The 138,167-nt window shown below is 50.6% G+C and overlaps 5 protein-coding genes and 4 non-coding genes across 27 annotated transcripts; 6 read left to right on the top strand and 3 right to left on the bottom strand.

Annotated features, from left to right (window-relative positions):
- Positions 1-12,251: 12,251 nt before the first annotated feature.
- LOC112437351 (small nucleolar RNA SNORA11) lies at positions 12,252-12,379 on the top strand. Its single transcript, XR_003025973.1, has one exon. It is a non-coding gene; the product is annotated as a small nucleolar RNA SNORA11 (small nucleolar RNA).
- A 13,811-nt stretch (positions 12,380-26,190) lies between these two features.
- Positions 26,191-26,262, bottom strand: TRNAH-GUG (transfer RNA histidin (anticodon GUG)). Its single transcript has one exon. It is a non-coding gene; the product is annotated as a tRNA-His (tRNA).
- Positions 26,263-26,928: 666 nt separating this feature from the next.
- Positions 26,929-27,000, top strand: TRNAH-GUG (transfer RNA histidin (anticodon GUG)). Its single transcript has one exon. It is a non-coding gene; the product is annotated as a tRNA-His (tRNA).
- A 1,188-nt stretch (positions 27,001-28,188) lies between these two features.
- SHF (Src homology 2 domain containing F) lies at positions 28,189-74,483 on the top strand. Of its 9 annotated transcripts, XR_008621069.3 has the most exons (8): positions 39,423-39,936; positions 49,075-49,216; positions 51,946-52,152; positions 53,655-53,795; positions 55,051-55,222; positions 55,367-55,486; positions 59,234-59,881; positions 74,100-74,483. XR_008621069.3 is itself a non-coding variant. In XM_034938691.3 (7 exons), the coding sequence occupies exons 1-7, from the start codon at positions 28,340-28,342 to the stop codon at positions 59,418-59,420; spliced, it is 1,272 nt and encodes a 423-aa protein (XP_034794582.3). In that variant the 5' UTR covers positions 28,306-28,339; the 3' UTR covers positions 59,421-60,153. The 9 variants fall into 9 exon arrangements, 8 of the variants coding, with proteins under 8 accessions (XP_054954364.2, XP_034794582.3, XP_054954359.1 ...); XM_034938691.3 differs by lacking the exons at positions 39,423-39,936; positions 74,100-74,483 and adding an exon at positions 28,306-28,642 and having other exon boundaries at positions 59,234-60,153; XM_055098384.3 differs by lacking the exon at positions 59,234-59,881.
- Positions 28,737-28,808, top strand: TRNAH-GUG (transfer RNA histidin (anticodon GUG)). The gene has a single exon. It is a non-coding gene; the product is annotated as a tRNA-His (tRNA).
- On the bottom strand, positions 61,788-97,402 carry DUOX1 (dual oxidase 1). 3 transcript variants are annotated; one of them, XM_008961934.4, is made up of 34 exons: positions 97,271-97,402; positions 95,344-95,450; positions 93,421-93,504; positions 93,059-93,223; positions 92,077-92,264; positions 91,693-91,894; positions 91,420-91,586; positions 90,958-91,018; positions 90,743-90,839; positions 89,372-89,462; positions 88,193-88,295; positions 87,750-87,922; positions 86,279-86,454; positions 85,939-86,057; positions 85,237-85,374; positions 84,058-84,171; positions 83,126-83,325; positions 82,281-82,466; positions 79,695-79,920; positions 79,356-79,449; positions 78,906-79,081; positions 76,650-76,719; positions 76,103-76,228; positions 75,299-75,477; positions 74,801-75,031; positions 73,846-73,945; positions 73,345-73,394; positions 71,407-71,534; positions 66,355-66,508; positions 65,384-65,616; positions 64,977-65,135; positions 63,667-63,822; positions 63,436-63,564; positions 61,788-62,587 (listed from the first exon to the last, which is right to left on the bottom strand). In XM_008961934.4, the coding sequence occupies exons 2-34, from the start codon at positions 95,399-95,401 to the stop codon at positions 62,465-62,467; spliced, it is 4,656 nt and encodes a 1,551-aa protein (XP_008960182.1). In that variant the 5' UTR covers positions 95,402-95,450; positions 97,271-97,402; the 3' UTR covers positions 61,788-62,464. The 3 variants fall into 3 exon arrangements, with proteins under 3 accessions (XP_008960182.1, XP_034794572.1, XP_034794573.1); XM_034938681.3 differs by lacking the exon at positions 97,271-97,402 and adding an exon at positions 95,707-97,260; XM_034938682.3 differs by lacking the exon at positions 93,059-93,223.
- On the top strand, positions 97,319-109,931 carry DUOXA1 (dual oxidase maturation factor 1). Of its 9 annotated transcripts, none has more exons than XM_034938692.3 (8): positions 97,319-97,517; positions 98,235-98,351; positions 104,323-104,498; positions 105,123-105,180; positions 106,143-106,277; positions 106,558-106,771; positions 107,043-107,260; positions 108,000-109,931. In XM_034938692.3, exons 1-8 carry the CDS (start codon positions 97,460-97,462, stop codon positions 108,257-108,259), a joined length of 1,236 nt encoding a protein of 411 aa, XP_034794583.1. In that variant the 5' UTR covers positions 97,319-97,459; the 3' UTR covers positions 108,260-109,931. The 9 variants fall into 9 exon arrangements, with proteins under 9 accessions (XP_034794583.1, XP_034794586.1, XP_034794584.1 ...); XM_034938695.2 differs by lacking the exon at positions 108,000-109,931 and adding an exon at positions 107,792-107,993; XM_008961933.5 differs by having other exon boundaries at positions 97,452-97,909.
- DUOXA2 (dual oxidase maturation factor 2) lies at positions 108,944-113,380 on the bottom strand. Its single transcript, XM_003809655.6, has 6 exons — positions 112,617-113,380; positions 111,511-111,568; positions 111,113-111,247; positions 110,642-110,855; positions 110,066-110,280; positions 108,944-109,647 (listed from the first exon to the last, which is right to left on the bottom strand). Exons 1-6 carry the CDS (start codon positions 112,761-112,763, stop codon positions 109,454-109,456), a joined length of 963 nt encoding a protein of 320 aa, XP_003809703.1. The 5' UTR covers positions 112,764-113,380; the 3' UTR covers positions 108,944-109,453.
- Positions 113,381-113,777: 397 nt separating this feature from the next.
- DUOX2 (dual oxidase 2) lies at positions 113,778-134,153 on the top strand. The gene is made up of 33 exons (XM_055098382.2): positions 113,778-114,031; positions 114,298-114,383; positions 114,652-114,816; positions 115,415-115,602; positions 115,785-115,986; positions 116,093-116,259; positions 116,661-116,721; positions 116,847-116,943; positions 117,392-117,482; positions 117,746-117,848; positions 118,416-118,579; positions 119,146-119,321; positions 119,910-120,028; positions 120,404-120,541; positions 120,732-120,845; positions 121,046-121,248; positions 121,545-121,730; positions 123,008-123,233; positions 123,320-123,413; positions 125,397-125,593; positions 126,112-126,181; positions 126,548-126,631; positions 127,158-127,336; positions 127,494-127,724; positions 127,918-128,017; positions 129,048-129,097; positions 129,365-129,492; positions 129,715-129,868; positions 131,045-131,277; positions 131,510-131,668; positions 132,014-132,169; positions 132,414-132,542; positions 132,833-134,153. The coding sequence occupies exons 1-33, from the start codon at positions 113,958-113,960 to the stop codon at positions 132,953-132,955; spliced, it is 4,647 nt and encodes a 1,548-aa protein (XP_054954357.2). The 5' UTR covers positions 113,778-113,957; the 3' UTR covers positions 132,956-134,153.
- The last annotated feature ends 4,014 nt before the right edge of the window (positions 134,154-138,167 follow it).

Below are 138,167 nucleotides of genomic sequence, written 5' to 3'. Positions count from 1 at the left end.
TTGAGTCTGGGAGTTTGAGGCTGGAGTGAGCTGTGATTGTGCCACTGCGCTCCAGCCTGGGCAATGCAGTGAGACCCTGTCTCAAAAAAAAAAAAAAAATTCAGGCCTGTGAGGACTAAGCCCTGATTTTTTATCTTGCCCAAATTCCTACCTAAGGGGTCTAGGGAGTCATGCCCTACAACCATAAAATATCATCAGATGGGTTTTATTTGACCCTATATATTGTGACTTACTTCTCAGTCTGACTCTGGCATAACATTATGAAACAAGGAAAAGATATTTAACCCCAAAATGTATTTCCTTGCCATACCTTGAAATTGCCCTACAAGGTCTCTTGTGGGAAAAATACACATCCTATGGAGATCCCCTTTCCCCTTTGTTTTTCTTCCTTTCTTTCCAGATCCAGGAGATAATCAGCTAAGAGCCAGGTGCCCTTTTAGGTCTGATAAGAAACATTTTACAAGATACTCTCTCTGTCTCTCTGAAGTCTGCCATCTGACGTATTCTTCTGCACAATGAAACTTGGTCTCCACAATTCTTTATGTTAACCTGAAAAATCCTTTCCATTGATCCCAGGTCTTCAGATAAACTCAACCAATTATCAACCAGAAAGTGTTTAAATTTACCTATAGCCTGGAAGCCACCCCCCTTGAGTTGTACTGCCTTTCTGAACCAAACCATTGTATTCTGAAATGTATTTGATTGATGTCTCATGCCTCCCTAAAATATATAAAACCAACCTGTACCCGACCACCTTGAGCACATGTTCTCAGGACCTCCTGAGGGTTGTGTCATGGGCCATGGTCTCCATTTTTGGCTCAGAATAAATATCTTCAAATATTTTACAGAGTTTCACTCTTTTCATCGACACCTGCATGGGCCCTAGGCTATAGAATGTGTGAAGCTAACACTAAACACTATACCATGTTCCCAGGGGCTCCCTCTCTGCCCCTACCAGTGATTTTTTTTTTTTTTTTGAGATGGAGTCTTGCTCTGTCGCCAGGCTGGAGTGCAGTGGTATGATCTTAGCTCACTGCAACCTCCACCTCCCAGGTTCAAGAGATTCTCCTGCCTCAGCCTCCTGAGTAGCTGGGATTACAGGCACACACCACCATGCCCGGCTAATTTTTGTATTTTTAGTAGAGATGATGTTTCACCATGTTGGTCAGGCTGGTCTCGAACTCCTGACCTCATGATCAGCACGCCTCAGCCTCCCAAAGTGCTGGGATTACAGACGTGAGACACCGCGCCCGGCCCCTAGCAGTGATTTATAAGCCTCACTTATAAACCTCCAACCCAGGTCCCAGAACAGTAGATTACTGGCTCCACCAATTGGAAGGCATGATGCACCTTTCTGGGCCACAGAGCAAGAGGTCTAGATTAAGGCTTCCCTGCTGCTGTGGACTGATATGTGTCCCTTTCTCCCAAAAAATCCATATGTTGAAGTCCTAACCCCCTGTGTGACTTTATTTGGAGTAAGAAAGTAATTAATGTTACATGAGGTCATAGGATAGAACCCTAATCAGATAGGATTAGTCTCCTTATGAGAAGAAACACCAGAGAGCTTGCTCACTCTAGCGCCCTCTGCCCTTTGAGGACACAGGGAGAAGGTGACAGTCTGCAAGCCAAGATGAGAGCCCTCACCAGAAACTGAATTGGTTGGACCCTTTATCTCAGACTTCCAGCGTCCAGAACTGTGAGAAAACAAATGTCTGTTATTTAACTCACCAGGTCTGTGGTATCTTGTTACAGCAGCCCAAGCCGACTAAGTCATCTGCCTACTCTCTAATGCCTCAACATTTATATATGGAGGGTTCAACTGAACGGATACACCTCTAGGCCCACTCGTACTCACACCACATTTCTTCCTATTATATATCTTTTATTCTACAGAAATGTATGCAACACTGCTTTCTTCTGTATGCCATTGCTCCTTTGCCATGATTTGGATATTATATCACAAATGAGACAGATTCTGTGTGACAAGAATACTTGGAAGATCCAGGTACACCATGGGGCCCTGGAAGCAGCAGAGAGTCTTCTTTTGTGACCTGTCTTGGTCTCAGGGTCTCATCATAAAGGAGGTTAGCTTGAGGGAGCTCCATTAAAATGATCATGTTATTTTGGGGTGGAAGGATAATATTTTTTAACACCCTTCTACAAATTAGCAGGTTAGCTGGCTCCCTCTGAGGAGATTTAGATAAAGAGATTATATTTAATGAGGGGAAAGAAGATTCACAAACCCCGGGTAGGAAAGTTTAGGGACCAGAGTTGACCTCAACCCGTGGACTGTGAAGCTGAGATCAACAAACCAGAATGGCTGACTTGACAGTTTTTTCTTTTCGTATCTTCCAGAAGATAGAAAACGACAATGAAATACTTGATGCTGATACAGCACAAGCCTTGGCAAAGGTTAATAAACAATTGTAAAGCAGTGAAGATAAAACCTTAAATTATTAACTGGTTATCTTGGAATTTAAGGAGCAAGGCCCCAGGGATATGACACCTGATTAGTTATGTATGTGTGAGCTGGGGCCAGGGTGGGGAGAGTTGCAGAAAGAAGTGGTCACAGGAGGGTGCCCTATTAGAAATGGTTGGGCAGAAGAGGGTGGGGGTGGGGGGAGTGAGCAGACAAAAGAGGCTGGAGAACTCTGTTGATTGACAAAGGTACCTATATCAGTGTTGTGCCTTGGGGTAGCCATGGTGCTGGACGTTAATCACAAAGATTACTGCCCTTTCCAAACTGGTGTATAACCAACTGCTTAGGAGAGGGGGCTACAAAGAGACCACTGGAAACAAAGGGTCTTTCTTGGAAATTGTTATGAAGTGTTATCAGATTTGTGTTCAGTGTATTATCCAATCTTAACCTTCTGCCTCATTAAAATGTTGAGCCTTTGGAAATGTTTTAGGGTCACCGTATGTTCTGTAGAATTACAAGATGGCTCTGTTGTCTAGTGGCTCCACCTTTATCACCTTGGTGATTTCCAGGAAGGCAGGCCCCCAAATCACTCAGCTTAGTCTCAATGGCTTTTTCTTTAGAGCCCATTGAAAATTGCTGGGGTTTCCTCTGCCAAAAATAGCTATTCATATATATCTGAATAACTTATGAGTGTGGTTTATATTTAAAGAAAACATTTCAATACTTTTTTTTATTATTTTCTAAGAGTCACGAAATCTGCCTTGTGGCTTTCTGAGCCACAGGGCAGCAAGCTAAAGGTAATAGAAGATGACACTGGCAATATGTGCAAGGACAGAGGTTGCAGAAGCCTCTGTTAAAGAATCAGAAATCCCTCCTTGTTTTTGGGCGTGTGGTTGTGAGCTGTTGAAGCAGAAATGAGATGCTTGATAGTTAGAGCCGATTTCACCTTCTTGAGCATGGAGGAAAGGCTGGGGCCAGGTTTACAAACACAACACAAAAGAAGAACCTCTTGCCTATGTTGTGGTGCTATGCTGTGAAGAATTTTTCAGTGGTCAGTTGTTGGTTGTCTCCTGTAACCACATTGTTTAGGGTGACATTATTTATATAACCTTGATTACATGCAGTAAAGATTAACAGAACTATAAAATGTTTAGAGATTCATCCAATCCAACCCTTTTAATTTACAGATAGGGAAACTGAGGTCCAGAGAAGGATGTGATTTGATGTGCCTGTAGTGGGTTGAGTAATGGCCCCCTAAAAGAGATGTCCAAGTTCTAATCCCTGGAACTTTAAACATTATCTTATTTGGAAAAAGCGTCTTAGCAGATATAATTAAGCTAAGGGTTTCATGATAAGATTATCCTGGATTTAGGGCAAACTACATCCAATGGGAGGTGTCCTTGTAAGAGAAAGGCAGAGGGATATTGAACACACAGAGACGCAGAAGAGAAAAAGTGATGTGAAGATGGAAGTAGAGATGGAATTAGGTAAGCCACAAGGCAAGGAATGCCTGGAGCCACCAGAAGCTGAAAGAGGCAAAAAGGAGGGAATATTTGGAGGGAGTGTGACTCTACCAACACCTTGATATCAGACTTCTAGCTTCCAGAACGATGAGAGAACAAATTTCTTTTGTCTTAAGCTACATGTTTATGGCAATTTGTTACAGCCGCCCTAGGAAACTAACACAATGCACAAAAGATAGAACCAGGCTAGAACCCGAATCTCTGGACTCCCTCAGTCTTGTGTTTCCCTGCCTCCATTTCACATGCTCTGAGTTCTGATCTTGTCAAAGATGTAAAAAGCATTCACACTCCTTGCTGTTAAGAACACAGCTTCTGAAATGAAGGCAATGAAGAACATTGCAGATGCTGCTGTTTCCATGAGTCGATGCTTAGCCCATCCAACAACTAGGCTTTCTGAGCTTGGAAGTAATAGATTTGACTGTGGTATTAAGCTTTAGGGAATCATGCCGAGATCTGGAAGAGGGAAACTGATAAAAAATAGCCAGAAAGGTTAGCCAATTGACTCCAACAAAATACACAGAAAGCAGATAATAATATCTACCTCACAAAGTGTTTATGCAATAAACAAGTATTTATTGAGCACACACTATAGATGCCAGACATTCATCTAGGCTCCTTGATCTCAGTGGGAATAATGGGATCTCATTTATAGGCATTTAGCCTCTGCCACTGGCAGCATATAAATGCCACACAGTATGGTTATGGCTATGGAAATGGGACACAAGGCCTGTTTGGTAATCAATGGTTTGAGCTGCAGGCATCCTTGTCATTGCCTGATTGCTCATGGTATCCCCAGAATTGAAACAATGAGCGCCTACAAAGTCCTAACTGAAAAAAAGTCTAGGTCTGGTGAGCAGAAATCTTACTTGAGGCACCACAACAGAGAGTACACTGTGGAACTTTTGTTTCTTTCTCCAGATCCTTTCTCCCTTGTTCTCCATCTTGCTCTGACCTGTGTGGACTGTGTCACTAGGCTGCCTTGCCCTCTCGCTTCTGCTTGGGTTTAGCCAATGGGAAGCACTGGCAGGAGGTTGAATGCCTTTCAACCTATTTCCCCAGCTACCCCAGGGCTTGCTCAATGGACTCATAAATAACGTGGCCATGTAGCAGGGTTAGAAGTTATGCATCGGCTCTGCCGTAGGGATTTCTCACCAAGGCTAATCTGGCTACTCCCATTGGTGATTGCTGAATCTACCTATAGCAAAGGTCAACGATGAGTCCCTAGTATGGCACGCTTTCTCAGCAGCACCAGACAGTCACCTGATGGCAGGTTGATTTCACAGCCCCCTAATGGAGGAAGGAGGCAGCAATTCCTCAGTGGACTTGACTCATTCTGGATATGATGCCTATTAATACTTCAATGTCCCATATCAAAAAGTAAAGGAAGACTATAGCAACACAGTTCAATCAGAACCATTAACAGTTCACAAACTTAAGAGTGAAGGTGTAAGTCATGCTGTAAGATAAAAACCAATTAGTTGAAGGGCTGACTGAGGGAATAGGGAATGTGAAATGGATAGGGGAAGAAGGAAATTATTAACACCAACTACTACCTCATCACCAGTTAAGAAATGAGATTTTGGCCAGGCAAAGTGGCTCATGCCTGTAATCCCAGCACTTTGGGAGCCCAAGGCAGGCGGATCACGAGGTCAGGAGTTCGAGACCACCCTGGCCAACATGGCAAAACCCCGTCTCTACTAAAAATACAAAAATCAGCTGGGCGTGGTGGCAGGCGCCTGTAATCCCAGCTACTCAGGAGGCTGAGGCAGGAGAATTGCTTGAACCCAGAAGGCAGAGGTTGCAGTGAGCTGAGCTGAGATTGTGCTATTGCACTCCAGTCTGGGTGACAAGAGCAGGAGTCCATCTCAAAAAAAAAAAAAAAAAAAAAGATTTTAGTAGCTAAACATATTTTTCCCTTGGTTTGTTTTATATACGTACAACTAATATATAGACTTTCTTCTCCTTCTCTGTCCTCTACTCTTTCATTTAGGGTGAGTTGATGGTAGCTAACCTCATAATTTAGTTTTTAGGTTACAGGATACCAAAGGAAGATTGTGACTGAAAAGGAAAAAGGACCATCATAAAGAGAAGAGAAATGACTGGTAGGACTTTGGGTCTCCCCTTCCAAGGAAGATAGTGAGGGCATCTTCATTTGCATGAGAGATAGTCACAGAACTGAGGTGAAAGCATTATGCTGTCATTCTCATTGTTTGAAAATAAATGTGGGTAAAAGGCTATGTATGGATGCTGAGCACCTGAAGCAGTGAACTGCACCAGACTATCCGCTAGCAACGCAGGATGTCTCTTCTGTCTTCCCCCAAGAGTTAGACACTAAGAGCATTTCTTAGTATCTTTTGCTAACCATTTTCCATGCTAGATGCCATAAATGAGAGGTACTTCTCTGGGATTTGGAGAATGGAAGAGAGACAGAGTATTATTATTTTCCCCCCTGTAGCAGTGGACAGATATATACACTTCAGCAGATACAAACGAAACTAGGGGCACAGCTATAAATAAGACAGATGTTTAAAAGTTAATAAGATAATTCTATCAACAGCATTTAAAAACTTGAAGAAAAAGACCAATTTCTAGGAAAGTATCTTACTACATCTGGCTCAAGAAGAAATTGAAAGTCCCCCAAATCCTATTACTGTTAATTAAATTGAAGAAGTCATGAAAAATCTGTCAATAGACTTAACGTTTTCACCTGTCAAAAATTAACTTATAATAATTCTCTTTCTGGAAAATTAGAAAACTGGATAAAATATATGAAACAATGGCTTTCAGACATTGGACAACAGGCAACATATAACTATGATCTCTGAGAGAAAGAGAACAAATGAGGTGAGCCCTGGGATTGGCCAGTTTACAAAGACAGAGAACACCAGAAATCTGCAGAGGAATCTTTTTGAGTCTTTGGCTGAGAAGTAACTTATATATACATCCAGTGAATCACCATGAAGCCAGGTAAAGGACCACCAGAATGTAGTAAACTAAACAATTTCTGGAGCTCACACAGGGCTGTGAGTAGTTTGTGTTACTACTAGCCAGAAGGATCATGCTTTGGTTAGTAAGCCCTGAAAGTTTGAAACTAACCCCAAGTAATTTTTTTTTTTGAACCAGAGTCTCACTCTGTCACCCTGGTTGGAGTGCAGTGGCATGTCTTGGCTCACTGCAACCTCTGCCTCCGGGTTCAAGCGAGTCTCCTGCCTCAGCCTCCCCAGTGACTGAGATTACAGGTGTGCACCACCATGCCACGCTAATTTTTGTATTTTTAGTAGAGACGGGGTTTCACCATGTTGGCCAGGCTGGTCTCGAACTTCTGACCTCGTGATCCACCTGCCTCAGCCTCCCAAAATGCTGGGATTACAGGCATGAGCCACCATGCCCAGCAACACCAAGTAATTTTAACCACATGCCAGAATAATGTCAACACTCTAAAGAAATACCACAATATCAACACCTAATGATGTAAAACTCATGGAGTCTGGCATACAAGAAAATAATTACCAAATATGTAAAGAAGTAGAAAAATATAACCCATAATCAAAAGGAAAATCAATCAGTATAAATCTCAAAACTATAAGAAGATGGAATTAGCAGACAAGAACCTTAAGACAGCTAACATAAATATTATAAATATTCTTAAGAATGTAAAAGGCGGCCAAACACGGTGGCTTATGCCTGTAATCTCAGCACTTTTGGAGGTCAAGGTGGGAGGAATGCTTGAGCCCAGGAGTTTGAGACTAGCCTGGGCAACTTAATGAGACTCCATTTCTACCAAAAATTTTTAAATTAGCTGGGCACAGTGACATGTGCCTGTAGTCCCAGCTACTTGGGAGACTGAGTGGGGAGGATCAGTTGAGCCCAGGAGGTTGAGGCTGTAGTGAGCCCTGAACACACCACTACTCCCAGCCCGGGTAACAGAGTAAGCTCTTGTGTCAAAAAGAAAAAAAAATGTAAAAGAAAACATAAACATAATGAGAGAAACACAATATAAAAAGATATAAATGGAACTTCTAGAGATTAAAAATATAATATCTGATATAAAAAAATTAGACTGGGTGGGATTAACTGTGAACTTGAAGATACAGCAATATAAACTATCCAAAACGCAGTGTAGAGAGAAAAAGGAAAATGAATCAAACCTCAACAACCAGCTGGGCACAGCAGCTCATGCCTATAATCCCAGCACTTTGGGAGGCCAAGGTGGGCGGATCGCTTGAGCCCAGGAATTTGAGACCAGCCTGGACAACCTAGTGAGACCTTTTCTCTTATTTTTTAAAAGAAAAAATATTTTAAAACTTAAAAAATTAAAAATTAAAAATAAAAACAAATCTTAACAAGCTGCAGGACAGCCGGGCATGGTGGCTTTTGCCTGTAATCCCAGCACTTTGGGAGGCCGAGGCGGGTGGATCACCTGAGGTCAGGAGTTCAAGACCACCCTGGCCAACATGGCAAAACTCCGTCTCTACTAAAAATACAAAAATTAGCTGGGCATGGTGGTGCAAGCCTGTAGTCCCAGCCACTCTGGAGGCTGAAGCAGGAGAATCGCTTAAACCTGGGAGGCTGAGGTTGCAGTGAGCCAAGATCACGCCACTGCAGTCCAGCCTGGATGACAGAGCAAGACTTCATCTAAAAAAAAAAAAATTACTTGAACAAATAACAGTATACAATTTCCCCCACACACACAAAGAAAGTCACAGAGGAGGTATATGATCTTGCTTTAGCAAGATCTGCTTTGCGTTTAGCTTCCCTGGGCCTCAGTTTTCTGATCTTTAATATAATGCCTATCTGATAAGTGCTTGGAGGATTAGCTTGTGATAGATGTAAAGCTCTTGGTCCAATGCTGAGTACTCAGTTGTTGCACATGAATGGAAGTAATGAATGTAAAATCCCCAACACCAGGCTTGGCAAATAGTAAACACCTCAAAATGTAAATTATTGTTATCATTTCATCCCTTGTTTTCTTTCTTTGGTCTATATAGACTTAATTTCATTATAAAGATAAAATAGACCTTGAATGATTAAAAAAAAATTATAGCCTGGGCAACATAGCAAAACCCCATTTCTACACACACACACACAAAAAAATATATATATATACACACACACAAATATATATATGTATACACAAAATTTATATATACACAAAAATTAGCTGGGTGTGGTGTCAAGCGCCTGTAGTCCCAGCTACTGGGGAGTTAGGGGGCTGAGGCAGGAGGATCACATGAGCCCAGGAGGTTGAGGCTGCAGTGAGCACCACTGCACTCCAGACTGGGTGACAAAGCCAGAACTCGTATCAAAAACAAACAAAACTCAGCTAACCTCAAGCAGAATAAACATAATGAAAACACACAGAAAGGCAATCATAATCAAACTGCAGGAAATAAGTGATTAAAAAGAAAATGTTCAAAACAGCCAGAAGAAAAAAGATAACTACAGCAGACTTCTCATCAGAAACAATGCAAGCAGAAGACAGCAGAGCAACATCTTTTAAAGTATTGAAAGGAAAACCTATCAACCTGGAATTCTAGTGTGTGAGTGTGTGTGTGTGTGTGTGTGTGTGACAGAGTTTTGCTCTTGTCACCCAGGCTAGAGTGCAGTGGTGCGATCTCAGCTCACTGCAACCCCCACCTCCCGAGTTTAAGTGATTCTCCTGCCTCAGCCTCTTGAGTAGCTGGAATTACAGCCGCGTGTCACCACGCCCAGCTAATTTTTGTATTTTTAGTAGAGACGGGGTTTTGCCATGTTGGCCAGGCAGGTCTCAAACTCCTGACCTCGTGATCCACCCACCTCGGCCTCCCAAAGTGCTGGGATTACAGACGTGAGCCACCATGCCCAGCCTGGAATTCTATTTACAGGAGAAATATTTTTCAAAAACAAAGGCAAGGCCGGGTGTGGTGGCTCATGTCTGTAATCTCAGCACTTTTAAGAGGCCAAGGCAGGCGGATCGCTTGAGCCCAGGAGGTCAAGACACACTGGGACCCCTTCTCCACAAAAACTACAAAAATTAGCTGGGCATGGTGGTGCCTACTTGTAGTCCCAGCCACTCAGGAGGCTGAGATGGGAGGATCACTTGAGCCCAGGAGATTGAGGCTGTAGTGAGCCATGATGGAGCCACTTCACTCCAGCCTGGGTGACAGATCGAGACCCTGTCTCAAAAAAAAAAAAAAAAAAAGTACAGATAAAGAAAAAGGACGGAAAAATACATGCCATAAAAACACTAATCAAAAGAAAGCTGGAATGGCTATAAAAATATCAAACAGACTAGGCACAGTGGCCCACACTGGTAATCCCAGCACTTTGGGAGCCTGAGGCAGGTGGATCACTTGAGCTCAGGAGTTCAAGACCAGCCTGGGCAACATAGTGAGACCTCGTCTTTACAAAAAATACAAAAATTAGGATGTGCTATAGTCCCAGCTACTTGTGAGGCTGAGTTGGGAGGATCGCTCGAGCCCAGGAAGTCAAGGCTATAATAGGCCAAGATCGCATCATTGCACTTCAGCCTGGGTGACAAAGCGAGACCTTGTCTTAAAAAAAATGCCGGGTGCAGTGGCTCACCCCTGTAATCCCAGCACTTTAGGAGGCTGAGACAAGTAGATCACCTGAGGTCAGGAGTTCTAGACCAGCCTGGCCAACATGGTGAAACCCCGTCTCTACTAAAAATACAAAAATTAGCCAGGTGTGGTGGTATGAACCACCACAGGTGCATGCACACCAGCTACTCAGGTGGCCGAAGCAGGAGAATTGCTTGAACCTGGGAGGCGGAGGTTGCAGTGAGCCGAGATCGTGCCATCGCACTTCAGCCTGGGGGACAATAGTGAGACTTCACTCCCCCACCGCAAAAAAAAGAAAAAAAGACTATCAAACAAAGTAGATTTCAGAGCAAGAAATATTTCCAGGGATAAAAATGATAATTTCTTTTTTTTATAGTTTAATGTATTTTAATAGCAAACTTACAGGAACAGCACGGAAGACAGACAACATTAAACACATGTGCTTGCATGTAGGACAACTCAGAAAAATATAGTGAATGGATAGAATCTACTATATGATAAAAATGCTACCAACACTATTTAGTTGCTGTCAATAAGAAATTTACTTGTTTAAAAAAAATCCAAATGCTGGCATTGTCCAGAAAAATTTAACAGGTTTATTTATAATTATTATAAAGTTGAACCACTGAGACTTGTTCACGGAAACATTTTAACTTGCATTAATGCTTTACCTCCCTGCATTTATATTAAAAATTCACACACAAATGAAAATGGAAAAACTGCCAATACCTGATTTCTGTCCCCTATTTTTGCACTCGTAATCATATATTTAGTTACCTTTTGACCCCATGGGGGGAAAAAAATCTAATGTTCAGAACTACCAATAACAGGAATAAGATAATTTTTTTTTTGAGAATGAAATGTTTCCCATCATAGTGGATTCTTAAGCACGTTCTCCACGTGTGCGGAGTGCTAGCTGGATATCTTTTGGCATAACTGTTACATGCTTGGCATGGATAGCACACAGGTTGGTGTTTTCAAAAAGGCCAACAAGATAGGCCTTACTTGACTCCTGCAAAGCACCGATAGCTCTGGAAGCACAAATCTGTTTTAAAGTCCTGAGCAATTTCTCTCACCAGACGCCGGAAGGGGAGTTTGCGAATTAGTTCAGTGGACTTCTGATAACGCCTAATTTCACGGAGTGCCACAGTACCAGGCCTATTACGATGAGGTTTCTTCACCCCTCCAGTAGAGGGCGCAGTCTTGCGAGCGGCTTTTGTAGCCAGTTGCTTCCTGGTGCTTTACCACCGTCCAGTTTGCGGGCACTTGGCTTTGTACGAGCCAAGGTATAGAGACTTCCTTACTTACTCCCTTCTCCTTCGACTGGAGCTCGGCGAGGGAGAGGCGGGAGAGGCGGCGCTGGCGTTGGAGAGCGACGGCGGCGCGGCGGCGACGGCGGCTGCAAACACAACTCGATAATTTCTTTTTTCTTTTCTGAGATGGTGTCTCGCCCTATCACCAGGCTGGAGTGCAGTGGCGCGATCGCGGCTCACTGCAACCTCTGCCTCCACCTCCCAGGTTCAAGCGATTCTCCTGCCTCAGCCTCCCAAGTAGCTGGGACTACAGGCGCTCGCCACTACACCCAGGTAATTTTTTTTTTGTAGTAGAGACGGGGTTTTACCATGTGGGCCAGGATGGTCTCGATCTCCTGACCTCATGATCCGCCCGCCTCGGCCTCCCGAAGTGCTGGGATTACAGGCGTGAGCCACCGCGCCTGGCCTCGATAATTTCTTAATAGTAAAGAGGTCAGGGATGTGCTCAGAGCAGGGGGCCTGAGGAATGGCTCCTCTGTTTACAACACACCCAACAGGAATCTGGGATCATTGTGACGAGAGGTACCAAAACTTGTAGGCTTCCTATGAACAAACTGTACATGTGAAGGGAAAGAGTAATAATAAAATAATAATAATAACGTCAATTCATTAGATAACGCAACATTTTTAAATTGTATACATCTAACATCAGAGCTCCAAAATACATGGAAGCAAAAACTGACAAAGTTGAGAGATAGACAAAACCACCACAATTAGATTTGTCAACATCTCAATCATTGATAGATCAACTAGAAAGAAAATCAGTCAGGATTTAGAAAACTTGAATAACACTATAAAACATCTTGACCTAATTGACATTTATAGACATTTCATCCAACAACAGCAGAATACATATGTTTTTCAAGTCCCCTCAGAACATTTACCAAGATAACCTGTATTCTGAGTCATAAAACAAGTCTGGATAAAAGATTGAGATTATACAATGTTCTCTAATAGCAACAGAATTAATTTAGAAATCAAGAACAGAAAGATATCTGGAAATTATCTAAAACGCCATTTATAGTAGCATAAAAATATTGAACACTTAGGGATAAATTTGGAAAAAGATGTCAAATTAAAGAAGATTCAAGTAAATAGAAAGATGTGCTATTTGCATGGATTGCCAGACTCAATATTGTTGCATGTCAATTCCTCCACTCATTGATTTAGTCATGCAATGCCATTCCAATCAAAATCTCAGCAAGTTTTCTTGTAAAAATAGACAAGCTGATTCTAAAATGTGTGTGGAGATTTTTTAAAAGGCCAAATAATTTTTAAAATAAAAAATAAAGTTGGAGAAATAATACTACCTAATTTGATTACCAATATAAATCTACAGAAACTAAGACAATGTTGTTTTGGCTTAAAAATAAACATTTAGATCAATGGAACAAAAAGAGAGTCCAGAAATAGACTCACACATACATAGTCAATTGATTGTTTTTATTTTTTATTTTTATTTTTTTAAGATGGGGTCTCACTCTGTCACCCAGGCCAGAGTACAGTGGGGTGATCTCGGCTCACTGCAAATTCCACCTCCCCGGCTCAAGCGAACCTCCCACCTCAGCCTCCTGAGTAGCTGGGACGCAGGTACCCACCACCATGCCCCACTAATTTTTTGTACTTTTGGTACAGACAGGGTTTCACCATGTTGCCCAGGCTGGTCTCAAACTCCTGAGATCAAACGATCCTTTGGCCTTGGCCTCTTTTCACCTCGGCCTCTTTTCGCCTCGGCCTCTTTTCACCTCGGCCTCTTTTCGCCTCGGCCTCTTTTCACCTCGGCCTCTTTTCGCCTCGGCCTCCCAAAGTGCTGAGATTACAGGTGTGAGCCACCGCACCCAGCCATCAATTGATATTTGACAAAGGTCCCAAGACAATAAAATGGGGAATGAATAATCTTTTCAACAAAGAGTGCTTGAACAATTGAATAGCAGTGTATTTTTTAAAAACTAAAAGAAAAAATCTTACCTCTTAACTTACAGAATATACAAAAATTAACTCAAAATGCATCATAGGAGGGTCGGGCATGGTGGCTTATGCCTGTAATCCCAGCACTTTGGGAAGCTGAGGTGGGTGGATCACCTGAGGTTGAGAGTTCAAGATCAGCCTGACTAACATGGAGAAACCCCTTCTCTACTAAAAATACAAAATTAGCTAGGCGTGGTGGCACATGCCTGTAATCCCAGCTACTTGGGAGGCTGAGATATGAGAATCACTTGAACCCAGGAGGCAGAGTGCAGGGAGCTGAGATTGTGCCACTACACTTCAGCCTGGACAACAAGAGCAAAACGCCGTCTCAAAAAAAAAAAAGTCATAGGCTTAAATGAAAGTTATCAAACTCAGATATTTGTTGCCAAAAAGCCTCAGCTCTCTCCACGGGGCTGCTTGAGTGTCCTCACATCATGGCATCTGGCTTTAATGACCCAACAGAGACAGCAAGAAGAAAGGTGCAATGCTGTGTATGACCTCACTTGGAAAGTGACACACTGTCACATCTGCCATATTCTATTTGTTAGAAAGGTCACTAAATCCAAATTTCTCTCTAATGGGGAGAAATTAAGCTCTACATCTTGAAGAAGATACTTGGAAGAGTATCAAGGAATTTGTGGATATATTTTTAAGCCACCATCAGGCCACAAATCACTTATTTGCAATTCCCTACACAAAATATATTCACCCCTTTCCTAAGGGCCCCAAAAGTCTCTTCTTATTTCAGTATCAGTTCAAAATCCAGAGTCACAGTGTATAAATCAGGTCCAGGTGCAGACAATGCTTTTCAGGTGTATTTCCTTAAAGACAGCTTCTTGCAATCTGAACACCTGTGAACTGGAGATAAATTATCTTCCCCAACATACACACCCACACACCCACACACACCACACAGTGGTGGGATGGGCATACGATAAACACTGTAAACAGTCCTGTGCAAAAAGGGGAAAAATAGGACTGGTCCATAGTGGTTCTGAGACCCAGCTAGGCAAAGTTTGGAGATTCTTTTATTAGGATTCATTCCTACTGAATGAATGGGATTCATCCCATGACTTTTGGCCGCTACCTTGGAGCTCTTGGTTCTGCTAAGTCATCCTTCCTTTTCCGTGAGAGATAACTCATGTTTTTCAGCTGTAGAGTTTTCTCAGTCTGATTACAGCAGGTGAAATTTTGGGAATTCAAAAGTCTCTTCATTCATGTACTATCTTTGTCCCTTTCATTCCAAGCTGTTTCTGCCAATATGATTCTTAAATGTTGTGGGTCTTCTGTGAATCTTACTGTGGTTCATTCCGTAAGTCTGAGATCGCAGCCATAAACCTTTTTGCAATAAGCCCTTCTCAATATTGGGCGTCTGCTGAGGTGCAATGCTGTTTAGCTTTTGAAAAGCCCCACTGTTTAAAGGAGAGTATCTATAAAGCATACCCTTAAAATCTTTAGAGGGCCTTTTGTCTTACTGAATGGTACTCTGAGGCTGTACCTTGGATCATTATGACAAAGAATTTTACTTTGTCTTTAGACCATGTTTTCCCAGTAGTGCCCTAGATTTGATCTTTGCTCAGAATTCACTTCTTGGCCAGGCATGATGGCTCATGCCTATAACCCCAGAGCTTCAGGAAGCCAAGGCAGGAGGATTGCTTCAGCCCAGGAGTTTGAGGCTACAGTGAGCTATGATCATTCCACTGCACTCCAGCCTGGACCTCAGAGCGACACCCTGTCTCTAAAAAAACAAAAACAAAAACAAAACCCCCAAAACCTAATCTATCTTTTACATTTAGCCAGTTAGAGAGGCTGAAAATTTTCAAAACCCTCAAATTCTGGTTCCTTCGTGTCCTTCATGTTTAATAGTTCTTGGCTTATCTATCTCCTCTTGCATTTTACTATGAACAATAAGAAGAAACCAAGAGATGCTTTCAACAGGTTTCCTGGAAAGCTTTTTGCTAGATCATGTGGTTCATCTGGTATATTTTTACTTTCTACATTACCCCAGGTAACAGTGTTGCTAAACTTTTTGCTGCTATATAATAATGACCCCTTTCCTCCAATTGACAACAAGATTTTCCTCACTTTCCTCTTTATGCTCTCACTTACAACCTCCTCAAGGGCCCTGAGGCTTCTTCAAGGTATTCAGACTTTTCACTAACACTTTCCTCCAAGGCTGCCCAATTCCAAAGCCACTTTCACATTTTAGGGTTTTGTTATGGCAGTGCCCCCACTTCTAGGTAACAAAATCTGTATTAGTTACTTATCACAGTGTAACAAATTACCTGAAAACTTAGCAGCTTTAAAAGCAGACATTGATTATCTCACAATTTTTTTTTTTTTTTTTTTTTTTTAGACAGAGTTTTGCTCTGTCACCCAGGCTGGAGTGCAGTGGTGCGATCTCAGTTCACTGCAACCTCCACTTCCCGGGTTCAAGCAATTCTCCTGCCTCAGCCTCCTGAGTAGCTGGGACTACAGGCATGGACCACAACACCCAGCTAAATTTTTTTGTATTTTTGTAGAGACAGGGTTTCACCATGTTGGCCAGGCTGGTCTTGAACTCCTGACCTGAAGTGATCCACTCACCTCGCCTCAGCCTCCCAAAGTGCTGGGATTACAGTCGTAAGCCACCGCGCCCAGCTAATTATCTCACAATTCCTTTTTTTTTTTTTTTTCCAAAACGGAGTCTTGCTCTGTTACCCAAGCTGGAGTGCAGTGGTGTGATCTCGGCTCACCACAACCTCCACTTCTTGGGTTCAAGCGATTCTCCTGCCTCAGCCTCCTAAGTAGCTGGGATTACAGGCATACGCCATGACACCTGGCTAATTTTTTTTGTAATTTTAGTAGAGACGGGGTTTCACCATGTTGGTCAAGCTGGTCTCGAACTCCTGATCTCAAGTGATCCGCCCACCTGGGCCTCCCAAAGTGCTGGGATTACAGGCATGAGCCACCACACCTGGCCATGATTATCTCACAATTTAACTCAGGAATTTGGAAGTGACTTAGCTGAGTGATTCTTGTTCAGGGTCTCCCATGAGGTCGTTGTCAAGATGTTGGCTAAGGCCACAGTCACCTGAAGGTTTGATATAAGGCCAGACAATCTGCTTCAAAGATGGCTTGCTCACATAACTATTGGCCAAATATCTCATTTCCTTGATGACCATTGGCAGGAGGGCTCAGTTTCTCACCACATGGATCTCAACCCCGTGAGGTCACTTGAGTCTCCTCGTGACCTTGCAGCTGGCTTCCTTCAGAGCTAGTGATCCAAGAGAGAACAAAGAAGAAGCTACAATGCCATTTATAATGTCCTATCAGACCTGTCAGATGTGACACACCATAACTTCCAAATTATTCTATTCGTTCAAAGAATAATTCATTCAGCCCACCTTCACTTCAGGAAGAGAAATTAAGCTCTACTTCTTTTTTATTTTACTTTGAGACTGGAGTCTCGCTCTTATCGCCCAGGCTGGAAAGCAATGGCGTGATCTCAGCTCACTGCAACCTCTGCCTCCTGGGTTCAAGCAATTCTCCTGCCTCAGCCTCTGGAGTAGCTAGGATTACAGGTGCTCACCACCATGCCCAGCTAATTTTTGTATTTTTAGTGGAGACAGAGTTTCACCATGGTGGCCAGGCTTGTCTTGAACTCCTGACCTCTGGTGACCCGACTGCCTCGGCCTCCCAAAGTGCTGGGATTACAGGTGTGAGCCACCGTGCACGGCCTCTACTTCTTTTTAAAAAATTTTTTTTAGAGATGGGGTCTAGCTATGTTGTCCAGGCTGGAGTGCAGTGGCTATTCATAGCCACAATCATAGTGCACTGTAGCTTCAAACTCCTGGGCTCAGGTGATCCTCCCACTTCAGCCTTCCAAGTGGCTGGACTATAGGCTTGTGCCATCAAGCCTGGCTAAGCTCTACTTCTTGAAGGGAGGAGTATCAGAGAATTTGTGAACATATGAACTTGTGAATCACCTGAGTTTTCTTGAAGCATCTGGCCAAAGAGAATTGAAGAAAAAGAAGTTATTTGCAGCTTTGATTATATGGTTAAAAATATTTTATCTAGACTCAGGACGAGGCCAGTGAACCAGAGTAGTCATGACACAGAAATAGTTTGACTTTTTGAAATTTTTTTATTTTTGAGATGGAGTCTCGCTCTGTTGCCCAGGCTGGAGTGCAATGGTGCAATCTCGGCTCACTGCAACCTCCACCCCCTGGGTTCAAGTGATTCTCCTGCCTCAGCTTCCCGAGTAGCTGGGATTACAGGTGCGCACCACCACACCTGGCTAAGTTTTGGGGTTTGTTTGTTTGTTTGTTTTTGTTTTTTGTTTTTTGAGACAGAGTCTCACTCTGTCACCCAGGCTGGAGTGCAGTGGCACGATCTCGGCTCACTGCAAGCTCCGCCTCCCGAGTTCACACCATTCTACTGCCTCAGCCTCCCGAGTAGCTGGGACTACAGGCGCCCGCCACCACGCCTGGCTAATTTTTTTGTATTTTTAGTAGAGATGGGGTTTCACCACATTAGCCAGGATGATCTCGATCTCCTGACCTTATGATCCACCCGCCTCAGCCTCCTAAAGTGCTGGGATTACAGGCATGAAACACCGCGACCAGTATGACTGAAATTTAGAAGAAAGTTTGGAAATAAAAAAAATTCAAGTCAGATTGTTGCAATTTTTGTATGTATCTTTCCCTTTTAACTTAAAATTACATTTGAAATTTGCACATTGTACCATCATGTCAAATGCTCAATGCTAACAATATCAGTATAACATGGATACGTCTCTTTTCATGCTGTTTTGGCTACCCTGATTCTAGAAAACATTATACACTTGATATTAGATCTTCCTCTTTTGATCTGAGAGACCAAAATAGATGCACCATTATCAAGTAAGACAGACTCAAAGCTTAAGGAAAGTAACTTACCTATGGGTCCAAGGTGCCGGCTGGCATAGCAAATTGCTAAATTCCTATGGCTAAGGTCCCTAATAATAGGAGCTATGAGCTCTGATTTACAACCCAGACCCCAAGTCTGATTAGACAGAGGACCAGCCTTACAAATATTCTTTTCTCAGAAGCTATTGCAGACCTTAAGCCAGTTTCAGACAGCTTATAGAGGCTGTGCACAAATTGCCTTGGTGTCCTATAGTTCATCTTTTGATGTGGAGCCAATTCCACCTCATTTCAATGCCAAAATCCTACCCCAAAGTGAACATGGCATGTATGTTACATACATGTTTACCCATTGCCCATACATAGAGTTCCCTCATAAATATGTATAGCTTTTCCCCAAATCTGCTGAATGTGTATGACACAAGCTCTGTGAAGCATAAAACCCAACGTGTCCTTCCCCTCCTTGAAGAAAGAGCAGGCCAGGTGAGGTGGCTCACACCTGTAATCCCAGCCCATTGGGAGGCCGAGGTAGGTGGATCACTTGAGCACAGGAGTTCAAGACCAGACTGGGCAACATGGTGAAACCCTGTCTCTACAGAAAATACAAAAATTAGTTGAGTGTGGTGGTGTGTGCATGTGGTCCCAGCTACTTGGGAGGCTGTGATGGGAGGATGGCTTGAGACCAGGAATTCAAGGCTGCAGTGAGCTATGATCACACCACTGCACTCCAGCCTGGGTGACAGAATGAAATACTGTCTCAAAAAAAAAAAAAAAAGAAGAAGAAGAAGAAGAAGAAAGAGCACCATTGGTCCACGTTGGAGACTTTCTCTTCCCAGCTGCAAACTGATATCACCAATATAGCTCTCCTTTCTACTATCTAGCCATCTTGGTGATCTTCTGGATGACACACTCAAGCCTCATATCCGTTTTTTTTCATCCAACATGTTCATCCCCTCTACCTCCACGCTAAAGAGAAAACATCTATAGGTGTGACTTGAGGGAAGAGTCCCTTGTCCATCCCTAGATGAGTATTAGTCCTCGAGCTCCAACATCAACTACTAGTCCAGGGAGCAGAAATTCTCTTCTGTCTCTCCTGAATGAAGACTTTTATCAGGATATAATTATCCATTTACACCTAACCTTTCTAAAACACAGATATGACTATGTCTCTCTTCTGCTTAAAAATGGGAACTTAAATGCCCCTCTCCCCTCAATGCCTGACACAAAGCCTATGGACAGCCTTCAGGAAATTTGTGAATTCCTGATATTTTATCATAGGTGTATTACTTTGGAGAACAAGGCTGTGGCTGTCAATGGATCCCCAAAGCAATGTTACCACAAAATGTGAAGAAACACCAGCCTCCAGGAAAAAGTCCTGACTCAAGTAAGAGATTCATCAAAATTTGGCTCCAGCCTCTCTCACCCTCCACTCTCTCCTCCATATCTTTGTTGTTTCTTTGTTTGTTTGTTTTAGGGGGAATTACAGGCATGTGCCATTGCACCCAGCTAATTTTTGTATTTTTAGTAGAGATGGGGTTTCACCATGTTGGCCAGGCTAGTCTCGAACTCCTGGCCTCAAGTGATCCGCCCTCCCCGGCCTCCCTCCCCTCCATATCTAATGTTGTAGCTACAACTTGTCTTTTCCTATGCTATCTGTGCATCATACTTCCTTGCTTTTACTTATGCCTTTCTCTTTGCCTAGAATACCCTTTCCTTTTTTTCTTTTTTGAGACAGAGTCTCATTCTCTCACCCAGGCTGGAGTGCAGTGGAGCAATCTCGGCTCACTACAACCTCCGCCTCTCAGCCTTAAGTGATTCTCCTGCCTCAGCCTCCCAAGTAGAATATCCTTTCCCTTTCTTTCCCAGGAAAAGTACTATGCATGCCTTGGAACTCAGATCAAATGTTGTATCCTGGTAGAATCAACGATCTAAGCTGCAACACACTTTGTATATATGTCTGGCATAGTTCTAATTAGTTCTTCACTCATCTGATTAACCCCGAACTAAAATGATCTCAGAGTAAGAATGGGTCTTATTTAATTCATATCTCCAAGGCCTAGCACAGATCATACTAGGCACTACTGGTTATTGGGCAGGAGGATAGGTGTCAGCATGGACCATTGCCCAACGGAACAGGAACACATCTCCCTCTGAGCATGCCTCCTCAGACCCCCTACTCACCCAGGACCATTTCTGCTCAGCCTGTTGCTTTGGCTCTCTGAACTCTGTAGTGAGCTTTGTATTTGCAGATTTTTCTGACCAGTAACTCAAAACTAATTTTGGAGACCAATATTGCCAATTTAAAACGTTTCCAAGAAAAGATGTTTTTTAAAACCTATCACTGGCTGGGTACAGTGGCTCATACCTGTAATCTCAACACTTTGGGAGGCCGAGGCAGGTGGATTACCTGAGGTCAGGAGTTCAAGACTAACCTGGCCAATAAGGTGAAACCCCGTCCCTACTAAAAATACAAAAATGAGCTGGGTGTGGCGGCACATGCCTGTAATCCCAGCTACTCAGGAGGCTGAGGCAGGAGAATCACTTGAACCTGGGAGGCAGAGGTTGCAGTGAGCCAAGAGCAAGACTCCGTCTAAAAAACAAACAAACAAAAACAAAAACAAACAAACAAAAAACCTATCACCTACTTTCTCCATAGTTTTATAAAAGTCACTTTAATACCTCAAAAATAAAAAGGGCATTGTCTCAGCCTAGAGGACAGTCCTTTGGATTAAATGCATTTAGCATTTTAAAAGCTTACCACATTGACCTCATTTTTTCATTCAGTGGTGAAAAGTTTGTCCTAGTTTATCAGTTCTAAAAAGTTTGGAAACCACTGATTTAGACCTTTGCTTCTGCAAGGCAGCTCCTGCATTCTTCCTGACTCAGGAATTAGTTTCAGGTCTCATGCCAGGAATAAAGTCCTGCACCATCTTTCCCTACAGTTTCTTTTTGTGGATATGGAGAGAAGTACCTAGAAACAAGAGACCGACTACAGCATATTGAACAGTCTATGCTGGTCACTTGACTTTGGATGAGGGGCAAATCTCAGTTGACAAACTCAGCTCAAAAATAAACTACTCTAGGCAAGAAGTATCTTATACAGCTTTGCAGCCCCCCATGACTTAAGAACTAAGAGATGCTAGTTTATGGGAAGAATGAATAATGAATGAATGAATGAATGAATGAGTGGATGGATGGTTGGATGGATGGATGGATGGATAGATAAGTAGATGGATGAAATCTGAGTCCTCATTACCCAGAGAATCCCTGTGGAACAGGCTCAGTTAAGTCAGAAGTGGTATGTTGCAAATTAAATGAGTCTTTTCCAGCCTCAGCTTTTCACTACTACTTCCTGGGGCACAGCGCCTTCTAGTGGAAATCCAGATGTGCTGCCTCCTCCCTAGACGGCCCTAAACATGGGCCCTTTGATGACTCCCTCCCAGATCACCATCTCCTCACTGTGAAAACCTCAATGACATCCCCATTGATGAGGCTCAGTAGATTCAGGCAGGTCCCTTCTAGTAACCCAAGTACTCACAAGATGAACAATGAAGGATTCCATTAGAGCTTTAGGCTAGAGCAGCACTTCTCAAACTTTCCTGTGCAGATGAATCACTTGGAGAGGACCTTGTGAAAAACGAAGATTTTCACTGGGTAATTCTGAGTTGTGGATCAAGATTCTGAATTTTGGACAAGCCTTCCAGGACCAGAGCCTGCTGGTCCAGTGGCAGCTGCTCAACACTGCGCCCCTGTGGGGGTTGGCAGCTCCCAGATATACAAGGTATAACCAGGGAGTATAACCAGGAAGCTGTGGGGTTGATGGTTTAAGCAGACAATCTGAAGCTTATAAATTACTGTTGTCCCTTTCAAGGTTTGCCCTTTGAAGTCTACACACTCCTACCAAAAAAAAAAAAAAATTGTTTTTCTTTTGCTGGAATGTTATTTATAAAACATTTCTGGCATTGTCATTGAAATTTTTGTGCCTTAAAAGACTCAGTGGTGACATTTTTCTCTTTGAAGGTAGCTTTAAAAGCAGTCAAAAGTTATTTCAAAATAGAATGTGATTATAAATATTGAGGTAGATGTACTCATATGGCATATAAATTAGCCCTGAAAATAATCTCCAAATAAGAATTCCAAAAATATTTTGGGCAGCTGTTTGGAGAAAGTGGAATGCCTGATTTGAAACACAATACTCATTTGGATGTTTAAGTTCCAGGGTGTTCATTTTTAAGGAGTTGATTTCATTATGTTATATTCCCATCTACTATATTATTTAAGTAAAACTTCAGTAGGGCTTTGTAAGTGCCAGGCACTATTGCTTTACAAATATTCATTCATTTAATCTTCATAACAATCCTTTTACAGATGAGAAGTCATTCTACAATCATTTTACAGGTGAGAAAACTGAGGCATGGAGACATGTTGCTTCCCCAGGGTCACCTAGTTAGTAAATGGATGAGTTGAGATTCAAATCTTAAACAGCCTACTTTCAGGTGCCAGAGGCTTCATTACTAAGCTATGCTAGCTCCCCCAACAGAGACGAGGTCTCATTATACTGTCTAGTCTGGTCTTGAACTCCTGGGCTCAAGCAATCCTCCCACCTTAGTCTCCCAAAGTGCTGGGATTACAGGCGTGAGCCACCATCCCCAACTTATGCTACCCCTTAATTAGAGTTAGGACTAGTCTAGTACTGTCAACTACTGTACCTCAGGGTCTATCAGATGGAAGGGAAAAAAAGTCAAAGTGACTTAGAGGTTGGAAACCTGCAGAAATTAACAAATCCAACCAAGATGGGAACAACTGGAGCTGGAATGTGCGAACAGGGTGCTCTTAAGTATAAGCACCCTACCTCTTTCCTGGCACTGAGACCTAGAGAAGAGTTCCAACCTCAAGCTGGAAGTGATAGGAGGAAATATTACATTCCCAGAATCAGAAATCATAAAACAATTTTAAAAGCAAGAGACCAACAGGAAGGGGGTGCTGACTGATTGCTCAGGGAGGGTGTCCCAGGGCAGCAGGGTCTTGATGAGGTCATTCCAGGCCAGGGTCTCCAGGAGCAGGGCTTTGCCAGCCCAGACATTCCATTTTGTCAGTGTACCTAGAGATAAGTAGGCACAAGGGAAATGAATTATGCTAACCAGACTCTTATGAGTCTAAACCAAAACACCCACAGTTAGGAGAACAGTGCCAATAAGCTTGTTCAAAGCATGCTTTTTCCTGTAGGGAAGTCTAATGGGCAAATCATTATCAAAGTCTGTTTTGTAAGGAAAATTGACTGAGTGACCTCAGAAGAGGATGTTATGAAATGTTGAGAGCTGGATGCGCCCATCTCATGGACTACTGTGTAGCTGCCAAAAAGGCCATCAGTCTGAAGTGCAGGAGAGTGCCCTCCCCTCGTGTCACTCTTCCTGCAACTAGGTCACAATACAACACTTTCAGGTCAGCTTTCTTTAGCATTCCTGACCTCAGACATGGATGGCTAGTGGGTTATCTCAGATGGTGAATGTTTGTGATTTTTGTTTTATTGGTTGACGCTTTTTTTTTTTTTTTTTTTTTTTTGAGACAGGGTCTTGTTCTGTTGCCCAGGCTGGAGTTCAGTGGCATGATCACGGCTCACTGCAATCTCCCCCTCCCAGGCTCAAGCAATTCTCCCACCTCAGCCTCCTGAATAGCTGGGACTACAGGTACACACTGCCACACCTGGCTAATTTTTGTATTTTTTATAGAGATAGCTTCTCACCATGTTGTCCAGGCTGGTCTCAAACCCCGGAGCTCAAGCAATCCTCCCACCTCGGCCTCCCAAAATGCTGGGATTACAGGCATGAACCACCATGCCCAGCCTCTTGGTTGACACTTTTTCCTTGTAGTACTCTTAGAGAGTGGCTACTCCTGACTTTCTCCTCAGGGTGTGGGAGCAGCTCATTGCCTACTGAAGCATCTGCAGCAGGGCAATGGGGGCTGGTCTTCAGGGGAAAAGCCAGAGCCTTTCCTGGCATCCCACCCTGACACCTTATTCCAGCCCACAGATTGAAATCCGTCACAGCAGTTATTTGGTGAGGGGTTGGAGGAATATAAGTCACCACATTCCTGTTGGCCAGTTCTTTTTTTGTTGTTGGAGATGTTGATTTTCTAGACATATAACTTTTGAATCAGTCATCCAAAGCTTGGCAAGTTCTCAGGCTCACCTTTCCCCATTCTATTTTGCGCAGAACACTCTCGAGGTGTGAGCTGTCCTGTTGTGTGGTTTAAACTCGCCAAATGTAGAGACCTGGGAGACTGGAGACCTGGGGAGATTACAGCCCCCACGCAGTGCCTTGCTTTTTTTTTTTTTTTTTTTTTTTTTTGAGACAGGGTCTTGCTCTGTCGCCCAGGCTGGAATGCAGTGGTGTGATCTCAGCTCACTGCAACCTCTGCCTCTCGGGTTCAAGCAGTCCTTCCACCTTAGCCTCCCAGGTAGCCGGGACTACAGGCACGCGCCACCATGCCCTAATTTTTGTATTTTGGGTACAGACAGGGTTTCGCCAGGTTGCCCAGGCTGGTCTGGAACTCCTGAGCTCAAGAGATCCGCCCACCTCGGCCTCCCAGAGTGCTGGGATTACAGGCATGAAGCCAGTGCCTAGCTTTTAAGTGCTGTTCATTCTTTACTGATTGATTGTGGGTAGAGGGGGCGCAACCCCATTGCAATGTCTGTCTCTCCCAGGAATGATCTCGGGCTTGCCTTGCCACCCTCAGGACACCTGAGAGGAGCTGGACAGGCTCATTCCTCAGTCCCCTCTCATTCCCTCCTTGAGAGTGACATAGCCACCACATAGCTGCCTGAAAGTCAAATCCAAAACTCACTTCCATTTTGCCTAATGCCAAATGACAGACCTGAATTTGTAGAGTTTGGGTTTTTTAGGTCCACATAAAACAAGCAAACAAAATGTGCTTAAACTTGAGGTAGATTAGGGGAAAACCCTCCAGGAGAAAACCCCCTCTCACCTAGGAGACTGTGGAGATGAAGGCCACAAACCTCTCATTAGCGCCCCTCATAGTGGCTACTGGAACCAGCACCTCTAGTGCAGTCATATATTTCACTTGTCACGGGATCTGAAGCAAAACGGTTCAGCGTATGGTCTAATCTGCATTCTTCTAACCCTTAATTAATGTTTGCACATTGTTCCTATCACCCCTTTGTCCCAAAGTATTGATGTTTTAGCTAGTGTGAAGGTTTTTAGAGGATCCAATATATGATTCGGTCATTCACAAGGGCAAAATAAAGAGTACCACACAGAAACTACACAAAAATAAAATAATCACATATTGGGGAAGGTGGGGGAATGACTGATTCACTAGCAGATGAGAAATTAAAAACAGAAAGGAAAGCCCCAGAGTGCGCACCGAACTTTTTGTGCACACTTCATTGTCCATTATAATTTCAGCCCTGGCCAGGTAACAGCTTTTAGAGTTAGCTTCCCAGAAGAATGTGCGGCTTTCTAAGTCTAAAAAGACGCCCTTGCCGTGCCATTGTTTCCACAATGCCGTGACTCGGATTCGAACCGAGGTTGCTGCGGCCACAACGCAGAGTACTAACCACTATACGATCACGGCGAGCTACCGGGACGCCACGACGAGCAGTTGACCCAGTGTTGCCCTTCTCGTCTAGATGGCGGCCATTCCAGTTTTCCTAAGTTTCCATTATCTACCAGGTTCCTCCCGCACCCACGTTCACCCGCAAGAGCAGCCGGGAGCGCTGTGGACTCCCTAGCCCGAAGTCTCCTCTTGGCTGTACGCACGGACCGCAAAAGAAGGGACATGAAAGTGCTTTGCAACCAAAGGATTCCTATGAGGCCGGGCCTGCAGTGATGTGAAGCCCCTGCGGACGCCCGAATGGTGGCCCAAAGTCTCTCTGACGCTCACCATGCCCTGGCTATCATGCTATCTGAACGACTTTGGCTGGGACTGGAGCTCTTAAATTTTTCAAGAAGGAAAATCAGTTCTGACCTACCACCATACAACTTCCTTGAGGCGCGAGGTAAGGGGAACCCCAAGAGCAGCCTCCACGGTGGAGAAATCGGCCACCGTGTCTGGTGCGCAGGCAAGTGTGGACCAAAATCGAGAAAGCAGAGATTAATGCTCTTGCGTGCCCTCAGATGGCTGCGAGGGTGGAGATAGGCGAGAACAAACAGTGACAAATCAATGACATTGCAAGGGGGCGGGGCTTTCAACAGAGAAGAGTTCAGGCGACAAGCCGAGGCCCTGTGTCCCTAGTAGCTCGCCGTGATCGTATAGTGGTTAGTACTCTGCGTTGTGGCCGCAGCAACCTCGGTTCGAATCCGAGTCACGGCATTGTGAGGACAATGGCACGGCAAGGGGAGTTTGTTTTATTGTACCAATCCGTTTTTAATCCTGAGTTCACAACATTGTGGAAAATGGACCCCGATCCCCTTGTGACATTTGAGAGCGACATTTACGCTGGCTCTGGCTAAATTGGACTTTGGAAAGATATAGGCTTCCGGGTCCTCTGAGCCTGGGCGCGTTCTTGACAAAGCACAGACCACTCGCCAGTTTAAAAAGTGTTGTACATACGTACAAATTTCCACAGAAGCACTGAGAGCGGATTCCTAATGATAGGAAAAGAAGGCTTAGCAAAGGAAGTGAGGATCAAGGTAGCTCTTAAAGGCACAGTGAGAATTTGTCAGGCAGCCAGGATGATTTCGTGTGCAGAGGCTTGAAGGGAGTCTTGAAAAGGAAAAATCTTTTTTTTTTTTTTTTTTTTTTTTTTTTTTTGAGATGGAGCCTCGCTCTGTCACCCAGGCTGGAGTGCAGTGGCGCGATCTTGGCTCACTGCAATCTCCGCCTCCTGGGTTCAAGCGATTCTCCTGCCTCAGCTTCCCGAGTAGCTGGGACTACAGGCACCCGCCACCAGGCCCGGCTAGTTTTTTTGTATTTTTAGTAGAGACGAGGTTTCACCGAAAAGGAAAGATCTTAATTCCTCTTTATAAGTCTTCTGTCTTCTTTGTAAGTCCCCACCCCAACAACGCCCAAAGGCTCTGGCCTGACAGGTAGTAGGCGCTTCTCGAGGACGTGTTGAGTTGAATGAGTGCAATTGAGGCATGGGGAACGACACTGAAGGAGGGCCAAGAGATGAGCTGGAAAAGGCAGACGAAGTTCCTGCCGTCTAGGGGTGAGGGTGAGGAGGGTAGGAGTGAAAATATTCAAATCGTGTTTAGCAAGATCCCTCCCGCGGCTCTGCATAGGGAGGATTGATGGGAGAGGGTGACATTGGAGAGACAGGTGTTCTCTCTGGAATTCACTTGTTAAATACCAATGGCACCTTCTGAGTTTTAGCAAATAGCCACTGTCTGCTGTGTACTCGGCCCGGTTCTAGGCGCCGTGGGGGCGAGAGCACTGATGGACAATAATTAAAATCGGACTTAGTCCCTGCTGCGGCCCCGTGACACAGCCTAGGTGGGCACCTGGCACGGCGGAAGCATTGCGGAAGGAGGAGTCAGGAGGAGTCAGGGCTGTCAGGGGGAGTCAGGGCTGTCAGGGGAGTATGAGAGGCTGGAAGGAAGTGGGTGTTGGGAACATGAGGAGATGCGTTTGCTGAATTTTTTTCTACGTGGAACCTGGTTCTAGGGTGTCCACAATCTCCACAGAGGCGGCATTGGGTCACCGCTGGAGGATGCAGCAGGAGGGAGGACCCGTGAGGAGCGCCCCCTGTAGGACCGGAACCCTGGAGGGTTCGCGGCAAGGGTCTCCGGGGCATAGGAAACGGGCATCCCCCAAGGGTAGTCTGAGTTCCGCCCAGCCCCATTCCTGGATGCTCACGCCGTCTCCCCTAAACTCCCACTGCGCTCACCGGGAGCCCATCTCATCATCACCACAGCCCATGGCTAATGGGTCAAAACAGAAGAAGAAAAGCAACTGGCGGAGTACAACGCGCCTGCGCGTTATCAGACTCAGGGACAGGCTGGAACCCCGCCCCGTAGGTAGGCCATTTAATGACGCGCAAACTGGGAAGGCCTATGACTGTTGAAGAGGATAATCAGAAGCCAACCCTTACGGGTCCCCGGTAGCTCGCCGTGATCGTATAGTGGTTAGTACTCTGCGTTGTGGCCGCAGCAACCTCGGTTCGAATCCGAGTCACGGCATTGTGGGAACAATGGCACGGCAAGGGGCTCAGTGTTTTTTTCCCCTTTTTTGTAACATTTTATATAAATTGTAATTCACTTTCTTGAAACGAACCAACGTTTCTCTCCTTTGAAAACTGAGGCACTCCGAGGACCGCCACCTACAGTAACTCTCATGTAATGCTCTGATACAGCTTCAACCCAGCCGTTATAATCCCTTTCTTACCAAATATAGTTGTCTGAATAATTCCACACCAGCAAAACAGCTCCCCCATGACCTTGTGATTTTTTTCTCTTTTCATGTACATTTTTTAATTGAGTCATTTATTTTTATTTTTACTTATTTATTTATTTTTGAGACAGTCACCCCTGTCGCCCAGGCTGGAGTGCAGTGGCGCGATCTTGGTTCACTGCAGCCTCCGCCTCCCAGGTTCAAGCGATTATCCTGCCTCAGCCAACCGAGTAGCTGGTACTATAGGCGTGCACCACCATGCCCGGATAATTTTTGTTTTTTTTTGTTTTTTTAATTAAAAAAAAATTGTTTTTGAGACGGAGGCTCTGGGTCATTTATTTTTAAATAGGGAATACATGCACAAAAGTCTAGTAAAAAGTACAGCTCTTTTTCATTTTTCACCCTATCCACCAATTATTTTCAGTTTCCACTATATCTTTCCACAACAGTCCTTGTATGAATATATATTTATATATGCATATACGTATGTGAATCTATTCCTCCTTGCTTTTTGCATAAAACGCAAACATGCTCTCGCTTGCCAGCTCTCTCTTTTTTTTTTTTCCTGAGGTGATGGAATGTGAACAGAACATGAAGTAATAGGTTTGTATTGGTAGGCAATCTCCCTTTACTGGGAAGAGTTCACATACCCTGAAGGATGTGAATCTCTACCTATTTCTGGTCCTGTTCCTCTTTTACCCAGGCCCTGACTCCAGGCTGGGGAGATGGGGAAACAGTTTGTGTTGGTAAGATAGGGGAAAGGGACTCTTTACTATACCTATATAAACCTTTGGATGGGAGCCTGGGCTCTGTTAGGAAGCAGCCCTATTTTGATTTCGGGTGGGAAGGGCAGGGAAGCATCTTGAATTTGGAGTCAGATAGAAGGACTTGACTTGGCAGGCCATTTGGAGACCCTCCACTCCCGTGTCCCCCTTCTCTTATTATCAGGCTCCAACTTTAAGTCACAAACCACTACAGTTAGGAAACTCAAAATTCAAGCTCATTGAAGGCAGGACGAGATCTTAACATATGTTTGTCTTCCAAGCACACAGTCTCTCCATAAATATTTGAACAGAGGTTTCTTATGGAGTCCATAAATGAGTGACATGGCCAGGTTTGCCTTTTTTTTTTTTTTTTTTAGAGACAAGGTCTTGGTCTGTCACCCAGGCTGGTGTGCAGTGGAGCAATTTTGGCTTACTGCAGCCTGGAACTGGCCTCAAGCAATTCTTCTACCTTGACCTCCCAAAGTGCTAGGACTATAGGTTAGAGCTGCTGCATCTCAAATTGTGTCCTTTCAACACAGAATCATGTTTTTTAATATCAAATAGGAATAGTCTGTATTTTCACTAAAAAGAAGTGTGTGCTCCTATTTTTCTAGTAATTTGTAGCCCTTTTAGGTCTTTCTTTCTTTCTTTTTTTCCCTTTTACTATCCTTAATAGGGACATGACCTGGAGAAATAGTGCACTTTCCTCTTTTTTTTTTTTTTGAAATGGAGTCTCGCTCTGTCACTCAGGCTGGAGTGCAGTGGCACGATCTCGGCTCACTGCACGCTCCGCCTGCCGGGTTCACGCCATTCTCCTGCCTCAGCCTCCCGAGTAGCTGGGGCTACAGGCGCCCGCCACCACGCCCGGCTAATTTTTTTTGTATTTTTAGTAAAGACAGGGTTTCACCGTGTTAGCCAGGATGGTCTCGATCTCCTGACCTCGTGATCTGCCCGCCTCAGCCTCCCAAAGTGCCGGGATTACAGGTGTGAGCCACCACGCCCGGCCTTTCCTCTTAACTCTATAGTAAGGAGGAAAGAAAAACAGAAAGTTGGTAAAAGCAACTGACTTGGGGCTTCGATGAAATGCTAGGAAGGACCTAGGATGGTCTTTGGAGACATGGCCTCATCTGAAACCAGTCAGGCTACTTATCTTCCACCAGTTGTACCAGATGTTCTGATGGGAATATAAGCCTAATGCACCAGATCTTCTGATATTTCAGAGGAAGTCAGCCAGGCACAGTGGCTCATGCCTGTAATCCCAGCACTTCGGGAGGCCGAGGCAGGTGGATCACCTGAGGTCAGGAGTTCGAGACCAGCCTGGCCAACATGGGGAAACCCCGTCTCTACTAAAAATACAAAACTTAGCCAGGTGTGGTGGCACGCCCCTGTAGTCCCTGTAGGGAGGTTGAGGCAGGAGAATCGCTTGAACCCGGGGGGCGGAGGTTGCAGTGAGCTGAGATCAGGCCACTGCACTCCAGCCTAGGTGACAGAGCCAGACTCCACCTCAAAAAAAAAAAAACAGGAAGTCAGCAATCTGGAGTTTTGTGTGAGATGTTATAAATTTTTAAATATCGGCAACTAATTCAATTATTTTTTTAAACACTGAGTTGACCAAAACTATATAGGCAAAACAAAACTTGGCCCAAATGGAGCTCTGTCTTAACATCCAAGATCCAACAAACAAAGTGCATATGTGAGAACACTAGGATGTGCTTGTCCTCTCAAGGTTATGGACAGAAATGGACCCAAGACAAGGCTGGAGACAAAAGGCAAGGACCAGACTTGGACAGCAAAGCTTAGGAAGAATCAGAGTTCAGGACAGAACTGGACACCCAAAGCCAGGCAAACAGGAGTGAAGATGCTGTACTCAGCACCCAGTGAGAAAAGTGAGGGCTAAGGACTTAGCCTTGGAATATGCACAACTTTAGGAGGTTAAGAGGGGAAACAAGAATGTGGCCTGAGGCTGCTCTAGGCACACTGCCTATGGGTTAGCTCTGCTCTTAAAAGGAGCAGTATCTCTGGTGCTGTATTAAATTTATTTTAAAAAATAGACTTTAAATAAAAGAATGTGGCCTGAGAGAAGAGAAAACCAGGAAAGTGTCATTTTAAGAAAGTTTAGAAGAAGTTTTCAAGGACAGGAGTCAACAGACTCAGGTGGTGCAAAGAAGTCAAGGGGAAAAAAAATGAGACAAAATAATTAGGTTTGACATTTAGAAGTCATGGTTGACTTTTAAAACTATCCATGAGAGCAACTGGGCAGTGTGTAGCAAGAGTCAAAAAAGTTTATGCTCTGCCCCAAGATTTCTACTTTTGAGAATCTCACCAAAGGAAATAATGCTAAACTAGGAAAAATTATCTCCATAAAGAGGTGTTTAGAAAAAGGGAGATTGGAAATAGCCTAAGTACTCAACAAATCAGGTAATGTTGAACTAAACTGAGGTATGTTCATTTGGTGATATATTAAATAACCGTTTTTAAATTACAGGCCAGACACAGTGGCTCATGCCTATAATTTCAATACTTTGGGAGGCCGAGGCAGGAGGATCACTTGAACTCAAGAGTTTGAGAGCAGCCTGGGCAACAGAGTGAGACCTCATCTCTGCAAAAAAATCAAAATACTAGCTGGGCATGGTGGTGCATGCCTGTAAGTCCCAGCTATTGGAGCAGCTGAGGTGGGAGGATCGCTTGAACCCAGGAGGTTGAGGCTGCAGTGAGCCATGATCACACCACTGTACTCAGCCTGGAAGACAGAGTGACAGCCTGTCTCAAAAATAAAATGAAATTACAAAGTAAAAAGTCAATTTTAAAATACCATTCCCAACTAAAAGGAGTAAGGTTTCTTTCAAGAAATGACTGATTCTAAGTCTGCAGCAGGGGAGGTACAAAGTGATTCTGGAACATCTTGTGTGAGAAAGCACTGAAGAGCTTAAACATTGATGGGACCGAGTCAAAAGGACACAGGAGGCCAGGCGCGGTGGCTCACGCCTATAATCCCAGCACTTTGGGAGGCCGAGGTGGGTGAATCACCTGAGGTCAGGAGTTTGAGACCACCCTGGCCAACATGGTGAAACCCTGTCTCTACTAAAAATACAAAAATTAGCTGGGTGTGGTGGCGGGGACCTGTAACCTCAGCTACTAAGGAGGCTGAGGCAGGAGAATCGCTGGAACTCGGGAGGTGTAGGTTGCAGTGAGCCAAGATCGCGCCACTGCACTCCAGCCTGGGCGACAGAGCAAGACTCCATCCCAAAAAAACAAAACAAAACAGAAGAAGGACACAGGAGCCTCTTGAAAAGGCTCCCAATAGTCAAATTTTGGGTAATTTGGGCATCAAAAAGAATAATAATATGATAATAATGGATTATATCATGTTGAATTAAAAAAAAGTTCACTCCATGATGGAGGTTGGGGGAGAGGTAAGAAAGCTCTCCTTTACAGAAGAATGCCAGCTAGGAACAGTCAAGCTGGGAACTATGTCAGGCAATGCTGCCTACCTTTTTTTTTTTTTTTTTTTTTTGAGACAAACTCTCACTATGCTGCCCAGGCTGGAGTACAGTGGCACGATCTTGGCTCATAGCAACCTCCACCTCCCAGGCTCAAGCAATCCTCCCACCTCAGCCTCCTGAGTGGCTGTGACTACAGGCTCACACCACCACACCTGGCTAATTTTTTTTTTTTTTTTTTTTTTTTTTTGGTACAGAAGGGGTTTCGCCATGTTGCCTAGGCTGGTCTCTAATTCCTGAGCACAAGCTCTTGAACTCCTGACCTCTTGGCTTGGAATGACCTTTCACTCATTTGCTTCATCTGTCCAAATCCTACCAGCTCAGGGCTACCTCCTGTCCTGCATGAAGCCTGCATAAGTCCGCTCACCTCGGCCTCCCAAAGTGCTGGGATTATAGGCATGAGCCACTGCACCTGGCCCCATTTTATTCCTAAATAAGATAGCTACAAAGATTTTAAAAAGCGACATACTTTCCTCCAATTTGCCCACAAGGAATTTCCTTGTGGAACTCAATCATCCCTCTGAGGCTCATGACTGAATATTATATGCATTTGAGACAAATGCATATCTGATTGTTTCCTCTGCCCTATTGTTTCCTCTGCCCTATTGCTTCACTAAACCAGACTAAGGCATAAGTGACTATTCCTCTCCTCTCCTCTCACATGTATATTGTGTATTCAGTGAAAGGCCAATGAGAGACTTAAAAGAATACAACCATTTGTCTCTCATCTACCTATGAACTGGAAGCCCCCTCCCTGGCCTCCAGTTGTCCCACCTTTCCAGACCAGACCAATGTACATTTTACACATATTGATTGGGCCGTGACCACCTTGGGCACCTGTCCTCAGGACCTCCTGAGGCTGTCATGTGTGCATCTTTAGCCTTGGCAAAATAAACTTTCTAAATTAGTTGAGACCTGTCTCAGATATTTTGAGTTCATAGAATTACAGAATTAGAGAGTCACTATTTTGCAATCCCCAGTGTAATAGCAAATTTAAGTATAGATCATCAATGTGGGGGATAAAATAATGGGGTAAAATGTTGCTTGAAGAAAATAGCTAAAAGGTCTCAGAATATCATTCCATAGCTTTCTGTAAATTGTAAAGTGGAGAGATCCGGTGGACTCCAGCTTAACCAAGTGATCAAGCCTAACATCACCAATAAAGGGACAAATGGGCATTATGGGCCTTCTGGTGTAACACACTAGAAAGTCCGCAACATCCCGTATGTAGTGCTCCTTTCAGAAATGTGTAACCTGAATCTAATCATGAAGAAACTATGGAAAAGTCCAGAATGTGGGACATCCTACATGACAATTGGCCTGGACATTTCAAAAAGATAAATGTGATGAAAAACAAACTGGCAACAAAAGAATAGGGGACTGTTCAAAATTAAAATAGACTAAAGGAACATAACAAACAAATGAAATGGGGAAACTTAATTAAATCTGGAATCAGGGCCAGGCGCGGTGGCTCACACTTGTAATCCCAGCACTTTGGGAGGCCGAGGCAGGTGGATCACGAGGTCAGGAGTTCGAGACCATCCCAGCTAACACGGTGAAACCCCATCTCTACTGAAAATACAAAATTAAAATTAGCCGGGCATGGTGGCGGGCGCCTGTAGTCCCAGCTACTCGGCAGGCTGAGGTGGGAGAACGGCGTGAATCCGGGAGGCAGAGCTTGCAGTGAGCCCAGATTGCACCACTGCACTCCAGCCTGGATGACAGAACGAGACTCTGTCTCAAAAAAAAAAAAAAAAAAAAGTCTGGAATCAGAAAAAAAAAACTGTAGGGAGTTTCTTTGAGCCTACTCTGGCTCAGGAGGCTGCCTGAAGGAAAATTTAAAGATTTTTTAAAAACAAAATAAAAAAAGAAAAAAGCTATAAAAGACACTTTCAGGAAAAATCAAAAAATTTAATAAAGATTGTATGACAGACAATATTATTAAATAAATATTAAATTTCCTAAATGTGATAATGATCTTGTAGCCTGATAGAATTCCTTATTCTTTGGCAATGCCTGCTAAAGTGTGTAAAACCAAAGTGTCATGATATTTGCAACTTGTACCAAATGGGTAAGAAAATGAAAGAAAAAGGAGAGGAATAGGGCAAATATGGCAAAATTTAAAAAGAGGTGAATCTAGCTGAAGGGTAAATAGGTTTACACCACACTTACTTTTTTTTTTTTTTTTAATAGAGACAGGGTTTCCACCGTGTTGCCCAGCCTGGTTTTGAACATCCGAGTTCAAGTGATCCGCCCACCTCGGCCACCCAAAGTGCTGGAATTACAGGCTTCAACCACTGTGCCCAGCCTCCAGTATACTTTCTTTGGATTTTTCTGTAGGGTTGATAGTTTTCCCCCAAAAAATTTGGAAGAAAATAAACTTACATGACAAAAATGGGGAAATTATCATACAATGTTAAGTTAAAAAAGATATAAAATTATGTGTATACCACAATTATAGCTATATAAAACTAAGAATAAGAAAGAGAAATTGTCTTTATCCATTTCAACGTTTGTTAAACCGATGCCATGTGACAGGCTCTGCACTTGGTGATGGGAGCACCCATGCTTCCTTACAGAATCCTGATACTATGGCGAACTGCTTAACATGCAAGAATTTGAATCTAAGCTGGGTGCAATGGCTCACACCTGTAATCCCAGCACTTTGGGAGGCCCAAGCGGGAGGATCACTTGAAGCCAGGAGTTTGAGACCAGTCAAAGCAACATAGCAAGAACTTCGTCTCTAGAAAATAAAATACAATAAATTAGCCAGGTATGGTAATGTGCACCTGTAGTACCAGTGCTTTGGGAGGCCGAGGTGGGAGGATTACTTGAGGCCAGGAGTTCAAGACCAGTCTGAGCAACGTACTGAGGCCCCATCTTTACAAAAAATTAAAAATTAGTTGGGTGAGGCGGATCACACGCGGGAGGTTGAGGTAGGAGAATCGTTTGAGCCCAGAAGTTCAAGGCTGCAGTGAGCTATGATTGTGCCACTGCACTCCAGCCTGGGTAAGAGAGTGAGACCCCATCTCTAAAGGAAAGAAAAGGTAAACAGAATTTGGATCTAGAAAATTCCACCCAATTCTCAGAGGACCCTTGCTGTGATGGCCTCACCTCTGTATCCTTGGTTCCTATCAAGCTGCCTGACTCCATGAGGTGCTCAAACTGCCTGCTTTTAGGAGCTCATACTCTGGTAATGGAGGAAAGTACATTAGCAGATCTTTTAAAACAAGAGTAAGTGTATGGTGCACACAAGTTTTTATAATTTTAAAATTATTGTTTAAACCCTGCCTTTATGACATCTTCCCTCCTTCCCATCTTATTTTATTCCTACTCTTCCCACCATGAATACTCCCCTTTTTTATGGTGTGCGGGTTCCCACCTCTATGCCTTTGTCCAGCTAATGCCGACCTCCTGTCTTGGAATGACCTTTCACTCCTTTGCTTCATCTGTCCAAATCCTACCCAGCTCAGGTCTACCTCCTGTCCTGCATGAAGCCTGCAGACTTGATTGATTTCATTCCTCTGAGCTGTCAAGCAGTTTAACTCATGTCACACCTTCCACTGTAAGCATTTTACAGTTTTCAAACCTTTTTCATATTCATCACCTCCCTTAATCCTCACACAATGATTATCATGCCCTTTCCAGAGATCATGAAAGCAAGTATCAGTAGCATTGAGTACCTTCCCCAAATACCTGGCTACAGCCCACAACTATTGGATTTCTTATTAGTTACCTATCCATGCCCTCACACCTGGCGACTGTGGAGACTCTCTGATATACATTAACTGGACCATTCTTCTCTATTTATCATCTCTATGTCCAGCTTCGTTTTGCACCATTAGTCAATTTAACTGCACATTTTAAAAATATGCACGTTATTTTCTCTATTATACTTCATAAAACCAAGTTCAACATCAGATTCTCCAGTATCTCCTATAGTCCAGCTACTCAACATGTGGTCTGGGACCAGCAGTATCTGTATCACCTGGGACCCCACCCCAGCTAGACCTAGAGAGTCAGAATCTGTAACTTACCAAGATCCCCAGGAGATTAGTGTCCACATTAAAGTTTGAGAAGCACTGTCCTAAATACAAGCAGCACTGGCTTGATCAGAAGCACTGTCCTAAATACAAGCAGCACTGTCTGACCAGTGGCACAATCATAGCTCGCTGCAGCCTTGAACTTCTGGGCTCAAGCAATTCTCCCACCTCAACCTCCCAGGTACCTGGGACTAGAAGCACGAGCCACCTCGCCCAACTAGAATTTGCACAAAGCAGGAACTCAACAAATATTTTGAGACTCGGGGCCCTGGGAATCCCAGGAGATTCACAGTTTTGCCATTACATCCTTCTTTACACCCCCCGCTTTGAACTCCTTTCCTTTGGGGCCTCTTGGCTTTTTGCGCCCTCAAAAGGCAGATATGGCCAGGTGCCGTTGGCTCACACCTGTAATCCCAGCATTTTGGAAGGCCGAGGTGGGGAATCACTTGAGGTCAGGAGTTCGAGACCAGCCTAGCCAACACGGTGAAACTCCATCTCTACTAAAAATTCAAAAAATTAACCAGGTGTGGTGGCGCACACTTGTAATCCCAGCTACTAGGGAGGCTGAGGCGGGAGCATTGCTTGAACCCGGGAGGTGGAGGTTGCTGTAAGCTGAAATCGTGCCACTGTACTCCAGCGACGGAGTGAGACTCCGTCTCAAAAAAAAAAAAAAAAAAAGGCAGACATGAACCTAGGAGTGCGGAGACACTGAGGCAGTGGGGGAAAGGGGGTGGGGTAAAGTGAGGTGAGACAGCTGCTTTCCCAGCAGAGCCAAGAGCAAATGTGTTGGTGTTGGCTTCAGGCCTACATTTATGGTGAGGAACTGGCTTTATTTCTTTCCTTTTCTTTTCTTTTCTTTTTTTTTTTTTTTTGAGACAGAGTCTCACTCTGTCGCCCTGGCTGGAGTGCAGTCGCGCAATCTCAGCTCAATGCAACCTCTGCCTCCTGGGTTCAAGCGATTCTCCTGCCTCAGCCTCCCGAGTAGCTGGGACTACAGGTGCCCGCCACCACACCCGACTAATTTTTTTGTATTTTTGGTAGAGACGGGGTTTCACCGTGTTAGCCAGGATGGTCTCGATCTCCTGACCTCGTGATCCTCTCGTTTCGGCCTCCCAAAGTGCTGGGATTACAGGCGTGAGCCACCGCGCCCAGCCGGAACTGGCTTTATTTCTAAGACAAAAATGCCTAGCACTTGAGCATCCGAGCCTCAAGAGGATAAGGAGTTTGTGATAGACAACACTGGGACTGTTTCTAGACTTGATTTATTGACTTGTCTGTTTCCATTCTGTTACTAATCTGATTGACAATGAAGCCCGGGATGTGGCTGGAAGGGATTTCTGCGTGCGTGCGCATGCTATCGTCAGGGCCATGTGGGCCCGTTTGGAGCAGGTGCTCCCGTGGGTGGGGGATGTTTGAGCGAGGGCTGTTTGCGTGTGAGAAGGGCGTGTGTGAAAACGACACGGGAGAAGTGGGCGTCTCTAGGGAGTTGTTTGTATGTGATGTGAGATGTGTTTGCCTGGATCGGGAAGTAACGTAGGTTCGGGTATGTGCAGTGCGTACGGTTGGATGGGAGGAGGTTGTGGGGCTCCCAAGGTAGCACGGGAGGAGGAGGCTTACAGACACATCTTACAGAACCTAGCCCCTTTGCTTGCCCGCCTAGATTTTCCTCCTAGATTATAGTTTCCCAGTTGCGAGATCCTGGGAGAGGGAAGAGGAGAGGCGTAAGGCGCCCTAGAGTCAGGAGTCTGGGGGCTCCCCTCTTTGCGTCTCGCACGAGCTGGGAGCTGGGGAAAAGAACAGATGGGGATGGATGCGCTCCCCACAGGGGACCGCGTGGCGACACGTAAAGGATTCAACCTCAGTCCAGTAGTCGCATCCTCTGCCCCAGGGCTGCCCACTTCACTTCTTGCCTGTGCATACCGGCTGGAAGCCCGCGTACGCTCTTCTGAGCTACGGGAGGAGGAAGACCCTGTTAGGGAGCGGAGCCCCGCCTCTCCCTTGTTACTGACGCGCCCCGCCCCCTCCCCGCCCGGCGGAGCCCCGCCCCCCTCCCCACCCCGCCCCCGCCCCCCACCCGCCGCTGCGCTCCCCTCGCTCAGTCTGGCTGGCCCCATGTTACTGAGCGGAGCTCCTCCGGCTGGCTCCCGCCCGGGGCCGCGAGCGCAGGGGAGCGCTGGGGGCGGCCCGGGGGGGTCCCGCCGGGGCGCCGGGGGTGCGGGAGCCGGCCCAGGAGGGGGCGGCAGCGGCGGAGTAGCCAAGTGGCTCCGGGAGCACCTGGGCTTCCGCGGGGGGGGCGGCGGCGGAGGGGGCAGCAAGCCGGCGCCCCCCGAGCCCGACTACCGCCCCCCTGCGCCCTCTCCGGCCGCGCCCCCCGCGCCGCCCCCGGACATCCTGGCCGCCTACAGGCTGCAGCGGGAGCGCGACTTCGAAGACCCCTACTCCGGGGGGTCGTCCGGCTCCGCCGCCCTCGCCACCCCTGTCGCCCCCGGACCCACACCGCCCCCGCGCCACGGCTCTCCCCCACACCGCCTTATTCGGGTCGAGACCCCGGGGCCCCCGGCGCCGCCTGCTGATGAGCGGATCTCCGGACCCCCTGCCAGCAGCGATAGGGTGAGTGCCGCGCCGGGCCGGGATGGCCAGGAGGGAAGGCGGTCAGGGGTCTGGAGGCTGCGAGAGGGACAAAGGTGGCCTGGCCCGGGCCCCTCGGTGTCTCAGCTTCTGGCAGACGCGAGCCCCTGACCCCGGGGTTCCGAGCCTTCACCCACCTTTGTTCAGATTCTCAACCGACTAATCTGAGACGGAAGCCCCAAACTCTGCCCCTCTGCCCTATCCCTTGTAATGGCCCCAGAACTGTGACCCTCCCCCTCCCGGGCTGGCTCTCCACTTCGTAGCCCCCTCTAGCCTGATCCGTGAGCCTTTTGCTAACGGGAATTGAGGCGCACCTCCCAACCCCCACTGGTTGATGGCCTTTCTGCCCCTCTGGAAGCAGCGGCTCAGTGCCCTTTGATCTCTGACCCTTCCCCCTGGGCATAGCCAGCACAAAGCTCTTGCCTCCTGTTGCCTCTTTGCTTCCTCCTCCTCTTCCTCCTCCTGTTTCTCCAGCCTAAGCATCCTTGCAGGTGCTGAAGCCCCAGAAAGGAGGTGAAGACGGGTTTCTCCTTGCGGACACAGCACGAGCTGGCCTTTGCCCTATAGGCTGTTGTTCTCAGGAGGCGAAGACAGGCAGCTTACAGCTCTTGCCAAGGGGGCTTCGTGGGGTCCAGGCCCACTCCTCCCTCCTTCCCTCGTCCTCTCAGGTATGAGGATAGTCAGTGCTCAGGACCTGTTGCCCACGTGGGGTTAAGCAGCTGAGCCCATTCCTCCTGTCCTCCTGGCCTCCCTCTCCCCCTGGTCCATTCTGAGGGAGGCTGGAGCTTTTCCTGGGTCTGCAGGCACCAGGATAGGGAGGAGAACAGGAAATCCACCATGCCTCAGGGCCCTGCCCTGATTCGGGTTGGCCTTATCCCTCCCTGGCAGAGTGAGAGCTGAAAGCCATCCCAGGCCCCTAAATTCTGTGATGATGACTCTGTGGGCTGCCTTGGCTCTGCTGTCCTTCTTCACTCACCCCGAGAGCTCAGTTCTGGGGCCTGCCCCCTTCTCCTCAGCAGAGAAGAACATTTTTATTTGATTGGAGTGCAAAGTTGCTTTCCGAATCCGTTGGCTCCAGGATTGAGGCTTTTTAGCTGAGAGAGCGCCGTTCCGCCAGATTTCCTGGATGAGAGAGATCTGTCAGGGTCAGAGCAGAAGCCTCAGGAATGCAAATTATTTTTCCCCTAGTTTTTGCCATGGGGCATGGCTGCCCATCCTGGGCCAGGATACTTATTCTGCAGGGGAAGGTTCAAGGGCACTTCTCCAAGGCTGTGCTCGTCTGCTTCTTGTCCCCTGCTATTGTGTGATGTGATGGAGGTAGTGACAGTGAGACAGAGGAGAGGGATAGGCCCTGTTCTTCCCACTGACCAGTCAGTCTCCTCCTCTCTAACCACTGCCTGTTTGGCACAGGCAACATGGGCCTGAGCTGTCTTTGGCCCTTCTCCTCTCTACAGTGGCTTGGATGCCCTAACAGGCTGCCCACCAAGCCATGGGCTCCTCCAGGACACAGACCATGTATTCTTGTGTCTCCCAAGTGCCTGACACAATGCTTGACATAAAAAAGGGTACATAAATATGTCCTGAATGGTGACTGTCCATTATCAGGGTGGCCTGAGGGTCGGGGACTCCCCTAGCCACAGCTTCCCTTGCACATTTTCCCAGACACCCCCAAGGAAGGGGTGCACCCACACAGTTCTATGCAGAGACTCACAGCCTCTTCTTGCCAAGGGCCTCCATGCCTCAGCTTGGGTCAGCTCTGTGATCTGTGTGCTGTTCAGACTTAGGGGCCAAGAGATGTCTGACTCCTTTGTCAGCTACAGGGACAGGAATGAAATCCAGCAGGCTCTCCCAGGAGCCATACAATCTGTGGTTTCTTTAATGGGTGTGATGAGAAAGACCCAGGATGCCATCTGAGTTGGCCCGGGGCAGGGATGCTATCTCTCTGGGCCCTGACCTGGGGCCTCCCACCATTTAGAGAGAGCAGCTCCCCACCCCTTTAGGAGCAGAGTTTGGGGTCTGAGTCTTCCCCTAGGAAAAGCTCAAACAAGGTACCTGAGTCCCTTACCCTAAACCTAAGAGATGCTGCTCCTGGATGTGAGCTGGCGCATGCCCCTGTGGCCCAGTGGAGCTGGTGTTTATGTACTATGTGGCCGCTTTCTCCCTGTTTTCTGTTCCTCCTTCTCTCAGGCCTTCTGGCTTGCTTTGAGGTCTCCTCCTGACATGAGATGAGGCCTGGGAACAGGGATGTGCTTCGTGCTGGCCTATTCTCTCCTCTGGAGCCCAGTGGCTGGGGCTGGGGGAGTCAGAACCCTCTGAGAAGGGATGGGTCCTGAGATTTGATGAAATGGGTGGAGGTGTTTCTATGACAAGCCAGAGGGATTGAGCAGAAACCCAGTTAGTATGGGGGCAGGAGAGAACCAGGTCCTCGACAGTACCCTGAGAGGCCCAGGGGGTTCAGGACCATTAGCCTTCTCCCCATGTGGGGTTCTGGCTGCCAGCCCACCCTGGGACCCACTGCCGTAGTTGGCAGGGGTGGCCATCTGGGCAGGCCTGGCAGGGCAGGTGTGGGAGCAGCAGGAGCTGCGCCCTGCAACGGGCAGGCAGGGCCTTGCCATCTGGCCAGAGGAAGAGCTTCATGGTGCTGGGCCCTCGTCTGGCCCCCAGGCCATGCTCTGGCAGTGGGGGCTAGAGAGCTGGGCCCCTTGCTTTGCTCCCTTTTCTCAGACCTTTAGCGGGAAAAACCTGGTGTAATTAGGGAAGGGGATGGATATGGGAACAGGGCTCTGATTGGACAAAGCTCTGAGCTGCCTGTGACCATCTGTGCAGTGTGTCCTTTGCCTCCCTCATGCCAAGATACGTGTTTGGGGCTGGGTGGAGAGGTAACATGGACAATGAGACAGTCAGGCACCCTGGATTACAACCAGGGCTCTTCTTAGCTCATGGAGAGGTTCCTGGGCTTCATGAACCGCCAGAAATTGTGTGCAGATATTTCCTATTTTTCTGGGAAAAGGTATAGCTCTTAGATTCTCGTAGGGTTTCACAGGCCCCAAAATATTAAGAACTTTAAAAAATAGATGTACTTCATAGATGATATCCACAGGACTTGGATCCTCCAGGCACAGATTTGGAAAGGAGTAAACAGACAGAGGTAGGAAGAGTAAAGTGAGGGATACAGTCAGGGCATCTAAAGTTGAACAAAATATTCCTGCCCTGAGGTTAGGAGGATTGGTAGGGGCTGCCAGTCAATGTAAGACCATCTCTTAGCCAGTGTTCATTAAGTGTATGTCATTAGGCGCTGAAAGGGACACAGCACCTGGAAGACCTCGTACTTGCCTTTTTGGGGTTTGTTTGCTTGTTTGCTTTAATGTTTCTTCTTAAGACTTCCAGAGTCTGTAGATCCAGTCTGCTTATGTTGCAGATGGAGATAGAGGGAGGAGGAGAGTCTGGGGAAGGGAGGGAGGAGAAGGTAGGAGTCCAGGTGAAGGAACTTTTGTAGACTAGTTAAACCTCTTAAGCCTCTGTGACCCAGGCTGGCCATCTGTGCTGCCGTTGCTGCTTTGAGGATGGCTGAGGCCTGCAGCTACTGGGGGATTGGATGGCAGGCCTGTCCACTCTACCCAGTGCTATCACCCCACATTGCGGCACCAACTCTGTCTGGAAGACATCTGTGCTTCTTACCTTGGCCAGTGAGTGACTCAATGACAACTCAGCTCTGGCACTTTGCCTGTTGGGAGCCAGGAACAGCTGGGACCCTGAGGACCATGGATGGGAGCTACTGGCTAGGCTGAACAAGCCCTGGCTGGGGCCCAGGGCTTGGAGGATACCTGCTGCCCACTCCATTAGCCCTCACCACAGAGTCAACATATTATGTGAGAGCAAAAGTGGGGCCCAAACCCTGCATACGGTGGGCCTGTGGGTGCCCCCAGAGCCTGGTGCCTAGCCTTAGGGCTTCACAACTTGGAGCTTATTTTAGGTCTATCACTGTGGGCCTCCTCCAGAAGGACTCAGAAATTTCGTCTTTTTGTCTTTAATAATATAGTGGCTAACATTTACTAGGCACCTACCTTATGCCTGATACCATTTTGAAGCAGCTGACATGTGTTAGACCAACTGATCCTTAAAACAATCCTGTGAGGAAGATTCTACTACTATCCCCAGATTATAAATGGGGAAACCAGAGCACAGGAATGCTGAGTCACACTTGCACGGTTTCTCAGCCAGCAGGTGGTAGAGTGAGCCCAATGCCTGGACCCTCAGCACCTACCAGCAGGTGCCTGGCAGAGAAGAGGTATTCACTAAGCATTTGCTAATGAACAAGAGGAAGCAGACTCTTAGGGAAGGAATGAGGGGTGTGTTCTGTACTGAGTTTACTACTTCCTGAATGCTGGGGACCACCACTTGCTACCCAATCCCAAGGTGACACCAGACACACCCAAGGGTCTTATGAGGGTTGCTAGGATCGACTGCATGTCTGTAATGTTTAACTGTTTTATAAACATGGCATTGTTCTTGTAATTAGAAAAGGGAAAGACATTTGTTTTATGTCAAGGGATTTCTCAGATAAAATAGGAGAAGGACATTCCAATAAGCAGGAACAATGGGTATAAAAAGTTTGATCTCGAGGAAGGTAAGTAATGTACCATTTCCCAAACTGTGACAGGTTAATAGGTTTTCAGTGACAAAGGGCTTCCATGGTTAAATATTTTTGGGAAATTACAGAATTAAACAAAAGTAGACTGATTTCTTTGCTGCAGGACTCCTTAGATTTAAAGTGTATTTTAAATCTACAAATAGAGGAGAGAAGATGCTGCATTTTCCAAATGTTTGAAAAATCTATGATAACATACTACAAGTCAGGAGGCCAGGGTCCCTATCTTGTCTCTGCTGCTGACAAGCTGCATACCCTGGACAAGCATCTAAACTCTGAGGCCTTAATACCTGAATAGAAAAGATTATCCTCAGAGCTAACATTTATTCAGCACTGACTCCATGCCAGCCTCTGGGCTAAGAACTTTTACAAATTCATTTTCCTCTTCCCAACACTATGATATGGGTACTATTACCATCCTTTTTCTACAGATAAAAAGACAGAGGTCTACACATAAAAAGAGGTTTCCAGACACTCAATGTAAACTAAAGAAACAGAGGAAAGGGGCAGTGGGAGACTTTGGGGACCTTCCAGAGCAAGGCACACATTGTAACGTGTGCCCCTCTTGCTCCTCCTGGATCCACACCCTCTGGAGCCCCGTGGTGGGGGTCAGGGATGTGTTGCGTGGCCCAATTGCAGAGTGGAAGAGGAACCAGATGGCAGGCCTGCTAGCTACCACAGGAGAGGCTTGAGCAGGAAGGAGATTCAAAGTATGACAGCTGCTCTGGGAGGGGTAATGCCCAATTGGAACAGACACAATATAGCAGAGTCCTGGAGGCACCCTGCTGGGTGGCAGGAAGGAGAGGGATGGGATCCTCTGGGTAGTAGCTACTTTACTAGTTTGGAAATCTTTCAGCATTTCAGCAGCATTCTGGCTATATCAGAGAATGTGCCTAAATACCAGCCGTGGTTTTAATTTTTATTTATTTATTTATTTTTAAGTTTTGAAAGTCTTTAATTTCACCCCTCCGCCGTGGTTTTAGGTGTCTTCCCCAAAGGTCCTTTGCGGACAATTCCTCCCTTTGGCCTTTGCGCCAGAGTCTTTGATTTCTATTCAGATGTAGATCTGCTGAGAGCCTGATCCTGCAGCCATTAGAGGTCAAGGTGAATGGGGATCTGAAAGGTGATGTCACTCCAGAGGATGGAGTCTGGAGAGGACGCCTGTTGAGCGTCCCTTAGTATACATTGAGTACCTACTGTGTGCCAGCCCTGAGATTGATGCAGGATACAGTAGTGAGCACATCAGAGTGGGGCAAAGGGACCATAAACAAAATAACAAATTAGGGTAGGTCAAAGGGGTCGGAAGCCTATAGGAGCAGCTTCCTCCACTAAGCAGTCTATCCTGGGGACCTAGAAGCCACAGGAAAGCAGGCCTGGGTTCTGCCCAGGAACTTCTATGCCCAGGGTGGGTGCCTGTCCTGCCATCCTTCCCAACTGGCATCTCTGCTGCTGCTCCCAACTCCCAGCCCTGTGGGCGGCTCCTTTGGGCATCCCAGCCCAGGGCGTGGGGCCGGGGCTTCCTGGAGCTGGGTGTGGAGCCAGGAATGGAACAGAGGAGCCATTGAGCTGCCCACAGAGTTGCCACCTGGGTGCCCACGGGCACTGCAGGCTAGAGCTGAGGAGGCCCACGCCAGCCTGGGAGGGGTCGCAGCTCTGGGCATGGGCCCAGGACTTGGGTAGGAAGGGTGCTGCCTGCAGGCTTGGTGAGGGAGAGGCCGGAGGGGCTCTATGGAGTGGATGATTAGGGGTGGGGGGACTATCGGGGGCTTGGATCAGGCACCTCTGCTGACCAAGCAGCTTCTGGTGACACAGCTTCACTTGGAAAGACTGTCCCCTCATATGATCCCACCCAATCCAGATTTGTGCTTCCTCTCCTGAATGAACAAGGAAAAGTACTTCCTTTGTCCATTCTTCCTGTTTTATGTGAATGGAGTTAACACTGTCAGGAATTTGAAAGTAAACATGGTTCCTGCCCTCAGGAAGCTCACAGTCTGCAGGAAGACATGGAACAAAACAAACATTTACCATGCAGTGTGATAATAGCTCAGCACAGAGACACCTAACAGGCCTGGGAGGTGTATGGAAAGGCTTTCTGAAGAAATAATCTATAAGAGTTAGCTCTTGAGGAGGAAGGGGAAAGTGATCCAGGCAGAGGGAAAGCCTTTGAAGTAGAAAGAACATGCAGCTTTCTGGTAACAAAGTGATCCAAGGTGAGTAGAGAGAAACTAAAGAAGAAAGTGGAAGCTTTCAAATCTCTTCAACTGCAGACTTTTTCCTGAAGCACTGGAGAGCCATCGCAAGGTTTATGGATAACGTGTTGGTTGATTCAGACATTGTTAAGCAGCTGCCACAAGAGTGTGATGCTGGCTGCCGACTGACAGAATCACCGAAGGTGGGCTGACCACAGAGCCCCCTTGGTCAAGGGGTGGGGCTGTGGGTGCCAGTTGGCCTGGGAGGAAGCAGCTTGGGCGGGTAGGGGTGAGTGGATTTATTTTCTCCACTTCCTGGCGGAAGGAGGACTAGGGGTGAAGGGCTCCAAGGGGAGATAGGCGATGATCAAGGAGAAACATTTGTCTAGTGCCTACTGTATGCCAGGTCCTTACTGGAGCTGGAAAGACAAAAACAACAAAGAGTTCCAGATATGAATAGTCCAGTGGTGGTAATTGGATGATCTGAGATGGTGGTTATCCCACAAGCAGGCAGAGACGCAAAGGAGGTTGTAAAGGAGCTGAGGGCATGAATAGAACAAGGTGGGAGCTGAAGACCCCAGATGAGACGGTAGGAGCCATTGGGAGGTGCCTCAGAGGGAATAGCGGGGTGGAAGGAACATGCAGAAGGGGTCTCCGAGGTGAAGAGGTTCCTTTCTTCATCTCTGCCTTGCTAGGGGTCACCATTCCCAGTTTCTCTAACCCAGAGCAGGCCAGCCACCCCACGGCCTCCCAGCCCAGCTGGCTCCTACAGCCCTGGTCTGGCTCAGAATCAAAGCCTAGACTGAGATTTAGAGAAAGGCAAGAGTGGCCTCTCCCCATGCTGCAGGCCCTGGAGCCACCTCCTGTCATCGCCTGTCAACCCAGTGGTGCAGTGCTCCTGGGGTGCTGGCAGCCCTGGGTGAACCGGGCTCAGTCTCTGCCTCAGCCAGCGCCCCATCAGGAGAAGCCCAAGCCCAGCTTGGAGAAAGGTTCTATTGTCCTCAGCTGCGCCCCGCCCTGAGCACCTTGAGTGCCTCTTCGGAGTGTGTGGTTTGCAGTTCACTGTGCGTTGAATGGCAGCAGGCATAGAGGAGTGGCCGCGAGCCACTTGTGTGGGAGAAAGGGGCAGCGTAGGAAGTGAAGGGCCAAAGTGAAGCCTTTCCTGTCCCTGCCCTCCAGGAGCCACAGGGACTTCAGCACAACTTCAGGTCTGTCCCAAAGCCGGCTCCAGCATTCTCTCTCCCAGGACAGCCAAGATACCCCCTGGTGGCAGGTTGGCAGCCTTTTGCACAAAGGGCATGGGTTCCAATCACCTGGTTCCTCCACTTACGTAGAATGGTCCTGGACATGTTCCCTAACTTCCTTGAGCCTCTGACTTCTTAAAATGGGGACAGTAATATCCACATGACAGGGATGTTGTGAGGATCCGTCAGCAGAATTGAAAAAGTGACTACTCAGTCTTCCCTTCCTTGATGCTCAGCAGCTGTTTATTTGTTCACCATCTGGAAGCGCCCTTGTAGGCATGGACCATGCTAATCTCTGAGTTGTCTCACTATTCTTTGCTTGCTCTTTGAACTCTTCCAACACCTTTGTAACTGTTTCTCTGAAGTAATTCCCTTTGTTGAACCACCTGGTGTAAGCTATGGTCCTGCTTGGACCCTGAATTGAGGCAGGCCCTATGGCCCAGTAGCCTCCTTCTGGCCATTTAGCCTAGGAGATGGCCTAGAGGCACAAAATTAGTGGAAAAGATGTACCACTTGGGGCCGGGCGTGGTGGCTCACGCCTGTAATCCCAGCACTTTGGGAGGCCAAGGTGGGCAGATCACAAGGTCAAGAGATTGAGACCATCCTAGCCAACATGGTGAAACCCCATCTCTACTAAAAACACAAAAATTAGCTGGGCTTGGTGGTGCATGCCTGTAGTCCCAGCTACTTGGGAGGCTGAGGCAGGAGAATGGTGTGAACCCAGTAGATGGAAGTTGCAGTGAGCTGAGATCACGCCACTGCACTCCAGCCTGGGTGACAGAGTGAGACTGTCTCAAAAAAAAAAAAAAAAGAAAGAAGGAAAGAGGTACCACTTGGTTGGCAGCCTAGTAGGGGAGCCCTGCAAAGGAAGAGCCAGAGCTTGTCCCCATCCAAGCTCAGAGCCTTCCCTTGAGTACCTGGGGGTCTGGGTTGAAGGCAGCCTACTTGGGACTCTTGCTCCCATGGACAGAGTACCTTGGGAGAAGCAGAGTTGCCTCTCTGCTCCCTGAAGCCCACTCTCTTCACTCTCCTCCCACAGCTAGCTATCCTAGAAGACTATGCGGACCCGTTTGATGTTCAGGAGACTGGCGAAGGCTCAGCAGGAGCTTCAGGAGCCCCAGAGAAGGTCTCTGAAAATGATGGCTACATGGAGCCCTATGAGGCTCAAAAGATGATGGCCGGTGAGTGACAGGGGCAGGGGAGGTGCTCCCTGAGGCCTGGGCTCTGCAGAACAGGCTTTGCGACTCACAAGTCTAAGGACTGATTCTTTGGTCCCTGGAAAATATGGAGAAAGTCTTTTCCAGGTCCTTAGGGAGGACGGTCATTGCCTTTCAGAGTCATTTTGGAGAAGCAGCTGTGACCTGTGAGACCTGAAGTGGTACAGGAGGCCACACAACTGAAGTTCAGATAGAAGTATTCAAGATAGGAAGGAAAAGAGTGGCGAGGGCTGGGAGGATCAGTGATCCCAAAAAGAGAACCACTAGCCTTGGGATGGGGGATGAGTTTGAAATGAAACATCTTCATGGCAGTTGGAGAAAGATGACTAGAAATACAGTTACAGTGGGTGCCATGAGCCTGGGCAAGTAGTCCAAAGAGTGAGGCTAGAGAGAAAAGAGTAAGATCTGGTCTTGGGAACAGAGGCTGAGAGAGTCCAGGGGAAAGAGATCAAATAGGGGAGATCAGAGAGGACAGGGTGGGTCTGTCCAAGCCACGGCCCTGAGGCAGGGTGAGAGGAAGTTTGTTCAGGAGCAAATGATGTTAGTGCTGGGTGTGCATGGGAACCTAGATGAGAGAGTCCGAGAGGGGCGGAGCAGTGCTTCATAGGCTGGAATGAGGTATCTGGACTTGCTTCAAAATGGGGAGTGGAGCCATGATGAATTCTTGAGCAAGAGAGGAACAGGATGAAAATGTCAGCTTTATTACTGATAAAGTTGATTAGAGAACATTACTTCTGTTCACTGCAATGGGCTTATGTGTCATCACAATGGGCTTCTTAATACTTCACCACAGAATTAAACTTGCCCAATCAGGCTTGGGCAACTCAGTAGGCCTAGTGGGGGAACCCTGCAAAAGAAGAGCCAGAGCTTGTCCCCATCCAAGCTCAGAGCCTGCCCTTGGGTACCTGGGGCTCTGGGTCAAAGACAGCACAGGAGCAGGCCACTGACTGCATGAACCAGAATGTTCTTTCTCTTCAGGAGAAGAGAGTGTGCATTCACTGACCAATACAATAAACTGCTCTTCCTACTTGGGAGAGGTGGTAAGGGAGGCAGAGAGTGGTCAAGAATATCCCAGGACTATTATTCCATGGAGCCCTTGGAAACACAAGCCTGCAGAATGGAGGTTCACCCTAGCAGTAATCTATATACAGAAAGATGAGGGTGAAGGTCACTGGGTATTGGCAAAGAACAGATGGGATTTGAAGAATGAAGGAGGGCCAGGTCCAAGGAGAACAGTGTAGTAGACAGAAATGGAGAAAGTGAGAAGCTGACTACCCCATTTAGGTCAGAGGGTGTGGAACCCAGGAAGCCCCCATGAATGCCCTGAAATTATATGTGAAAATATGGGAGCACATTTTTTGGGGGAGTAGCTCCATAACTTTTATCATATTTTCACTGGGGTCAGTGATCCCAATAAAAGAACTACTAGCTTTGGAGAAGGTGGTCAGTTTGAAACAATGGTATGTCAAAGCGAAAGGTCTTTATGGCAATGGACCCAAATGACTGGAAATACAGATGCAGCAAGTGCCATGAGGCTGGGCATATAGTTCAAGGAATTAGGATAGGGAAAAATGCATAAGACCTAGTCTTGGGAAAGAGAGGCCAAGAGAGGATCTAGGGAGAGGCCAAATGGGGGTGATCAGAAAGAAAGTCTTTGCCGGGTCCGTGGGGAGGATGGTCACTGCCTTTCCAATAGTCATTTTGGAGAAGCAGATGTGACTTGTGTGACCTGAAGTGGTACAGGAGGCCACACAACTGAAGGTCAGATATTAGCATTCGAGATAGTCAGGAAGGACAAAATAATGGTGAGGGCTGGGTCAGTGATCCCAAAAAGAGAACCAATTAGCTTTAGAGAAGGTGATGAGTTTGAAACCATGGAATGTCAAAGTGAAAGGTCTTTATGACAATGAATGTAACTTGTCGAAGGGAAAGTTTCAAGGAGCGGGTGGTCCACAGTGTCTGGGCAGCAAAGAATAATTCTGTGATTGTCAAATGATATCACTTGCGGGCTGGGCGTGGTGGCTAATGCCTGTAATCCCAGCACTTTGGAAGGCCGAGGCAGGCAGATCACCCGAGGTCAGGAGTTTGAGACCAGCCTGGCCAACATGGTGAAACCCCCCGTCTCTACAAAAATACAAAAATTAGCCGGGCATGATGGCGGATGTCTGTAATCCCAGCTACTCAGGAGGCTGAGGTGGGAGAATCGCTTGAACCGGGGAGGCAGAGGTTGTAGTGAGCCGAGATCGTGCCATTGCACTCCAGCCTGGGTGAGAGAGCAAGATTCGTCTCAAAAAAAAAAAAAAAGAGAAAGAAAAAAGGAATGATATCATTTGAGACAGAAGGAAACAAATGGAGCTTGGCATCAGGGAGGAAGTGGACAATGGGAGGGTTGTGCCTCAGTTTCCTAAACTCATAAATTTTAGCTACCCAGCCCTCGCTGGCTGTTTCAGGACCCTTTTCCTGTCTTTTACTCTAGTGCCCACCTGCCCTTGCCTTCATTGGCTCCCTTGCTTTTAGAGACCCAGAAGTGTTTTGAGGGTGAGGAACCCAGGATGTGTGGTTGCTGAGCTCCCCCCAGAGCCAGGGCATCTCCTCTGAAGGAGGCCTGGCTTGTTGCTGAGAAGCATTGGAGGAGGGGAGCCAGAAAGCCAAGGCTGAACCCTCACCTTTCCCTTCCTGCCCTGCTCCGGCAGAGATCCGGGGCTCCAAGGAGACAGCAACTCAGCCCTTGCCTCTGTATGACACACCCTATGAGCCAGAGGAGGATGGGGCCACCCCAGAAGGTGAGGGGGCCCCCTGGCCCCGGGAGTCCCGCCTGCCAGAGGATGATGAGAGGCCCCCCGAGGAGTATGACCAGCCCTGGGAGTGGAAGAAGGAGCGGATTTCCAAAGCCTTTGCAGGTGAGTCCTGGTGGAGAGGGCAGGTCAGCTGGGGCCTCTGAGCAGCTTTCCAGGCTCAAGAGAATGGAAGGAGTGGACTCCAGGAACCCAGAGAGGCCCAGGATCAGGACTCCAGGGAAATGTAGTTGAGTTCTGTACCATAGGGGGTGGGGTTGGCAGTGTGGACACAGCGCTGTGTGCAGGGTCAAGGAATGGGTACAGGAGAAGGATGAAGGCATTCCCCTGCATCACCACCTCTTGGAAGCTAAGAGGCTTAGACTACTTCTCTCTTTTGGGGACTGGGTATATTTAAAAATAAATTCCAAAACAAACTTATGAAACTCGTGACATATGTTAAAATACTTACATTTAACAAAAGAAGGCACTTACTTCAAACAATAAAGACAGCTATGGGTGTAACCTGAATTCTAGGGCTCTGCCTCCCAGTGGTAGGCCCTGGCAGACCAGGGGTGTCTGGCCCCAAGGAGATTTCTGAGGAGCAGAGTGAGGCTGTGAGAAATCTCTTGATTGCCAAATGAAGATCAGGTTTCTTCTGTCCATCCCAAGTCCAAGTCCACCATGGAAAAGTTCATGTTAGTGGTCTGAGGTGGGTGGAGCAAGAGCCTGGAGTAGGGAGAGGGCTTTTGCTCCTGGGTCCTTGATTCAGGGAGAACATAAAGGGCTCAAATGCCATTCGACTTCACTCCTGCCCGCATATGCCCCTCTCCCCTGCTTGGGTAAGGGGCTCATCCTGGAGCTGGACCCAGCCCTCCTCTGCCCTCCCCACCCTGACAGCCAGACTGGAAAACCACAGGATTCTAATATTCTTCCTGTAAAGCACACACCATTGAGGATGGGCCGTTTATCTCCAGAAGTCTCCTTGGAGAATCAATACTGTTTGGATTGCTTAATGGGAAAATCTATGCTCGTCATTAGGAAACCTCGTTAGCAGTCCAGCAGCCGCCAGTGGCATCACTCTTCTCAGGATGGGGGGTGGGGATTAAATTTCAATAAAACATCTGCCCTCAAGTCTGAGTAATCCTGACAACCTGAGGCGAGGCTGGCTCTTTCTTGCTGCCTGCGAGTCCCCAGGCTGTGGGGAAAAGGAGAAAGGGAGGCAAGGCTGTGGGTGCCAGGAGGCTATGGGAACCCAGATGTGGTGTTGGGAGGTGCTGGTCACTCTTAGTCCTTCATTTCCTTTGTTCCTGGTACCTTTGGGCCCTGGAGGCTTGTGAGAGGTCAAATGAAGGGGACCCACGGGCTGACAGTGCAAGCCCCTGCATCCTGCTGCTTGCCACCCAAGCCTCCCTCCCTCTGACCAGGCCAGCCTGGTGTGGTCAACATTGGCTCTGCCCAGCCCTTGAGTGCCTCCCCAAAAGCCGACCTGCCTCTGCCTCTGCCTCTGCCCCTCCTCATTTCTAGGCTGTCCTGTGTCCTGGCTCTGGGTTTTGGTGTCTCAACCTCTACCTCTTTCTGTCTCTGTCACTGTCTGTCTCTCTTCTCACTTCTGCTGCTGGCTCCAGTTGACATTAAGGTAATCAAAGACCTACCTTGGCCTCCACCTGTGGGACAGCTGGACAGCAGCCCCTCCCTGCCTGATGGGGACAGGGACATCTCCGGTCCAGCCTCGCCCCTCCCTGAGCCCAGCCTGGAGGACAGCAGCGGTGGGTCCTGGGGGGCTTCTGGCCAGGGTGACATGTCCTCACCCCTCCAGGCCCTGTGGGTTGGGTTGGAGGAGCTGAGAGGTGGGGCAGGGTTTGGAGACCCCAGGAAGAATCTCATTTGGGAAGAAAGAAGAGACAAAATGCACGTTCCTCCCTTCCCCACAGCTGTGGGATGGTGTCTTCTACAGGGAGGCCCCTTTCTAATGTGTTCCTCACCATGCTACAAAAATCCACCATTTTAAATTCACTTTGGGGAGAGCTTTGCTTGACCAGCTCCTTCAGCAATGCAAATACTCCTGAGCTGGGGGTGGGACAGACACAGCAAGTGTGGAACTCCTTGGCGCAGAGGAGCAGATCTGACCTTGCATCTGGTGACTGAGAGAGTAAGGGCTTCAAAGTGCTACAAGGAGAGAAAAAGAGCCCAAATGAGGAGAAAGAACGCACTTAATTCTTCCTCTATGTTCAATTCTGCCCAGAATGGGCACCCAAGGGTGTGTGTGCAGAGGCATGAGCATCTGTTTGTACATTTGTGCCTGAATGTTGTATTTTAAAATATGGGATGAAGGAGGGTGTCTGTCCGTACGTGCACGTGCGCATGTGTGCCTGGGGACCCACGGGGGCTCAGCCTTCCCTTATGGGCTCAGCCATCAGGCTCCCCTGGTCTGGGAGGGCAGAGGTGCTGCCTCTGGGCCTCTGTGGGTTGGGGAGGGGAGCCAGTGGGCAGCAACGTTGGGGGTGGGGGAGGGACAGGCTGGCTGGCGGCTTTGGGCGGGATTAGCCTGTCAGGATGGCACCAAGGGGAACCAGATAATTGTTCTCAGATCGATAAGTCATTTCTACAGAATGGCTTGGCAGGGTGATTTGGAGAACGGTAATGAACTCTGAGGAGGAGAAAGAAACAATATTATCAGTGCTGAAGCCACCCTGAGAGGATGGACTGGGGGAAGGCAGTCAGCTGCTTTGGAGGGAGAAGCGTGCATGGTTTCTCAGGTTGCTCCTCTGCCCTCTCCTCCCACAATGTGGGGACTGCGAGGCCCTGTGTGGCACAGAAGGCTGGGCCCACCCCCACCAGGGGATAGATCCAGGATTACGTCCCCAGAGCCAGTCAGGCCCTTCAGCATGGGCTGCCCTCCTAGAGCATTCCTTTGATCCTTTCTGGGGCTGGAAGAAGTAGGGGTTGGGCACTGGCTATTCAATAGGGACCTTTGAGGACCTCTAGGGTCCTTAGAGTCCATGATTGATATGTTCCCCACAGCCCAGTTTGAAGGACCGGAGAAGAGCTGCCTGTCACCTGGCCGGGAGGAGAAGGGGCGGCTACCTCCCCGACTCTCTGCAGGGAACCCCAAGTCAGCCAAGCCCCTAAGCATGGAGCCCAGCAGCCCCCTGGGGGAGTGGACAGATCCAGCACTGCCTCTGGAAAACCAGGTGTGAGTGTCTGTGTCCAGCTGGGGACTCCCTCCCCGCTCCTCCCCTCCTGGCACTGGCTTCCCTACAGGGGACACCCACAATGGGTGGGCCTGGACAGCGAGGGACCCAGCAGAGATGCCCCCCTTCCTCTCTCTCATCCTTAGCTGGTATCACGGGGCCATCAGCCGAACCGACGCCGAGAACCTGCTCCGGCTGTGCAAAGAGGCCAGCTACCTGGTGCGCAACAGTGAGACCAGCAAGAATGACTTCTCCCTCTCCCTCAAGTGAGTGGGGACGGTTGTGGTTGCAGGGACAGCCAGCAGGGTGGAAGGGGACTCCAGTATTCCCCTTATGCCCAACCAAGCTGGGGAGGTCCCCATCCCCCATGAACAATCCCCAGGCACTGGGGGTCCTGAGATGTCTGAGACTCAGCCCCTGCTCTCAAGGAGCTCAGAGTCCATTGGGAGAAATAGTTGATCCACAGCATCCAGCTTAGAAGGGTTCTGTTCTAGTTGTGTGGCCTGGGCCCCCTTAACCTCTCTAGGCCTCAGTTTCCTTACTAATGAAATGGATGGGGGATAATATAGGGAAGGATTAGGTGAAATAATGCATGGGAAGTGCTTAGCATAGTGCTAAGGGCTCAATAAATTATCACCGTCATTATTAATGGAAGCCCAAGATGTTCTAGAAGCATAGGCAAGGAGATAGGAGCTTTGCGTGAGGGAGTCTGTAGGGTGTTGGGGGGGGCTGGTTCCTGGAAGGAGGGCAGGGCAGTGGACACAAAGTATTCCTGTTTACTCTGAGGAAGAGTGTGTGTGTCTGTGTGTGTGTTCGGGGATGGGGGGTGTCTGAGCTTTTGGGTCCTGGAAGACGTAGAGGAGGCAAGGCCCTCCCTCCCCATCAGGCTTTCCTCCCAGGAGCAGCAGATCAGCCTCCCAGACTCCCTGGTAGCATGGCCAGCCCTGCCCTGGGCAACCAGGAGTTCTGCCTGGTAGACCCTGCACCCCGTTAGGAAGCCAGTGGGGTGGTATGTTCATTTGCCTCCCACCATCACTAGTAGGACACCTGTACCACTTTCTACCACATTCTCTGGGACCATCAGAGTACAGGTATACCCTCCCATTCAGACAAATCCAATCTATGGGAACTTGGAGCTGCTAAACAAGACATATTTGGGGGATAATTATTCAACTTCCCTAAAAGATAATAGAAAAAGTGGTGGGTGTGTTGGCTCACACCTGTAATCCCAGCACTTTCGAAGGCCGAGGCAGGTGGATCACCTGAAGTCAGGAGTTCGAGACCAACCTGACCAACATGGTGAAACCCCGTCTCTACTAAAAATACAAAAATTAGTTGGGTGTGATGGTGAGCACCGGTAATGCCAGCTACTCGGGAGGCTGAGGCAGGAGAATCGCTTGAACCCAGGAGACGGAGGTTGCAGTGAGCCGATATTGCGCCATTGTACTCCAGCCCAGGCCAACAACAGCAAGACTCTGTCTCAAAAAAAAAAAAAAAAAAAAAAGATAATAGAAAAAGTGCCGGACTATAGTCAGGTAACCTGAGTTCTATTCTTGGGTTTGATAAACTAGCTATGTGATCCTAGGGAAATCACTTAATATCTCCGAGCCTCGGTTTCTACCTTTGCCAAATGAGTTGATAGATTATTGCTTTTTTTCCAGCTGTCATACTCTAGGAGTCTGAATTGTAAAATCAAAGAAGCATTTCCCAGAAAAGTTTTTGTCAAAAATTTGATTTACATAACCTCAGAAATGTGTATTGCTTTAAAAATTATAAAGTTCATGGAGCATACCAAGCAGCCTGTATACCATTTCTAAACCAACTACTCCCCTGCAAGATAGATCTCTTTTTTATAGACAGAAAATAAATTCAAAGAGGTTTGTTACTTGCCCAAGGCCACCAGGTAATAAAGTCCCCAAACCAGGATTTGAACCCAGTTCTGTCTGACTCCACAAACTATGGTATTCCAGGGCTCCACCAGTGCCATATTATTGTTTGGTACAGGCCAAGGTAAGGGGAGATGCCAGGGGTCTGGCTCCCAAAGTGGAGCCCTGCCAGCCTGCCTTAGCCTGGGAGGTAAAATGGCAAGGCAGGCCTGGAGACCTGCTCCCACCCTGGCTGACCTGGCTCCGCATCTGTCTGCCAGAGCCTCGTTTGCATATAAATGGCTTCTCTGAAATAGAATTATGGTTTCTCTTCTCTCCCTAATGGAAGAGCTTTCACTGGTAATTAAACAACTTCCTCAAAAAGGCTTGCCAGCCTGGTCCTGCAGCCCAGCTGGTCCTAACCCCAGTACCCTGAGGGTCTGGCAAGGGCTTTGCTGTGTCCTAATGGACCCTTGGGACTTTGTCCCAGGAGGTGGGAAAGCACAGCCATCCCCTCTGCAGGAGGTTGGTTATCCAGATGGCGGTTGAGCTCTCTGGCCACTTGTCCTTCTTAGCCAGATCTGTCTTTTGAGAAGATACAATGTGCAGCTTTTAGGAGAGACAATTCCCCAGGTGGACTAAGGGAGAAGGGGTCAGCCCCAAACTGAGAAGAGGTGAAGGAAAGCAAGGCCCATGCTGCTGCCCACAGCCTTGAGCCTGACAGGGGACACTGCCTCCCCTCTCTACCACCCACAGGGGCTGTTTGCCTCAGGCCCTTGGCTCCTTTCCCCAAGGGCCTGTGCTGTCAGCCCTAGTTATCTCAGACCTACAGATGGCCCCGGCCACCCTGCACCCTGACTCCCAGCCCTGGGGCCTCAGGCCTTTTCCTAGCAGTCTGCTAGGCTCCTGAGGACTCCATGCCTGGGGAGGCAGAGGGATAGAGTTTGGGGCCTCCGTTTTTCCTCCCATCTGTCACCTCCCTTCAGCCTCCCCACTCTGATTTCTCGCTTGTGGGCCTGGTGAAATGGGTCCGGGCAGAGCCTTGTACCCAGGCAGGGGAGGCGAGTGATAAGGATTGCCAGCCTCACCTCTCCGGGGGGTGGACCTCAGGATGGAGGCAGCTCCCTCACTGGTTCTGCTTTCCACACTAACCTCTAAGCCCCATCCTTGTCCCCAAGTAGGCTCTGGCCAGCAGTATATAACACTTAGGCTTCAGGGCTCCCCAAAACATTGCTCACCCCTTGCCTGTGCTTGAGTTTCAGACCTGAAGCCTGACAGACCAAGCCTGTGGTGGTTTAGACAAATGTTCTTGGAGGTCTCACTCCCATGCCCTCTCATGGGCCAAGGGTCCCTGGACATTTAGGAGCTAGCCAGAGCTCTGAGCAGTGGGGTCCTTGTCTTGAGGGCGGGGCCAGGCACTAATGCTGATTTCCTGGCTGTGGCAGGGAGATGGCAGAGGCAGGAGCATGTCTCCTCTGAGCAAGGGAGTGAAGTCATTGTAGGCTGAAGGGCCGGATAAATGAGCTAGGGGCTTGGTCCAAGACCCAGAAAGCAAGAGAGTGAAGGGATATCCCCAGGAGGAGGCAGCTGAGCACTCCCAGATTTTGGGGGGTCTTCCAGATCAGCTTCCCCCTTCCCCCTAGTCATTAGAAGGGAGAGCCCCAACGAAGACTAGCTTGGTTGTCACATCTGTCCACCCTCCTGCCAAGGGCATATGTGGTTCCACATGAGTCACCAGGAGCAGCCCCTCACGGGTGTCCTACCAAAGAGCTCAAGGAAGGTGAGGTTAAACTGGCCCTGGCCACAGAGGCTGGAGGGCCGGGGTGCCTGGACCCCAGGGTTGGCCAGCAGGGGTCGGGGGAGGTGCTGGTCACTCAGTTTCCACCTGCACACACCCTGTATGCTCCCTATACACACATTCTTGGCACAACCAGTGGCCTTACCACAAAGCCAATGCCCAGTGCTACCTACTTACACCACCACCACCCCTTCTTTCTGGACTGACCTCCACCTCCCCTAATCACCTGTCATTCTCAGCTGGCTTCGGAACCACCACATTTGCTGTAGGGTTGGGGAGGGTTACTGGGTGGCTGGATGAGGGGGCTGAGGAGAGCCCCCACTCACCAAAGTCTCCTCTCCTCTTCCCAGGAGCAGCCAGGGATTCATGCACATGAAGCTGTCCCGAACCAAGGAACACAAATATGTGCTGGGCCAGAACAGCCCGCCCTTCAGCAGCGTCCCTGAAATTGTGCACCACTATGCCAGCCGCAAGCTACCCATTAAGGGAGCCGAACACATGTCCCTGCTCTACCCTGTGGCCATCCGGACTCTTTAGATGTGAAGCCAGGGCACTGTGATAGACCTGTACCCAGCCCTGTGCCCATCACCTGGCTGAGGGCTGTGGCTCTTGCCAGGGACGTGATCTTTCAAACCTTTCTTCTCCTGGGATCCAGTAGAAGCTGGAGATTCCTTAATTTATTCTAAAGGGAAAGGGCTCCTGGGGCCTTGGAGTAAGGGGTTGTCTGGAGCTGGGGAAAGAGGAATCCCTGGAGAGAAAGGATAGCCCCTGGAGGAAGGGGGTTCCAGAGCTACTGGGAGGGTAGGGAGTTTCAGATTGGCAGCTCCGGCTCCTTTCCGACCTTAGGGCAGAGGTGGTGACCTCCACCACCACCACCCTCTCCCCACTGGGTCCGTGCGAGGTAGTGCAGAATTCGGCCCCTTGGGGCGCCTTACCACCTCTCTGCCTCCGTCCCCGACTTCCACCCCAGACCGTCGGAGGGCTCCGCCCAGAGTCTGGTAAGAGGTTTGGGGAAGACAGGCCCCTGGGAAGCAGCCGGCTTTGGGGGGTGGGGAGAGAAGGGGAGGGGCTCGGGCAGAGGGAACTGTGCAGTCCCCAGGCCGCCCCGGCTCCGGGCCAGAGGCAATAAATAAACCCGATCCTGCCGGGCACAGCTGCGCCCGCGCCTCCGGCGCCGTCCCCGGGCTGACGGGGGAGGGAGCGGAGAAGCGAGCGCAGATTCTGCGTATAAATCAGCTCTGGAGCAGACACAGCCCGGCTGTGAAAAGCACTTTCGAAGCATCAAGTTCCTTTCTTTGACGAGATGTCAAAACATCTCCGCCGCCCCCGCCCCGGCTGGGGGCACCCGAGGCCCGCTGGCCGCGCGGCGCCCCCTCCCCGCGGCGCGCGGCTTCCCCGGAGCGCGTCCAATTTCCTGCCAACAGCCATTTGTCTGGGAGGAGGGGAGGCGCGGAGAGACAAAGAGGCAGCGCGCCAGGCCGGGGAGCGGGGCGGCCTGCCACGCGGAAGCCGCGCGCCGGCGGAGGCGGGAAGGCTGGCGGGGCGGGCCGCGGGGGCCGCGCTTGTCTCCTTGGCCGAGGAACTGAGGGCCTGCAGCGCCTCCCTCGCGCCCTAACGGAAGGGTTTGTCCCGGGCAGACCCTCGGGCGTGGCCGGCCTGCGAGCCCCTAACCACCGGCCCGCGGCCTAGGCCGCACCCCGACCGGCGCCCACCGCTGGAACCCGCCCAGGCCTCTGGGCGGGCCCGGGGAGGCCCACTGGGTCGCCAGGCGGAGCGGCTCTCAGGCTGCCCCAGGCCCGCCCCACCCCGCGGGCAGGCTGGTCAGGATCCCTCGACATGCTGGGCAGGCACCTTCGGGGGACCGCTGAGCCAAAGGGCCGTCTGAGGGCCTCTTCCAGAACCTAAACGTGCAACCTCCAAAGTGTGTTGTGAATCACAGTACTTGAGAGTTTCTAAACCAGTGGCTATTTTCTCGAAATTGAGGATATGTGGTATGCAGGCGTTTTGTGGAAGCAATAGGAAGGATCACTTAAAATTGGGCACTCTCTTGCCCGGCGCGGTGGCTCACGCCTGTAATCCCAGCACTTTGGGAGGCCGAGGCGGGTAGATCACCTCAGGTCGGGAGTTCGAGACCAGCCTAACCAACATGGAGAAATACCGTCTCTACTAAAAATACAAAATTAGCCGGGCGTGGTGGTGCGTGCCTGTAATCCCAGCTACTCGGGAGGCTGAGGCAGGAGAAATCGCTTGAACCCGGGAGACAGGTTGCGGTGAGCCAAGATCGTGCCATTGCACTCCAGCGTAGGCAACAAGAGCGAAACTCTGTCTCAAAAAAAAAAGGGGTGCACTCAGAGAAATTCCCTCAGAGGGTTGTCCTGTCTTTAAGTCGACTTGGAGAGCATCCAGCCATTTTGCAGATGAGAAAACAGGCTCAGAGAGGTTGGGTGATGTGTTCATTTGTCTCCTGCCATCATCTCACTGCCTGGAAGAGCCATGTAGGCACAGGTGCCCAACTCTCCCTTTGCTCAGAGAAGGGCTGGGAGTGACTGAGGTCCTGGTAACAAGCCAGGCGGCTCTGGCTCCCTATAGACTCCAGCTGAGTCTGCCCCCCACCCCGTTCTCTTCCCCAGCCAACCTCCTCCAGAAGCTTCCACGCCCTCTGTTTCTGCCCCTCCTGAGCAGGCTCACCAGGCCTCACACTAGTGGCTGACAGGCCCTCTGTCAGGAAGGGCACCCCTGGGCCGGGGAAGGGATCTCTAGCTGGGGCACTTTGCCTTGGGCCAGCTCCTTTACTCAGGACACTGGGCAGCTTGAGAGATGTCTGGGCCAGCCTGGTGAGCTGGCTGGGTGAGTGGCTTCCTCTCCCCATGCCCCTTCCGGTCCTAGGGCAGAATAAAGAAACCCTGAAGGCAGAAAAGTGATTTATTTGGAAGGGAGACTACTGGAGCAGGGAGAAGAGGGCTGAGGAGCATTGCATACATAGGTATTGGGCCAGGGTCTGATGAAAGAACGTGCTTAAAACCTTGGGTGAAATTAGTTGTGGTGTTAGACTGGGGTGCCGAGTGGGTTTCTGTAAATGGCTTGCCATGGGTCCAGCCTCTACCTCCTGCAAGGCATTTGCCAGCCCGTCTGACAGTGGGGAGCCCAGAAGAGGAGGAGGTCTGGGAGTAGGGAGGGTTCTAAGATGCCAGCATCCATGCTCCCACTGCATCCTTACACTCACCGCCCCAACACACATACAGACATGCACACACATAGTACTTGTCAGGTCAGCTTGTCTTCTGAGATTTGTTTCTGAAGTCTGGAAGCAGAGGTTTCACTTTGCCCCAAACCAGTAGCTCCCCTACTTCTCACTCTAGTCCCTAGACACTGCCCCCCCACCATTTCTCCAGGCTGAGACACATCCTGGTCCTGGGGGTCCCTGAGCCCACACATGGTGACTGACCATGGCCACCTGGAACAAGGTTGGGAGGTGGGAAATCAGAGAAGGCTGAGGCAGCCAGAAATAGGAAGAACAGAGGTGAGGTGTGGGCTCAAACCTCTGCTCAACTGGGCAGTGGGCAGAACCCCCGGGCAGGGGCCTAGAAGTTCTCATAATGGTGGGAGAAGTGAGTCCGGTCCTGCCTGTTGATGAGCTGACAGGCCTTTTCCACATTCTTGGTCATGCCAGGGGGGCCACAGCTAAACACCCCGATCTTCCGGACCTGTTGCAGGAGGAATAAGTGGAGGCTAACTCTTTGCTCAGAGGCAGGGATAACGCAGTGTTCAGAGGAAAGGGTATCTCCCTAGTTCAAGACCAGCCTGGGCAACATAGCAACATCCCTGACTCTAATTTTTTTTTTTTTAAATTAGCCGGGCATAGTGGTGCACTCCTGTAGTCCCAGCTACTTGGGAGGCTGAGGCAGGAGGATTGCTTGCGCCCAGGAGTTGGAGGTTACAGTAAACTGGTATTGCATCACTGCATTACAGCCTGGGCAACAGAGCAATACCCTTTCTTTAAATTAAAAAAAAAAAAAAGCCAGCAGTGCTCCTGATGGTTTGCTTTCTACTATGCATGGTGAGGGCTGGCTCAGTGTTTATAGGTCTAGTGGAATTTTGCTAAGTGCTAGATCAACATTTCTAATAGAGGTTGGGTTAATCAGTGTTCAAGTTGAAGAATAGCTCAGGGTCTCATGGAGGGCTAGACCAGTATTTGTGAGTAGTGACTAGCCCAGTGCTCATGGTAAAGGTTCCCTCAGTGTCCAGGGTGAGGACTGACTCAGTATTGGTGAGGGTAGCCCCGAGTTTTTGGCGAGGACTAGCTCAGTGATTGAGCTCTTCCTTCTGGACAATACATCTTGGCTTCAGAGATGGCAAGTCCCTATTGCCTGCCTCCTCCTTTAGCACCTAAGGGTGACACCCACCTATCCTTTCCATTCCATTACCCCACCAATCTCCCAGGGGATGGGTTCTCATCAGCAGTCGATTTCTTCCTTGATGGGGAAGGTTTGGGAGCTTTGCTCAGACCCCAAATGATAAAGAGGAAGAGAACCTGGTTATGGGTTGGACTGACCTGGGGGTGGACCTCCTGCAGGGAGTTGAAGAAGGGCTCAAAGGGGGGGCGGCCAAAGTGGGTGATGGAGCGCAGGCCTGTGAATAGACTCCGGTTCAGAACCTTCTGGAAGTGCCGCTCACAGATGTACTATGGTAGGGAAGGGTGGAACAAAGTTCAGCCAGGCACAGCTAGGGTCAATTCCTAGCTCAGACAGTGGCCCGCATACCCTCCTGGTGGGCCCTGACATACCAGCATAGTGGTCCTGAGGTCGAACTTCTCAGCCAGCTGGGTGATGTAGATGTGCACAGACACCAGGTCCTGGTGGTCATTCTCCTCCACCTCTCGGATGATGTCAGCCAGCCACTCAAACTGACGCTGGGTCCGCGTCACCCAGATGAAGTAGATCTGGGGACACAGGGCTGGAGTTCAGGACCCATCTCAGCTCAGCCTCCCTAAACCCCAGGGGTGTCCATACTGATAGAACTCTTCTGACCACAGCTAGCTTGTGCCCTTCCCTAGACAGCCTGGGGAGATGGAGTGTATGGGCCACGGGGCCAGGCTCTGAGGCCAGAGATGGAGTTGGCCCAGGGCATAGAGAGGTGGAAGTGAGAGACCCCAGGGCCATGGGAAAGATCCCTTGGTGATTGGGAGGTGATGGTCTGTGGGGTGGGAAGCAGCTTTCATGCTCAGCCTGTCCTACAGCTCCCTCCAGTGGTCCCTGGTCAGGCTGCCAGGCACCTAGTGGCTAAAGGGCATTTCACAGAGCAGCCTCAGGGAGACCCAGCAGCTGCCTGAACAGATGGGAATGGGCTCAAAGAGAGACCAGCGGGTGGCAGCTGCCCTGCGGGGAGCCCTCTGCAGCTTCCGAGGGAGGAAAGTGGGGCTGTATAGTTAAGAAGCAGAGGGCAGAGGACAGGAGGGGAGTTGTCACCCTCTGAATGCTGACAGCACATGGGCTGGGCCTCTGCCCACTGCATTCCAGCACCCCTGACTCACCTGCCAGGCCCAGAGAAATGAGCAGGGGCCTGCCACCAGGTCCAGGCTGGTGTGAAAGGACCCGTGTGAGGGCCTGAGGGTTTGAGCTGTGTTCCTGGGGCCAACCTGGCCCACCAGCCCTGCCTTGCCACCACTCCTCCTGTTCCTCTTGAGAGCTGAGCCAGTTTCACTTGTGCTCCACCCAACATGCCCTTCCCTCTCCCAGCCCAATAAGGCTCCAAGTGCTGGGCTCCTTTGTAAGAAGGAATGGGTTTCTTTACCCCCTCCAACCTTGCCTGGAGGAACTCCCAGAAGCAAATCCTATGTGGAGCACCCCTAACTGAGGGAAAGAGTCTTTGTAAACCAGGCAGGATTCTGGAGGCATCCGCAAACCAGTTCTGTCCTAAAGGGTCTAGGGATATCCTGATACCACCCCACTCACCACCCAACCCCAGGTTTCAAACCAACTTGCCCCTGCCCAGTTCAGGGAAGCCAAGAACAAAGGCAGAGGAGAAAGGCACAGATGGGTACCATGACAAGGAAGAAGGGGCCATGGGTTGGTGGGAAGTGGGGGCGGTACTCACCTTCTTACAGAACACTTGGCAGCTGACGGATGACTTGAAGACCAGGTCTTTGAGGATGGAGGCAAAAGGGGTGACCCCAATGCCCCCTCCCACTAGCACTGACACCTCAAACTTATGCCACTCCTGGTGGCCCTCTCCAAATGGTCCATCAAGGTACAGCTGTAGGGAGGGGCGTGGGTTTCAGTTAAGCTTGGCCACCACCATAGATCGGAAGCCAGAAATGAGAGAAAAGGAAAGGTAGATACGTATATGGAGTGAGGGGAAGAGGAGGATTTGTGGCATTATCTGGAACAACCAGTCTCTAGATGCAGAGAGGGGAGGCACAGAGTGGGGAGTCTAGTGCTGCCGGGCCAAAGCCTTCAAAGGGGATATGGGCGCATGTGGCATGTCTGGCCAGGGTCTGGTACCTTTGGGTATCTGGCACATCTGTCACCCGTCGGGGCTGAGTAGATCTCCCTGAGGCGAGTGGTCCAGGGCCCTGCTGCCCGGATGTGCAGGCTAAGCGTGTCCTCATGGGGCGCAGAGGTCAGTGTGAAGGGGTGGTACTCGGTGGTCCCCAGAGCCAGGCAAGCGATCCGCACCCACTGTCCTGACTTGTACTCAAAGCCCTGGGGCCGCTGGAACCGCAGGTGGGTCACTCCTGGGGAGGGATGGTGGGTGAGAAGCTCCTGCCCTGAACCCAGCAACAATGTGGCCTCCAGAGAGCTCCCCACCCACAGCCTCAGCTCTGCTTCTGGAATATGACAAAGGAGGCCTCCCCCATCAGAAGCTCACCCTGTGGGGGCCCAGGCAGCACTGGGGCTGAGGGTCAGCCAGGCAAGGGGCAGCCTGGCCTGAGCTTCTCTGCTCTCTGTGATGAGAGACGCTCAGGTCCCCTGGCAAACAGCCCTCCTTTCCTTTCCTTCCTTCCTTCCTCCCTCCCTCCCTCCTTTTTTTTTTTTTTTTTTTTTTTGACACAGTCTCACTCTGTTGCCAGGCTGGAGTGCAGTGGCACGATCTCAGCTCACTGCAACCTCTGCCTACCAGGTTCAACCGATTCTCCTGCCTCAGCCTCCTGAGTAGCTGGGACTACAGGTGCATGCCGCCACACCCAGCTAATTTTTGTATTTTTTTTTTTGTAGTAGAGACAGGGTTTCACCATGTTGGCCAGGATGGTCTCGATCTCTTGACCTCATGATCCACTTGCCTTGGCCTCCCAAAGTGCTGGGATTATAGGCGTGAGCCACTGCGCCTTGCCCCTACCAGCTCCTTTGTCCCTGCCACCCAAGGTACCTGCCAGCTCCACTGGGCCCGACCAGGAGACTGTGCGGTCTAGACTCTGCCTCTGCCCGGTCAGCTCCCTCAGTGTCACCAAGCTGATCTCCTGCCAGGCTGGTACCTGAGGGCAGCAGCTCCGCCTTCACCACGCTGATCTCCACCTTCTTCCGGCTCAGGCTCACCAGCTTGTCGCCCCCATAGATGATTGCTGGGACCAGGAAGAAGATGTGGAAACGGGGCAGCTGGATCAGGGCAAAGCTACCATGGATGATGAGCTGGATGGAGGAAAGAGCTCTGCTCAGACCTAGCGATGCCCATAGCAGAATACGGGGCCAGCTCAGGCCTTAGACCCTCCATACTTCCCCGCTGGTATATCCAGCCCCCACCTCACCACGTACCATGCTCCTTCTAGGTTGCAAAACCTCACCATTCCCAACTCCATCCTCCATAGCATTCCATGAGGAATTAGAGTATTTTCTAGATCCCTGACACCACCCTAGACCAAGTGATGTCACCTGTCACCTGGACTCATGCAGGAGCCTTCCAGTGGAAGTAGGTCTTCTACTGGTCTTGCCTCACTGTAATTCCTGTCTCTTCAAGGCAGCCAGTGTGACTTTTTAAAGTTCATTTTATCCTGTTCATCCCCAGCTTTAAAAGCTTTGGTGGCCTTCCCATTGCACTACAAGGCCTCACAAGTACTCTTGACTTCTGCCTGCCAGCCGTTCTCCCCTCCCTGTTCCTCAAACATGGCCAGTCCTTTCTGCTTAAGGATCTTTGCATCTCCTGCCTGGAATGCCCTTCTCCTGGTTCTTCCCATGGCTAGCTCCATCTCATTTTTCAGGTCTCAGTAGAAACACCACCTCCTCAGGCCTCCCCTCAGTCCTCTCTACCACATCTGCCTGTTAACTCTCTTAGTGCATGCGTTGTCATCCACAGTACTTTTGTTTTTTGGGGGTTGGGGGGACAGAGTCTCGTTCTGTCACCCAGGCTGGAGTGCAATGGCATGATCTTAGCTCACTGCAACCTCCGCCTCCCAGGTTCAAGAGATTCTCCTGCCTCAGCCTCCCGAGTAGCTGGAATTACAGGCACCTGCCACCACACCCAGATAATTTTTGTATTTTTAGTAGAGATGGGGTTTCACCATGTTGGCCAGGCTGGTCTCGAACTCCTGACCTCGAATGATTTGCCCACCTCAGCCTCCCAAAGTGCTGAGATTACAGGCATGAGCCACCGCGCGCGGCCAACAGTACTTTTGCTTCCTCATTCATTTACATGTTTACTGTCGTTTTCCCCACTGGACTGAAGGGGTAGGGACTGTTTGCCATTATAAGCTCCTAGCAGTTTCTGCCTGGCATATGATAGGCACACAGTAACTGTTGGGGAAAGGCGCTTCCCCAGTTTATCCTCTCCTTTTCCAGGCTAAGAATACCTAACTAGTCTCCCTTTTCCATGTAATAACTGACAAGTATCATCCAGCTCTGGTCCTTTCCCTAATAAGTTTGTCTAACATGGTCAGACACTACTTGGTCACATTCTTCCCACTTGCTTGCTCCTGAGTCTGGCTCAGTTTGACTTCTGCGTCCACCTCTCCTTAGGACCTTCCCACTGAGGGCCCAGCAGCCCCACAAATGGATAAAACATATCTTTTCAGGCCATGTTGGCTCCTACTCTTAGAAGCCTGAGGCACTAGTGACCACCTCCTTCTCGCCACTTCTGCAACAATGCTCTACTGGTTCTCCCACTTTGGGCCACTCGCTTTCCATCTCCTCCACTGGCTTAATTCCTTCTGCCACCCCCAGTCATGGGTGTTGCCCAAGCCTGGTTTTGTCACCCTCTGCTCATCTCTTTCTATGCTCCGCCATGTGGCATGGCCTCTCAGCTGAGCCACAGCCCCTCAGTTTCAACTGCAGCTGCCACATGATCACCAGCAGCATGTCCTGCCACCACCTAATGCCCTATGGCCATCCGCAGCCAGCCCTGTCCCCTCTGCCTCCTGAATATCCTATCACCATTCCCACCTCTGCCTGTGCTCACGCCCTTCCTTTTACCTGGATTGCTCTTCAGTTTCCACTCTGCCCTGTCAAAGCTTAGCTTACCTCCCCCAGACCCTTGGCCCAAGTCCAGTCTTCTCCTCAAAGTCTTCCCTAGCCAATTTAGCCCAAGTGAAACTCCCTTCAGTGAACTCCTATAACTTACTGTTTGGAACACTCCACTCAGCAATTAATCCTATATCAAGTGTTCATTTTGATCATTTCATGCATGTGCCACTTTTTGTCACAGCGAATCCTAAGTTCCTAAGGAAGAGATTAGAGTCTCCCCTTCTGCTGCTGGGCCCTACAGAGAGCTAGTACATAAAAGACCCTCCACAGATACACAGATAGCTGCTTTTTTTTTTTTTTTTTTTGAGATGGAAGTCTCGCTGTCACCCAGGCTGGAGTGCAGTGGTGTGATCTTGGCTCAATGCAACCTCCACCTCCCTGGTTCAAAAAATTCCCCTGCCTCAGCCTCCCGAGTAGCTGGGATTAGAGGCGCATGCCACCACTCCCGGCTAATTTTTTTGTAGAGACGGAGTTTCACCATGTTGGCCAGACTGGTCTCCAACTCCTGATCTCAGGTAATCCACCCGCCTCAGCCTCCCAAAATGCTGGGATTACAGGTGCGAGCCACTGCACTCGGCCAACAGATAGCTTTTAAACTGAACTCTGGTTCCCCATTCAGGCGTTCCCTTCCCCCAGCTAAGTCTTCCTAGATTCTTGAACCTTTCCCTACAAGACTAACTTAAACCTCTCTGAGCTCTTCTTTGAACTGGCTCTTTCTTCCCCAAGTTCACTGTTTCATTGTGGAGCCCACACCCACCCCTAAGGCTTTCTGAGCATCCAAACAGGCTGAGTACAATGGCAGGGTGACATCATGCTGCTCTGTTTCTACACCCTATTTTGTGCTGGCTTTCCTTTTAAACCACAAGGCTGCTGCAGATTCCTTGTTGGCTGGTGGGATGGGGTGGTGGCTCAGCCAGCTCAGCCTCTGATGTGCTAGCCCTGCCCTCTTCTGCCTGGATCAGAAGCCTGGCCATCCTTCCCCAGGGTCTAGTCTATACTGGGGTCCTTTACTTGTAATTATCTTTCTGCTTGAAGTCAAGTGGTCACGCCTGGGACAAGTGGGAACAAAGAGGGTGCTCTTGCCCTGATCTCCCTGAGATGAGATTGTCCCAAACTGCTGGTGAGGATAGCCTAGCATAGAGGCCTCCACCTTTCTTTTTTCCTTTTTTATTTCTTTTTTTTTTTTAAACAGGCTCTCCATCTGTTGCCCAGGGTAGCGTGTAATGGCATGATCTCGGCTCACTGCAACCTTCACCTCCTGGGTTCAAGCGATTCTCATGCCTCAGCCTCCTGAGTAGCTAGGACTATAGGTGTGCATCACCACACTCAGCTAATTTTTGTATTTTTAGTAGAGACGAGGTTTCGCCATGTTGACCAGGCTGGTCTTGAGCTCCTGGCCTCAGGTGATCCACCCACCTCGGCATCTCAAAGTGCTGGATTACAGATGTGAGCCACTGCGCCTGGCCACACCTTTCGAACCCCTGACTTTCCTGCTGGCAGGAAGGGTGGCTCGGAATCCTAGTGATGCCTACACCCCAGGACAAATCAGAAAGGGCTCTGGGTCTTAGGGAGCCTGCCTGGCCACTCTTCTGGATCTCTCATCTAGTTCAAAGTAGCTGCTTTATCACCAGGAACAAGAACGTCATTTCCACCCCCAACAGAAGCAGTAGCCGAGAATGCTAGGGCTCCACTCATTATTGGGAAGAGGAGGAGAGAGGGTAAATTAGTCATAGCTTCCAAAGAAAGAGATGTTTCTTAGGAAACGCATATCATCAGTTCTAGGAAACATCCTAAGCCAAGGCTAAGTAGTCATCTTCAGAACTGTGAAATGCTGAGCAACAGGCAAGATGAAACAGACCCTCCTATCTGTCAGTGAGGACAGAACTGCACCTGAGAGAAGGCAGGTCAGATGGCAGGAGCCAACCTGACCGAGGCCATGGTGCAGTTTCTCTTTGTCTCGGCACAAAGGAGAGCCCTGTATGCAGTTCTGCTGCAGGGAAGAGCTGGAGCCTTGGGATTTGGTTTAGCTTCTAAGTGAGGCCCTCAGAGTACCCTTTAGGGAATTGCCTCTGCTCATGAGGAAGGCAGACAAGCAGAGCCACAACACAGGGACACAGAATCAGCTCGGGAACTAACCAGCTAGGCAGCCGATGAGAAACCCAGGGGAGGGTGAAGGGAACATGAGAAGGGAGGCAACATGGAGAGAGGGAGGCAGGAGCCAAGGTTAAGGAGAAGGAAAGGGGATAGGTAGAGTCTTAAAAATCTATTTGATTGGCCTGGCGCGGTGGCTCACGCCTGTAATCCCAGCACTTTGGGAGGCCGAGGTGGGTGGATCACGAGGTCAGGAATTCGAGACCAGCCTGGCCAACATGGTGAAACCCTGTCTCTACTAAAGATACAAAAATTAGCCAGGCATGGTGGTGCATGCCTGTAGTCCCAGCTACTCAGGAGGCTGAGGCAGGAGAATTGCTTGAACCCGGAAGGCGGTGGTTGCTGTGAGTTGAGATCGTGCCATTGCACTCCAGCCTGGGCGACAGGGTGAGACTCTGTCTCAAAAAATAAAAAATAAAAATTCATTAGATCAGCAATCCAACTGAAGTCATTTTGAACAAGCTTATATACTGTACAGGTGGCACTTAGCAGGTGTGACTAATGCCCCAAAAAATAGGATCAGAACAAAAGTGGCAGAACCCATTTAAGATAAGTTTCTTCAAAAAGGGTGATGCTGTCTTGGGTGCAGGTAGTCCACCCAGGAGCCAAAACCAGCCACCCAAAGTGGGGAAAGACTAGCTGGGCAGAAGTGGGGTGGAGGTGTCTGCGAGGAATGGAGATCAGTCTGGCAGGGCTGCTACTGCAAAACCCATGCCAGGGAGCCGAGCTTCCGAGTGCTGCATATTGGGGTCATCCTAATGGAGAGCCCTGTACTATCATCTCCACCTTCAAAGAGGGACGTCGAGAAGTGAAGAGGATGCTTCAAATAGCTTGAAATTGAATGAATGTCCCAGCTCTCCTTGCCTCCCTGGAAATGTCCTGCCCATACCCTCCTGGCCTGGCTCACAGCCAAAAGCCCTCACCAGGACATAGAGCAGGATGTAGAGGTGGTGGGTCAGCCAGAAGCCCCGGAAACTGCGGCGGCGGAAGTGGTGGGAGGCAAAGACATACATGATGGCCAGGATCAGGAGCAGCACAACCCCCGTGAGGCCTGCAAAATGAACATAGGGTGGAAGGCAGAAGATCAGTGCCTTGAAAGGGAACTGTTCTGGAGCTTCCAAGGTCCCCTCTCTACTCCACTGCCCAAGTTGGAGTAAGAATGTCCCAGCATTCTCCTCTGGTCCTCTCCCCCAACACCACTGATCACAGGTACCTTTCATTTCAGCAGACATTGTTCACTTTTCATAGCCCTTGTCACCATGATTTTTTTTTTTTTTTTTTTTTGAGATGGAGTCTCGCTCTGTCACCCAGGCTCCCTGGAGTGCATTGGTGCAATCTCGGCTCACTGCAACCTCTGCCTCCCAGGTTCAAATGATTCTTCTGCCTCAGCCTCCTGAGTAGCTGGAACTAAAGGCATGCACCATCATGCCCAGCTAATTTTTTTTATTTTTAGTAGAGACAGGGTTCTGCCATGTTGGCCAGGCTGGTCTTGAACTCCTGGCCTCAGGTGATCCGCCCACCTTGGCCTCCCAAAGTGCTGGGAATACAGGCATGAGCCACCACGCCCAGCCAATTTTTCACCAATGTCATTATTTGGTTTTTGTCTGTCACTTTCCTGACTCTCGGGTTCTCAAGAATGAGGAACAGGCTAAGCTAGTTTGCCACTGAATCCTAGTGCCTAGTGCAAGGGCCTGGCACACCGTGGGCCCTATATAAATGTGTGCTGAATGAATGGATGCAGAGGGTGTCCACTCTGGGCCCTCTGGGCCAAACAATGGAAATGACAGGCCGTACTCTCATCGAGTCAAGGTTTGGTCCTTGTCCCTGCACCACTCTTTGTTGGCTGCCACAGCACACAGCATGAGCACTGGCACTGTTAGTGACTGGCCAGGACCACACTGTCCCTGATCATCACCAGGGTCCCCAAGTACAACCCAGAGTTGGTGGGAGGCCCCTCCTCTCACAGGGGATCCAGGCCATGGGTATACAGGGGGATAATACTGGAGCCAGGGCAGGGCAGAGAGGACAGAGAATGCTCCCTCAAGTGATCAAGGAAGAGAGAGGCAGAAGTTAAGAAGATTAGAGCCCTGAAGTGTAAAAAAGTAAAGGTTAAGAAGGGATCTAACCAAAGCCTGTAAAGTCCTAAAAGGAGAGGAGAGCATAAACACAGGCTTATCCACTAAATCTCAGTGTGCAGGAATTAGCAAGCACCCTCTGAAGTTCAAAGCAGATCATTTTAGGATTAAAAAAAAAAAACAAAACAAAACCATGCTGTGTTTCACAGAGAGGAGCCAGTATAGAAATTATGTTACTCCAAGGAAGGAACAGACTGAAAATATAAATAGGTTCAAGAGAGTTTGAATAGATTCACAGCTAATAGCTCTAAGATGGGTGATTATAGGGAGTTAGGAATATCCCCCAAACGCTCCTTTCAAGGCATACTGGGTAGGCGCCTCTGTCTGGCTTGACAAAGAGCCTGCTCCCTCCCCCATGCAGCTGGGGCACAGCACTCCTCAAAGCTACTGTTAGGGTATGTGTGTGTATTGGGGGAAGAGGTAGCCAGCCACTCCTATTCCACTGGAACTAGTCCATAGTAGGAGATATTTCTCCTCCTAACCCTACTAGAGGAGGAACTAGCCCAAAGTAGGGGCAGGAACCCAGCTGAACTCCTGCGAGGAGGACTGGAATGCAGAGTAGTCTAAGTCTCCTGCCCACCCAATAGTGTCCTCAGGCCAGAGGACAGAGCCTGGGTCACCGGAAGAGCTGAGTGAGTGAACCTGGGTTGCTCTGGGGTGCAGAGAACCCAGAGCCTTGAACTCACAGTCAGGTCCAGAAATTCATGGATCAAGGAGGGTTCTCACCTGGTACGGTCTGGAAGAACCACCAGTAATACTTCTGGGGGAACTCAGACCTGTGTGGAAGGGACAGCAAAGAGACACCTTGAGAGGAGATCTCTCTCTCTTTTTTTTTTTTGAGGCAGAGTCTTGCTCTGTCACCCAGGCTGGAGTGCAGTGGCATGATCTTGGCTCACTGCAACCTCCACCTCCTGGTTTCAAGCCATTCTCCTGCCTCAGCCTCCCCAGTAGCTGGGATTACAGGCACGCACCACCATGCCCAGCTAATGAGAGGAGATCTTTGGGAATTCCAGATGGGACCCTTCAGGGGAGGCACCCCAACTCGGTCACCAGTCTCTCCTGCTGACTTGGCATTAGGGGCTCAGGCTGGTCACTGTCTGTCCTGTAACCTAGAAGGTGACAGTCTCCTCTGGAGCCAGATAATTTGTTTCTTTCCACCCAAAAGGAATCCTCCCCATTACACACACACACACACACACACACACACACACATTCGCACTTACTCACCCATCATCATGGAAGAGGCCAGGAAAGAGGCAGGAGAGGACGCTGAGGGGGCTGATGGAGAACAGGTACACATTCACCACATGGCCCACACTGTGTAAGACTAAGGAAGAGCAGACCAAGTGGTGAGCTTGGGGCAGCCCAGGGTGGGTGCTCACTCATTCAGCCCAAGATCGAGGACCCTGGCCAGAGTGGGGGTCCCAAAGAAGTACCTTAGGAGTCTCGACTTCTGACCTCTTTTTTTTTTTTTTTTTTAGATGGATTCTCACTCTGTTACCCAGGCTGGAGGGCAGTGGTGCGATCTCGGCTCACTGCAACCTCTGCCTCCCAGGTTCAAGCAATTCTCCTGCCTCAGCCTCCTGAGTAGCTGGGATTACCGGCATGTGCCACCACACCCAGCTGATTTTTGTATTTTTGGTAGAGACGGGGTTTCACCATGTTGGCCAGGCTGGTCTCGAACTCCTGAGCTCAAGTGATCCGCCCGCCTCAGCTTCCCAAAGTGCTGGGATTAGGGGCATAAGCCGCCGCGCCGGCCTGGACTTCTGACCTCTAAACAATCACCTGGCCCTACCCAACACCCCACAGACACACCATCCATGTGCGCAACCATGTGAGTCTGAAATTACAGCATTAGAAGTTCACTCCTTTGCTTTCTCTCAGAGTCATGCTTTAAAACATAAAAATTGGGAGAATTGACACATTATGCACACTCATTCTGGGGTGTTAGAAACTTGTCAGCTGAGGCTGGTGAGGCGCCCTGGAAAGTGTGGGAAGAGGCACTTGGCAGTGACCAGCGACAGGCTCCCGGGCTTACTTCACACCCTGGCCCAGGCCAACTCCATCCTGATGGAGAAGGACATTAAAGGTAAGTGCCAGCAGACAGGGGGGCTCTCATAGGAGGGGAAGTCAGCGGGGGCGGGAGGCCCTGGAGAGCCTCCCAGGGACACCCAGGCCCTGCCTGTGAGGACGATGGCGGTGGAGGCAATGAGGCGATGGAAGTCCACGGCGGCGTCGAAGGGCACGTAGCGGTTGAGGAAGGTTTCTCGCAGGAAGGTGATGAGGTTGCGGCACATGGTGAGCAAGATATAGGAGAACATGAAAGAGATGCTGGCTGCTGTGCCCCGCGACAGGATGATTCCCACGCGGGTGGTGTCCGTGATGCCCGTGTGGTGTGCGGCAAAGGCGTAGTCTGTGGAGGGGGCCCAGGCAGGCAAGCGAGGGTCAGTGCAGAGGAGAGAGAGCTGGTTAGGGGCGGTAGGCCCTGGCCGGCTGCCACTCACAACAGGCCTCCCCCGCACAGTCTTCACTCAGACAGGCTCCACTTACCCTACCCAGGGCTGGCACTTATCGCAGGCCCCACCCCAGGGCTGTCCGTCACTCACAGTAGGCTCCACCCCCAGGGCGATCACTCATTGCAAGCCTAGGGACAGGGCTCGTGGTAAGTAAAGTCACTCACAGTAGGCCCTCTCCAGGAAAAGCCCCCCAGCGATGGCGTAGAACACGGCCACGCAGCCGATGTGGCGCCGGTAGTTCTCAATGAAGCGCTTGAACTGTTGCACCGTCTGGTGGAGACGGCTGCGTTGGAACTTCTCTCGGTGCGCCTCAGTGAACAGCAAGGGCTGGAATGACGTTACCCTGGGAGACAGGAAGCCTTAGCCTTTGGCACCCACCATCGGACCCAACGCTAGTGGGGCCCCACTTCACGGAGGTGAGCCGCCCAGAAGTGAGGGAAGCCCACTGCTTCCGAGAAAGAAACCTAGTTACCCTTGTGGAAGAAGGGTTCAGACCTCACCGCATCAGGCTATATTGCATTGCATAAGCAAGCTGGCAGTGGAGGGATGGCTTGGAGTGGTCATTTCTTCCCAGGGGATGCACTCCATCTACCTGTGTTCATTCACACTCAGTCCCTCTCCTTCCAGTCTGTAGCTCCCAACTCCCACCCGGCACCCATATTCAGCCTTTACTAGAGACTCAAAGGACACCTCTTCCATGAAGGCATCTCTGACCTCCCTGGCAGAGGTGAGTGTTTCCTTGAGTTCCAAAGCCCTTCGCTCTTACCACTATTAGAACAGTCATCAGTGGGATATTGAAATTATCAGTGTACCAGATTCTCTTCTTAGATTGTGATGTTCTTGGGCAAGGACTATTCACCCTGCCTATACCCACAATGTTTAGCACAGTGCCTGGCAGCAAGGAAAGGATGTTTATAAGCTGAAGGAATGGATGAACTGCCTGGGCTTAAGGGGAAGAGCAGACATACTTCTTGCCAAACCTCCGCCGAATCTCCTGGGGAGGGTCTGTGTCCATGGGGCACTGCAGTCTCTGAGGTGTCAACTCAGTCTCAATGTCGCTGCGGGAACAGCGGGCACTCACTCTGGGAGGGGGACTAAGACAAGAATGGTAAGAGATAGGATGCTGGCCATCTCAACCACTCGTTCCTCTGCTATCCTGGTCTGCCTCCAAACCCATTCTGCTGAGGAAGGATCAGAGCTGTCAGCAAGGGGACAGCAGGATTCCCACAGTCACCTATAGACAGAGTCTGATCTTGGGGGTCCTCGCTAAGGCTGCTGCATATGCCTTTACCCTTCACAAGGGCATCTGGGCCAGGCCGTAAGTGAGAGCGGAAATCCAGCAGGCTTTCTGCTTGCCCTGGCACAGGGCTGTGTCTGCCTAGAGAAAGGGGTGTCCTTTTCTAATTTGTTTGAAGGTGCTGCATGGGCTAGCGGTGGCCCTGATCCCAGCCATTCAGGGGAGAGAAATGGCAACTCCCCAACTCCTCCCCCCGACATTCCCAGATGGGGGCTCACCAGATCATATCCTGGCTGATGTAGGAGGCTCGCCGGCAGAGGTCCTTGATGACTTCAGGCACCTCCACCCCTGCAAAGCAGAGCCAGGCTAGGGAGCAGCTCAGGGTCCAGAGCCCAGGAAGACCTGGCTCAAACGCACAGCACTCCTACCATCCCATGCTCAGACACAGTAGACAGTCCCAGACCAATGGAGGCCCTGCTTTCGGGTGCTCCAACCTCAGCCCTTGTCCCCAATGGGAGCTGGACCCAGCCATAGGTGGGCAGGGAAAAGGCCTGAAAGAAAGTTGGCCAGGCAGGCTTCCCTAAAGTGTGTCCATCATCAGTCCCACTTCTGGGACTATGGGGTAGATTTCGGGAACTGTATATAACCTGCCTTCTGAGCCTGCTCTGCCATAAAAATTTGGCTTAAGATCCTCTAGCTTAAAACCTCCAAGAGCTAAATGTAGAATCTAGGTGGTAGGTATATGGGAGATCACACTACAGTTCTTTTTACTTTTCTGTGTTTGAAAATGTTCATAATAAAATATGCAGGAGAAAAGCTCTCCCAGGAGCCACCCCATTGTTCCTGTCTAGGCTGAGCACTGAAGGCAGGGCAGGACTAAGCTGCAAAGCCAAGTTCTTACAGGAGTCCTGGGAATCTCTGGGTTTCTTCCAAGTGCTGAACCAAGCCTGAAGATGACCCTGGTCTATAGTTGAGGTCAAAAGAAGATAAGCTGAACTATATTAAAATTAAATCAGAATGTTTAAAACAAAGTATTAATGCCTGTACTCTCAAATGTTCCACAAACAGCAAATGTGGTAAAATGGTAACAAATAGCATATCTAGGTGAAAAGTGAAGGAACATCTCTTTTTTTGAGACAGAGTCTCTGTCGCCCAGGTTGGAGTGCAGTGGCACAATCTTGGCTCACTACAGCCTCTGCCTCCTGGTTCAAGCGATTCTTGTGCCTCAGCCTCTGGAGTACTTGGGACTACAGCCATGTGCCACCACACCTGGGTAATTTTTGTACTTTTTTAAATAGAGATGGGGTTTCTCTATGTTGGCCAGGCTGGTCTCAAACTCCTGACCTCAAGTGATCCTCCCACTTTGGCCTCCCAAAGTGCTGGGATTACAGGCATGAGCTATTGCACCTGGCCCTTTGTTCCTTTTCTTTAGTTTTAAAATCTTTAAAAAAAAAAAAATCTGGAGTCAACAACAATTAAAAGAAAACAATACTCAGTGCTAATCTTCCTCAATCCCCAAGCCTGGTTTTACCCTCCACCCCAGGTGTTGGATGTCCCTGGGACTCTGTGGTGTGGGCTCCCTTCCATGCACCTTCTTTGCCCCTGCCCTTAGGCTCAGGTGCCTGCTGCCCTGGTTGCCTGGGAAAGGTAAAAAGCTGCAGAATCAGGAGTGCTGGGTTCCTTCTCTTCCAGCTCTCCTTACCCCCAGGGGGAAGCCCTGACCAGAGGCTCATCTGTGTCTTATCTAACTTGCCCCTCTTCCCTGTGGAGGCTGCTCAGCCTACCCCTTCTCATAGTTCTGGGAGGGGCTGGGTTTGGTCTCAACATGCCCCAGTGAGAGTCCTAAGATGCAAAGATACCATAACAGCTCAGAGCAGGCCACAGACAGACCCTCCTGCCTGCTGCTTGCCCATTCCTCACTCTAACTCTAGCCCCCACCCACTTGAATCAGACACTGGTGGGGCAGGAAGTAGGGGGAAGGACAACAGAACTGGGTCTTCATGTATTCAGCAAACATTTACTGAGCACTCAGCCAGGAGATATAGTGGCAAAAAAACCCCCAAGAGATACCACCCCACCCCCACAAACAGACATCCCAGCTGAAGGAAGTATGGCCTGGGTAGGGCTGTAACAGGGAGACAGTCTCCCCCTGCCCTGGGCACCATGCACAGGGGGCTTTGGCAGGGAGCCAGGGGAAGCAGAGTTCCAATCACCATTTCCTACCCTATCCTGACCCTACCCACCCCACCAGCAGAGCTGCATTATGACTTTCCTGGGCCCTAGGCACTTTCACCTTTTTGGGTCCTTTCCTCCATAAAAATAAAAAATAATATTTTAAAATTATATTGTATAATTATGTTGATATAAAGAAAACTACAATCCAGATTGGATACATTATTACATATTACTACATTCATTTTTTTCTTCTGATTTTAACGGAAATTAAAACATTTCTGTGGACTCTTAAAAGTATGTGGGCATTGTGCCTACTATGCCTAACCAATGAGTCAGTGCTGCCTACCAGGCTGCCCCACCTTTGACACAGAGCTGCGTGAAGCGGAGCTCGCTATTGTGGTCCCGCAGCATGAAGTGAAAATCCTCCCATGTCAGCTCCTCCTTGTCCTGGAATCCCGACTCCCGGAACATGGACTCCACCACCTCAGCCAGCTGGGCCTTGGACAGGCAGTTGTTGGAGATCTCGATGAAGGATCTGGGGTTGGGGGAGAGGAACCATCCGGCCCTGACTGGGGCCTGCGACCCAGACACAGGACACACTGACTCCATCGCACCAAGTTCTCTGTGCCCATGTGGAGGGGCCCCGACTGGCCACATCCCAAGCCCCCTGCTAGTTGGAACAGCCTCTGGTTACATGGGTAAGGAGGAGGCCTCCTTCCTTGGCCCTTCTGCTCTCTCCTTCAGGTCCCATCTATTTGCCCTGGCATCCCTGCCCTGGCCCATTCTCCTGGCTGTCCCAGAGAACCAACCTCAGCATCCTGATGAACTCATCCTTGGAAATGAGGCCATTCCCATCAAAGTCGTACATGCGGAACATAAGGCGAGACTTTTCCTCAGGAGAGCCTGGGAGAGGGAGGACTCCATAAGGACAGCCCCCGCCTGCCTGCCTGAACCCCTAGGCTGGCCAAAAGGGGCCTCACACCAGTGTGATGACCCACTTCTGGACACAGCAAGGGTTGCTCTGCTTCCTGACCTCGGCCTGGGCACTTCTGGGCATCTGCCATGGCTGGAGACCTGGTCCCAGGGCTTCCCCACCTCCAACAGATCAGCCCCTGTCCAGCCTCTCCTATCATTCCCTCCTCCCTCACCTTTCATGAAGACCACCAGGATGTCCAGGAACTCTCGGAAGGACAGGTAGCCATTGCCATCCTTGTCAGCCAGAGAGAACATTGACTCCACAAACATGTCCTGGGGCTTGAGGCCCAGGGACTCGGCAAACTCGGCCCTGCTCAGCTCACAGGTCAGGGCCTCCTGCACCTTCTGGGAGGAGTCCAGGGGCAGGGTCCCTGCGTCGGCCTGGTTGATGTCCAGCACCTGCACTTGGGCAGAAGTAGAGGGAGGGAGAAGAGACAAGGCTTCCTTGACTTGAAGTTCAGCTGAGCCCTGTAGGAGCCACCTTTTGAGGTGTCTGCCCAGGACCCCCTCTGCTAGGAGGCCTTATGGTGGTGCCTGAGGCCATGTTTGTTCTACAGAACCCTGACCCTCTGCCTTAGCTGACTGGACAGGGAACTCACTTGGAATTAAGAAGTGTGAGGTCTGTCTTGACTTGAGCACAAGAAAGCTCAGAAAGTGTGGACCACTCTCTTCCTCCAAGTGCTCAGCCACTTAGAGATCAAGTAAGGCAAAGGCAGCCTAGGGGAGGAGTGGCCTCATTGGCTGACAGCTTTCCTTTTCTAGGTCCTTTCAGGCCAGGTTGATGTCCTCCCTTTGGAATTCCTGAGACATCTCTGTATTCTCAGAGTCAAGTGACGCTTTGTCAATGCTAGCTTATTGGGGTTTCTCTTATTTATGTGTAAAAAAAGTTTTAACTAAGACAAGGCTTCAGCTGGATTGAGGAAAAGCTGGGCTTGAGAAAGGGGAATTCTCATTATGGCCTTCCCCAGCCCACCCAGAGGCTTCCCCAGTATGAGAGAACAGACAGTGAGGAAGCAGGCAGGCCACAGGCCACAGTACCTGTCTTTCCTGCCTGTCAAGTGAGGTGCCTACTCCAAGTCTGGTGATGGTTTCATGAGGTAAACCTTACAGCTTCAAACAAGGTGCTGTAGTGGGAAGAGCCTAGGGCTGGAGGCAAGAGACCTGGGTTCATGTCCCAACTCTGTCACCTGCTTGCTGAATGACCTCAGGCAAGTCTCTTCGGTTGCCTGGAATTCATTTCCTCATCTGCCCTACTTATCTCACAGGTTTATTGCGAGATCAACAAAAGTGGTTGTGTTGAAAATGTTCTGAAAGCTGAAATCACCGTGCAGATATGAGACACTGACAGCCACCCCCAGGATATATCAGCACCCTTCGTGTCTCAGCACAGGGAGTTCCCATAGCCCCGAAGGATCCTGAATGAGTGGAGATGCCCAGTCCTGCCTGGGCTCTGGGAAGGAGTCACCCAGCTGAGGGTCCCTCTGTTCTTGTACATATTCAAATTCAACTTGTTTGTCCTCAAATGACTTTAAATCATGTTCCTGGCACAGAGTAAATGTCTGTTCAATGGATGCTTCTCTCATGAATCCTCTCCCCAACCACATGATCCTGCTTTTTCTCCTCAAACATTAATTTTTTTGCTCTTCCATGGAGCCCTCTTTTTAGTCCCTCCTGTTCCTTTCCTCTGAGCCAAAACTTGTCCAACTTTAAGTCCTTGCCAAATATCACCTCCACCATGATCTCACAGCAGGCTGAAGACTCACTGTCTTCTCTGAGCTCCCGGATTGCTGATTTCCTGAATCACTTTTGTAGCCTTCATTCTTTGCCAGTTATCTTCCTTTCTGTGCATGTTCCATCTCCCCAGTGGAAGGATAAGCTTCTTCAGTGGGCGAACCATGCTGTATTTATCTTTTTTTTTTTTAATTGAGATGGAGTCTTACTCTGTTGCCCAGGCTGGAGTGCAGTGGTGCAATCTCGGCTCACTGCAACCTCTGCCTCCCAGGTTCAAGTGATTCTCCTGCCTCAGCCTCCCAAGTAGCTGGGATTACAGGCATCCGCCACCACACCCGGCTAATTTTTGTATTTTTAGTAGAGACGGGGTTTCGCCATGTTGGCCAGGCTGGTCTCAAACCCCTGACCTCAAGTGATCCACCTGCCCCGCCTCCCAAAGTGCTAGGATTATAGGTGTGAGCCACCGCACCTGACCCTATTTATCTTTATCTACCATGTTTCTCCACTCCACTACCCTGCTCCCAGGCTGCCTCTATTTTTGTGCCAGCTGTGGACTCAAGTCTCTGCATTTTTGTCTTGTTTCCCTATATCCTCCCAGTCTCTCTCAGAAGTCTGCAAGGTGGACATCAATGCCCCATGGAGGGCTCTGGCAGCTGCACTCCCCCAAGAAGGGGTGAACAATATCCCTTATGGTGCCCACACTGCTCTGGGTCTCTGCAGCCTTTGAGGCAGGCTGAGATGAGTGAGGATGGAAAGTCTGGGCAGCCCTGAGGAGAGCGATAAGCAACACATGCAGAGAAGCCCATTCCTGGGCATCCCCCCACTGGAGCCTTGTAGTTGGAGGTGGGGTTCAGATGGGGGCAGGGGCAACTCCTTATGATAAAGTCTGGTGATTCATCCAAAATTGCAATAGACTCGATTATAAGCTGAGAACTCTGGGCTTTGACTTCCCCTCGAGTCACCCCATGGCCTCATGCAGGTAAGGACACCACCACAGCATAAGGATTGATCTGGTCCCATGTACACACCTGGGAGAAAAGGTGCCTGAAAAAGGTCTCCAGGAGGTGGCTCCGCTGCTCCCGTGTCACAGCTGCTCTCATCAGCTCCTGCTCCCGCAGCTCCCACTCCTGGATGCTCAACCCGCTCTCCTTCAGAGCTCCCCGGAGATTTTCCACCAGCGCCTGCCGCTCTTCCTCCAAGTTAAACAGCAGCACCTAAGGGGGCAGCCCGAACAAAAGCAACCATTTGCCAAGGCCTCTTGAGGTTAGGCAGTTTATGTGGATTATGTCAGAGGGGCCACTGGGGTGGCCTTGAAAAAGGGATATTATATCTCCTTTTACAGAAGAGGAAAGGCGCTCAGTAGGGTTAAGTGACTTGCTTATAGGTGCAGAGTTTGGATTTAAAGGCACATGTACAAAGACATTCTTCCCTCTATTCCATACTGGAGAAGGCAGAGGAGGGCAGGAAGGCCAGAGGATGGAGGGGATCATGGGCCAGGCCTCTGATTTAGCTCTCCTCCAAAATCTCTAAAAATTCACTACATCCTGAGATAAGAGGACAGGGAAGAGGGCTTTGCTTCTTCCAAGGACACCCAGCTGGGACCTGACAGGTTGTCCTTAGAAAAGGAGGAGGCAGACTGTGGTTGCAAGAGTTAGGAGGAAACCATGGAGATTATGTCATCCAGCAGACCCGGAGCAGGATAAACATGTCCAAGTTTATCTCTCTATCAGGTACTCCACCCGGGAACAAGAAGCCAGACTCCTGCACAGTAACTATCATTTCCTGCCTCCTGACCCCATGCTTCTTCCCCTCCACCTGGCTGCCTCCCTGGCCTTGGCTGTGGACAAGGAGCCAGATGCCAGGTGAGCCATACCAGGTCATACTCCTTGGGGATCTTGAGCAGCAGAGTGCGGCGTCCACGGTTGCTGGACAGGACGAGGTTGACCTTCTGTGGAGGCTGCAGCTGGATGGTGCGGAGCACGGTGAGCCTGCCATCTACCACACGGATCTGCCTGGGCTGCAGGTACACAAGCACGGGCCGGCAGGGCTCCTTGTGGCCTTGCCATTCCAAAGCTAGGGGGAGAGAGACAGGGCTTCGTCAGCTGGGACCCATCAGAGGTACATTGGGAGGAAGAGGGCCAGCTCAGGGCTGAAATTAGATCGAGGCCTCCACAGTTCATTGTCCCCTTCTGGGGTACTGAGAGTCATTCCCTCCCTGAAAGCCTGGCTGTGCCTCTAGCCCCATGAAAAGAATAGTAACTATCATTTCCTGAATGTTTTCTATGTGCTCAATACTATACCAAGTGCTTTGCATGAATTATTTCATTTAATTATAAACCTGTGAGGTAGGTGCTATTATTATTGCTATTTTATGGATACGAAAAAAAAGGTTTAGAGAGATTCAAAAATCTGCCTAAGGCCCAATAGCCCATAGTGGTGGTGGAACCAAGATTCCAATCCCAGTCTGACTCTGGACCTTCATTAACCACTTCTCTGTTGCCTGGAGTTCCAGCGTGAGATGCTACAAATCAGCAGTTCCCAGGGATTCGTAAGTCATAGTGACCCTGTAAGATCACTACAGGGTCTTACACTTACTCCCTGTAAGGCAAGGTCCAATGACTGCTGCACATGAGGAACTCTGGAGGCTGCAGGACTCCATGTCCAACTTCTGCTTAATGCCACTGTGGCCTTGCCTACAGTCCTAGAAAAGGGAGGCCTTTTCCTTAGGCTGCTGGGGTGGAGGTGGGTAGCTGTAGCGCTGAGCCATGTCCTCCCTACCACCACCCTGGCCAGCCCTTGACCTACCTTCCATGCCTCCCACGAGCTTCTCAGACACGATGCTCTGGCGGTCCTGGCCCTGGAGCCTCTTGAAATTTCTCATCCGGAGCCGGGCAACAATCCAGGCGCTGAGCAGGCTCACTGGGAGGGCAGAGGCAGAGGTTCAGGGAGACGTGGGGGTCTAGGGGATGGAAGCAGCTCCTTTCTCAGCTCCTTACCTGGCAATACCACCTATTGTCCCCACCTCCTAGGTCAGCTTGCTCAATTGTTTCAAATTGGGAAGGTCCCTGGGGGAAGCTGCTCTGCATCCCATGGGGAGCTTTGGGTAGCATCTAAGATACCCACCCTTCTTCCTCAGATTCCACCACTCACGTCCCTTCCTGGCCAGAGACTAAGTGCAGAGTCCTTGTGTGAGAGACTAGACTCACCCCACCAGGCTGCTAGCTGACCCACACACAGCCTTGCCAAAGACTAAGCCCCAAGCCCTCACTCCAGCGACTATGTCTGCCCCAGCCTGCTCTTCCTCCCTTCCTCCCTTCCTTCCTTCCTTCCTTCTTTCCTTCCTTCCATTCTCTCTCTCTTTCTTTCTTTTTTTGACAGAGTTTTGCTCTTGTTGCCCAGGCTGGAATGCAATGGCGCGATCTAAGCTCACCGCAACCTCTGCCTCCCAGATTCAATTGATTCTCCTGCCTCAGCCTCCCGAGTAGCTGGGATTACAGGCATGCGCCACCATGCCCGGCTAATTTTGTATTTTTAGTAGAGACATGGTTTCTCCATGTTGATCAGGCTGCTCTCAAACTCCTGACCTCAGGTGATCCGCCTGCCTCGGCCTCTCAAAGTGCTGGGATTACAGGCATGAGCCACCGCGCCCCGTCTTAGCCCTTGTTCTTAAACAGGGATTTGCCTCTGACAGTCCTCTAGGCTCAGGCCTGCAAAAAGCTGTGGATTATAGATTCCCCCTGGCTCCTGACCAATACTGGGCCCTGGGGGGAGTCCCAGGAAAACAGGGAGGCAATTCTCCCTGGAGTTGACTTCTCTGCAGGTCAGACACTTCTCTTGTCCCTTCCTCCTCTAATGTTTCATTCTCCTACCCAAAGGGACCATGCTCTGTGTGGTTTGCGTGGTTTGTTGTCATTAGTGGAACCACCCAAACTGCATCCCCTAGCTTGCATCTCTCACCCCACCCCACTCTGTCCATCATTTTACCCAAAGGGAAGCAGCAGAGGGTCCCGATGGTGACCCCGAAGCCAAATCCACTGCCCTCAAAATAGTCACGAACAACAGAGGGAGCACATGCTGGCAGGCCTTCAGTGCTGAGCTGTCTCGGCTGCGGACAGGGGTCTCCTGGGAAGGCAGAGGAAGCCAGCGTCCTGGGTGCTGGGCCACAGGTGCTGGCACAGGATCACGGAGGAGGTTAGGGTGGCAGAAAGGGGGTGGGGGCACTCTGGGTAGCTGAGGGGAAGGGGCTGCCTTGGGTAACAAGTGGGGTAAAAAATGAATCCCAACCTCCATCTCTCCCTCACACACAGAAGTGTACACACACACACACACACACACACACACACACGCTTCCCTCACTGCTGTAGGGTTGGGATATCCTCACTGCACTGAGCCCTCCTAATATTATACCTAGCCCCAGCTCCATCTCAGCCGAATGTGAACCTCCTCACCAGCCCTCTCTGAGTCTCAGTTCTGCCCTCACTCAGCACTTCCTGGAGTTCTACAGAGGGGACCCTACACAGCTGCAAGTGGTGGCCCTGGCACCTGGAGTTCCCAAGGGCAGAACCACAGCTCACTCTCCTCTTGGAGCACAGAGATTGACGTTCAGCCACATTGAGCCAAGCCCAGAGCTGAAGAGGGACGAGGCTCCAGACCCACCACTCCTCCAGCCACCCCTTGGCCACTCACCTTTATGCCAGACAAAGACATTGGGCTGCAGAGCACTGGGGTCAATGTTGATAACAGCGACCAGCACGTCCTGCAGGGTGGTATTTCGGATTTCTTCAATCTCCTTCTTGGAGAACAGCCTAAGTTGGAGTAAGTAGAAGTCACTGGGATGGGAAGGGGATGCAGGCCTCCAGCAACCCCAGGCCCAAGGACCCAGGTGAGAAAAGAGACCCAGAGGTGTTGGGAAGGGGGTGGTGGGCTGGCTTGGAATCAAGGGCTCATGGGGGCTGTCTAAGGCCAGAAAGAGGGTCTGGGGCCCAGGCCGAGGTAGAGCCTGAGGCGGAGGCCCAGCACGCCTTACCCATTCCTGGTGTTCTCAAACCAGTAGCGGTCACCATCCCGTAGCCGCACAAATTGTTCAAGGACGATGGTGCTGAACAGAGGTCCAGGGTCCCGGTGGCTCTCCAGGAGTCCCCCAGGGAGCAGCTCTAGCCAGGATAAGTCCTGGTTGTACAGGGCAGCTGTGGCCTCCAGTACCTGGAACCAAGAAGGGGCAGAAGTAAGAGAAAGGACACGGCACCCACCCTAAGGCAAAGAGGTGGCTCCCAGGGATTAGCCCCAGGGATGATAATAATAAATGACAGTAACAGTAACTCACTCCTATACAGTGCTTATTATGCCCTAGGCACTTCTCTGAGTGTTTCACATAAGTGAACTCCATTTATGGGAACCCTCTCACACATTCAGCTGCCTATTTTATAAAGTAATAAAACAGCCAGCCAATCCTCATTCATAACTTGTTCTTGAAAAGGTATGAAAGTTGAAGGGACAAAATCAGAATGTGCAAAAGTTGAATGGCAGAATGATGTGTTATAAAAGGTTTCTATTCTTTAGAACTAAAATTTTTTTTAATCAAATGCCTGATTATATATTGCCTTTTGGAGACAGTTTTCAAAAACATATCACCAGCATTTTCTACCTGACCTTTATTTTAGTTTTCTTTTCTCCACAGTGTAAATAGCACTTGACCAGCTTAATTCCACTGAGGCCCATTTGAAGCTAAAGATTTGCTACTTTTGGTATGCCTGGTGGTTCCTATCTATATATTGATTTTATAAAGTTTACGAGCCCCCATGCTCATATCACTTCTTTATTGGCCTTTCAAATCTCCACTTTCCAATAATTTTATAAAATAGTAAGGGCAAAATGCAATAGAATAGGCACACAACTGTAGAAACACTGCTGTGTCAAGATGGTAAGGTATCCCAATCTGGTCTCTTGGCTAGCAGCTGAACAGGACCCCTGTTCAGCACCATGATCCTTGACCAATTTGTGCGGCTGCGGGATGGTGACCACTACTGGTTTGAGAACACCAGGAATGGGTAAGGCATGCTGGGCCTCCGCCTCAGGCTCTACCTTGGCCTGGGCCACCAGTCCAGGTGGTAGCTCAGGGTGTAACAGCTGACTTCTGAAAGGTGGCTTAAACATCAGTGCAAGAAAGCACAGATTGTTCCTAAGTCAAGGACCTTCTATACCCACTCAGGAGGGTGGAGAGAACAGTAAATAAGATAGTGCCTATTAAGTGCCTAGCAAACAATAGATGCTTAATACACGCTTGCTGGGTCTGAATAATCTGAGTGCAAAGCCAAATCTTGCTGGTCTGGTAATCTTCATCCTGATATGTAATATTGGGAAAAGTGATCTGGGTAAGCCCTGCCCCTCCCATTAGGTGCTTGTCTCTTGTGCTCAAGTTTCACTGCCTATCTTCCATGTCTCAGGCCCACGTGCCTTGTCCCTCCCACCCTACCCTCTGGGTCCTGACCCCTCCTCACAGTGTCATTGCTCCGGGAGAGTGCAGGGTTGATGTCCTGCCAGCGGGTAATGGGAGACAAGCCCAGTGCTGCCCTGGCCTTGGTGTAAGAGGGCAGGCCCAGATCCCGGCCCCGCTGCAGGCAGCTGGCCAGGTGGTCTGTGCGGGAAAACTTCAGTGGCCCAGGCCAGAAATCTGGAGACAAGATACCAGACAGTCTGAGGGAGCTCAGGGCCACCACAGCAGTCTCCAGTCCAGGCCCCAGGCCAGGCCCCAGGCTCCAACCAGCCCCAGGAGACTTGAGCCAGAAGGAGCCATGGTCAGCATGTCAGAAGCTCTTTCATCAGTGAGTGCAGTGCAGGCTCCCAGCCCCAGGCACCCCCTCATACCTGGTCCTGGAAGTCCAGCTGAGCCTCTTCCCAGAGGCCAGGAGTTCACAACCTGCAGGGACAGCCCCAGACTCACCCCGCACATCTTCAACCAACACATGGTCCTCTCGCTCTGCGATCTGGGAGGCCATGCCCAGCAGCAGTGCCTCCACATCTTCAGCACTTTGTAGGCTTGGGTGCTTTATAGGTTGGGGGTGGGGAGGAGAGGGGTGTGGTTAATGGGGTCAGAAGTTAGACAGCCAGGCTCCCTCCACACCATCATCCTTATCCCTGAGCCCACCCAGTCCTGCTGTTTCCTCCCAAACCGGTGGGACATTCCTCTTCTGCAGGTTGATTCCCCACTCAGGGTGAGGGGTGTCCCCATCCAAAGTCAGTGCTGCCTGACAGAGGTCTATACAAGCACAAGGGATCTTAAAATTTTACTTTGACCTTGGGGTACTTGAGTGTGTGTTGTATGGTTGGCATACATACAACCATGTGTGTATTGGCAAAGTCACTAGAAGATCTAGGTCTTAGTCCTCTGTTACTAACCAGCTGTATGACCTTGGGCAAGTCACAGGCCCTCTCTGAACTCAGTTTCCTTCCCTTAATAAAAAGGGACTCTGATGAGGGGGACACTGAGGCCTCTTTCCACTCAGCTCCAGGGCTCTGATTCTATGGCTTCTTTTTTCTTCCTCCCCACTCCCTTCCCCTTAGTAAACACTTTACACAAAGTATCTCATTTTGCTTTAAATTCACAATCAATGTTCTTCACCCATGCTGGCCTGATTTGGACGGATGGACAATCCCCAATAATCTCTAAGAACCCCTGCTTCCCTCCCCACCCCCCTCACACATACGCATTCACACACTGCCCGGGATATGTGTCTAATGGGATGTTTCCTTGGGGCAAGTGAGACTAGTTGGGGTACTCCAAGGCCTACAGGACGCCCAAAGCTGTCGAAGGAGAGGGAAAACATGAGAGGGAGCAACGAAGGCGGAACCATACCTGCACAGGTCCCACTGGCTCTCCCACAGCCCTGAGGTTGGGGTGGTGGGTTGGCTTTTGGCCATGTTCAGCTACCTGGTCACCTCAGACTTTGTAGGGGAGATGCCTGAGGTCCTCCAGGCTGCCTCCCACCCCAGCCTATCCCAGCTACCTGCGTCAGCCTTACTGCCCACTTTCACCATGCACTCACACACACACACACATACACACACACACATAAGCATGCACACACACACATCCACCACATATGTGGCCCCCAGCTCGGACCTCACGGCTCCAGTAGCTGTTGCAGACCCGGAGAGCTCTGGAGACACTTGAGTTCCGATTGATGACCCCCTGGAAGTGGCAGCTGGCATTTCTGAAATGCAAGGAGCAGGGAGATGGTGATTGAGATAATGGGGTTATAATGTCAGGCATCAGTTCTGGTCTCTGAGGTGGTATCCAGGGACCCCAGGCCATCGTCTTTCCGAGGTGGTGTGTGGTTCGGACCTTAGCACATCCTGGAGGATCTGACTTTTGGAAGGTCCCATCTACAACATCAGACCAAATATCTAAAATGTACTCATAGCTCATTAACACACACACTCTCTCTCTGACTCTCTCTCAATATATGTATATACACACACATATAAAATATATCTATATACACAGTTATATGTACAATATATGTGTACATATATACCTATTTAAAGGATTCAAAAATTGTTCTTTTGAAACTACTTGTCCATGAATAACTCAATTGTCTATTTCTCAGACATCATCAGGCATACCCCAGAGATTATTCCAGAGTAAATCTAATCTATGAATTGTTTTAAATTATAAAGCAATTGTAAAAATATAAATGGACATGCTTTGTTTCATATACATATACATTATTTAAATATGTGTCTTTTTTTTTTTTTTTTTTTGAGATGGAGTTTCACTCTTGTTGTCCAGGCCGGAGTGCAATGACACGATCTTGGCTCACCGCAACCTCCGCCTTCTGGGTTCAAGCGATTCTTCTGCCTCAGCCTTCCGAGTAGCTGGGATTACAGGCATGCACCACCATGCCCGGCTAATTTTTTTTTTTTTTTTTTTTAGTAGAGACGAGGTTTCTGCATGTTGGTCAGGCTGGTCTCTAACTCCCGACCTCAGGTGAACCACCCACCTCTGCCTCCCAAAGTGCTGGGGTTACAGGCGTGAGCCACTGCTCCCGGCCTATGTCTTTTTAAAGTTCCCTTTTCATTACTTTGAAGCCAATATTTTCCTTCAGATTGCACACATTTTAGAACCCTCTGCCCCCAAAAGGTTGCAGGCCCTGGGCTCTGTGATTATAGCTAAAAATGTCCCCAGTGTAGTGTCAAGACATGAGGTTTAGACCAGTGGACTTTGTGACACCCTCTGAACCTTTATTACTCTATATTTAATGGTGGGGGGGAGGGTAATATCTACACCAGCAGCAGGAGAATGGAAGTAAAAATACTTAAAAACCACAGTGATGTATCTTTTAAAACAATTGTTTTCTTCCCCTCTCTATCGGTCTTTCCCTTGGGGACACTTCAGACTGATAATCCTGTACAGAGGGCTCCTGAGGGCAGATTTTCCTCAGTTGACAGCCCCATCCCTCCCAGCACACACACCTTTGAGCGCCTCCCTCACCTCATGTAGACGCCAGGGGGCACCATGGTGGACAGGAACTGCTCAGAGGCCGCCACGAACTCTGAGGAGATGCTGGGGTCCAGAAATGGCCGGTATCCTGGGGAAATAGGAGAAGAGAGGACAGAAGAATTTAGCCCTAAAATCCCCAACGTAGTCCCCACCCCACCCCGCAAGACACACGCAAGCCCTCCCATCCTCCTTCCCCGCTCCCTCACCTGTATACTCCGGGGGTGTTTTCTGCAGGAAGCTGGGCAGCCACTCATACACAGCGATGTTCTGAGGGGCAGAGAGGGGCGAGGGGAGGCACGAGTTGGATGGGGAGGGACCTGGAAGGGTCTGAGCCCAAGGACGGCTTCCGTGTGGAGATGAGGACCAGCCAGGGTCAGTCATGGGAGAAGCAACTCAGACAGGAGCAGTGTGAGGCCTGTCCCCATAAGGAACCAGGGGATTTGAGGGAGTAGGGGGTGGGGAGGTGATAAATAATCATCACCAGCCAGATTTCTCCTATAAACAGCGCGTGCCTCCCTATCATTTACAGGGGCTTCCCTGGACCTCGGCTGTCTGGGGAGGGGTTTCTGGGTGGCGGTTGTCCACAGATGGGGAGCTCCGTGGGGCAGCGGAGTCTCCCGTGGGCTTGCACGCGGAAGGGAGGACGTCGCGGGGCGCGGACGGCTGACCTGGTAGGTGGCGATGACCCTCTTGCGTGCGTGCTGGAACAGCTCCTCGTCCTCCCAGTCTGGGTGCTGGCGGGCCAGCCTCTGCGCCCACAGGTTGTGGTAGCGGAACCAGAGCAGGCCCAGCGCCTGCAGGAAGGGTTCCCGGTTCCCTCTCTCTGCCCCGAAGGCTGCATCCGACGTGGGGGCGCAGGGGAGGAGATGAGCGGTAGCGTGATCGGGGGAGCCCACACTCGCAGACCCCCAGCCGGCCCCGTCCCGTCCCTGTGGCCTCACCGTACAGCCCCCGGGGCCCGTTCTGCCCGGTGGCGGGGTCGGGCGCCGCCCACATGAGCAGGGGGTTCTGCGAGTCTCGGGGAAAAGCGGGGTCGGGCCCCGACGCCAGCTGTCCCCTGGAGAAGCTCCGCAGCGCGTCGCTCCAGGAGTGCGAGGAGCCATAGATGGCGCTGCCGTCCAGCCAGCCCGTCACCTGGTTGGCCTGCGGGGCACGCGGCGGGTGAGCCCGGGTCGATGGGCGGCGGCGAGCTAGGGAAGGCCGGGGCCCGGAGGGTGTCCGCGGCTGGGGAGTGGGCGCCTCTCCCCTCCAGGCCCTGCCAGGCCCGAAGCCCAGGTCCCACTTGGCTGGGGTGCGGCCCCTTCCCGCCGCCTTCCCCGCCTCACCGGGTCCCGGGGATTGCTGGGACTCCGTCCGGTCTCGGGGTCCCAGCGGCTTCTCTGGAAGGGCAGCACCACGTCCCCGCGCTGGTCGGGGTCGAACATGGGGTCTCCGGGCGGGATGCGAATGTTGAGGAACTCGGCGGGGCAGCCGGGAGTTTCCACGCTCACCAGGTCTGAGAGCACGTGATAGCCTGCGGGCAGTGCAGGAGGGGGTGCTAGGGCAAGCAGAGGGCCACTTTCCTTCTTACCCTAGGTATCCAGTTTCCTTCCCTCCCCTGAAGCTTCAAAAGACTCAGCAGCCATTATGGGCAAGTCCAAGCCTTGACCTTAGGCACTCCCTCCCAGTTGTTTGTCTCTTCTGTCCCTCTGTGCCTACACCTGATCCAAGCTGTTGTCGTTGACAGTTTGGCTTTCTCCTTGGTAACTGGGAGGTGCCCTGTGAGTGTGCCTAGGCAAACGGGCTGGCAGCACCAGCTCCAAAACGCAGCAGGAGCCAGGCATTCCTGATGGACCAGCCACCAATCCTGTCACTGGGGTCAAGCCATCCTAGCACCCCCACTTTGACTTCCCCTCAGTCCACTCTGCCAGAATCAGAACCCTGCCCTGAGCCTGTCCTAGAAGCCATGGGGCAATGCCTAAGAACAGGGTCCCACGGAGAGGCCCTCCCAGATTATTTTCATGTTTCTGCCTCTACCAGCCCCTTACCCCCACCAACAACCCAACGAGGAGGGATGCCCCTTTTCCCTAACCCCACCCCTCATCTTTCTGTGTGGGGCAGATTTCTGCCTCCCCAACCAGAGTTCACTTCAGCATGGATCCTCTCTCCACCTGCTTCTACCCCTACCATACCCCACTGCCTCCTCCACCTCTCACCCTCATCCCTTAGGCCCTCCATCACTTCTCTCTCATCCTCTGACCCCTCTTCACACGCAGAGGTGTCCAGCCGACCCCACCGGCTTCCTTCCCCAGAGGTTGAAGTTCTCACCAAAGAAGACCCCCAACACTGTGCGGTTTCTCAGGGAGGCCAGCCCTGCAGGGCCCCTTGAGATGGTGTTGCTAAGGTCTCGGGGGTTGGGCAGGTGGGGTTCTCCCAAGGGCTGGTACACGCCATCTGCATAGCTGGCTGGGACCAGGCGCTGCAGCCGGGAGCCTGGGGTAGGAGGGGTAAGGATAAGGATGAATCTTCAGGGGGCATTCTTGATCCCCTCTCTCCCAGGCTTTCCTCCATGTCATGGATCCTAAAACCTTGGAAATGGATGGCCTTTGCTGGTACTTGCCAGCTCTTGCCGCGCAGCACTCAGTACCCCCCTGGCCCTGGGGTTCTATCCCCACTTGGCTCTCACTTACCTTTGCTGCCCCATCTGTGCTCCATGAGGTTGTTGTACCACCCATCAAATCGCTGCACCTCCCACGAAATGGGGTTCTGAGCTCCTGTGTGAGAATGGAGGGAAGGGGCAGCTGGGCAAGTCAGTGCGTGAGAGGACAGGCAGGCCTGCCGGATATGGGTGCTGTGAGCCTGGCACTTGGAGCAGCAGAAAGTGGATACCTGAAGTGGATGTGAGAGGTAGGGTGCAGAGGGAAAAACCAGGGCAAAGTAGTGTCCAAACTCAAGCCAGATCTTTAAGCTGCTCAGTGGGGGAGACATGGCAGGGAGCCAAAAAGCAGTGGAGCAAGGAGCAGTGTGTGCTGACAGATGGCCTCAGAGAGGGAGAGGGGACTGGAGGAGAGCAGTGGTGATGGGGAATAGGATGCAGGTGACTTTACTCCCCTTAAACTTCAGCTCCCTGAGGGGACACAACAGGACAGAATCCATCCCCAGCCCTAAGACACCACACAGAGCAAGAGCCAGCCACACTCCATACCGGAGAAGGACATGTCATTCTGTGACCCATCCCTGGGCAGGGTCAGTGTGGTGAGGGGACTAGTCATCTCTGGCTGAGCAGAGCCCAGGGCAAGGGTGTGGTGTTGCTACTGCTTTTTCCCCAGTTTCTTGGGTAGGACCAGGGACTGGACTGGCGATGTGGATGACTTTGCCCCTTTTCTGGAGCATCTTGTCCCCCATACAATTCCTCCTCCTGATCCTGTTTTACTCTCCAAAATGAGGGTCCAGGAGGGAGCACTCAGCTGCTGGGGAAAGAACTGAGGAATGAGGGACAGAGGGAAGATCCAGAATGGATAATGGAATCAGGGATGGAGCAGGGATCTTTCTGATCAGTAGAGCAGATAGCTGGCCTGATTCTTTCCCCCAAACTAGGAGTCTATAGGCCTGGGGCTTCTTCTCTGCTCACTTCAGAGAACAGACGCACACATTCACACTCACTCAGCAGAGAGTCAGGGGGGAAAATGACTCAGGGCCTGATGTTTGAGCAAAGAACCCAGCTAAGGGTTCAAGACTTTGGGCAGGGCCACACATGTGATCTCTAAAATAAAATGAACCTGTGGCACATAAAGGAGAGAGCCTTTGCAGGACAGTACAGGGAAAGTGCCTCTTGGGGATAAGAGGTGAGAGCTGAGGGAAAAAAGGAAAATCCAAAGCTAAGGAAAGAAGAGGGCTGGAAGGAATGTGGATGTGAGCAGCTCTGGCAAGGGAGAAGTTGTAGGGAAGGTGTCACCATCTTGTCACCTCCAGCCAGGACAGATCCTTCTACAGGTTTTCTCTGCTTTCTGCTTTTGCATCTCCCATCCCCAGTGATCAGGGACTTGATCTTTTAACTTTAACTGTGGCACTGTAGGCCCACTTCCCTCCACAGAGATCCGGACTGCAGAGAGCAGCCTCAGATTCCAGCAAGAAACTGTCTACTGAAGGCAGCAACATGAAACTCTTATGGAAGATACTGCTTTTGTTTTTCATCATAATGTTTAAACATATTGATGACTCCCCTTCAGCTTTGGGTCCAATCTGACCCCAAGATCCTTTATTGTCTTATGTGTCTAATCAATCTTTTCCTATTTTGAGTCAGAGGCCCTCACTTTATGGAAAACAAGAGAAGAGAGAGGAGAGAGAAAGGGCCCCCAAACTGTAAGAATAAAAGAGAAAGTGCTGACAGCAGCTGAAGGCTCCCTAATTCTGTGTATTTGGGGATAATTTTCATTCCATTATCCATCTATTTCTTCAACAGCTAGAAATGAGCAACTCTCATGTGCAGGGCACTGTGTCAGCTAGAGACTAAAGATACAGATGAATATCAAATGGATCCTGTCCTTCGGGGAGCCCAGAGGATGCTGGGTTCCTCTGCTCCTAACCATGCTTCTCCTCCAATCTGTACTCACCCAGAGGGGTCCATGCCCGAACCAGAAGTGTCCATGCTAGAGCCAGGCAGAAGCCCATGATGAAAATAATAGGGGCTCAGGGATTAGAATGTCCCAAAATGGAGACCCTAGAAAAAGACAGGACAAAGAATGAGCCCCAGCTACTCAGAAGAATCAGGTGAAAGACTCTGCAGGCCTCTGTGAATCAAGGCCTGGGACTGGGCCAAGGTCACAGTAGGTAGCAAAGTTCAAGAGACTCACTCTTTCCGAAAATTCTTTAATTGATTCGGCAAATACTTCATGAGCACCACTACATACCAGCCACTGACATAGACACTGGAGATTAAGTGACGAACAAAACAAACAGAAATCCCTGGTACATACCTTCATGGACTTTACCTTCTAAGATTAGTTGGAAAACCCTGCTTTGGCCCAGCACTCTGCAGAGTGTGTTCCTTAGGCAGGGCCCTGCTTGGGGATCAGGAGACTAGGCTGAGGTCTCAGTGCTGCTCCCAGTCCACTGTGGGATCTTAGATAAATCACTTCTCCAATCTGATCCTTGTTTTCCTCTTCCAGCTATGGGAGCAAATATGCCTGAACTGTTTACTTCTAAGCATGGTTGCCAGAATCAGATGTGAGAAGGAGGTTTAATTCAAAGCAAGTGACAGGTGTTGTGCAAATGTGATATAGAGAGGGTAGGCGGGAGCTTGTCTCCTCTGGTTGGATCCAGAAGGGATGCACAACCAGGTGCTCATGTATTTAGTGCAAGCTTCCTGCTCTCTCTCTCTCCACCCAGAGTCAACAGGGAAACAGAGGCAGCAGAGGACTCAGGCTGGGACTCCTGAGTGGGAGTAAGGAGTACCTAAAGCCAGTGAAGACCTCCTGAAGGCAACCTGGAGATTGGGGTTAGGATAGAGGAAGAAAGGAGCTCAGGGAAAGCCTCATCCCCAGCCAAACATCAGGGTTCCTGGATGGGTTGTCTAGAGGAGAGAACCCAGGGACTGACCTCATCCCTACTCCATCTCCTATTAAATGAAAAAACCTAGGCCCTGCCATAACTGGAAAGCTCAGTATCACCTGCTGCATTTCACAGAGTCTGTCCAGGTGCTGGCCTTTAATAGTGCATGAAGAGCTGGGCTCTGGATGGTTGAAGCTGTAAAGCTGGATATACTGAAGTAGCCACAGCGGTCCTTCCCTGATCCCAAGATGTCCTTCCCCTCCCCCGCCACCACCATGTCTTCAGGATCCTGGGCCTCAACGCTAATGTACCACTCAGCCCCTAAGGGCATGAAATGGGCTTTCAGACCAGGCTGTGTGGGGATGACCTGAAGAGGAAGGTGGACATGCTTAATAACCACTCCTTGTGGGTGGGTTGCCCTTAATGATTTACACAACGATGGGGCAGTAACTTCTCAACAACCTTGACAGGAAGGTTGCCCAGGACAGGGCAGTGAAGCCCCAGGCAGAGCCAGCGGCAGAACCAGAGAGAGAACACAGGCCTGCCTGTTCTTGCCCCACATGGCTGCTTTTCCAGCCTGAAGCCCTAGAGTGGTGACCCTGGTGGCCCTGAGGTGGGAGGAAGATGGGTCAAGGCCATCTTGGTCCTAAGGGAGGGCTGAGGGGGAAAGCTTGGATCCTAAAGCCCAAAGCTCCCTCCCTGGTATGTTGTGCTGGTGCCAGGAGAAGAACCCGCAGGCCCAGGCAAACTAGGCCACCCAACATTCCCAGGTCCCAAAGAACCCAGTCTCTCAAAACCTTGATTAGGCAGAGGACAGGCCCTAACAGGACCGGTTTTAGCCTTAGGATAAGATCGGAGGCGCAGGGGGCTAGCATTCCCCTTTCTTCCATAACGTGGAGGAGCTGCGGCTCCCCGGCCACCCTGCCCTTGGAGCTCCCTCCCCCGGAGCGCCCAGGCCCGCGGGCCGGGAAAAGCCCTCCCAAATCTGACCTGCGGCCACGGCGTCACCAGAGCCCGGGACTGCAACTTGTCTCCGGCCTGGCTGCCAGCTGGGCCCGCGGAGCCCTCTCTCGTCCGGTGCCTCTGCAGCTCTGCGCCGGGACGGGCGGGGCTGGGGGTGAGGAGGGGACGGCACGGCCCGGCTCGGCTCAGCCACGGGGCGGGGCGCAGTGGGGCGGGATGGAGTCTGGCGCCTGGGAAGCCGCGGAGGTGCTTCCAGCGGACCGCAGCGCGCGAGGTGAGACGGCGAGGGCTCCCGGGGCGCAGGTAGAGATGTTCCGTCGGTGCCGAAGGCCCGGCTAGTGCGGTTGTGTGGACGGCGAAAAAAGCAAGTCCGCCTTCACAAGTCCCATGGGGCTGGGGAGAGGGTGGGAGGCGGAGAGGGTATGGGGAGGGGAGACTCTCCTCAGATCCTCTCGACACCGTCGGGTCTGGGCTCCAAGTCCAAGGCCATCGATCACCTGCCACCCACAGACCAGGCCAGGCGTCAAAGCAAGTCACCCATCCGACCTAAACCCCTCTAAGACCCTGGGGTCACGTCTCCCTCCGGGGATCCTCGTGAGGTCTTGGGGGTCCCACCGCCCTGCGAGCCGCGCCCGCGCCCCGCCAGACCCGGAACTGCGTCGCTAGGTTTGCGCTGGAGCTGCTGGGATTGCTGGGCATGGGTGGGGGGGCGCAGAGGAGGAGGGAGGATTGGAGGGACCTCTGCGGAGCTGGCAGACCCCGGTACTACTGTCCTGGCGCACCCAGCCCTTCTCTGTACCAGGCCGGGAGAGGGAGGCGGCGCCGCAGAGCCTCGGGTGCAGTCTGAGAAGTTTGGGAGTGACTTGAAGAGTGACTGGGAGCACCCCAGACCCGGTTTGTCCGGTCACAGCCGGGTCCTTACGTGAGTTAGGAGAGGAGTTGGGGTCGGACGGGAGCCCCACTGAGAGTAAGGGCGCGCGTTTGTTCACAGAACGTCTGGACCTGGTTCCCTCTTTAATCACACCCCCGGGGGCGCTTCGTGTGAGGTTCCACGGGGGAAGGCGAGAGGCGCAGGCTGCCACACACGCACTGTTTGGAAGAGGGGAAGGTAGGGAACAGTGGTCCGGGTGTGGGTGGTGGGGGATGCGGCTGCTTAGATCTGTGCGGTCCGGGTGATTTTGGAGGGGGTCTTGAAGTGCTTGCTCCCGCCCTGGCACCTAGGGCTACACTTCCTGCTTTCATCCAGACCAAGTTCGGATCAAGTGGGAGTTCTTCAAAGAGAGAGTTTGGTAAGAAACTGGGGAGGCAAGGAAAACCTCTTAAGGCCATAAATGCCACAAGGTTTATAGACTTCAAATCGCCATCCCAGTTTAACTCGAGTCTGGATACTTTGGCTTGCATGATTCTGCACCCTTGAATTCCTTATCCACATCAGCCCTTACTGGGGAATCCTGCCTCCAATCCACTTTTCAGATCTTGTTCAATTTCTCCACTTAACTCCTACTTTTGTGCAACAACACACATATACATTCATACACAGATACACACGTACACACAGACCCCTTCCTTGAAGAGGAAAGTCTAGGACAGGAGTTCCTGACAGGGGCCCCTTAGCTGGCCACAGCTGTAAACGTTTAATGGGGTCTACCCCAATCAGAGAAAAAAGCATCACATTGCAGTAGCTGTGCATTACCAATCAGAGGTCTTGGCAACTCCAGACATGTCACCCACTCCCCACTTGTGGAGAATTAGTGGCCCTTACTCTATAGTTTCCAGCAGATGGGGGAGGTGGGCAAGGGGGAAGACTTCAGGAAAAAAGTCCTGTCAGGCTACAAGAGAGGCCACAGGACGTTAGCACATAACTTTGAATGAAGAAGGCTGGAGGTTGTTCTAGGCTGAATTTTCTTAAAGATTGTAACTTTATGTTTTACCCACCTCTCATACACACATAGGAACTCCACTTCAACCTGTGGTAGGTAAGGATTGGGTAATTGTGTCTATAATAAGATTGAGCATAAGGAAAGTCTTCAGTACATAAGGGAGCCTGGAAAGGGAGGATGCTGCCTCCTCCTCCCTAGGCCAGGTGAGAAAGGAGGACCCTAAAGTGTGGGAAACTCCCCCCCACCCCATGAGAAAGCATCCCAATTTTGTCACAGGGGCCTGGGATGAAGTCTATATTACTGAGAATGACAGTCTGGGTGGTTCTTGCGTCTGTGTCTCTGTTTATCTAAATTTGTAGGTGCATATTTGACTGTATCTTGTGTCTGCTTATTTATATCAATGTACACTGTGCATACATCCTAGTCATGGTGATGAGGTAGGGGAGGAGTGGGTCAAGTTAATATTGATATGAGATTTTCTCACATTAAAACTAATTTTACTGTCAGATGTTACTTGACGAGCCAGGAAGAAAGATGTTCCCCAGGGAAACACAAGCGTTGTAGGAAAAGCAGGACTGCGGGGTGTGGGGTCTTCTCATTTCTGTCCCACCTCTTCATGCATGAGCCCTGTTAGCTTAATAATGAAAACAAAATTAGGGTCAGGGTCATGAAAAATTAACTTTAAATTAGGCAATGCAAATAAAGGAAGACCTAAGTTATGAAATGGAATAAGAAGAAATTAAGAAAGGCAAATTTCATTTACCAACTTTTTTTTGCTTCTGTCATCTTTAATAAATATGACATTTTGGAGAACTGGAAATAAGTTAACATTGTTCTATACTTAAAATACGAAAAGCCTTTTGTTAGTGTTTCTTTTAAGCACATGTTAATAGAGATGAAACATTCTTGTAAATTTTTTTATAACCTCCCTTTAAAATAAATGCAGGAATAATATTTAACCCTGACCAAAATACATTATATTATCTCTTATTCACATATATTAAAAATACTCCTTTTTGAACTCCAGCGTATCACATGTGTTCTTGCTGTTAGCCTCGCTTTATCTTCTATCTTATTAGCCAAGATATTTTACATTTTATAGACCTTCCTCCTATGAACTTTTATTTAAAAATATAATACCTTCAGTCTACATGTCATAAATAAAGAATTCTTACGTCAGTAAACATCTGCTTTAAAATAAATACCACTATCACATATTTTATAAAATAATTTAATTCACGAATTCTTAGTTACTCATTTCAGCTAAGATTGAGATGTATGTTTCTGATTCAATTAAACATGAAAATTCATGTTTGGGTCTTTGTTAGTCTTGGAGACTATTGGAAGAGGCTTTCTGAAAATTTTGAGAAATTACTAAAAGTTGACAGGGTTAGTCAAATCCCTTTGTGCCCAGTCCTTAGCTCTGTATTGGTGATACTCAGTTAATATTGAATTATTAGCACAGGGCAATAAGGGAGCATAGCTCCCCCTTGTGTGCAAAATCAGAAGCCACCTGTGGGGAGAGGAACTCATTCATATTTATTCATTTGATCCAGAGCCTGATTAGTATACTCTACATGCAGGGGATGCAAAGATGGAAAGATGAAATCTCTGCCCTCAAGGAGATTACAGTCTAATTGGGAGACAGATGTTCAGACAATTAGAGTACAATGTAATCATTGTTATGATGAAGGTATGTTCAGAATGCAATCAGAATGTTCAAAGTGGGAACCTCTACATTGGCCCAGTGGCATCAGCGGAAACTTCACAGAGGAGGGAACACAAACTGAGACTTGAAGGGTGAAAAGGCATTTGCCAAGAGAGTGAGCGTATTCCAGGCAGAGGAAATAGCATATCCAAAGGTACTGAAGGCTTGAAAGAGCATGTCAGATTCAGGGAGAGGCCAGTCATTCAGTATGGCTATAGACTAGGCTGGGCAAAAGATGGAGACAGTATAGGTGGAACCGGGTTATAAAGAACTTTATGTGGGAAAGTAAGAAGATGAGATTTTAGCCAGAGCAGAGAAGTGAAATGATTATATTGGCTTACTAGAAAAAAAAATTATTTTGGAACCAGGTAAGAGAGGATGAGCTTGGGTTAGGGCAGAGGCAGTACAGAAGGAAATGCATGGATAGTTTCAAGAAATATTTGGGAGGTAAGATGGTCCAGGTGTCTGGCTTATTTGATTGACCAGTGGTGATGTTGCCAAACATACAAAGACAATAGAATAAAAAGCAGGGCAGAGACAATGAATTCCATTTGAGGGGCTGTTAAAATTTCAGGCATCAAGGGAACATCCAAGTGAAAAATGTCCACAGGGTGGTTGGCCCTTTTGAGTTTGGAGCTCAGGTAGGAGGACTACCTGAAGACATTTGAGAACCATCAGCCATGGGAATGGATGAGATTGCCCAGGGAATCTGGAATACTGCTAAAAGAAGAGAGCCACCACAGATTCCTGGGGAGCATCAACATTTAACAGGGAGGAAAAAGAACTAGTAGAGGGGCCACAAAGAGATGGCCAAAAGCAGGAGCCCCTGGAGAACATGGTGTGATGGAAGTGCAAGGAGGTAAAGTTTGAGGAAAGGGGGCATGGTCTGCAGTGTTAAATACCACAGAGAGGTCAAGAAGCATGAAAAGTGAAAACTGCCCTTTAGATTTAACACTTAGTGACCTAATGGAGAAGGCAGGGATGAGGAAAAGTCAGATTGTGGTAGGTTGAAGAGATAAGGCAATGGAAATGCCAATATACACTGTTTTTTCAAAAGCCTGGCTGTGACAGGAATAGAGTAAAATGGGATGGTAGCTGGAGGGGACCAAGAAGATCAAGGGAGAAGGTTCTTTTTCTATGTGTTCTTAAGGTGGGAAAAATTTCAGTATACCCTTGAGAGAAGGAGCCAGCAGAGAAAAAGAAGCTGGGACGCTATGATGGGAAGGGGGACAACTGATGATAAAGGTGGTGGAGAAGGCCGGCATGAATGGCTAGAGCCCAGGAGGATGGATTCACAGAATAGGAGAGAAGAGAGATGCCTATTCCTCAGGGATGGGAGAGTTGAGTAGTTAAGAAAAAGCAAAAAAGTTCATGTTAAAACTGACACTCAGGGATTAAGTGACTTGCCCAAAAGACAGGATTAGAAGTTAAAACTGTCTGTCTTTCTGTCTCTTTGCCTGACACCATGCTACTCTCACAGACAACACAAGAATGTGGCCAGCTTAGAAGGAGAGAGGAAGGCTGGGAGCTAGGGCATATTAGGAGGATCCCAGCATTAGAACTAAAAGGGACCTGGGGATTATGAAATCCATTTACAGATGAAGAAACCAAGGACTCAAGAGGTTGTCGCTTACCTGTCCAATATGACAATATTAGTAAAGAACAGAAACTAGTCCCAGAATGGATTCCAGCTCAGGGTTCTCTTCAAAAAAGATTGGAGAGGCCGGGCACGGTGGTTTATGCCTGTAATCCCAGCACTTTGGGAGGCCAAGGATGGTGGATTGCTTGAGATCAGGAACTCAAGACCAGCCTGGCCAACATGGTGAAACCCCGTCTCTGCTAAAAAAAACTTAAAAATTAGCTGGGTGTGATGACCCGCATTTGTAATCCCAGCTACTCAGGTGGCTGAGGCATGAGAATTGCTTGATTCTGGGAGGCAGAGGTTGCAGTGAACCAAGATGGTGCCACTGCACTCCAGCCTGGGTGACAGAGCAAGACTCTGTCTCAAACAAACAAACAAACAAAATAATGGAACATAAGAACTTAATAAAAAATTTAAATGTACTCCATTTTTTATTTACTTAAAATAAAAAAAGAGATTGAAGAAAGAGATAAATGGAGTAACAAAATGCCCCCTCTTTCCCAACTTGATAGCTTATTTGTTTCCAGTACTATTCTCAGCACTTTATATACACAATCTCATTTCATGCTCACAATGATGCTTACAAGATAGACATTACTATCTCAAATTTTTAATAAAACTGGATGTCTGTAGAGGTCAAGTAACTTGCAAGAGGCAGAAGCAGAATTCAAACCCTTTGGAGCTACTTGACTCCCAAGCTTATTCTTTCATTATAACGCTTAATAAGACAATGTGTGGTCAGACTAAATTATGGAGCCTTCTGGGCAAACTGAAACCCCAGTACAGATCACACTGCATGAAATGAGGAAAACTGGGATCATTGACTCTAAGATGCATTTTTTTTTCACATTCTGACATCTCTGAAATTAGGTACATCTCACCAGCAATGGTGGCCATGGTTTAATTGGCAAGACTTTTTTTCCCCTTTATTTGTGCTAAAATAGTAGTGTGTCATGCAATCCATTCTGTCTGAGATTTAACTAAACACGTTAAGTTCAGGTACCATTTTCCCAATATCCTGTCTGCAAAAGAACAAATAAGAGTCAAACAAGTTCTCAGATCAGGGGATGGGCAGAGAAGACCACAGCTAGCGTTTGAGCTGAAACTTGGCCTGGGAATTTGAATCAAAGAGAAGGGCCATTGTTGGTAATGTGTGGAATAGAAGGACATCTGGCCCCAGCACTGCCTGATAGAGGGCAGGTGCCCCTTCAGTGCTTATTTAGGTGAACTCAGTGAAGCTCAACTGTTCTGCAGTTACCAGAACAAGAGCCAGGGTGCTTGAGAAAGCTGGACAGACCTGTGTGGGCAGTGCTAGGTCTGGAATTCAGTCCTCTGATGATGTGGCTGGATTATATACTTAGCAGGGAGCTGCCTGGCCTTTGTTCCTTTGGGGACTGAGGAAGAAAGCCAATCTTTTTGTAATCTGTACCATCTTTCACCTTATGCCTTCACCTGATAATAAATATAGCTCCTTTTATGTTCTGTGATCTATCAGTGCTAGGGGCCTGAAGGAGAGAGAAGAGAATTTTATTTCTTGAGACAGTCCCAGAAGAAACAGAGAAGCCCCCAGGGTGGTGGTAGCACTGACTTATGGAACCTGGAGGTTAAGAGAGGAGAATGGGGCAACAGAGACTGATGGCAAAGACCCTCATTCTGGCACCTAAAAGATGGGGAGATGGATGGCTGAGGGGCAGTGGAACGGTGGTAATAGCAGAGTCTGATGATGCACAAAATGTGAGCTCCAGAGAAGAGGAACCTAGTCTGGCTCATTCTGTGCTGTATCTCCAGCACTAAAAACAGTGCCAGGTACATTGAGGGCATGCAATAAATGTCTATTGTTGTTGTACAGCATTGCCCCCCCTGCACCACCTCACCAAGATGGCTACTTTGGGACACACATTCCCCTTCTATGCTGGCCCCAAGCCAACCTTCCCGATGGACACCACTTTGGCCAGCATCATCATGATCTTTCTGACTGCACTGGCCACGTTCATCGTCATCCTGCCTGGCATTCGGGGAAAGACGGTGAGAAACCCAGTCCTGGAGACCCCAGCCCAGAGAGACCTCAGCCTCAGGCTGAGGGGTTCAGAGTCTCTGACTACAACCAGACTAAGGAAGGAGACCCCAGTGCGGAGAAAAGATAGCCACGATCCCAGGCAGAAAGCTCCCCATTCATTGATTCAGCAGTTCACTATTGAGCGCTGGTGGGGCATGGTGGCTCATGCCTGCAATCCCAGAACTTTGGGAGGCTGAAGTGGGAGGATTGCTTGAGCCCAGGAGTTCGAGGCCAGCCTGGGTTTATAGTATAGACCTCATCTCTTAAAAAAAAAATTAGCTGGGCATCGTGGTGTGCATCTGTAGTTCCAGCTACTTGGGAGGCTGAGGTGGAAGGATCACTTGAGTGGCTGCAGTGATATAAGATCGCATCACTGCCCTCCAGCCTGGGCAAGAGAGTGAGATCCTGTCTCTAATAAATAAATAAATGCATACATAAATACATAAGCACTTATTATGTGCCAGACACTCTGATTTCAATTGACCAAGTGATCTCAGCTTTAGAATTCCCGCCCCTCCCCCAAGTCTGGAAACAGGAAGGGTAGATGTGGAAGGAAGGCACTCTTTACTTAACCCACCTACCTTGTGACTCAGAGGCTGTTCTGGCTGCTTCGGGTGGTGACCAGCTTATTCATCGGGGCTGCAATCCTGGGTGAGTGCGAAGTGCAGCTGACTTGGGCCGCTGCCTCCATCCCTTCAACTCCCTCAGCAGCCTGCCTCTCCTCTCCTTGTTTCCCCACAGTGGTGGGCCCTTGCTTCAGGGTGGCTTCCAGACCCTGCCCATATGCTTCTCTCACCATGGCCTTATCTCCCCACTCTTACCCTTGCCTGGAGAGGTGTCACCCTGGAAAACAAGCTGGATGCATCTCCTCAACCTTCCTAACACTTTTATTCGGGGGAAAGGAGGTCAAAATGAATGTCTGTGGGGAGAGGGCCCCAGAAAGGAAGGGAGGAAATGGGAAACGGCTGTTTGCTTTGGTTTGGTGATGAGGCAAATAGGAGAGATGAAAGTCTCCGTGAGGCCCGGCACGGTGGCTCATGCCTGGAATCCCAGCACTTTGGGAGGCTGAGGCGGGTAGATCACCTGAGATCAGGAGTTCGAGATCAGCCTGACCAACATGGGGGAAACCCCGTCTCTACTAAAAATACAAAAATTAGCTGGGCATGATGGCAGACACCTGTAATCCCAGCTACTCGGGAGGCGGAGGCAGGAGAATTGCTTGAACCCGGGAGGCGGAGGTTGCAGTGAGCCAAGATCATGCCATTACACTCCAGCCTGGGAGACAGAGCAAGACTCCGTCTCAAAGAAAGTTTTTGTTGAAGCTATCTGCGTTTGCCTTGCCTGGCATGGTTTTGGTTCATGTTTCCTTCCCAGCTCCCTGAGTGACTCTCCCTAAAGCAGGGAGAAAGGGAGGGAAGAGGTAAACAGAATGTGGCCAAGGGAAATCCCACACATGTGGTTGGCAGACTTACCATGAGCCAGACCCTGGCTAGTTAACGGGTATCCAATTATGACCAAAACAGACATGGACCCCTTGTAGTTCTCCTTCTGACTCTAACCTAGTAATGCCCAGACATCTCTGAGTTCCCATATGTCCAACTCCCCAACCACAGCTGTGAATTTCAGTTCTGAGTGGTCTGTGGGCCAGGTCAGCACCAACACATCATACAAGGCCTTCAGTTCTGAGTGGATCAGCGCTGATATTGGGCTGCAGGTCGGGCTGGGTGGAGTCAACATCACACTCACAGGTGAGGGAGGGCTCTTACCTGTGGTGGGGGGAAGGCTCTGCTATCTTTGGGATCTATGTGTGGTGTGGTCAAAGAGCTATAGGATGCCTGGCACAGGGGCTGGGAGGATGTGTGAGGTGGGAGGTCAGAGGCATGGTAGGAAGGGAAATTCAGGGCCTTGGAAGCTACCTTCTCTCAGTTGAGACCACTTCCTGTCCCTCTGCTCAGTGTGGGTGAGTCCCTGCCTAGGCCCCACTCTGGCCCTTGGGTTCCTGCTGAGCACAGCTGCCTTGTGCCCTAGGGACCCCCGTGCAGCAGCTGAATGAGACCATCAATTACAACGAGGAGTTCACCTGGCGCCTGGGTGAGAACTATGCTGAGGAGTATGCAAAGGCTCTGGAGAAGGGGCTGCCAGACCCTGTGTTGTACCTAGCTGAGAAGTTCACTCCAAGAAGCCCATGTGGCCTATACCGCCAGTACCGCCTGGCGGGACACTACACCTCAGCCATGCTATGGTGAGGATGGGAAGGAGACGGGGTGGAGGCCCTGGTAGCCTAGATTCAGGAACAGGGTTTCTACCCATCTCTCCTCCACTCATGTGGGTATCTCAGGTGGGGTGGCCTGGCACCAGTCCACATGGTGCTGGCTTGGGAAGTCCATGGGAAGGAATCCCTACCTCATATCTTTGGGTCACTCTTGGGTCCCTGAACCTCTGCCTGGGCCCGTCCAAATTCACCAGCAGGTAGAAGTACCCGGGCCAGTCCTCACTGGGTCCTGGCTCTCCAGGGTGGCATTCCTCTGCTGGCTGCTGGCCAATGTGATGCTCTCCATGCCTGTGCTGGTATATGGTGGCTACATGCTATTGGCCACGGGCATCTTCCAGCTGTTGGCTCTGCTCTTCTTCTCCATGGCCACATCACTCACCTCACCCTGTCCCCTGCACCTGGGCGCTTCTGTGCTGCATACTCACCATGGGCCTGCCTTCTGGATCACATTGACCACAGGTAAGACCCAGCCCTATAGACAAGCACTAGAAGGCTCAAGGCCAGGGAGGGAGGGCCTGGGGGCATCATGTCGGTAGAGTTGAGGGTCTGTTCCTGGGGGCCAGGATGGCTTTGCCCTCTTTAAAGTCCCACCCTCTTGTATCTCTTATCTCCTGATTTTCTCTCCCCAGTGCCACTTCCCCTCCCTCCTCAGAGATGCCCACTCCCTTGTATCTTCTCTGTCTCTGTCATCCCCTAACTCTCTTCACCCAGCTGCTTCTAAAATCTTCCAACCCCCTGTCCCCTCTTGCTTCCTCCAAATACCCTTCTCTGGGTCCCCATTCTTAAACCCTTCCCTGTCCTGCCTTACACATCCCTAAATTGTCCTGCAGTCTTATTCTCCTCTCCTGTCCTGCTGTCTACTCCCTCATGTGCCTCCTCATGCCTCCTCTGTGCCCTGCCCTTCCCCAGGGTTTTTTTCTTTTCTCTCCCCATTTTCAGAGTTCTCCCTCTCCCCCTTTCTCTCTCTCTCTCTCTCCCGGGATATAACAGAAGGAGCACTGGGCTTGGAGTCTGGAAACTCAGGACAACAGAGCCACACCAGCCACATGCCCCTCAGCCAGTCACCTCTCTGAGCCCAAGTTGCCCTGAAGCAGGGGCTCTAGGCTTCCCTTAGAGTTGTTCTGACACTCCCAGGGGAAGATATCCTTGGCAGGTGTTACTAGCACCAAGGTGGGACAATTGTTGCCCTCGTCTCCAGGACTGCTGTGTGTGCTGCTGGGCCTGGCTATGGCGGTGGCCCACAGGATGCAGCCTCACAGGCTGAAGGCTTTCTTCAACCAGAGTGTGGATGAAGACCCCATGCTGGAGTGGAGTCCTGAGGAAGGTGGACTCCTGAGCCCCCGCTACCGGTCCATGGCTGACAGTCCCGGGTCCCAGGACATTCCCCTGTCAGAGGCTTCCTCCACCAAGGCATACTGTAAGGAGGCACACCCCAAAGATCCTGACTGTGCTTTATAACATTCCTCCCATGGAGGCCACCTGGACTTCCAGTCTGGCTCCAAACCTCATTGGCGCCCCCATAAAACCAGCAGAACTGCCCTCAGGGTGGCTGGTACCAGACCCCCAGCACCAATCTACAGACGGAGTAGAAAAAGGAGGCTCTACATACTGATGTTAAAAAACAAAACAAAACAAAAAGCCCTAAGGGACTGAAGAGATGCTGGGCCTGTCCATAAAGCCTGTTGCCATGATAAGGCCAAGCAGGGGCTAGCTTATCTGCACAGCAACCCAGCCTTTCCGTGCTGCCTTGCCTCTTCAAGATGCTATTCACTGAAACCTAACTTCACCCCCATAACACCGGCAGGGTGGGGGTTACATATGATTCTCCTATGGTTTCCTCTCATCCCTCGGCACCTCTTGTTTTCCTTTTTCCTGGGTTCCTTTTGTTCTTCCTTTACTTCCCCAGCTTGTGTGGCCTTTTGGTACAATGAAAGACAGTACTGGAAAGGAGGGGAAACCAAACTTCTCATCCTAGGTCTAACATTAACCAACTATGCCACATTCTCTTTGAGCTTCAGTTCCCAAATTTGCTAAATAAGATTGCAAGACTTGCCAAGAATCTTGGGATTTATCTTTCTATGCCTTGCTGACACCTACCTTGGCCCTCAAACACCACCTCACAAGAAGCCAGGTGGGAAGTTAGGGAATCAACTCCAAAACGCTATTCCTTCTCACCCCACTCAGCTGGGCTAGCTGAGTGGCATCCAGGACGGGGAGTGGGTGACCTGCCTCATCACTGCCACCTAACGTCCCCCTGGGGTGGTTCAGAAAGATGCTAGCTCTGGTAGGGTCCCTCCGGCCTCACTAGAGGGCGCCCCTATTACTCTGGAGTCGACGCAGAGAATCAGGTTTCACAGCACAGCGGAGAGTGTACTAGGCTGTCTCCAGCTCAACGAAGCTCATGAGGACGCGCGACCCCGGCGCGGAGAAGCCATGAAAATTAATGGGAAAAACAGTTTTTAAAAAACAAAAGAAAAAAAGTTTATTTACAGCTCGCCCCAGGAGACTTTCCCTGGTGCCTGCGGATGTCCGAGGCCTCGCGCCAGCAGCGCTCAGTGCCCTTCCTGGAGCTCTCTTGGCCCAGGCCTGGCGGGCACTGCTTCCCGGCCTGCGATGTCCCAAGGCGGGGAAGGAATCCAGATTGGGTCCCCCTCACAGGTTAGTGGTGATACATTTTAAGTCCGGGAGAGCGGCCTGCTTGTGCAGTGGGTCGCCGAGGATAAGAGGTGAGCCCCCTCTCTCCTGGCTGCAGTCCTTGGCGCTTTGGTCCAGAAGGGTGCGAAGAGCGCTGGGCCGAACATAGTGGAGACTCACCACGGCCCCTCCGAGGAAGAGGCACAGGACGCCTGTGGCGGTGGGGATCGAAAGAAAGGAGGGCATGTGGAGTCAGGGCTATGTTGCCCAGGCTGGTCTCGAACTCTGGCCTCAAACGACCTTCCTGCCTCGACCTCCCAAAGTGCTGGGATTACAGGCGTGATGCCCGGGCCTTCTTCCATCTTTTGGAGCCTACGCCTTATGTTACCTCCCCCGGCCCCCCACACACCTCTAATCTGGATTACATGAAACACGGCAAGACACCAGACCCTTCTGAGCCCCCCCACTTTTCATCTGTAAAATGGTCATAACAGTGCCTGTTTCTGCGAACTATTGAGAGGGGCAAATAGGGTAATAGATGTGAATTCATTCTGTAAACTGGAAAGTGCACACCCGGTGTGAATCCTGTCTCCACCCTTAGCCCCCGGGGCCCATTCTCTAGGTCCTCACCGGTTGCCAGCGTGACCCAGAAGGCGGCGCCATACTGAGTGGTGAGCGCGGAGGAGCCTAGGCGGAGCGGGCAGAGCGGCACGCTGGAGATGGAGGCCAAGGCGAAGACCCCGAAGAGCGCGAAGGCTCCGGTGGTCAGCAGTGCTAGGCCTCCGTAGAGCGGGGCCGGCGTGGAGAGCAGCACGTTGGAGAGGAGCCAGAAGCAGAACGCCACCCTGCCGGGGAGTGGGGGGACCCTCTGTGAGCGGGCTTCTCCCAGCCCACCGGGGTTCCCACAGCCTCGCTCTTCTTTATCCCTATCCCAGCGCCAAAGCCAGGGGCTGGGATGGCAGCGGCGCAGGGGAATTCCCCGGGGGAGAAGCGGGCTCCTGAGGTCCAGGCGGTGGCTGGAGTCTCTCCGGATTCCGTCTGTGCAGATCTCGTGGATCTTCTAACCCGCGAGGCTGTCATGCTCACCCCGAGCGCGTCGGGTCTGGCTGCAGCTGCTCAGCGCCTCCGAGGCCTGCATCCTCCCGCTCATACGGCCCAGCTCCCGGCACACACACACGTGCACACAGCCTTCCCTCCAGCGCTTACCATAGCGTGGCCGAGGCGTAGTGTCCCGCCAGGTGGTACTGGTGGTACAGGCCGCAAGGGCTACTCGGTGTGAACTTCTCCGCCAGGTAGAGCACTGGGTCCGGCAGCCCCTTCTCCAGTGCGTTCGCGTACTCCGCGGCGTAATTCTCTTTCAGACGCCAGGTGAACTGCTCGTTGTAGTCAATGGTCTCGTTCAGCTGATGCACTGGGGTCCCTGCGGGGTGAGGCGGGCTCATGGGGCTGCCCGCGGTCGGAGACCTCGCAACTAAGCGGATTCAGACAGGAAAGTGGGGGTGTGGCGCTCTCGGCGGGAGAAATGGGTTCGGTGGTGGTTGGAGAAAACGCAAATCCACGAGGACCACAAGCTATTTGAGTTTGTGGGATGTGAGAGGCCCTCCAGCTATCCCTGACACACTCACCTAACCTGGGATCTCCCAGCCCCAGGAGTTCATTTAGCCCCAGCCCCCTCACCTGTGAGTGTAATATTAATGCCCTCCAGGCCCACGAGCAGACCGACACGGGCTGTAACGCGCGCTGCGCTGAAGGCTTTGTAGGATGTGTTGGTGTTCACTCTACCCACGAACCATTCTGCACTGAAGTGCACAGCTGTAGGGAAAGGCACACGGTGGGGGTGGGATGAGGGTGGGAAAATGGAATTAGTGTTATGGGAGGTGGGACACTGCAGAGAGATGGGGACTTAGAGGTCCAATGTGGTTGCATGGTAAGGGCCAAAAAGTGGGCCCTAGAAGGAGCTGGAGAGTGGGAAGAGGGAGCAGAAAACCAACCCCAGTTCCCTATCGTCCCAGGTGCCCTCTGCCCACCTCCTTCCTCACCCCGTCCTCTCCCCATGGGCTGCACCACACACTCACCCACAATTTCTGCGCCTATGAACAGACTGAGAAGAACTCTCACCAACCAAAACCAGCGCTGCAGGAATGGGCACCCAGGTCAGGCCTGAGCCCTGCCAAACCAGAGTCCCCAAGACCACCCTTGACCCCACTTCACCTGGATCTTTAGTTACATCCAGACCTTTGAGACTAATGTTAGGCACGCTTTTCCTGCAAGTCCCTCTGGGCTACTGGCATTTCTGATATTTTGTGACCATGCACTTTCACCTCCCTAGCCCCATTTCCCATCTACCCTAACAGCACCTCCCCCCCACCCCCACTTCCTGGCACTCTTCCACCACCTTCACTCCCCTAGCTGTCTGGCGCCTGGTCCTGGTTCTGCCTCCTGGTCCACTCACTGCTTGGTGAGGCTCAGTGAGTCCAGAAGTGCTAGGCACGCAGGGGTCACCTCCCTCAGAAGAGGGAGGCCCCAGGGCCTGATCTCCGAGGGGAGGAGGTGGGAATGCAGATACTCCTAGGTGCACCAGTTCCAGGGAAAGCAACACAGATTAAGATGCAGAAAAGCTGGGTCCTCCCAGAACTGAAAAATGCACAACCTAGGTTCTGGGAGAGGGGGAAAGTCTAAGACAATGCACCCAGTTGGCTCCAACTTCTAATCCAACGTGGGAGTCTCAGTCCTGAGGATGAGGCACCCATACACATGTGTCTCAACCCAGTGCAAAGGGGAACACTGTAGTCTGAGCTGCTGGCATCTGTCCTTTTGGCCTGAAGGTCATCACCCACTGGATGGGATGAGAGTGCAGCTTCAGTCCTGGGAGAGGTGGGAGGCCCTCCAGCACATGAAGCCTAGACTCTGCCTCAGGATTACTGGACTGGGCGCCCATTCTCTGCAGCAGCCTTCCCAAGGACCCAGGTGGGGTCCTTCTCCAGGATATCCTGGATGGGGAGCTCTCCCTATCCTTGGAAAGGGGTGCTTGCTGCACCAGACTCCTGACTTCACTCCACCTGAGCCTCAATTCGACTATTCATGGAGGCTCTTGTACAGTCTTACCTGTCCTGGGTCCCTCAGGAGACAATCTGCCCATGAGCCTTCCCCCACTCTACCTGCACTATGAGGACACCCTTACCGAGTGGCCACGGATCCCCGGCAAGATGAGCAGGAAGCTTGCTGCTAGAGCCAAAAACACTAGAATAACGATGAGCAGTGGAACGCTGAAGCCTGCGGCATGCCGGGGCTGGGGGTAAAAAGGCAGTACGCCGTTCCACAGGGTCATGCTGCACGCCGGCCGAGTGCTGCACGCAGGCTGGCAGGCAAGCCAGCAAGCTGGGGCTGCCTGGACGCGGGAGAGCGCGTCCTCGGCGTCTCTTTGCGTACAAGGCTGGGACCGAGTGGGCTGGTGAAGTCTGAGTCCTGCACCTCTCCGTTAAGGAAGCGTGGAGGTGGGCTGCTCTCAACGCTCTGGGGTTGGTACCGACAGAGTTTTTCTAGCCGGCGAGCGAAACGATTTCTCACTGTCTGTAGCCGTTACTTTCCTGGTTCTGTGGGTTCGCGCTGAGTTTGGAAGTCGCGCGGGACCCCTTTTATAGCAGCGTGGGCGACGTGCCACACGGGTGTCCCAGCCCAGGGGCTGGTCTGAGCTGGAAGAGGTTATGCAAATAAGGGCCCCACCTCCACAGCAGGAGGGTGAGCCCTAGGTCCAGATGCTCACACTGGCGCAGGTCTGTCCTGAGCCGACACCTGCACAGTGGCGAGACCAAGGACCCAGAGAGAAAGGTGAGAGTGCAGCCGGGGAGGCTAAGGATCGGCGGAGCTGGAAGAGTGAGGGTGAAGGCAAGAAGTAGAGCACAGAAGCAAAGATTTTAAGAGGAAAGAAGACATCTGAACCCAACACCACCCTAAACTACAGGTTAGACCAGAGTTTGGGATCTGACCCTAGCCCTCGCCCATCACGCACAGGCGTTCATTGCAGAAGGGGAGTTTATTGGGGAAGGGGGGATTCATTGCGGAAGGGTGCTGCAGTCCCTCACTCCCAGCTCAGTAACCTTTTTCCCTTCCCTGCCTCCTGGAGGAGAAGCGGAGCCTGACGGATTGGGGGCGGGTGGAGGTGAAACATTGGAGACATTGGGCACACCCTGGGAGGCTTGACCAGTCCTGCCCTGGACTGACATGCCCCAGAAGACTCCTGCCCAGTGGGTTCCTATGGTCGGGGGTTAACTCTCTGATGGGGTGGCGGATGGGGAACAGTGTCAATGCCTCCAGAGCTGCCAATTGTCCTGGAAACAGTGGCGTTTGGATGAAGGTCCTCGGTGATGCTTCTAACAGCTACCTTCCAGAAGTGGAAACAGCTGGCGCTCCTCCTCCAGTACTAGCTGTAGGAACAAGAGGGGAGGCATAGAGGACGCCCTAACAGTGGCTTTCGCATACCACCTACCACCCCCACCCTCACCCCGCAGGCTGCAGGGTTGGCATGCTCCGTGCAAGACCAGAGGCACTGATGCTCCTGGGAGCTCTTCTGACTGGATCCCTGGATCCATCGGGCAAGTATCAGGCTCCTCTAGCGGCGGGGTGTTCCCCAGGATCCTCTGGGAGGTGGGGCGGGGAGAGGTGCGGCAAGCGGCTCCCTGAGACTGGAAGGTCATTTCGCCGTGCAGCTCAGCGGAATGGGAAACTTCCCATTGCGGCCCGACACTTGGGTCCGGTTAGGGGCGCTCCGCGAGCTGGGGAAGGACTGGCCAAGGCCTTCGTTGCTCGGGAGGGGTAGCTGGGAGCGTAGTGCTGAGGAGGCCCTTCTCTGTGCCCACAGGCAGTCAGGACGCACTCTCACTGCCCTGGGAAGTGCAGCGCTATGACGGCTGGTTTAACAACCTGAGGCACCACGAGCGTGGTGCTGTTGGTGCGTTCTGGGGGCCCGGGCGTGCTGGGGCCGTGGCTCGCGAAGGGCCGGGGCGCGAAAGGCCCTGAGCGGGGAATCTGCGGGGAACACGCGCCCAGCAGCTCCGCTGCCTACACAGCTCAATCTTATGCGCTCCCGGGGCCAAGAGACCCTTGAGGGAAGGTTCTGTCAGTGAAGTGGGATGGGGGTTGAGGGAGGCTTAGGGCGAGGTTTGGGGGATCCTAGGGGATGGAGTGCTTAGACAGAGCCCCGCTCCCTGCCTCCGCAGGCTGCCGGTTGCAGCGCCGCGTACCAGCCAATTACGCCGACGGTGTGTATCAGGCTCTGGAGGAGCCGCAGCTGCCCAACCCGCGGCGGCTCAGCAACGCAGCCACGCGGGGCATAGCCGGCCTGCCGTCGCTCCACAACCGCACCGTACTGGGGGTCTTCTTTGGTGAGGGCAAAGGGGGAGACCAGTGGGGTTGATGTGGCGCTCTGCTCAGCCTGGGGGAGGGGCCAGATCCCGTCTGCGAGTCCACAGGAGACTCATCCGACTCCCAACCACTTCCTCTCTAAGCAGCACTTCGAGACTGCCTTCATCTCGGAGAGATTTTGGGATGTTGATACAGAGATATTTGCTCTGTATCTAACCTTTCTCTTACGCCTTACTCCAAACTAGGGGTGTCACTGGACCCCCATTATAGCTCTTGCGAACTGAGCTCCCCAGCCACCGCTCTCCTCACCGTGTGTTTGTAACCATTTTACCTCCCCCTAGCCCAGAGGGAGGAGGACTGACTTGGGGTACCCCTACATAAATTATATCATTTTGATTCTCACAACAGCTTTATGAATTGAGTAGGAAGGGAACTCACTATAGTCTTACTTTGCAGATTAGAAAATTGAGGCTCCCTGGGGCTAACGTGCAGAGCTGGTGGCGGAGCTGGCACTGGGACCTCTGTCTTTTGGCTCCTGAGGACACTTGGAGGCCGCCCTGGCCGTGGGGAGGGCGCAATACGGACGGTTTGTCACCTATTTGCGCCCCATGCCCGCAGGCTACCATGTTCTTTCCGACGTGGTGAGCGTGGAAACGCCCGGCTGCCCCGCCGAGTTCCTCAACATCCGCATCCCACCTGGAGACCCCGTGTTCGACCCCGACCAGCGCGGGGACGTGGTGCTGCCCTTCCAGAGGAGCCGCTGGGACCCCGAGACCGGACGGAGTCCCAGCAACCCCCGGGACCTGGTGAGGCGGGGAAGGCGGCGGGAAGGGGCCGCACCCCAGCCAGGTGGGGCCTGGGCTTCGGGCCTGGCAGGGCCTGGAGGGGAGAGGCGCCCACTCCCCAGCCGCGGACACCCTCCGGGCCCCGGCCTTCCCTGGCCCGCCGCCGCCCATCGACCCGGGCTCACCCGCCGCGTGCCCCGCAGGCCAACCAGGTGACGGGCTGGCTGGACGGCAGCGCCATCTATGGCTCCTCGCACTCCTGGAGCGACGCGCTGCGGAGCTTCTCCAGGGGACAGCTGGCGTCGGGGCCCGACCCCGCTTTCCCCCGAGACTCGCAGAACCCCCTGCTCATGTGGGCGGCGCCCGACCCCGCCACCGGGCAGAACGGGCCCCGGGGGCTGTACGGTGAGGCCACAGGGACGGGACGGGGCCGGCTGGGGGTCTGCGAGTGTGGGCTCCCCCGATCACGCTACCGCTCATCTCCTCCCCTGCGCCCCCACGTCGGATGCAGCCTTCGGGGCAGAGAGAGGGAACCGGGAACCCTTCCTGCAGGCGCTGGGCCTGCTCTGGTTCCGCTACCACAACCTGTGGGCGCAGAGGCTGGCCCGCCAGCACCCAGACTGGGAGGACGAGGAGCTGTTCCAGCACGCACGCAAGAGGGTCATCGCCACCTACCAGGTCAGCCGTCCGCGCCCCGCGACGTCCTCCCTTCCGCGTGCAAGCCCACGGGAGACTCCGCTGCCCCACGGAGCTCCCCATCTGTGGACAACCGCCACCCAGAAACCCCTCCCCAGACAGCCGAGGTCCAGGGAAGCCCCTGTAAATGATAGGGAGGCATGCGCTGTTTATAGGAGAAATCTGGCTGGTGATGACTATTTATCACCTCCCCACCCCCCACTCCCTCAAATCCCCTGGTTCCTTATGGGGACAGGCCTCACACTGCTCCTGTCTGAGTTGCTTCTCCCATGACTGACCCTGGCTGGTCCTCATCTCCACACGGAAGCCGTCCTTGGGCTCAGACCCTTCCAGGCCCCACGCCATCCAACTCGTGCCTCCCCTCGCCCCTCTCTGCCCCTCAGAACATCGCTGTGTATGAGTGGCTGCCCAGCTTCCTGCAGAAAACACCCCCGGAGTATACAGGTGAGGGAGCGGGGAAGGAGGACACCTGTGCGGAGAATCCTGCGGGGAAGGAGACAGGTGCCTGTGATGGGAGGATGTGGAGGCAAGGAGCCTGTCTCCCCATCATCACCGTCTCCTTCCTGCAGGATACCGTCCTTTCCTAGACCCCAGCATCTCCCCGGAATTTGTGGTGGCCTCTGAGCAGTTCTTCTCTACCATGGTGCCCCCTGGTGTCTACATGAGGTGAGGGAGGGGTTGGCAGAGAGGGGGCACCACACTAAGAAAGGTGCAGAATGAGCTGCCTTGGGGGCTGGGGCCTTTCACACTCCTTCGCAGTTTCACTAGAGAAGGGGAAGCAAAAATTTGGGGCCCTGAAACAGAACCCTGGGGTAAGATGTGTAGGCTTAGTAGGGAAATCTCCCCAGCTCTCCTAAGGGCTGAAATTTGGTGGCTGGGTGTAGGATTTGTCTAGCAGCTGGGTCATTCCCTTCCCTCCTCTCCCCACCCTACCTGGACTAGGAGCGCATTCTATCTTCAGTAAACGCACATCGCCAAATCTCTGCCGTGTTCAAGGAAGTTCCTGGGCCACTGCTCAATCCTAGTGAACCCCCACTGAGTCCCTCAGCCCACTCAACCCCATCTTTGATTCTTCTCCAAATTCCCTCACCACATCCTTTGTTCTCAATTTCAGAAATGCCAGCTGTCATTTCCGGAAGGTCCTGAACAAGGGTTTTCAAAGCTCCCAAGCTCTCAGGGTCTGCAACAACTACTGGATTCGGGAGGTCAGACTGGGGTCAGGGTCAGGGGAAGATGGGTCAAGGTCAGTCTTTTCACACAGGCTGGGAAAAGCAACAATCCCAGTTCTTGAGTGTTGCTGCCCCAGGTTCATGGGAGATGAAGGGTAGAGGAAATTATCCGGGGACAACAGCTCAAGAGAGTCTGGGACTGGCCAAGGGCCCTTTGTCCTGGGGTACTAAAGTGGTCCAGGCTGAGAGAGACCGAGTTTTGGGTAGAGGCCTATCTTGAGTGCATTGTTTACTTCCAGAATCCCAATCTGAACAGTACCCAGGAGGTGAATGAGCTGCTGCTGGGAATGGCCTCCCAGATTTCGGAGCTGGAGGACAACATCGTGGTTGAAGATCTGAGGGGTGAGCTCAGAGCCAGAAGGGGTGGATGGTAAGGGACCAGGAAGCCTGAGGATCCCTCTGGGTTCATCAGTAGCAGACCTAGGGCACTCACGATGCAGGAACACAGATACAAACACAGACTTCAAGGAGCCATAAGAAGAAAATGAACTTTGAACTTTTTTTTTTTTGCTTAATTTACCTTTTGTGTTGCTTTTATTTTAAATTAACTATGTCTGAGTATTGGGGAGGGGTGGTACCACAATCTCTTTGGTGCTTAGTTAGGTCTCTAAAGGTTTTCATTCAGCCCTGTCTTGAAACTAGGGAGGCATAGGACAGGGAATTTACTGCTTGGTGACTAGAACAGTCTTGAGTCTTAGAGGAAGGGTCTTACTGGAAAAACTGGCTCTGATCACACATGGTGACATTGGCCTTGCAGCAAGGCAAGGTCAGCATGGGCACAGATCTCATGTGGATCACTGGGGGTAGCCAGGAGGGAAGAACCGTAGTGCCAATAGTCAGATACAAGGCTGCAGGGCAAAAAAGGATGGAGAGGACAAAGCCCATAGTCTAGTCTTCTCTCCTCTTCAGATTACTGGCCTGGCCCTGGCAAATTCTCCCGTACAGACTATGTGGCCAGCAGCATCCAACGTGGCCGAGATATGGGGCTGCCCAGCTATAGCCAGGCCCTGCTGGCCTTTGGGCTGGACATCCCAAGGAACTGGAGTGATCTCAACCCTAATGTGGACCCCCAGGTCAGGAATAGTAATGATAATAATGGCAGCTAAAGCTTTCCTATGGCAATACTGTTCCAAACCCTTTACATATGTTGACTCATTTAATCTACATAATAATATTGTAAGGTATGTATAATAATTTTCCCCATTTTACTGATGACATAGTTGGTAAATCATAGAGGAGGGACTTAAATTCAGCCATCTGATTCCAGAATATATTCCTAACCACTGCATTGTACCATTCCTGCAGGGTGGCTTCTGGGTTGGGTGCCATTGTCCTGTTGCTGCAGGGTCCCACCCCAAGGGCTGTGTGCCCCTGAAGCTGCTAATCATTGAGGTCAGGCAGGCTGGTGATGGTCACAGGATATGGTCCTAGGGCACCTGACCGTGGTCTTACCGTGGGTAGGGACACACTGATCCTTCCACCAGACTTGTCCTGCCTGAGGGGGCTTGCCTAAGAAGAGGAAATCAGGCCTGAGCAGCAAGCCAGGCAGCGGCTGGGGTCCTGTGTCTGAGGGATGGGGCAACAGTGGCTGCCCTCCGCAGCAAACATACGCTCACCCCTTACTCCTGTGGTGCCCCAGGTGCTGGAGGCCACAGCTGCCCTGTACAACCAGGACCTATCCCAGCTAGAGCTGCTCCTTGGGGGGCTCCTGGAGAGCCATGGGGACCCTGGACCCCTGTTCAGTGCCATTGTCCTCGACCAGTTTGTACGGCTGCGGGATGGTGACCGCTACTGGTTTGAGAACACCAGGAATGGGTAAGGCTTGCCTGGGCCCCCACCTCAGACTGCTCCTCAGCCTGAGCCCCAGACCCTCTGTCTGGCCTTAGACAGCCCCTATGAGCCCTTGATTCCCAGTCAGCCCACCACACCCTTCCCAACCCCTCTGGGTCTCTCTTTTTTTCTTCTCTTTTCTTTTCTTTTTCTTTTTCTTTTTTCTTTTCTTTTTTTTTTTTTTTTGAGGCAGAGTCTAGCTTTGTCACCCAGGCTGGAGTGCAGTGGCGTGATCTTGGCTCAATGCACCCTCCACCTCCCAGGTTCAAGTGATTCTCCTGCATCAGCCTCCCGAGTAGCTAGGATTAGAGGCATGCACCAACATGCCCAGCTAATTTTTTTAAAAAATATTTTTAGTAGAGATGGGGTTTCACCATGCTGGTCAGGTTGGTCTCGAACTCCTGACCTCAAGTGATCCACTCGCCTTGGCCTCCCAAAGTGTTGGGATTACAGGCATGAGCCACTGCACCCAGCCCCTCTGGGTCTCTTTTCTCACCTGGGTCCTTGGGCCTGGGGTTGCTGGAGGCCTGCATCCCCTTCCCATCCCAGTGACTTCTACTTCCTCCAACTTAGGCTGTTCTCCAAGAAGGAGATTGAAGACATCCGAAATACCACCCTGCGGGACGTGCTGGTCGCTGTTATCAACATTGACCCCAGTGCCCTGCAGCCCAATGTCTTTGTCTGGCATAAAGGTGAGTGCCCTGGGAGAACACAAGTGAGTGACAGTGGCCAGAGAAGGATCAAGATTGAGGGTGCGGGGGAATCACTTGGTGCTGTCCAGGGAGGCAGGCACCTTCTGTGTTGGGCTAGGAGGCCTGCATTTGGCTGGCTCCCACAGCAGGGACCTCAACTAGCACACAAGCTACACCCTACAGTCAAGAAGGGGTGGATGGGGTAGATGCCAAGAGACAGGAAATGAATGGGGACTTTTTGAGGGAGACAGTTTCAGGGAGGTGGGCCTGGGGAAGACAGATGATATCTTGGTCCTTTATAGGATAGAGGGGAAAGAGGTCTGGCCACATAGCGGGATCCTCAGACTTTGAGGTCTTCCCTGCCCTCTCCCTCAGGTGCACCCTGCCCTCAACCTAAGCAGCTCACAACTGACGGCCTGCCCCAGTGCGCACCCCTGACTGTGCTTGACTTCTTTGAAGGCAGCAGCCCTGGTTTTGCCATCACCATCATTGCTCTCTGCTGCCTTCCCTTAGGTGAGCTCTTAGGCAGCCTCTCTGCAGACTGGCCCTGCCCCTCATTTCCTGCTGGCCTGAGGGGCTGGCTATTTGGTACCGTTTGAGACCAGGCTCAAGGAACCTCTGGAAGGGAGGGGCCATAGCCTAAGCCACAGTGAAGCTCTAGGCGAGGGGCTCCCTCCTCACTGTTCCTTCTGATCCGCTTCAGTGAGTCTGCTTCTCTCTGGAGTGGTGGCCTATTTCCGGGGCCGAGAACGCAAGAAGCTACAAAAGAAAGTCAAAGAGAGCGTGAAGAAGGAAGCAGCCAAAGATGGAGTGCCAGGTGAGAACGGGCTGGGCAGAGGAGGGAGGAGGGACGGAGGAGGGGAGAGACAGGAGTCTGGGAAAAAGAACCAAGTTACAGAGTGAGAGGAAAGCCAAGGCACCTTTAGGGCGCCTGCTCAGACTCACAGAGGAATTGACCTGAAGGCGGGGACCTGGGGACATCTGCTGAACTACCCGGCCCAATTATCCCTTCCCCAGCGATGGAGTGGCCAGGCCCCAAGGAGAGGAGCAGTCCCATCATCATCCAGCTGCTGTCAGACAGGTGTCTGCAGGTCCTGAACAGGCGTCTCACTGTGCTCCGTGTGGTCCAGCTGCAGCCTCTGCAGCAGGTCAACCTCATCCTGTCCAACAACCGAGGATGCCGCACCCTGCTGCTCAAGATCCCTAAGGAGTATGACCTGGTATGGCTCGTCCTGCCTCCCCAGCCTGGGCTGCCCTCACACGACTCCATTATCACAAGCGAGGCCACCCTATCCTCAGCTACAGAGCTCACCTATGACAGCTGATGCTGGGGAGAGGGGCTCCTTTCAGAGGCCCCCAGACACAACCTGACCCCCTTCGTCCACACACCTGGCCCCAGCCTGGATGGATGGGGAGGAGTTTTCTCTCCTCCCCTCAACCCAAGATCCATTGAGGGGAGGCTGAAGCAGAAGGTCCAGCGAGCTCCCTGCATCAGTGCCGCCTTCCTCCCACCCAGGTGCTGCTGTTTAGTTCTGAAGAGGAACGGGGCGCCTTTGTGCAGCAGCTACGGGACTTCTGCATGCGCTGGGCTCTGGGCCTCCATGTGGCTGAGATGAGTGAGAAGGAGCTATTTAGGAAGGCTGTGACAAAGCAGCAGCGGGAACGCATCCTGGAGATCTTCTTCAGACACCTTTTTGCTCAGGTGCCATGATCTGTGCCTTTTGGAGATGGGTCCAGCCCCAGAAATGGAGGAAACCTGGGCTGCATAGAACGCCCCTGTGGGTGAACTAAGCTTCCGCTCTATGGCCTGGAGAGAAATAGCCTTGTTTGAATCCTGGCATTGCCACTTTACTTAGCTCTGTGACCTTAGGCAAGTCACATTATCGCTGTTCTGTATCTCTGTTTCCTCATCTATAAAACAGTGATGAAAACTGTATCCATCCCATTGCATTGTTGTGAGGATTCGGTGAGATCGTCTACATGAGTGGTACACAGAGGTTGGCCTCTGGACCCGAGAGCATCAGCCTCACCTGGGAACATGTTAGAAATGCACCTACCCAGTTAGACTGAACCAGGAACTCTGTGGGTGGGGCCTGGCAATCTGTGTTTTAACAAGCTCCCCAGATGATTCGGATACACTCTAATGTTTGAAAAACATTGTTTTATGTACAGTGCTTATTGGCCCAAGTGCCAGGTATGTTGCAGACATTTAACAAACGGTTGTGGCCAGGCGCAGTGGCTCATGCCTATAATCCCAGCACTTTGGGAGGCTGAGGCGGGCAGATCACCTAAGGTCAGGAGTTCGAGACTAGCATGGCCAACATGGTGAAACCCCATCTCTACTAAAAATACAAAAATTAGCTGGACATGGTGGCTCACACCTGTAATCCCAGCTACTTGGGAGGCTAAGGCAGGAGAATCGCTTGAACCCGGGTGGCGGAGGTTGCAGTGAGCCAAGATCATGCCACTGCACTCCAGCCTGGGTGACAGAGCAAGACTCCATCTCAAAAAAACAAACAAAAAACAATAAATGGTTGTTACATGTGACTTTTAAACTTTTTGTGCAATGGGCAAATCATAGGCACATGGCAGCCTTATCTGAATTGGCAAGAGAGCACAGCCCCAGCCCCTTCCTGCCTGTCTACCACCATGTCTCTACATCTTCTGTCCCCAGTATAGGCTCTCTCACTTTCCATTCCCCTTAACTTTGCCCTTCCCCTTCCCTACCCCAGCACCATGCCCACTGCATGAAGTTCCCGGTTCTTGGGCCCAGGGAGAAATGGGCAGGCTGCTAGAGATTTGATTCCCCCGTCTATAGGACAACAGAGGCCCCAGTCAGTATATCTAAGGATCAGGAGAACCATCAGAGTTTAGCCTTTCTGATTTGGACTTTGGGGAGATATGAAGGGTCACTGAACTGCTTCCAGCATAGGCTTCACCTCCTTCTCTTTCCCTCCCTCTGCTGCTGCCCGAGTGCAGGTGCTGGACATCAACCAGGCTGATGCAGGGACCCTGCCCCTGGACTCCTGCCAGAAGGTGCGGGAGGCCCTGACCTGCGAGCTGAGCAGGGCCGAGTTTGCTGAGTCCCTGGGCCTCAAGCCCCAGGACATGTTTGTGGAGTCCATGTTCTCTCTGGCTGACAAGGATGGCAATGGCTACCTGTCCTTCCGAGAGTTCCTGGACATCCTGGTGGTCTTCATGAAAGGTAGGGGGCTGGGAGGTGGCAGGCTATCCAAGAATCCAGGGGTCTTTCAGCAAGGAGATGACCTGCATTCCCTTTTTTCTTCCCAGGCTCCCCAGAGGATAAGTCCCGTCTAATGTTTACCATGTATGACCTGGATGAGAATGGCTTCCTCTCCAAGGACGAATTCTTCACCATGATGAGGTATGGGGTGTGCCTTTCTAATCCTGAGATTTCCTGGTGTGTTTCAAACAGGAAAACAGGTCCAGTCAGAGGAGGGCTGGCAAACAGGCTATGCGGTCATCTGTGCTGAGAGGTGGCCTAAACACTACATCCTAAACTCTCAGAGCATCCACCTTCAAATATTTACCTGACTGGCTCCTGCCTCTGGGAGAGTCTCTGTCTGGACTGTCAACACCAGCCAGAAAAGCCTCCCTAGTTAAAAAACGAAAAAAAAAAAAAAACCCAACACCAATATGGCCAACGACAAAAATCCACTAATCCCTTTTGGATGCCCTTGGATCTTTGTGAACTATTTTACGGCATGCCCAACACCGTGCTCTACCCAGTGAAACAGTGAATGGATGACCTTGGTTGCTGCTCCGATATTCATCACCATGATAGTCAGGAAGAGAAACGTGGAAGGCTTCTCCATATTCCAACCATTCTTTCTTCCTGCATCTTAAGCCCTTTCTGGTTTTGTTGTGCCGGTAAAAAAAACAGCTTTGTGCTTCTCATTCCTGAAGACAATGAATGCGTCAGTAACACAGCTCCCCTCCATGCCATAAGGGCAGGGCTTGTTCCCTGTTGAATCCAGCTTCTCTACACTGTGATTGGCACAGGGCAGGCATTTCATACATAACTAACTGAGTAAGACAAAATGAAATAAGTGAGCAAATGAATACAAAGTATAGATGTAACAGCCCACATTATTTCAATTTTTCTATCCTGTTAAGCCTTAACATTGCTTTAAGCATTCCCCTTAACTGCTACATTCCTCATATGGTCCAGATACCCCAACTGGACAAGGGCTTCTGAAAGGGCAAAGCTATTGTAGTCTGTACCTCACTGGGTATGTCATTGCAGGCCCAGCCCGAGGTGAGGCTCAAGGGAATCTAGGAGAGGGTCCCTGCCTCCAAGGGCTGAGTTCCCACCTTCTTTTTTTGGTTTGTTTGTTTGTTTGTTTGTTTGTTTTGAGACGGAGTCACTCTGTCACCCAAGCTGGAGTGCAGTGCCACGATCTCGGCTCACTGCAACCTCCACCGCCCAGGTTCAAGTGATTCTCCTGCCTCAGCCTCCCAAGTAGCTGGAATTACAGGCATGTGCCACCACGTCCAGCTAATTTTTGTATTTTTAGTAGAGATGGGGTTTCACCATGTTGGCCAGGCTAGTCTCAAACTCCTGACCTCAGGGGATCAGCCCGCCTCAGCCTCCTAAAGTGCTAGGGTTACAGGCGTGAGCCACCACACCTGGTGAATTCCCACCTTCTTGTCCTGTAACTCAGCGTGTATCTTGCTTACTGTCGGTGGGACGATGTTTTTAATGTGATGGCTGTGCTTGCTGTGTTTTATGGGCCCAGCATGGCACAGCATTGCTGCCGGACCTACACAAACTTGCATAGTCTGTCTTTTCTGTCCTGAGGCACAACCTATGAATAGAGCTTGGCTACTGCAGGTGCCACTGTGGGTGCTATCAGGTTGGGCATGGAGACGCTCCCGCCTGTGCCCCGGGGTGTTGGCACAAGGAAGCAGCAGCATTGCAGCTAGTTCCCCTCCCTGGCACCTGGCTGCCTGGTGCCCCCACTGGACTATGAAAGGGGGAAACCAGGGGTGATATGGGAGGCATCAACAGAAGAGAGTGGACAGAGAGCCTGCCACGAGAGAGGGCCATGCACACCCTGGACACACCCCTGCACTCAGTGGACTATCTTCTCAGTTGTAGATGCCCCCTGTTTGAGGGCTGCTTTCTCTGATTGGTCAAGGTCACTTTCAATTCTGTTCTGCCTTTTGAGTCCATGGCTACCCCACCCAGCTTAGTGTCAGCTGCAGGCTGGATGAGCACCTTCTCAGTGCCATTTCCCGGGTCACTGGTAACCACATTAGATAATCTGGGGCCTGCCCCACCCTGCACCTACCCAAGCCTGACCTTGCTGGGTGACAGGCTGCTGTGTCTCTGGTCCTCCTCCAGATCCTTCATCGAGATCTCCAACAACTGCCTGTCCAAGGCCCAGCTGGCCGAGGTGGTGGAGTCCATGTTCCGGGAGTCGGGATTCCAGGACAAGGAGGAGCTGACATGGGAGGATTTTCACTTCATGCTGCGGGACCATGACAGCGAGCTCCGCTTCACGCAGCTCTGTGTCAAAGGTGGAGGTGGAGGTGGAAGTGGTGAGTGTGTGAGGAATGGTTGGTGTCAGGGAGGGGGGGCGTGTCCTCAAAATGAGAGTTCCTGGTGGGCAGGACCCAGGTCTTACTCTTTTCTGAGTCCTTGGTACCTAGTATAGAACCAAGCACGTGTAATTGGGATGGCACATGTAGGTGTGCAAGTTGTCTAATGCACAATGATACCCACTGAGGTCAAGGAGCAGGTTGAAATCTATCCTACACACTGCTCAAAGCCACCGGCATTGGTCTAAGATATATCTGGCCAGAGGAAGAGGCATTGTTTCTTTTACACAAAGGACCTGCAGGGTTGCATCCACCTAAGAGGACGTCCCCTTTCTTGTGCAAAGTTGCCACATTGTCTGCCCTGTGTACAGTGAGTGCTTAGCCTAGGGAATGAGGGAAACAGGACTCGAGTCAGAGATCTGGACATGACTTTCCCAGAAGGGAGGAGGGCACAGTCTCCCATCCTACCCCACTGCCCTTGTGGGGAAGCCAGTCCTGCCTCTTGTTCTCTTCTCTAGGTATTAGAGATATCTTTAAACAAAACATCAGCTGTCGAGTCTCGTTCATCACTCGGACACCTGGGGAGCGGTGAGCAGGAATGGGGCTCTGGCAGGTTGGCCTGGCTGAGCCCCCTGCAGAGAAATGAAGGGAGTAGGACTGGCTGATCAGCCCCTGGTAAAATCAGGCATTTGCCCTTTGAAAGTAGCTCTTGGTAGCACAAACATGCCAGCTGCCTCTCTCACCCTATGCTGCTCGGATGCTTGGCTCTCTCCCTGCTGCTCCAGGCCAGAATCATTCTACAAAACAAATCATGAGATCCTATTAATTCATTTTGCGCCTTGCCCCCTGCCTGGTACCAGGAGCCACTCCCTACCTCTACCCCATGCTCTGCCCAGGGAGTTGTTCTCCTGGCTGCAAAGGCAAGGGGAGAACAGCCCCATTTCTTTTTCTCAGCTCCCACCCCCAGGGACTGGGGCCCCCTGCCCCAGAAGCCCCAGAGCTGGGAGGCCCTGGGCTGAAGAAGAGGTTTGGCAAAAAGTGAGTGTCTCCCAAATCCCTGGGCCCAAAGAGACATGGAGAGAAGTCTTAGGGTCCCTAGGCCCCACCCGCATATCCTTGACATATAAGCGACCATCCTGAGTCTCATTCCATTTGTTCCTGACCTGACTGAGAGGTTATAGTGTTGAATGACTTTTCATCCTCTTCCAACCTCTGCACCCCATTCTTCAGGCAAGGGTCCTGGCTCAACAGGATGATAGTAAGGAGTCTCCTGGCTCCTGCCTGCTTTGGGCACAGCCTTGAGGCCTGTGCTGGGATCAGGAAGAAAGAAGGTTAAAACAGACAGGAGGAGGGGGAGTAGCAGGGAGACAGTGAGTGGGTGGATGGAGCAAAGACAGAAGTAAAGGGTTGGAGGAGGAAGAAGCCCCCAGATTGCTTTTTTCCCTTCATCTGTTGTGGCCCATCCTGATGCCTGCCAGATCCCCAGGTCACCTTTCATGGAGTGGCATTAAGGGAAGGCCAGAGGGCCCTTACCACACTGCTGCCCTGCCTCCCCTTGCTATAGGGCAGCAGTGCCCACTCCCCGGCTGTACACAGAGGCGCTGCAAGAGAAGATGCAGCGAGGCTTCCTAGCCCAAAAGCTGCAGCAGTACAAGCGCTTCGTGGAGAACTACCGGAGGCACATCGTGTGTGTGGCAATCTTCTCGGCCATCTGTGTTGGCGTGTTTGCAGATCGTGCTTACTGTAAGAGTTCCAGGCTGTGGGCAGTGGGTAGGGAGCAGGCTCTGACCCTTGGAGAGGAGTGGAAAGCCCTCTGATCCTAAGAGTCTGCATGGGAGAGCCCAGGGCTCGGGACCTTGGCCACCTGTGCCAAGCTGATGTAACCTCACTCCGGCCCCAGACTATGGCTTTGCCTCGCCACCCTCGGACATTGCACAGACCACCCTCGTGGGCATCATCCTGTCACGAGGCACGGCGGCCAGCGTCTCCTTCATGTTCTCTTATATCTTGCTCACCATGTGCCGCAACCTCATAACCTTCCTGCGAGAGACTTTCCTCAACCGCTATGTGCCTTTTGATGCCGCAGTGGACTTCCACCGCTGGATCGCCATGGCTGCTGTTGTCCTGGCCAGTACGTGACTCCCAGGCTTCTTCCTCTTTGCTTCTTCCTCTTTGCTGCAGCACCCTGGGTCTAGTTGGGGGAAACAGTGGGGAGATGGAACTCCTTATACCTCCATCTCTCCTCCCTATGCCTCCTCTCTCCCTCAGGATCGGAGGTAGAGTCTGTCCTGGTTGGCATCTCTAACAGGGTCTGTCTCTTCCAGTTTTGCACAGTGCTGGCCACGCAGTCAATGTCTACATCTTCTCAGTCAGCCCACTCAGCCTGCTGGCCTGTGTATTCCCCAACGTCTTTGTGAATGATGGGTCAGTTCTGGGGAAGGTTTCTCCTGGGACTCATAGGGTGGGCCCAAGGGTATAATAGAAAAAGAAATAGGCAGGGCACAATGGCTCACACGTGTAAGCCCAACACTTTGGAAGTCTGAGGCAGGAGGATTGCTTGAGGCCAGGAGTTCCAGACAAGCCTGAATAACAAAGTGAGACTCCATCTGTACAAAAAGTAAAAAGATTAGCGGGGTATTGTGGTACACATCTGTAGTCCCAGCTATTCAGGAGGCTGAGGCAGGAGGATTGCTTGAGCCCAGGAGTTTTAGGTTGCAGTGAGCCATGATCAGTACCACTGCATTCCAGCCTGGGTGACAGAGCAAGACTCTGTCTTGAAAGAAAAAAAAAAAAGAAAAGAAAAAGAAAAAAGAAATAGACAGTCCCAGACACTCAGCAAGAAGCTCAGTGCTAAGCTAGTCCCCTGGGGGAAGCTGAAAGGTAAATTTCTTGCCCTCAAGAAGGAAGCTGGCTGTGATTGGCCAGGAAAGGTGTTTGGGAGATGAAGTCAGAGACTCTTTCTCATAGATACCTGACACACAGCTTGCCATCTCTGCCTTCTATCCATTCACTGGACAGACATTTATGCAGCATGTCCCATGTGTCTACCCAGATGCCAGAGTAGGGATGTCAAGATACATGCAGTCATTCAACAACTACTTACCGAGATTTGCTGTGTGCCTAGTATTGTTCTAAGCCTAGAGATAGAGCAGTGAATGAAACAAAAATCCCTGCCCTCATGGAGCTTACAGAATAATGAACCAGGGACTCAAGGAAGCAGGGGTCAACCACAGTAAGAGAGTTCAGGATAACACAGAAGGAAAAATTGCTGAGTACAGAGGGTGGAACCATGGAAGCCTGGGTGCCGAGTTCCTTGGAGGGATCCCTGGCCAACTGGGTGGAGGCCCCATACCCTCAGCAGTCAGGGCCAGCAGGAAAGGAGTCATGCTGTGTTGTGACAGTGCTGGAGCCCCTCCTGCCCCAGCCAGAGGCTCAAGGTGTCTTTGCCCCCCAGGTCCAAGCTTCCCCAGAAGTTCTATTGGTGGTTCTTCCAGACCGTCCCAGGTAGGAAACGTGGGACCTGGGGGTTCTGTCTGAGGACTTCTGCTTTTGTCTCCATCTCTCTGTGAATACTCACTTGTCTATACTGGCCATGGGGTCTGTTTCTAGCCTTCAGGACAAGCCCCAGCTCCAATCCCTCCAGGCAGGCTTTTCTGGGGGCCCTGGAGGGATGAGAGAGGAAGGAGGGAAGCATAGGGGAATGTGCTGTTGTCTTTTCAGCCCAAGCTGAAGTCCTGAGACTACTCACTGGCCCTGTCCTCCTGCCCCCAGGTATGACAGGTGTGCTTCTGCTCCTGGTCCTGGCCATCATGTATGTCTTCGCCTCCCACCACTTCCGCCGCCGCAGCTTCCGGGGCTTCTGGCTGACCCACCACCTCTACATCCTGCTCTATGCCCTGGTGAGGGACTTCCCTGGGCCAGCCCATGGAGCAGGGAGCTCAGGATGGGACAGGAAGGTGAAAGAGGGAGAATTGGATCCAAGATCTCAGAATGAGACTTTGAGATTTAAGACCCCAGACCTCAGCCCTATCTCCCCAGCACAGGCCTAGTGCCTGGGCAAGAGGGGATGCCGGGCAGGGGCCTGGCTGGGCCTGAATTGTACTAACTGGCCGTGTCTCCAGCTCATCATCCACGGCAGCTATGCTCTGATCCAGCTGCCCACTTTCCACATCTACTTCCTGGTCCCGGCAATCATCTATGGAGGTGACAAGCTGGTGAGCCTGAGCCGGAAGAAGGTGGAGATCAGCGTGGTGAAGGCGGAGCTGCTGCCCTCAGGTATCAGGCCCAGCCTGATCTGGGTCGGGAGCGACAGAGGCCAAATCTTCAGACATGAGGAGACAGTTCACCAGGCCTCCTGACCCCATCACTGCCTCTGACTCTGTCTCCAAAAACAACAAGAAAAAAAAACCACTCTCGGGGGTTCCTGAAGGTTTCCTGATAGAAGTAGACCCAGAAAGGGCTGTGCTTAGCTCCCAGGAGACTTGCAGATGGTGAGAAGTGACCCTGAGAAGAGGTGGCTGAACGTGCATACAGAGGGGTTTGAGGATGGGAAAGGGCCCCACATGTGTGGCTTGGGTGCAGGGGAAGTGCAGGGCAGGAAGCCACATATGCCTGTCCCATTCCTTCTCTCAGAGACAGGCAAATGCCCAGATTGCCAGTCTGTTGTTGAGAGTCAGTGTTGGCCAAAGTCGGGATTGGTATCATCATAGAGGGTGGCAAAAGATGATTTTATGTATCGCAGGACTGTCTAACCTTCAGGACTCATGTTGTAAAAAAATTAATCTCATTGCAATGTTATTTCAATTGAGATTACTTAAGGACAAAATCTCAGAGTGGTGTTAGTATGCCTTTCTACTCTCCAGCACTTGCTGATCTCCTTTTTCAATGAAGAGATCAGGCCTGAGGCTCAGCTATGGTACAAACAGTATCCAGCTAAAATTTGGTAACAAAATATGTTGTCTTCTATGTAGGACACATGATACTGGTTTTCCACTTACCTTAGCAATAAAGTTCCCTGCCAAGATAAATTGAATTGGAAAAGTTAGTCAATTTAAAGAAAAGTGTTAGATAAATGATAGTGCAGGAGGTGTGTAGAAAGGTAACCCTCAAATGGAGGTCTGGTAGCCACTGAGATGGTCCCTGGTGAGCCTGAGTCCCTTTACCCAGCAGGTTGGTATTCAAGGCAGTGGTATGAGGCCTGGGCCTTCCATGGGAAGAGGGAGTAGAGAGGAGGAGAGGGGCTGGAACAGGGGAGCAGAGAAACCCAGCTCTTGCATTACCTGGGAAACAGAGAAGGCGACCCTCCTACTCCCAGCCCCAGGAGCCCCGCTTGCTCAGACCATGTGACTACTCCCCAGGCCTCAGGGGTGTGAAGAGGACAGGTGCCTGTCAGTCCTCAGGTACCAGGAGCAGGCCTTCTCATCTGTGCTTTTCCCTGTCTATGACCTCCAGGAGTGACCTACCTGCAATTCCAGAGGCCCCAAGGCTTTGAGTACAAGTCAGGACAGTGGGTGCGGATCGCCTGCCTGGCTCTGGGGACCACCGAGTACCACCCCTTCACACTGACCTCCGCGCCCCATGAGGACACACTCAGCCTGCACATCCGGGCAGTGGGGCCCTGGACCACTCGCCTCAGGGAGATCTACTCATCCCCAAAGGGCAATGCCTGTGCTGGATACCCAAAGGTGCCCGTCACTGGGAACCCTGCTTCTGGGCCTCTGGCACTGGCAGAGGATCTCTGCCCTTCCCTATCCTGAGACTAGAAGCTCCAGCCGTCCCAAAGCCAGCCTGGGAGAGGACCGGGGTGCCTCAGAAAAGACTAGGATGTTCTGTATCCTCCCTCTGCCTGTGTCTCCGTTTCTGGTCTCAGAGCTGGGGCAGGGTCAGGCTCATTTCATCTCCCCCCTCTCTTGGCAGCTGTACCTTGATGGACCGTTTGGAGAGGGCCATCAGGAGTGGCATAAATTTGAGGTGTCAGTGTTGGTGGGAGGGGGCATTGGGGTCACCCCCTTTGCCTCCATCCTCAAAGACCTGGTCTTCAAGTCATCCTTGGGCAGCCAAATGCTGTGTAAGAAGGTGAGCATCCCTTCCTCATTCATCAAATGGGGCATAGGTGGCCGAATTGTGACCCGCATCAAGTGGTGGATCATGAGAGAAAGCTCCTGGCTCCAGGAACTGAGTCTGAAGGGGTCATTCTTACCCAGTGGTTGAGATGCCAAACTTGGAGGGAAGTTGGTGGTATAGCCAGAAGGGCCTCTGCTGGGACCTGTCAGTTGGAAGCCTGGGATCAGGCTGGTGGGTCCTGCCACAGCTTTGGTGTCTGCAGGTGGTCTGGGGCTTCCCAGCCTCTCAGGTGAAGGCACCTGGGATCTAGGGAGGCTGAACTGAGCTGGGTCCTGATCTCCAGCCCTGTGTCCCCAGATCTACTTCATCTGGGTGACACGGACCCAGCGTCAGTTTGAGTGGTTGGCTGACATCATCCGAGAGGTGGAGGAGAACGACCACCAGGACCTGGTGTCTGTGCACATTTATGTCACCCAGCTGGCTGAGAAGTTCGACCTCAGGACCACCATGCTAGTATGTCAGGGCCCGCCAGGCAGGGCAACTTGGTGGGCAGATGGATTGGCAGCGTAAGGCAGCATAGCCAGGGCAGGTGGGTGGACGGCCAGGCTGAGCTGGCAGGAGGCACAGAGCTGATGGCCTGATCCTCAGCCTCCAGCTCCCTCCCCTCCCCATTCTCTGTCTCTTGGGCTATGTGGGCTGGCTCGGGCTGAGTGCTGGCCCTGACTGTCTTTGGTCTGACCTGCCCCTGTGCCCCCAGTACATCTGCGAGCGGCACTTCCAGAAAGTGCTGAACCGGAGTCTGTTCACGGGCCTGCGCTCCATCACCCACTTTGGCCGTCCCCCCTTCGAGCCCTTCTTCAACTCCCTGCAGGAGGTCCACCCACAGGTCAGTCCCACTCCCCCCCACCCTGGGACTCTGGCCTTCTCCTGCCAGGACATCCTGGCCCTGAAGCACCCTGCCGCTCTTTTCTGAGCAGAGAACTCCACCCGCTTGCCTGGCCCCAGGATGAGGTCAGCTGTTAAAGGGGGACTTCCACCCCCTCCACGTTAAGCCTCTTCCTCAAGGCCTGGGCTTGAAGCCCTAGTCATTCCAGCCAGGCTCAGGAAGCAGCTTTTCCCAAGGAGAGTGAGCACCTTTAGGCTGCAGGCCCCTCTCTCTCTCTAATCTCCTGACAGGTGCGCAAGATCGGGGTGTTCAGCTGCGGCCCTCCAGGAATGACCAAGAATGTAGAGAAGGCCTGTCAGCTCGTCAACAGGCAGGACCGAGCCCACTTCATGCACCACTATGAGAACTTCTGAGCCTGTCCTCCCTGGCTGCTGCTTCCAGTATCCTGCCTTCCCTTCTGTGCACCTAAGTTGCCCAGCCCTGCTGGCAATCTCTCCATCAGAATCCACGTTGGGCCTCAGCTGGAGGGCTGCAGAGCCCCTCCCAATATTGGGAGAATATTGACCCAGACAATTATACAAATGAGAAAAGGCAGGAGACTATGTTCTACAATTGCAGTGCATGATGATTATAAGTCCACCTATTTATCAACAGCACCATTCCTGCAGCCCTCCAGCCTTCCTGCCCTTAGCAAGTGCACAACCAGTCAGGATCTCCCAAAGAAGATAAAGACCACTCCTCACCCCAGCTCAAGCCATGGCAGGCGTGGCAAGCAAAGTGGGGAGGAGACAGTCCCTGCTTGTGACAAGTGTGGAGGTGAAAAGGTACAATAGTGCTTGTCTCCAATAGCTCCCCACATCTCTAATTGACTTCCACAAAATCGATGCGTTGCTTTGGTATTTGCTTGGCCTGACATTTGAGGGAGGAGGAGGCCGGGATCCTCTGGCTGAGAATCTCCTCAGAGCCCAGTGCAGAAGCTGCGATGCTTAGAACCTGGACAGCCCGACTGCCTCAACTCTGTCTCCAGGTCTATTCCCTCTGGCTCCAAAAGGAGCAGCCCTACTTCTACCCCTTCCCGTCCCCAAAGTGTCAGCAACTTTGAGGAGGGCACCAGGAAACAAAGATGCCTCCCCAATCCTGATATTCTTGATGTCACCAGTGATACCCACTGCCCTGACCCCTGGGCAGGCCCCTCTCTGCATCTACTGGAGTGGTCCCTGGGCTCTGGGGCTGAAGGATTCCAGCCTCTCTGCCAGATATTCAGAACTCGCTCTCAATTCACCTCTTCCACAAGAGTTGGGTGACCAGCTGTCCTAGTTTGCCCAGGACTCTCCCTGTTTTAGCACTGAAAGTCTCTTGCCCCAGGAAACCCCATCAGTCCCAGGCAGATTGGGACAGCTGGTCACCTTATGCAAGAGCCAGCCTGAAACATCCCCTCCATACTCAGCTCTTTAACTTTTCCTTTTTCATTGGGCTCTTTCCTAAAAAGCTAAGCTGTAAAATATTTTACATCGAGGTATAATAAATAATCATGTACATGTTTTACCACCACCCAGGTCAAGACATAGAACATTTCAACATTTCCATCACCCCAGAAACTCCCCTTGTACCCCCTTCCACTTCGTCTCCCCTAGCTCCTGGAAGCAACCACTGATGTGATTTCTACCAAATCCAGTTTTGGTCCTACTAAATGTACTCTTTTGAGACTGGCCTCTTTCACTCGCCATAATGCCTTTGTAATTCATCCATGCTGTTGTGTGTATCAGCAGTTTGTTCCTTTTCATTGCTGAGTAGTATTCCATTGTAGAGATGTACCACAGTTTGTTTATTCTTCTGTTGATGGACATTTGGGTTGTTTCTAATTTTGAATGATTATAAATAAAAATTCTGTGAGTGTTCTTGTACCTATCTTTTGGTGGCCATCATGCACTCATTTCTCTTGAGTATGTATCTATGAGTGGAATTGCTGGGTCATACAGTTATCCAGCCAGTAGGACCTGCGGAGGGAGAGTTTCAGACCAGGTTTGTCTTCTCACTGGCCCCACCCTACCTCTTCAGCCAGGCCAAATGCCTCTGGTTCCCAACCCCCTATGTTGAAGGTATCTCTCTGACAAGGCTGGAAGAGCACCAATCAGAAGTCAAGAGACCTGGATTCTAGTGCCCACTTTATCTGCAAATAGCTATGGAGGGAAATCCCTTAACTCCTCTGGGCCTCTTCCTCATTTATTCAAATGTCTGTGAGAGTATTGGGAAGTCAAATAACAATATTGGCCCAGACAATTATACAGATGAGAAAAGGCAGGAGACTGTGTTCCATAGTTGCAGTGCGTGATGATTATGAGTCCACCTATTTATCAACAGCATCATTCCTGCAGCCCTCCAGGCTTCCTGCCCTTAGTAAGTGCACAACCAGTCAGTAATCCCGAACTCCAGCCCCTTCAGTCTCAGCCTTAGCTTTACTCCCAAATCTGACCCTGCAGTTCCTCCCTATGCCTTTCTAAAAACTGTGCAAAGTATTTATTCATTCCATCCTAATTCACCCATCCTTGCTAGACTGGAGAATGGCATTAACATGGCTATCATGATTATCCATAAAACTCTCTGCTTAGCCCTGACTTCCCTGCCATGCTGGGGCCTAAGTGAGGATCTCCCAAAGACTTTGTCATCACTGAAGATGTATCCCCAGCCAACTCTTGCCCAAACACCGGGCAATGCCAAGTGTATGTCCAGCTGGATAGAGGGACATGCTGCCATTATCTTGAGTCACTTCAGATGGCACTCAGCCTGCCTGGCCTCAGTCCTGACTTCACACGCCAGTCAGGCTGTAGATGTCAGCCCTAAGCATGTATTCATGTGATCTGGCTGCTCTGTCTAACCATGCACAGAGTCCCAGAAAGCCACTGAATGACAGGGATAAAAGTCAAGGACTTGCAGAGAGGTTAAAAGTGTCTTCAGCCTCAACACTTGCCTAGATACTAATCTGGTCCTACCCTTCCTGGGGCTTTATGACCAACTCTTTGAGAAGTGGGCTAGAAGGCAGGATCAGGCAGCTATTGTGTGATACCTTGGGTTGAGAAAGCGAGGTCATTGCATAAGTGTGTGTCGGGGAGGGATTAGACTGAAAAATGTGCAAACAAGGGAGGCTACAAAAATGTCCCAGAGAAAGATGGAAGATGACTCAGAGGGAATTCGTGGAAATGATCACATAAACTGTGTAAAGGAAAGCAAATCTTCCCTGCTCTGGGTTACAGAGATGTTTGTCTCAGGCTTTGGGACAAAGCCCAACCCAAACCCTGCCTCCCAGGAATAGGGATGAGGATGAGAATGAAACAGGGATGGACAAGGAATCAGGTGGGATTGGATGGTAATGGGATTGTGGATGGAGAAGAGGAGGACAAGCATGAGATTGGATGGAAGGGCTTTGGGGCCAGGGGGAAAAGGAGTGGATGAGGACAGGAGGGGCTGAAGCTGAGCTCTGTAGGAGAGGAATGAAGGCTGGATCTTTGCCCCTTTTTCCAACTTTCCAGCCCCAACTTCTGCCTCAACTGAAAGAGGAGAACATTGCTAAGATGTGGCATAATTCCTGTCTACTTACTAAGAATTTTCATTTTGTTTGGTTTTGTTTATACATGTATACACATACTGTATTTACGTACACATTATGACTGAATCATAGTTCATATACTGTCCTGACATTAACTTTTTTGCTTAGAAATAGGTCTAAATATATTTTCTTTTTTTGAAGGGGAGAGTATCCATCACCTCAAACATTCATCCTTTGTGTTACAAACAATCCAATTATACTTTTTAAGTTATTTTTAAATGTACAATTAATTTTTTACTATAGTCCCTCTGCTGTGGTAGCAAATACTATGTCTTATTCATTCTTTCATTTTTGTACCCATGAACAACCCCCACTTCCCCCAACACCCTCAACTCTGGTAACCATTGTTCTATTCTCTATCTCCATGAGTCCAGTTGTTTTGATTTTTAGATCCCACAAATAAGTGAGAACACGCAACGTTTGGCTTTCTGTGCTTGGTGTATTTCACTGAACACAACACTCTCCAGGTCCATCCATATTGTTGCAAATGACAGGATCTCATTCTTTTTTATGACTTAATAGCTCTCCACTGTGATATGTACCATTTTTTCTTTATCCACTCATCTGTTTATGGACATTTAGCTTGCTTCCAAATCTTGGCTATTGTGAACAGTGCTGCAATAAACATGGGAGTGCAGATATCTCCTTATTTATTAAGAATTTTTGAGTAAGAGGAGCCGATCCAGCATAGTACTTAAGAGCGAGGGTTCTTAAGTCAAATTGGGTTTGAGTCCTAGCTGGGTGACCTTGAGAAAACAAAGAAAACTCTCAGGGCCTCAGTTTGCTCCTTCATAAAATGGGGATAACATGATTACCTGCTCCATAGGGTTTGGGAAGATCTAATAATATAATTCAATTCAACAAATATGTGTTGAGCATCTATTATGTCCCGGGCACAGGCACAGCTTCTAGGGAACTTAAATGTTAGTGGAAGGAAACAGACAATGAACAAGATAGAAGGAAGAGGAAGAGCAAGAGAAGAAGGAGGTCACAGATCACAAGTGCTTTGAAGATAATAAAACTATGAAATGATAGTGACTGACTAAGGGGAACTCTTTAGATAGGATGATTAAAGAAAGCCCTCTAAGATGATGACAACAAAACTATGATGATTAATGCATACAGAGCTTGCTGTGTGCCCAGTGCTATCACAAGTACTTGAAATGCATTAACTCACTTAATCCTTAGAACAGCCACAATCCCCATTTTACAGATAAGGGACACTGAAGCATGAAGAGGCTTAAACAACTTGCTCAAAGTTATCTAGAATGTAAGTGAGAAGACAGACTAGGTTTTTCTTTTTATAGAGACAGGGTCTCGCTCTGCCACCTAGGCTGGAGTGCAGTGGTATGATCATAGCTCACTGTAACCTTGAACTTCTGAGCTCCAGCAATCCTCCTGCGTCAGTCTCCCCAGTAGCTGGGACTACAGGCATGCACTACCATACCTAGTTAATTTTAAAGTTTTTTGTAGAGACAGGGTCTCACTATGTTGCCCAGACTCGTCTCGAACTGCTGGGCTCAAGCAGATCTTCCCACTTTGGGAGGAGACTAGATTTGAACCCAGAAAGTTTAACCAGATATCATGCCCTTAACTACCACTTTATCCTGTCACTCAAAAGCAGGCTGCAAGCGTTCAGGTGAAGCTAATGTATGGAGAGCCCTTAATTGTGCCTGGCACCTAGTAATATTGTTACAAGCATCACCTATTAGTAAGAGAAGCTGAAGCTCTGACAGCAGAGCTCCATAGTCTGAGGAGTTTGCGGTTTGTGGGGCCTGAGTAATGGTGAGTGACTTGTTTCTAATCCAGATTTATCCCCTATCTCATCATCCCTCCTTCTCATTTCCCCAGCTTCCCGCTCACTTTCTTGTGTCCCACCAGGTTCTGGCTCTGTGAAGCCAGGAGGAGGCCTGCTCTAACCTCCAGGGACACACTACCCAGCCACCCTGATCATGTGAAAGTCAATCCATCCTGACCTTGCACGGAGTGGAAAATTACTAAGTGACCACCTCCCTGTCTTG

This window comes from Pan paniscus, chromosome 16 (genome assembly GCF_029289425.2).
Source record: "Pan paniscus chromosome 16, NHGRI_mPanPan1-v2.0_pri, whole genome shotgun sequence".
In the NCBI taxonomy this organism is placed as follows: Eukaryota; Metazoa; Chordata; class Mammalia; order Primates; family Hominidae; genus Pan; species Pan paniscus.
The sequence above is the reverse complement of the archived record's forward strand: the minus strand, read 5'-3'. Positions and strand labels throughout refer to the sequence as shown.

What these genes read in the sequence shown, in the direction of transcription:
- DUOXA1 (XM_034938692.3), top strand. Translation starts at nt 97,460, where the DNA reads ATGGAGTCTGGCGCCTGGGAAGCCGCGGAGGTGCTTCCAGCGGACCGC. An exon ending in ACTGTTTGGAAGAGGGGAAG is followed by an intron (nt 98,352 to 104,322) that starts GTAGGGAACAGT and finishes GTTGTTGTACAG; the next exon opens with CATTGCCCCCCCTGCACCAC. An exon ending in AGTCAACATCACACTCACAG is followed by an intron (nt 106,278 to 106,557) that starts GTGAGGGAGGGC and finishes CTTGTGCCCTAG; the next exon opens with GGACCCCCGTGCAGCAGCTG.
- DUOXA2 (XM_003809655.6), bottom strand. Translation starts at nt 112,763, where the DNA reads ATGACCCTGTGGAACGGCGTACTGCCTTTTTACCCCCAGCCCCGGCAT. An exon ending in TACGCCTCGGCCACGCTATG is followed by an intron (nt 110,281 to 110,641) that starts GTAAGCGCTGGA and finishes ACTCCCCGGCAG; the next exon opens with GGTGGCGTTCTGCTTCTGGC. An exon ending in CTGGGTCACGCTGGCAACCG is followed by an intron (nt 109,648 to 110,065) that starts GTGAGGACCTAG and finishes CCACCGCCACAG; the next exon opens with GCGTCCTGTGCCTCTTCCTC.
- DUOX1 (XM_008961934.4), bottom strand. Translation starts at nt 95,401, where the DNA reads ATGGGCTTCTGCCTGGCTCTAGCATGGACACTTCTGGTTCGGGCATGG. An exon ending in TTTCCTGGAGAGGGCCTACT is followed by an intron (nt 75,032 to 75,298) that starts GTGAGTGACTTT and finishes CCCCCTCCACAG; the next exon opens with ACTACGCCTTTGCCGCACAC. An exon ending in CACCGCCATCGTCCTCACAG is followed by an intron (nt 73,946 to 74,800) that starts GCAGGGCCTGGG and finishes GCTCTTCCTTAG; the next exon opens with TCTTACACAGTGTGGGCCAT.
- DUOX2 (XM_055098382.2), top strand. Translation starts at nt 113,958, where the DNA reads ATGCTCCGTGCAAGACCAGAGGCACTGATGCTCCTGGGAGCTCTTCTG. An exon ending in AACGTCTTTGTGAATGATGG is followed by an intron (nt 128,018 to 129,047) that starts GTCAGTTCTGGG and finishes TTTGCCCCCCAG; the next exon opens with GTCCAAGCTTCCCCAGAAGT. An exon ending in GTTCTTCCAGACCGTCCCAG is followed by an intron (nt 129,098 to 129,364) that starts GTAGGAAACGTG and finishes TCCTGCCCCCAG; the next exon opens with GTATGACAGGTGTGCTTCTG.
- SHF (XM_034938685.4), top strand. Translation starts at nt 39,439, where the DNA reads ATGTTACTGAGCGGAGCTCCTCCGGCTGGCTCCCGCCCGGGGCCGCGA. An exon ending in CCCCTGCCAGCAGCGATAGG is followed by an intron (nt 39,937 to 49,074) that starts GTGAGTGCCGCG and finishes CTCCTCCCACAG; the next exon opens with CTAGCTATCCTAGAAGACTA. An exon ending in CAGCCTGGAGGACAGCAGCG is followed by an intron (nt 53,796 to 55,050) that starts GTGGGTCCTGGG and finishes TGTTCCCCACAG; the next exon opens with CCCAGTTTGAAGGACCGGAG.